The sequence below is a fragment of the Schistocerca gregaria genome, chromosome 10, assembly GCF_023897955.1.
Source record: "Schistocerca gregaria isolate iqSchGreg1 chromosome 10, iqSchGreg1.2, whole genome shotgun sequence".
NCBI classification, from domain to species: Eukaryota; Metazoa; Arthropoda; class Insecta; order Orthoptera; family Acrididae; genus Schistocerca; species Schistocerca gregaria.
Window position 1 is genome coordinate 151467904 of NC_064929.1, and position 144179 is coordinate 151612082.

Here is a 144179-nt window from a genome sequence, read left to right on the forward strand (position 1 = left end):
TGTTGCCACCGGCGCCAACCTTGTGCGAATGCTCTGAAAAGCTAATCATTTGCATGTCTCATCATCATCTTCCTGTCGATTAAATTTCGCGTCTGTAGCACGTCATCTTCGTGTTCTAGCAGTTTTAATGGCCAATAGTGTAATTCGTAATTGTATTCCCCAGGTACTAAGTTGAATCAACATTTTTGAAATTTCTACGATTTTTGGGCAACCGATATATAACGGGTGTCTCTGGTACTAATGAGGAAGACCTCAGACTTTTTTAAAGATTTATTGCTACTTTTCGCACCATACAGGTGTCTTGTCAACACCATTTTGCCAATTGGTTGGGATCATCTTATGACTTTAGTTGACGGTAAACGACAGTGTCATCTCCAAATAATCAAAGATGCCTGCGCAAATTGCATCCTAAATAGGTCTGAAGATTGAAAGCAACAAGGGTCTCTTCCACTTCCTTGGAGAACCATCGCATCACTTCGGGTTCACTTCATGACTTCCCGTCAGTTTCTACGACTTACAGAAAATCACGAATAAAATATTACAACAGCGAGAATACTCTACAGGCACGCAAATTGATAACAAGCCGTTTGTGCGGAAAGATATCAAAGCCTTCTGAGAATCTAGGAATATGGAATCAATTTGAGATCTCCTGTTCCTATGAATAAAGAGCCAATAGTGTTTCAAAAGAACGATGTTTTCTGACGCCGTGCTATGTGATAATAGAGCGTCTTTTTTTCTGAGGTAATTCATAGTATTGGAACACAATATAAGTTCCAGAATCCTACTGCAAATCGACGTGAGAGATATGGGCCTGCAATTCAGTGGATTACTTTTATTTCCTTTCGTGTGTGTTGGTGTGATCTGTGCAGCTTTCCTGTCGTTAGGTAGGGATCTTCCGTCGCATACGATTCCTAAAGTTGAAGTTATTACATCAGCATTCAGTCTGCATAACATGCGGACCCAAATTACCATAACGTCTGGGAATTAAGGTAAAAATATCTTAAATCGGAACAGTCTTGTAGCAAATGTAGGGAAGGTGTACCACCAACTGTGTTTCATCGGCGAATTTCTTAGAAAGAGGAAACAAATCACCAAAAAAAGTGCCTACGCTGCATTAAGTTCCGGGTGTGCAGCCGCAAGAATTCTCATTCCTCTTCTAATACTTCGACCGTATAACGTTCAGCCATCTTCAGAGTGAGCCGCAAGACTGCCCCTCCAGTTTTTTTTTCCTTTATTGATTTTCAATTCCGTCCGAAGGGAGCGGGCTGGCAGCAGCTTAGTACGCTGTTCTACAGCCTACAGACTTTTATTTTAAAAACGGAAGAAGAAAAGAAACAAGAAAAACAGGCGATAAAACGGTGGCGTTTTCCCCTCCAGTGCTCGCTTCGTCCCTTTATACTGTTGGCATGCGGCCACAGATGCAAATGCGCCAGAGACGTTGGGCGGCAGAGACGTGCATAATGCGCGAGTTATCTCTATGACTCCGCAGTCGATCTGTATTGGTATGTCGATATATCATTGTGAGCTGCACTGTGACGGCGTCATTGTGAGTTTATTACAGCAACTGCCGAATTCCATGATTTATCAAGGTTGAAACCTCTATCTCTATTAATCTAGTCCGACGTAGAGCGAATTTCAATGGCCTCCTTGACTATCGAGTCCCAAGAAGATGATGAAGTTGCCAAAATTTCGACGTTGTCTTACAACATACTGTGACCAGTGTCAATATAGTGCTCTGCCACTACCGACTTGTTCGGTTGTAAAAGTCGTCTGTACCTCTGGTGTTCTGTACATCTTTCTTGGACAGTACGAGTTGTTTGTCCAATGTAAGAAAGGCCACATTCACATGGAATTTTGTAAACTCCAGATTTTCGGAGCAGCAAATCTTCCTTTTGGGACTCGATAGTCAAGGAAGCAATTGAAATTTGCTTGACGTCGAATTTAATTAACAGAGATAGAGTTTCAACCTCGCTATGTTTGCGTGGTAGAGTAATGGTGGTGTGCGCGTACGTGGAGAACTTGTTTGCACAGTAATCGCCGACATAGTGTAGCTGAGGCGGAATAAGTGGAACCAGCCCACATTCAACGAGGCAGATGGAAAACCACGAAGAACCATCCACAGACTGGCCGGTTCACCGGACTTCAACACAAGTGCTGGGGACCAGGCGCTGCTTCCTGCTCCGGAAAACCATGCGTTAGACCACTCGACTAACTGAGCAGGTTAACTTTCGTTGTTACTTGTTTGTAGTTTCTGCTCCGTCCTTTGCATATATCATTTATACTGCGTTGACAGAAGTCATGGGATGTCTCCTAATATTGTGTCGGATCTTCTTTTGCCTGGTGTAGTGCACCAACTCCACTTGGCGTGAACTCAGGTCGCTGGAAGTCCCTTGTAGAAATACACTGCATCCGTACGTAACTATAAAACTGTTTTCAGTGCAGGATGTTGTGCACGGACTCGCCTGTCGATTATGTGCCATAAATGTTTGGTGGGACCCATGTCGGGCGACCTGGATGGCCAAATCATCCACTTGAGTTGTCAAGAATGTTCTTCAAACCAGTTGCGAACAATTGCAGCCTGGTGGCATGGCGCATTGTAATCCATAAATATTGCACCATTGTCTGGGAACATGAATGGCTGAAAATGGTTTCCATTCAGTTGGACCAGAGGACCCAGTCCATTCCATGTAAACATAATCCACATAATTATGAGAACCACGACCAGCTTGCTCAGTGCCTTGTCCATGGTGACACACTCGAACCCTACCATCAGCTCTTACTAACTGAAATCGGCACTCAGCTGACCAGACCACGGTTCTCCCATCGGCTAGGGTCCAACCGATATCGTGAGTCCAGGAGAGGCGCTGCAGGCTTATCTTGCTGTTAGGCCGGTATTACACTATCAAATTTCTTGTCAAAGATTTGATCAAAGTCGTGATCAAATATTCGTAAAATATATTTGACAAAGATCTTTGACATGGCGCTAAAAAAGGGTATTACTCTGTCATCATATTTTTCTTCAAAGTTCAAGATGGCTGACAACAGCAATTTATTAACTGCAGCAGTTGTATGTACCACAATTGCACACTGTGCACACATGCGAAAGAGAAGCGGAGGGGGGGGGGGGGGGTAAGGAAACGTACCTGGGTGAAGCTGTGGGTTTTACGACGACACGATAAAAGCATTCGACAAAACTTGTTACGTGAGCTTATAGTGGAGGACGTCAAGTCGTATATCAATTAAGAATGGTTGAGCGTACATTTCTGTATGTGCTCAGTGAAGTGTATCCCCATATCACAAAGCGCAATACTCACTTAAGAACTGCTATATCTGCAGAAGACAGGCTCACTGTAACACTCAGATTCCTTGCTACAGGAGAGAGTTGGGTTAGGTTAGGTCAGGTCTCCAATCTTCTTAATCTATTTTTGTATTCAGGGTGCCTCACGTTGTAAAGCGCCTCATCAGCTTCAAACATCTCTATTAATTTTGTAGTTGTCAGTACACACCAATTGTATTTACCGGCAATGTTTATAAAAACACTACAGATGGCGCTCCACGTAGTAACATGTCACATTGCAGTGAACAGAAGACAAGCGGCTTCTTTGATCAAATCTACAGTGAGCCCAAGATTTGATCAAATATTTGACGACTTTTGACAAAGTTCCCTATTACACCATCAAATTTAAAAGTGTAATGCCAGCCTTAGCAAGGGTGCACGCAACGGTAGTCTGCTGCCGTAGCCCATTAACGCCAAATTTTGGTGCACTGTCCTAACGGATACGTTCGCGGTACGTCTCACATTGATTTCTGCGATTATTTCACGCAGTGTTTCTTGTATGTTAGCACAGACAACGCTGCGCGAACATCGCTGCTCTAGGTCGTTAAGTGAAATTTGATATTCTCGTAACACTGTGGATCTCGGAATATTGACTCCCTTAGCGAATTCCAAAATGGAATTTCGCGTTAAAAGTGCGTTAATTTCCGTCGTGCGGCCATAATCACGTCAGAAACCTTTTCACATATATCACTTGAGTATATATGACTGCTCGCCAATGCAGTGCCCCTTATCGTTTGTGTACGCTATACTACCGCCATTTGTACGGGGTGTTCAAAAAGTCTCTCTGCAAGGTCGTATGATTGTGAGCCGCGCATGTCGTATGATTGTTCGCCTGCCTGGGTTACTTCTCTTCAAGTGGACTCTCCCAACATTCTACTGTTTCCTTTATCGTTGGTGTGTGTCGTTACGTGTTGATGTATACTTTTAAGTGTAGTTCCTATGTTGGTTTGTTTCGTTTTCGTCACGGTTAAAATGCTAACCATTGAAGAAAGTGTGTAGTCGAACAAGTGTTCAAAGTTGGCGGTAAATACACAGTTTCAGTTCGACAAACATTTAATGCAGTTTTTACAGAGACAATACTCCCACATCGCGATACTGTGCGAGATTTGATTAACAAATTTCGAAGTATGGGTTCAAGTGGCAGACGCACCGGGAAGTGGTCGTCGCAGCGTTTTGTTCGAGGATAAACTACTCGATATTTGAAACTTCCTGGCAGATTAAATCTGTGTACCGGACCGAGACTCGAACTTGGGACCTTCTTTCAGGAGTGCTAGTTCTGCAAGGTTCGCAGGAGAGCTTCTGTAAAGTTTGGAAGGTAGGAGACGAGGTACTGGAAGAAGTAAAGCTGTGAGGACGGGGCGTGAGTCGTGCTTGGGTAGCTCAGTTGGTAGAGCACTTACCCGCAAAAGGCAAAGGTCCCGAGTTCGAGTCTCGGTCCGGCACACAGTTTTAATCTGCCAGGAAGTTTCATATCAGCGCACACTCCGCTGCAGAGTGAAAATCTCATTCTGGAAACATCCCCCAGGCTGTGGCTAAGCCATGTCTCCGCAATATCTTTTCTTTCAGGAGTGCTAGTTCTGCAAGGGTCGCAGGAGAACTTCTGTAAAGTTTGGAAGGTAGGAGACGAGGTACAGCTGTGAGGACGGGGCATGAGTCGTGCTTGGGTATCTCAGTTGGTAGAGCACTTGCCCACGAAAGACAAAGGTTCGAGTTCGAGTCTCGGTCCAGCACACAGTTTTAATCTGCTAGGAAGTTTCATATCAGCGCAGATTGAAGTTCTCATACTTGATATTTCGTATAAAATGTCCGTTGAGTCCGATCAAGTCAGTAAGAAAACTCGCTCAGGAAATCGATGTTAGTATCGGAACGGCCCACACAGCTGTAAGCAAAAAATTAGAACTTTTCCCATACAAAGTGACAGTCGCGCAAGAACTGAAAAATATTGTTCTTGGCAAGAGACTACATTATTGTCAATGGTTCAAAAATTTCGTTCAACAAAATGGAAGGGATATTATTAATGAAACGTTTTTCACTGATGAGGGGTGGTTTCATTTATCCGGGTACATGAACTCGCAAAATTCTCGTATGAGTAGTACTGCAAATCCATTGTGTATTTATAAGGAACCACTTCATTCTGTGAAAACAGGAGTTTGGATTGCAATTTCTTGACGTCAGATTGTGGGTCCCATATTTTTCAACGAAACAATAAACGCAGAACGATACTGCAGTGATATTCTGTACCCATTCATAGGAGAATTTGTGTTAAGGGAAATAATGAACGGTTACTTTCAACAAGATGGGTCAACCGCGCATACAGCTCGTGTTTCAATGTCACTGCTTGCTGATGTTTTTGGTGATCGCATAATTTCACAGGGACTTTGGCCTCCACAATCATCTGACCGAACACCACCTGTCTTTTCTTCTGGGCTGCACGAAATAACTGTCTATAAAAACCGTCAAAATCCATCGATGAATCGAAAACTGCAATATCCACTTTCACTGCTTCTGTTACAGAAGAAATGTTACAGCTTGTGTTTGGAAACATGATTAGACGAATTGCATTTTGTATTCAACAACTGTGTGGGGGGGGGGGGGGGGACACTTTCAGCATTTAATGTGAAAATCTGTAAGTAAAAATGAATATTCAATAAATTAATAACTTGTATTTCATTGAGTTTCATTTCGGTATATTCAATGGGGCACACGGCACGCACGGCTAACAATCATACGGCACTACGGAGAGACTTTTTGAACACCCCGTATATGTGCGCATTGTTGTCCCTTTATTTGTGTCACTTCAGTATATTACGGCACCAGAATATCTGTAGTAAGAGAAGCAGTCGGATGTCTCCACAATCAGCAGACAGAAGATTTGCAGGTAGTGTTTGTTTTGTGTGCAGATACGGAATTGGCTGAGTAATTCATTTGCATCTCAGTGTGATAGTAGGTGAATTCATTACCGGTACATGTCTTATACTGTTCTCTGAGATGTTCATGGTAACTCGCTCGTATTCTACATCTATATCTACATGGATATTCTGCAAATCACATTTAATTGCCTGGCAGAGGGTTCATCGAACCACCTTCACAATTCCCTATTATTCCAGTCTGGTATAGCGCGCGAAAAGAATGAAGACCTATGTCTTTCCGTACGAGCTCTGATTTCCCTCATTTTATCTTGGTTATCGTTCCTCCCTATGTAGATCGGTGTCAATTAAATATTTTCACATTCAGAGGAGAAAGTTGGTGATTGGAATTTCATGAGATTCTCTCGCAACGAAAAACGCCTTCCTTTTAATGGTCCCGCCCAAGTCCTGTATCATTTCTGTGACACTCTCGCCCATATTTCGCGATAATACAAAACGTGCTGCCTTTCTTTGAACTTTTTCGATGTATTCCGCTAGTCCTATCTGGTAAGGATTCCACACCGCGCAGCAGTATTCTAAAAGAGGACGGACAAGCGTAGTGTAGGCAGTCTCCTTAGTAGACCTGTTACATTTTGTAAGTGTCCTGCCAGTAAAACACAATCTTTGGTTAGCCTTCCCCTTAACATTTTTCTACACGTTCCTTCCAATTTAAGTTGTTTGTAATTACGTTCTGTGAATGGAGGGAATTTGTAGGTGAAGCTAATCCGTACTATTTCATATAACAAGATTCATAAAAATGGCAGACAAGTGGCGAGGTATCCAATAAGAAGCATAACTGCACACCTTCAGTTCACAAGATGGAAGCAGTTGCAGACATTTTAGCCGGCCGCAGTGGTCTAGCGGTTCTAGGCGCGCAGTCCAGAACCGCGCGACTGCTACGGTCGCAGGTTCGAATCCTGCCTCGGGCATGGATGTGTGTGATGTCCTTAGGTTAGTTAGGTTTAAGTAGTTCTAAGTTATAGGGCACTGATGACCACAGATGTTAAGTCCCATAGTGCTCAGAGCAGAGATTTTGCAGAGAATTACTACTAGCCCAAAAAATTCTTTCACAACAGACGTTACACCTTCATTTTGTCATTCCGTGCATAATTTCTCATACGAACGTTGCCGCATTTCTCGTGTTCGGACATTCCTCCCATCTGATATGGATTCCAAGGTTATCTATTGTTAGTGGTTACTTAAAAAGAACTTTTACTGGCACTGTACTTTATGTGACGAAAAATAGGGGAGATATTTCGCCTTGTGCAAGGCATTGTTTTACGGATTCCAAACGCATTTAGCACTTTTTGTGCTATCTACAGCGGGAGTTTTTATATTTCAACCTGAATATTATGTACACCATTTGACACAAAACCTGGCCGGTGGCCGGCCGCCGCAAAGTCTTAAGACCGCGCTGATAGCGACAAGAGACAAATAACCTGCCCTTTATGATAATCCTCTAAGACTGGTTAAGCCCGTCTAACGCACGGCTTTCTGGGCGGAAAGGAGCGCCTGGTCGCCGACACGAATCCGCCCGGCGGACATGTGTCGAGGTCCGGTGAGCCGGCCAGTCTGTGGATGGTTTTTAGGCGGTTTTCCATCTGCCTCGGCGAATGCTGGCTGGTTCCCCATATTCCTCCTCAGCTATATGTGTCGGCGATTGCTGCGCAAACAAGTTCTCCACGTACGAGTACACCACGATTACTCTACCACACAAATATAGGGGTTACACTCATCTGGTGTGAGACATTCCCTGGGGGGTCCACCGGGGGCCGAACCGCACAATAACCCTGGGTGAAGTGGACTGCGGTAGTCGTCGTGGGGTTGTGGACCACTGCGGCTGCGGCAGGGACGGAGCCTCTCCGTCGTTTCTAGGTCCCCGGTTAACATACAGTAAAATATAATAGAAGTTGGTTATCTGGTAGGAATGAAGGCTGCGGCAGTTCCTGTAGGTGGTCTTGTCTTCTGGCCAGGGCATTCTGCATTGTCCACGACTGCAATCAAGCAGTAAACCGCGTATAATCTGACTGCAACGTCTGCCGGTCGAGACCACTTGTCGTCTAAGTTTTTCTAGCATCTTTCGTCTGAATGCCGTAGTCAGGAGTCAGAAGTAAACATGAGTGTAATGGGAGAGAGCCACATAGAGCAGTCCGTGCGAAAAGCAGCTGACTCTAAAGTCCACATCAATAACACGCAGCGTCTGGCTTTGTACTTCGTTTATGGTCATGAGGTATCAAAAGCTCACCAGGAACTGTACATGTTTAAAGCGAAATGGTAAACTATTAAGAATAAGTGGGGTTCAGGGTATAGAAAATCGCTGCCTGCACCACTTCCCATTATTTCCGCTTCTGTGATGTTACGTTGGAGACAAGTAACTTCAATCCTTGTGAGTGAAGGTATGTGAGGAACGAGGTAATGCATGCCGCTCTTCATCAGTCACGTCACACCTCACTTTCAGGAGGACTTTCTAAGAGCTAGTTTGTTGTTGGTTGGTTGTTTTTGGGGAAGGAGACCAGACAGCGTGATCATCGGTCTCATCGGATTAGGGAAGGATGGGGAAGGAAGTTGGCCGTGCGCTTTCAGAGGAACCATCCCGGCATTTGCCTGGAGTGATTTAGGGAGATCACGGAAAACCTAAATCAGGATGGCCGGAAGCGGGATTGAACCGTCGTCCTCCCGAATGCGAGTCCAGTGTCTAACAACTGCGCCACCTCGCTCGGTCAAGAGCTAGTTAAAGTCTGTTGTTCTCGAGAAGCAAAAGGTCTCGCATCATGAACTTCTCTGGATTCTCGAGACCGTGTAGTCATCACTCGTATTCAGAAACACTCGACCGTTTTCATGGCATTTTTATTCATAAGCAAAACGAAATCAAAACGCAATGAGCAGGCACTCAAATTAAAAAGCAAACTTAATATATTCGTTTTTCCTAGCAAAGAATATAGTAAAACTTACTGAAAGATGCAAAGCAATGTCGTTAACTTTCTAAAACATAAAACGAAATCAGTAAATCCATATATCCTAGGGAAATAAATTCCGTGTCAGTTTGTGTTCGTAAAGGTAAGATTGCGGCACTTGATCCTGTCACTGACTTCCGTAATGCAACCGCGCGTCCGCTACGGTCGCAAGTTCGAATCCTGCCTCGGGCATGGATGTGTGTGATGTCCTTAGGTTAGTTAGGTTTAAGTAGTCCTAAGTTCTAGGGGACTGATGACCTCAGATATTAAGGCCCATAGTGCTCAGAGCCATTTTTTTTTACTTTCGCAATCACATCTGTCACTGAATTAAAAAAAAACAACTAACAACCTTGATGACAACTTCCACTATCGCAGGCATACGTTCAATCAGGTGCTGGAAGGTTTCTTGGGGAATGGCAGACCATTCTTAATGGGGTGTTGCACTGAGGAGAGGCCTGGCACGATGTGGGCGTTCCAAAACATCCCAAAGGTGTTGTATAGGACTCAGGTCAGGATTCTGTGCAGGCCAGTCTATTACAGGGATGTTATTGTCTTGTAACAATTCCGCCACAGGCCGTGCATTATGCACCGGTGCTCGATCGTGTTGAAAGATGCAGCCACCATCACAGAATTGCTCTTCAACAGTGCAAAGCAAGAAGATGCTTAAAACATCAATGTAGGCCTGTTCTGTGATAGTGCTACGCGTAACAACAAGGGGTGCAAGCCCCCTCCATGAGAAACACGACTACACCATAACACCACCGCCTCCGAATTTTACTTGGCACTAAAAACGCTGGCAGATAACGTTCACTCTGCATACGCAGTATCCGCACCGTGCCATCGGATCGCCAGATCGTGTACTGTGATTCGTCACTCCACACAACGTTTTTCCACTGTTCAATCGTCCAATATTTACGCTCCTGGCACCAAGCGAGGCGTCGTTCGGCATTTACGTGCGTGATGTGCGTGATGTGTGGCTTATGAGCAGCCACTCGACCATGAAATCCAAGTTTCCTTACATCCCGCCTAACTGTCATAGTACTTACAGTGGACCCTGGTGCGGTTTGGACTTCCTGTGTGATGGTTTGGATAGATGTCTGCCTATTACACGTTACACACGGACATCTTTTGCGTCAGGAGGATCCACCCCCCCCCCCCTCCCCCCTCCCCTGTGTCAGTGTGGGTCCCGGTTGACGGTCGCCCACATTTTGTTGGAGTGCCCCGATTGCGCACCCTCCGGCAGTCTTTTAATCTCCCGGGCACGTTGCCTTTGGTTTTATGCGACGATGCCTCCTTGGCTGACGACGTTTTAAATTTTATCCGTGGTAGTCCTTTTTATGGTTCCATTTAGGGAGGCCCTGCACCTTTCCCTTTCTGTGTCTCTTGTCCTCGAGTCTCTCATAATTGGTTGCAGATTTTAGTGTGTATTCGGATGGTTGACTCTTTCCCTTTTTGTTCTCATGGTCAGTCAACCAGTCTCCGACCCTCTTCTTTTCTTCCGTTTCTTTCTGTCCGGTGTTCGTCTGTACTCTTCTTGTCCCTAGTGTTCACTGCCACATTTGTGTTCTTTCATTGACTGGGGGGAGGGGGGGGGGGAGTCTCCTCCCCCTTGGGGTGTTACCTGCTCCGTAAATTTTCGTCTCGCCTGTTTTGGGAATGGGGGACTGATGACCTTAGCTGTTTAGTCCCCCTTAAACATCCCAACAACCACCTATTACACGTTACAACCCTCTCCAACTGTCGGCGGTCTCTGTCAGTCCACAGACGAGGTCGGCCTCTGTGATTTTGTGCTGTATATGTCCCTTCACGTGCTGTATCTGTCCACTTCACTATCACACCGGAAACAGTTCGGGCGTGTGCAAATCTGGCGTACAGACGTATGACACCCAGTCACGTGACCACGTTTGAAGTCCGTGAGTTCCGCGGAGCGCCCTATTCTACTCTCTCACGATGTCTGATGACTACTGAGGTCGCTGATATGGAGCACTTGGCATTAGGTGGCTGCACAATGCACCTAATATGAAAAAGTATGTTTTTGGGAGCGTCTGAATACTTTCGATCACATAGTGTACGCACCTCATCACAGAATGTGGAGGTCGGTAGCCTGCCAGTTGTGTAAAGCAGGATAGGCGATCTCTGACGGATATGATGGCAGAGTATAAAGCTTGTGCAGACTCCAGTGTTTCAAAGCACAGTGCCCAGTGGACATGGCTGACATGGGGCTCTGCAGCAGACAATGCCTACGTGTTCCCACCTCAATCCAACAAAACTCAATTACTTCGATAAGGATAGAAGCTGAAGTAATTATAAAATTGAGACCCGGTATGTTTCCAGGAAAATTTAGTTTCATCAGATCAATAGACCACCTACACCTGAGGTACAGGCAGGATTTCGACATTAGATACAAAAGCTGGGGTGCTATTCCAATATCAGAGAGCCTCAGCAATACTGAAATTTTAAGAAGGGGAAAATAAAGGTGGCCTGATGTATGACTTGAGGTTCAAATGGCTCTGAGCACTATGGGACTCAACTGCTGTGGTCATTAGTCCCCTAGAACTTAGAACTACTTAAACCTAACCAACCTAAAGACATCACACACATCCATTCCCGAGGCAGGATTCGAACCTGCGACCATAGCAGTCGCATGGTTCCGGACTGCGTGCCTAGAACCGCGAGACCACCGCGGCCGGCCTATGACTTGAGGGCATTGGACTACTGTAGCTCATGCAGCTGCGTGTTAGCCACATTGCCAGGGAGGTGTAGTGGATAGCACATCCACCTAGCAAGCAGGAGAACTGGCACAAATTTTGAATCATTACTTCATCTTCTATCCTATCAAAGACGAAGCTGAGACTCATTATGTAATTCCATCAGACTGTCAATTACGATTTCAATGGACACTGCATTATCAAGATTGGACGCTGGATCGATATAAATGCATTACCTTGTCGAATTAATGATATTTATTGTCAAATCAGGTCAATGGTGATGTCCAGATAATTTGTTGTCCAGAAGGATGGCTGCTCAAAACGAGTGCTGTGTCACGGACACAGGTAGGTGAAGACAATATAATGCTGTGGGGGCATTCATCTGGGTTTCCATGGGACATATACTGGTAATCGAAGGCACAATTACAGCTGTGGACGATATGAACATTATTGCAGAACACCTATGTCCTTTTGTGACTGATGTCTTCCCCAATGGCTATGGTATCTTCCAGGAGTATAACGGCCCTTGTCTAAAGTCCAGAATGATGCTGCAGTAGTTTCAGGAGCACAATAGTGATCTTACGTTGACGCCTTGGCGACGACATTTGCTTAATCAAAACCCTGCGGATAGATCTGGGACACCATCGGGTGACAGCTCCGCATACATAAACCACCAACCAGTAATTTAGTGAACTGTTTCATTTGTGCATAGACATGTAGTGCCATATACCTCTGGTAATCTTCTAAGGCTCTGTTGAATCCGTGCACACAACCACTGTTATACTGCATTCTGTAGGTGGACCAACATGTTGTTAAGCGGGTGGCCATAATTTTTCGACATAACAGTGTATATCGATATAAGTGAGTTAATCCAGTACATGGAACATAATAGTTCTCTTTGAATCAAATGGCTGTTGACTATGTAGGTAACGTGTATCATTAATTCTCACATGCATGTAAATCTGGAAGTGGAAACATATTCTGATGCTGCAGATAATTCAAAACATACATGAAATGCTACTTTTCATTAAATTCATATTAAGATTCTTTATTTACTATTCACCACATGTGATGGAATAGGATTTACATTGATGACAAGATACAATAGCGATCACTATATTAATTAAAATTCAGATGACATGTACAGTTATTCATCCTACATTAACTAGTTGTACAGAATTGCAATCATAATCTTGTGATTCAATTTCTGCAACAAAATATCCAAGAATTCATATTAAACTGCAGAATGGATTGTCTATGAACGACTTATATAACTTATTTTGAAAATTATTCAGAGGTGTACTCAGTGCAGTTTATTAAATAATTTCAAGCAGTTCACTTTGTAAGAGTTGCTTGTTTTTGTCAGACTATGCCTAGGAAAGTCAATACTCTCTTTCTTTCTGATGTCATGACAGTGCTTATTCACTCTAGTGTTAAACTCGTTGTTTTTAGCATATATCTGAGATACATAGACATAAAGCTTTACTGCTGTCAGTATTTTGATCTTAGTCAATAAAAAAAAAAAAAAAACGGCAGTGTTCCCTTGGACCAACTTTTTCACATTAATCATAATACCATTTTCAGAATCAGTAGCACATCACTATGTGACACAAATGACCCTAGCAACAGCCCACAAGATATGTGAGATTGAAAAAACTCCAAAGATATTTATTTTCATATGATATAGGACACCTGGTTGTTGTGGGGTTGCCAGTTTAGTTTGGAGCCAGTATGTATTCCAAGCAGTTTTAGAGATTTTGGTTCTATGTCCTTAGCTAGTCACATCTGCACTGCCGAGTTTTTTATGCATAACTTAGTAGTCTGTTACATAACAACCAGTGTAGTGTTACAGAGAGAGCATCATGTGATTTTCAGCATAACCTTGACATATATTGATCTGCGGTGATAAAAATTTTATCATCAGTATAGCAGATAACTGACTAAGCCTGACATAATGTGGCAAATCGGTGATTGCAACAGTGAAGAAAAATAGTCAAAGAACAGAGCCCTGAGGCACACCTGATGTAACTTTCTTCAAGGAAGAATGCCTATTTTGAATTAACACAAATTGCCTCCTATTATTTGGACAAAAAATTAATTATTTCTACTGCTGTGCCATTTGTTCCATAATACTGTAGTTTGGTTAGTAAGATGTCAAAGAGGATACAGTCAAATGCCTTATTCAAATCACATAGCTCAAGAGAGACTGTATTCTTATTTTAAATTCACTTAGTGTCAAATTAACAATTTCAAGGAGAACTACACAGTAAATCTGATAACGACCCAGATGAGATTTTCAACTGAGGTTTAATGAAGAAGAGACATCTCACGTATTCACAATCACTTTATTTATCTAAAATTGACATTTTATTTGTAGCTTATAAGAAACTTGTACTAGTCAGTAAAATATAATGCTCTGTCTTAAGAAAACAATTAACTAAAATATGAAATTCAGTATTGTCCTTTAAAGTTACTGACACTGTTTAGCAAATACTGCGCTGAAAATAAGTTATTTTACAGGTAAAATCTCTCAGAAAATAAAAGAAACAGCCAATCACTGTAAATAATGCTAGTTATTAAGAACAGGCAACATTTTCTGCAAAATAGTTATCTTACTCATTAGTGATTAACTTTCTGAGAAACAAATTTCATGGTTGTACACATTCTGTGCACAGTGTAACAATTCTAACCCCCTATGTTGCAGCTGGTTACCTGTGGTTCTCTTTCCTGGCTGCTATGTAACTTCCTACAACACTGGTGAGTTTGCTCTACTTCATTTGTGAGCAGGAGAATTTTGTCTGGGCATATCAAGAATTACATGATTTCTTGAGTATTAAATTTTAATTGATAAAATGGTCTTAGGGTCTGTACATTCAAGCAGGATTTATAATGTTTTTACAACTAAGAATTTTACCCACTCGCTTGTCTCTTATATACCTGGTAACTATTGCAGTCAGTTGTCAGTCTAGCTATAGTCTCAATAGTAATCACATTCTCTGATATCCCTCAGAAACAGGAAACAAAGTAGATGTCTATCCTTCATAAACTACCAAAAGTTTTGCAACTTGTTCTGTAACAGTCACACATGATTTGGAGAAAGGAAGCCATATGAGGCACAAACACTTGTTACTACCCATCTAACCTCTGTGTCTTTCTTGAACATTTATGCATCATTTATCATATGTGTTATCATTTCTAACATAAATGTTACACTTTGAATACAGTGTGTTGATTTCAGATAGAAAATAAGTTACCAGAAAATCAGTAAATCAGTGGCAAACTTTTTGTGAAGTACTTGCTCTCGTAGCAGTGATAACGTTGATTAACATAATGGCAGTTACCCTGAACACGAAAATTTTCGTGCTTCCCATCTTCATTCACAAATGCTGCAAATGTATGACTGTGAGAAACACAAATAGAATAGTTCTTCACCAATGTGACAGTCGTCCTTTGATAGTTCATGAGGTTTGTCCTCTCAAAGTAGTTTTATCCACTAAGAAAGCTAAATAAACCTATAAAAACTGTTGGCTTTGGAGTGTCCAAGAATATATTGGCACTACTTTGTGTTAATTTTACTTTAATATTGTCCTGGGTTGCAGTCTTTGTGTTGAACACCCACACACATCATCAGCCAAGTGTCAGTATCCGGTATATAAAGCAAATAGATGAGTGTGTACTCCTGCATTGGTGGATCCTAGAGAATCCTGAGTATCTCCGCGGGGGCATAATAGTCACCCTGTGAAAATAAAATTTGTGTTATGGTATTTAGAAAACAACAAAAGACAAGAGCAATATATACATGCACACCTCTTTAAAGGGTTTGCTGCTTCAGATATCATGATGTCTTCTTCTGTATGGTTTGCCCATTAGTGTCTATATATTCTTGAGGGATATTATTCAAAAATATAGACATATTGTAGCATCCTTCTGAGGTGTAATTCAAATTTCACACTTATTCCCAACTGAAGTACAGTTTTATATCCTTCAACCTTTTTTTTTAAATACTTCTATCAAAGGAAGAGTGGAGAAACTTCATAGCTTCTTTGAGAAGATGAAAGATGTAGGAAGGCCAATTGGTTCTGAGTGTAGTGTAAGGCTTTAACCAGAGACAATGCAAATTCTGTTGCATGTTAGGCTGTGATTTTCTAGACTTGCGCCATAGGGTTGTGAACTGCAGGGCTTGGGATATGCAACTCGCTGAAGCAGTGCCCAACTGAGAGTTGCACCAGGCCATTTGGCCACAAAAAATTATTATCCAGGTATTGAGGAGAACGTTCCATGTATCATTTTTTTTCACAAGAAATTTTAGCTCATCTGCACAAGATAAATATCATACATGAGTTTTAGTTTCCTTTTACTCTTTTCTATGATGTCCTACTTACTTTTTCTAGTACAAGACAGAATCATAAGAGAGATAGACTATCTTCCTTTTGGACTCCGGTTTTTGTATCAAAAGGTTCAGACATTTCACCTTGGAATTTAACCTTTGAGCTGGTATCAGTTAATTTTTGTTTGATCAATTGTTTTGTCTTTCTATCCACTTTAAACTCTTGTATCATACTAAACAATGGGCGTATATCTATTGAATCACATGATCTGCTTGTCTTTGTGGTTTTGTAAGACCATCTTGAGATGAAGAATTTGTTCCAAACAGGATCAGTCTTTTCTAAAACAGCTCTATATTTGCTAATTAAATGGTCCGTTTGAGCTTCCAACTTTTCAAATATTTTTTTTTTAAAATGATTGTGTCGTAACTGGCACTTATGAAATCTGTCTGTAGTTATTTTATATCAGTCCTATAACCTTTCTTGTGTAACACAGGCCAACAAAATTTTTTTTGAAAAACGTTTTTACTTTGAGAGCTGATATTTATAGATTTTTATGAGCTGAATCCAAATCTAGCCTTAGTTTTTTTGTATCACCCATAGTTTTCAAGCAATATGCTTAGCATATAGCATAAAAATCCTGTACTATACAGTAAATGGGGAAATTAATGAAACACTTTGTTACAACATAAGCATGGTTTGTATTTACAGTAAGGTACTTAAAACAATGATATGTATTAATAGAGGTTTCACTTGTCAGCTGGGATTGGTTTGTATTTTTTCTCTTTTTTTTGAAGCTTTTTGTGTAGCTTTTTCTATGATGAGTTGCTTGCTGAACTTCTTGGTGAAGTGACCAACAGTAATCCCCCATCATGTTGGTGTTCCATCAGCCTTAGTAGCTTTTTTCCATCACTTCAATGTCCTGGTGAAAACGTTCTCCTTGCTCCTCACTAACGTCTCCTATATTGTCCGGGAAGTAATCTACGTGACTGTCCAAAAAGTGAACTTTCAGGTTCATCAAACATCCTAACGTTTTAAACTTCTTTAACATTGTAGCTATAATAGAAACATATTCTGGGTCTTTTTCATGTCCTAAGAACTTTGTAATGACTTGCTTAAATGATACCCATGCTTCTTTCTTGTTTAAGGTCATTGTGGATTCAAAGTTAACATCAAACATCAATTTTCTAATGTCAGATCTGACAAAGCCGCCTTCTTTTAGTTTAGCTTCTGAAAGGTGTGGAAACTCTTGGCAGCGATACTTAAAACATGGTCCATCTTTAGGCAAAGCCTTTACAAACTGTTTCATTAGGCCTAACTTTATATGTAGAGGTGGTACGAGTCCATGTTTTGGATCTATAAGGTTTTTGTGTAGAATGTTCTTCTCACCAGGTTTTATAGACTCCCTCACAGGCCAGTTCTTTCTGCACCAGTGTTTATCCCTAGCTCTAGTGTTACATTCCCACAAGAAACATGGAAATTTGGTGAAGCCACCTTGCTGACCAAGGAGCATGCATGTTACTTCTAGATCGCCACATATCATCCAACCATGAACAGAATAACCTATTATATTTAGCACTGCTTCTAGGTTTTCATAGCTTTCTTTCATATGTACAGAATAAACAACAGGTATAGATTAATACATGTTACCATTGAGTAATAAAACAGCCTTTAAACTAGTTTTGGATGAATCAATAAACAGCCTTCAGTCTTCCGTTTTGTATTCAATACCAAATTCATTCATCAGACCGGGAATGTCTGAGCAGTGCACCAAATCACCATCTTGTTGACACAACTTGGAAAATGGCTGCTCTCTCTTTTTATACATGTATGTGCTGGTTCAACTGCCAGTAAGTTCTTTTCTTTCAATCTAGAGCCAAGCAATTCAGCTTTTTTCTTTTGTTAAGCCTAGATCCCTAACTAAATCTTTAAGCTTGGTCTGAGTAAACAGTTTGGGCTCTAGACTTTCTGTATTATAATGGAATTCATCATCATCATCTGGTTCATCTAAATCACATTGTATATCAGAAAATACTTCTGTTGGAATAAAATTTAAATCATCTGGTGGTTCAGGAACTGGAAAATCTATGCCATGCCCTACTGGTCGGATGGCGGATGGAAGGTTAGGGTAGCTTATTACCTTCTTGTTTTTCGAATTATGACCAGTAATATCAACACTGCAAAAGTAGCAATCATCGGAACGATTTCTTAACTCTCTCCATACCATAGTAACAGCAAATTTAAAGGCTTTTTCCTCCTTTTTGGAGAATTTTCTCAGATCTTCAACACACACATACCATATCTTATGCAGCACCCAAAATTTATCATTATCAGCAAGTTTAGATCCAAAGTATGGTAGATAAACCTCTTTCACAAAGTCTGTAATGTTTCTTGGGTGTTTTTTAATCACAAATTCAGCACAAATGTAACAAAAACTGTCAGCAGAGATTTTACAACCACGATTAGACATTGTACTGAGCACATGTACAGGAAACGAGAAAGTGATGTTAGGTTGACAGTAAACAAAACACCATCTGTTAACACAAAAATAGAATCGACCTTTTTTTTGCCAGAAAATGTTTTTCAGCAGTGCTACCAACGTCATCTACATTCATTACACCTACTTTTTAAATTATTTTAAATATATAAAAGCTGTTAAATTCTTTAAAAAAGCGCTTAATTTATTAAATTTAACTGTAAAATGTGAAGAAATAGTGGGTGATACAGTTTTTTAAGTATCATATTTGGATTTCCCAGCCTAAAAAAACAAAATAATGAGATATTTTCAGAAAAAAAGTTTTTTGATTGTTGGCCTGTGTAGGGCAGATTATGGTGTACTGTCATTCCTTAGGGATTGTTCCCTCTGGCCAAATATCTATAAGAACTTTATGAATTTTGTACGTGAAGCTTTTACCACTTATTTTCGACGTTCTGCTAGTATTCGAACTTTCGATGGAGTTTTATTGTTTTTATCTTCACGCATTTGTTTGGCAACTTCTAATGGGGCTCTGATTTGCATTTGGCGCTGGTTTTTCAAATGTCGATTATTAATAACAATAATATTAGTTCACCTGAAAACTTTTTCTTTAAAGGAATATTAGTGATTACTATACTTGCAAACCACATGAACACAATATTTTCAGTGAACAAATAATTGTTATTTCTAAGTTGGTATAGTTCTTTGGCAAGCCCTGTTCTCTTCCTTCCAATACATGCATGATTTTTTCCAAAAACCTTAATGTTTAAAAGTTACACATATTAAAACTTATCATGCTCATGAAAGTTCTAATCTTAAATGGTACTTATTTCCCAAATTGAGTAGCATAGCTTTGCAATCCTTATTTTTCTGATTCCAAAAATGCCTACTTTTATCAAAATTTTTGGTGGCCTTCGATAATTCCTGTGTACCTTACAAAATAGTAACTATTATATTTGCCATTTTCTGGTTATGCTGATCTTTTGTCATTGTCTATTGTGTCTTTGACTCTTAATTTTTCCTGTTTTTATGTTATTACTTGACATATAATAAGAAATAAATTTTACCATTTTGTGATTTCTGATATTACACTCATCTAAAAAAAATGGGCATGGCACACCATGCCACAGTCAGTACATTTAGATATCAAAATGTAAGCATATTCAAATTGTAGTTCAGTAGTCATTGCCAACATCATGTTCGCAGTCTTTATTTAGCTATCAAAATGTGGAATCCATATCCAGATAGTGTAAATTAATGTCTGTTTGCCATTAGAGAACTTTGTGATATGATGCTTATTATGTAACTTGCTAAACTGGTTGCAATATTTAGACCCTAGCTTGTTACATAGCTGATCATCTGGCAGACAACATTGTTTGTGAATAAATACAAAAAGATAAAATATCAGCTACTGCAATTCAATGTACTTTATTTAACATATGTTTGTCAAATCCATTAATCAAATCCATTAACAATAGGTGGGTAACAGCAAGAGGCTGAGAGAGGACCAAGACTAAGTGCCAGGTTAGATAACTTACAGTGTTTGTTTCAGCGTGGCTCGAACTGTGCCCAAAATGCGGGAGCCGTCTCAATGATGCCAGGAATGTTGCTGTCTGGCAGGGGCACACCATCTGACTTGATTGAGAAGTTCTGCATGAGTGTCGAGAACGTGAGGAACAAGTTCTGCCGGGCAAAAGTCTCTCCGGCACACAGCCGCTTACCTGCAACATGAGGGGGCATGTGGGCATACTCTTCTTCCATTGTGGGCAAATGTCTAGCATGTCTCAGATGACATACAGTAAGGTACAGATCAAAAGTTGCGGTGTCAATGTGGCAGATTTTGCAGGCAAGAACTTAAATTTGAAGTACAACTAAAGCTAAAGCTCATATTGCGATACACAATCTCTAAGTGAGTGATGCGTATGCTTGCAACTATCATAAAATGCATCAATATTACATTACCTTCATTGTTATCATTTATTATTTAGGTGAACCACAGGCCCAAGAGCATCAGTACATGATATTTTTGTACATCGTTTTCTTTTGACTGCATTAACTTAGAAGCTGGTCTTTTTTCCACCACAAATGGACCATAGACCTAAGCCTAAGTGTGTGGCATAAATTTCAACGTGATGCGCACACCCATTCCTGAGTAAAAGGGATCTTAATAGACGTGTGGACACACAGACAGTTGGACAACAATTCACAAAAGAAATATTCATTTTTGTGTGATATTATTACAAATTAATACTTTCCAGATATCTTCCTTTACTTTCACTGTGAAACCTTCTTGCCAATTTTTCTGATTCTAGCTCAATGGGGAGAACACAGTAGGTTTAGATAAGTGAGTTTTCAAGTATGAAAATATGACATAAATGGCCGTAAGTTTTGATTGCATTGACTTACAAGCTTCAATTTTTTACACCAGCAAAGGACCGTAGACCTTAGTATGTGGCGTACATTTCAACATATGTTTACCTGTTCCTGATGGAAAGGATTTTTACAGTCGGACAGATAGATGGACAATGAAGTGAAGTGATTCTATAAGAGTTCTGTTTTTACCAATTGAGGTACAGAATGCTAAAAAACTTTGAGATTTAAAAAAATATGAGAAATGTCATACTGAATTTTGAGGTATGAACAAACTTAGTGTTGAAGTTTGTGCTAATATGACATTCACTATTTAATACGTATTAAATACATGCTGAACAAAGTTGTAGGTTATTGTTCACAATTGGTGATCGCAGTGGGATGATTTTTATGTGAGGCAGATTACTTTAGGTCTTTGCTTGTCTATAGATCTAATTTGGACCAGTCTGTTGTGACAAACGTCTTCAGTGGTAGTGAGTAATCACTCTCTCTTAAACAGGGCTTTTAATATAGCTTTCTTCAATGGGTCACAATAGTACTGGATCATATTCTTGGGGGGGGGGGGGGGGGGGGGAATAAAAACTAAAACAAATGTAGGAATAAAGAAGCAGTATACACACCAGCCCCAAATGGGAGAGTAAAGTCTTTCTTGCCGAGTTTTCCATCACTGTCCAAAAACCTCTCAGGCCTGAAGGTCTTTGGGTCACCCCATAGATCTCCATCCATGTGCATGCTATATAAGCAGGTTACCACAACGGTACCCTGCAACAGGAAAATCACATGTTCAGTTTCTTCACACTGTTTAGTAATGTGTACCTTATATACAAGTGATAAATTAGTATTTTGACATAAAAGTTGCTCTCAAATGAAGGTGAGGCACCATCAGGCTCTTGCTATTCACACAAGCTTGTAATGTAGTTTCTTGGGTCATGTTAGTTACTATATAAGAATGTTGCTCCAAAAATGTCATAAAAAGGCCCAAAACCAACAATATACAAATTTATACAAAATGAATTCGATCAGCATGTAAACTAACATGTGACGATGACAAGTACATTATTCTGATACTGAAATAAACAAATGTTTCTTATATAAAATAGATGCAGCCATGTGTACAGTACTACAAAAATTTGGCCGTTCATTGTTCGTGATATAACTGAACTGCAAGACTTGCCCATACATCCTCCCACCACCACCTACTGCAGCCAGTTACTAACATCGCCTATCTCATCTACCTGTGAAACCAGTCATGTAGTCTCAAGCTAAGCTGCAACCACTGTGCTGCATTTTATGTAGGCATGATAATCAACAATCTGTCTATGCACATGAATGGCCACCGACAAACTGTGGCCAAGAAACAAGTGGACCACCTGTTGCTGAACATGTTGCCAAACATGATACCCTTCATTTCAATGAGTGCTTCACAGCCTGTGCCATGTGGATCCTTCCCACCAACACCAGATTTTCTGAATTGCACCTGTGGGAACCTTCCTTGCTATGCATCCTATGTTCCCATAACCCTCCTGGCCTCATCCTTCATTGCTTACTGTCCTCACCCATCCAGCCTCTTCCCTGTTCCCATTCCAGCACTACACAACCATCATTGCACCACCACACCCAGTCTTTTTATTTCTCTCCTTTTTCACTACTTCCCCCACTCTCCCTTCTCACCTTTACCCTGCCTTCCATCTAACCTGCAGCAAGCACTTCAGTGTCCACCACCCCCACCATACTACACTCCTGGAAATGGAAAAAAGAACACATTGACACCGGTGTGTCAGACCCACCATACTTGCTCCGGACACTGCGAGAGGGCTGTACAAGCAATGATCACACGCACGGCACAGCGGACACACCAGGAACCGCGGTGTTGGCCGTCGAATGGCGCTAGCTGCGCAGCATTTGTGCACCGCCGCCGTCAGTGTCAGCCAGTTTGCCGTGGCATACGGAGCTCCAACGCAGTCTTTAACACTGGTAGCATGCCGCGACAGCGTGGACGTGAACCGTATGTGCAGTTGACGGACTTTGAGCGAGGGCGTATAGTGGGCATGCGGGAGGCCGGGTGGACGTACCGCCGAATTGCTCAACACGTGGGGCGCGAGGTCTCCACAGTACATCGATGTTGTCGCCAGTGGTCGGCGTAAGGTGCACGTGCCCGTCGATCTGGGACTGGACCGCAGCGACGCACGGATGCACGCCAAGACCGTAGGATCCTACGCAGTGCCGTAGGGGACAGCACCGCCGCTTCCCAGCAAATTAGGGACACTGTTGCTCCTGGGGTATCGGCGAGGACCATTCGCAACCGTCTCCATGAAGCTGGGCTACAGTCCCGCACACCGTTAGGCCGTCTTCCGCTCACGCCCCAACATCGTGCAGCCCGCCTCCAGTGGTGTCGCGACAGGCGTGAATGGAGCGACGAATGGAGACGTGTCGTCTTCAGCGATGAGAGTCGCTTCTGCCTTGGTGCCAATGATGGTCGTATGCGTGTTTGGCGCCGTGCAGGTGAGCGCCACAATCAGGACTGCTTACGACCGAGGCACACAGGACCAACACCCGGCATCATGGTGTGGGGAGCGATCTCCTACACTGGCCGTACACCTCTGGTGATCGTCGAGGGAACACTGAATAGTGCACGGTACATCGAAACCGTCATCGAACCCATCGTTCTACCATTCCTAGACCGGCAAGGGAACTTGCTGTTCCAACAGGACAACGCACGTCCGCGTGTATCCCGTGCCACCCAACGTGCTCTAGAAGGTGTAAGTCAACTACCCTGGCCAGCAAGATCTCCGGATCTGTCCCCCATTGAGCATGTTTGGGACTGGATGAAGCGTCGTCTCACGCGGTCTACACGTCCAGCACGAACGCTGGTCCAACTGAGGCGCCAGGTGGAAATGGCATGGCAAGCCGTTCCACAGGACTACATCCAGCATCTCTACGATCGTCTCCATGGGAGAATAGCAGCCTGCATTGCTGCGAAATGTGGATATACACTGTACTAGTGCCGACATTGTGCATGCTCTGTTGCCTGTGTCTATGTGCCTGTGGTTCTGTCAGTGTGATCATGTGATGTATCTGACCCCAGGAATGTGTCAATAAAGTTTCCCCTTCCTGGGACAATGAATTCACGGTGTTCTTATTTCAATTTCCAGGAGTGTATTTCTCCCCCTCTCTGCCCTAACCTCCTCCTTAAACCCCCCCCCCCCCCGGCCCCCCCTCCCACCGGCTTTTCAGTTGCACCTCCCATCACGCACTGGTGCTGCTGCTCACATTGTGGTTTTGGTTTTCGGTTGCCTAAGACTGCAGTCGTATGTGTGAGTTGTGTTTGTGTGTTTGCATGACTGTTTGTGTGTGCATATGTGTGTCTATTGTTGACGAAGGCCAGTGGCCAAAAGCTTTAATTGTGTGAGTTTGTTTGTAAGTGCCTATCTGTGACTCAGCGTTTCCGCTATGTGGTGAGTAGCAAGTTTCCTTCTCCATAAGACTGTTACGTTCCAACCTGGATTTGCCATTGCGCGCGCGCGCACACACACACACACACACACACACACACACACACACACACACACACACACACACACACACACACACCTCCAGGCGCTGAGGCTCCACTTCAGTGAGTAGTGATCTCCACTGGGGTGAGCAGTAGTGTTACAGAGGTGGTGTGGGACGAGCTCTGAGACTACAGTCATCATATGAAAGTGAGTTGTGCATGTATAAATACATGTGTGTTTCTCTAAATCTACTGGCGGACATTGTCCAGTAGTGTAGTTCACTTTCAAATGTGCCTGTCTACCGCTCAACACCTCCTCTGTGGGGTAAGTAACAATATATCCTAATTCATATTGTTGTTTATAAATTACTAAATTAAGGAAATATTCATAACTGAAGACTCACAGAAACTTCGTGTACTTAAAAATCTGATCCCAGAAATAATTTTTTGTTTTGGTACTGATATATCCTATTTGAAACTTCTGAATCCTTCTTTATAAAGGAAAGAATTTTGTCTTTGGTGTGTCCTGTATAATTTATTCAAAATTACTGTTGCCGTAAGAATTCAAGAGCTTCTGACCATTAAGAAATGTAATTGTTCCAAAAATTCAGTGTTACTGTTTAGTACCCTAATCTGTCTGTTTGCTACAATGCAACATTTTACTGCAAAACATATTAGTTAATGAAATATTTCAAATATAAAATTTGAGTTTCTGGAAATTTCTTAGCAAATGAATGTGGAGAAAAGAGTGCCCCCAGAATTCATTCATAAAAATAGAGCCTACTGTAAAAGCCATTTCTAGAATGTAATGGCACTTATCACTCAGAATAAGTTAATGACCTAATGTGTAAAAGTACTACTAAAGTTTTCTATTTTTTATGTTGTTACTGAATATGTAAGAACTCTGTTTATTGATACTTTGGTACAGACTTTCATATGCCAACTTTTAACTAGGTGTGGTATAGTGTCACAGGCTGTCTTCATAGTTAGGCACGGTACATGGAGCCAAAGGCTGTCTTCATAGTTACCTACTGTAATAGTCAATCTCAGTTACAATATGTTTAGCATTCAATTAGAAATGTTTTGTAAAGTCAGTCTTGGTTTAGCCTGCTATGAGTAATGAGCTGTATAGTCAGTCTGTAAAGATAGTTCTTGGGAAGTTTTCAGTAGCAGTTAATCTGTAAAGTTGACCTATTGTTAGAATGACTCTGAATAAATCACAAATATCAATGGATACAGATAGGTGAATTCATTTAAATATTATCAAAATTATTAATATCGCTATACACGATTTGATTACTCAGAATTCGAAAATGACAGTACTAACAGCAACAACGAGAATGGCTAATTTACATCATGAGTCTCTGTGAAAAGGTAATTATACTTTCTTACATTAGGATTATGCTACTTCATTGTTGCTGTTGTGGTTTTCAACCTCAAGGTTTGTTTCATGCAGCTCACCATACTAGTCTACTCTGTGCAAGCCTCTTCATCTCTACATAACAGCTGCAACCTGTATGCACTTGAACATACTCTATTCATGCCTTGGTCTCCTTCTACAATTTTTGCTCCCCACACTTCCTTCTATTACCACGTTGATAGTTCCTTGATGCCACAAGATGTATTCTGCCAACTGACCCTTTCTTTTAGTCAAGTTGTACCATAAATTTATTTTTTCCCAGTTCTTTTCAGTACCTAAATTATCTGGTAGTATGCATTAGGAGTGATTTAAAATGGAATGATCATATAAAGTTGATCGTTGGTAAAGCAGATGCCAGACTGAGATTCATTGGAAGAATCCTAACGAAATGCAATCCGAAAACAAAGGAAGTAGGTTACAGTATGCTTGTTCGCCCACTGCTTGAATACTGCTCAGTAGTGTGGGATGCGTACCAGATAGGGTTGATAGAAGAGACAGAGAAGATCCAATGGAGAGCAGTGCGCTTCGTTACAGGATCACTTAGTAATTGCGAAAGTGTTATGGAGATAATAGATAAACTTCAATGGAAGACTGCAGGAGAGACGCTCAGTAGCTCGGTACGGGCTTCTGTTGAAGTTTCGAGAACATACCTTCACCGAAGAGTCAAGCAGTATATTGCTCCCTCCTGCGTATATCTTGTGAAGAGATTAGAGCCTACACAGAGGCATACCGACTATCCTTCCTTCCACGAACAATACGAGACTGGAATAGAAAGGAGAACCGATAGAGGTACTCAAGGTACACTCCGCCACACACTGTTAGGTGGCTTGCGGAGTATGGATGTAGATGTAGATGTAGATGTACCTCCTCATTAGTTAGGCAATCTACCCATCTAACCTTCAGCATTCTTCTGTAGCACCACATTTCAATATCTTCATCTTCTTGGCAGAACTGCTTAAGAGAGACATTTTGCTTCTGTACAAGCTACACTTCAGACATAATACCTAAAAAAATCCCTAAAACTTAAATTTGTATTGGAAGTTAACAAATTGCTCTTTTACAGAAATGCTTTTCTTGCTATTACTAATCTGTTCTCTGTTTCAGTTTTCTTGCATTATTTTGTTGCTTAAACATCATAACTCATTTACTTCTTTTAGTGGCTCATTTTCTAAGCTAATTCTCTTAATGTCATCTTATTTAATTTGACTCCATCCCATTAACCTTGTTTTACTTTTATTGGTGGTCATCTTATAATCTTTTCTTAAGACACTATGCGTTCAGTTCAACTGCTTTTTCAAGTGCTTTGACCTCTTTGACAGAACTGTAATATTATCGGCAACCTAAAGGTTTTTGAAACAGCCTCAAATTTTATGAAACTTCCTGGCTGATTAAAGCTGTATGCTTGACAGAGACTTGAACTCGGGACCTTTGCCTTCTGCAGGCAAATGCTGTTAATAGAGAGGAAACTTTTTTTTTGTTAGCCTTATGTAGTGCAGAGAATTTTCTCGTGAAAAGCAATGGTCCTGAGTTCGAGTCTCTGTCTAGCACACAGTTTTACTCTGTCAGGTAGTTTCATATCAGGGTGCACGCCACTACAGAGTGAAAATTTCACCATCAAATTTTTTGTTTCTTTGCACTGTATTTTTATTCCCTTTACAAACATAATTACATAGATATGAATGAAGGCTACCTCCTGATTTGACTAGTGACTTGTGGACTCCAGAAATTTTGTGTTAAAAGAATTTGTGCCTGACATGAGACTTGCACAAGAATAGTTTGCCTCTCTGTTTAACAGTGCCAGCAGATCAAAAAATGATCTTCTTTACCGTGCTTCACACATCAAGTCCCCATTGCAGTCTGTTATTAAATGTCAAATCAAGATAGAATAAATTGTGAATTGTTATGTACAATATTAAATTATGAGATATGTATGAACACAAAGGGTGTATTTCAATACATTACTCCATATAGGAATTTCCAATTATTGGTAGTCAAATACATATTGTAGTTAGAGCTGAACTGCGTATTAAGTAACTGATCTGTACAATCTCAGTATTTCAGTAGTCCACCACATAAATTAGTGAATTAATTTTGAGAAATATTCAGTATTATACACATGTGTGATTTTAAAGTACATTTTGTTATATTTATCTAAAATTGTAAAATTTCAGCTGATGTGTAGTTTTTTGTTCAACGTACTCTTTGCAAAATTAAACAAGCAAGAAAGACTTACTTTCGGCACATTGTAACCCTGGAGAGTCGTGTCTTCCACGGCCTTATGGGGAATAGAGATGGGAGTGAGGGTCCGGATCCTCATCACCTCGCGTATCGTCGCTTCTGTGTAGGGCAGACTGCAGGAAGAAAGAAGCTTTTTGTTTTCATGTGACATAATTTAAAAGGAATTTCAAATTTTGTAACTGATGGTAAACTTAAAGAAATAGGGTAACAAGTTCACTGAGATCACTGGAGTATTGCCACAATGTATGAGATCTGTTCGTATTATACCTGATTTAGACCTGTAGGGTATACAAGGAAGGCTAGGAAGATTTATCTGTGGAAAGTTTGAGCAATGCAGTAGTGTCACAGCTATGATAAAGGAGCAGAAATGGAACTCAATTGAAGGTCTGGGGAAAAGTCGTGGATAAGATAACATGTAAAGGGTTGTGGCCATTGAATGTTTTTCTCCCTTAACAGTGATGCTACATGCTCAGGAGTGCTCAAAGTAGTTCTAATGTACACCATTATTGTTGTCAGTGACTTTGACAGAAGAAGATTGTTCCATTGTTCTTTAGTAGAAACTACTCTGATTTCGAGTCATCTGATGTAAGGTAAGTCAGTTATATTATTCAAGTTAGTTCAGTGATAAGTAGAGTAAAAATTCTTTTGCAACTGGAATTTCAGAGTATTGTGTCTCACTTTTAGAGGCACAAAATGCGTGGGTGTTTTCAGATCATTACTAAATGCAAATAAGTAGGAGGTCGAGTTGATAGGAGCTGAAGGAGCCCAGGTTGCAATAATATGCGGTGTGGCACACTGTTAGCGAGAAGGGTTATTATTGAAGAAACACATAGTACAATGAAAATTACTTATCTTCAGTAGTTTGTAGGACTGCAGCACAAAACATGGAATACCACAACTAATACAACATATTCTCAGGGAATAAGCCTGATGGGCCCTCCTTAGAGAATCCATGCAAACAAACAGGCTGGGGGATAGTTTCTTCTTCTTCTTCTTCTTCTTCTTCTTCTTCTTCTTTTTAAATCTATCTCATACTTCCATCTGTGAACCATTAATGCCAGCATGGCATCCAGTGGGGATAAGTGGCCACACTAATATTCAGGAAAAGTGGCCAAAGTGTTTACCGGCATTAGAGTTACTTACTTCCAAATATAGTGTGTAATACTACAGATCAGATCGACTTCTAAACTCTTTCATATATAAAGCTATCATCCATCACTACCCATTTGTTATGATATGGAATTAATTAATTTACATTATTTAAAGCTGTCACTGTTCTGTTATATTTGGCCTAGTGCAAAACTCGGGCAGTAAATGGTCTGCTGCAGGCACTTGTTATTGATTTAGATACTAGGGCAACAAGATGCCTAGAAAATATGTTTGTAAATCAGAATAATTAAACATGGGGTCCTGCTGTGATGGCACTGACCACATAATCCCTTTGCTAGGAAAAACCAGCTACTTTTTAAGTCTTTACAAAAATGCATATGGTTCCTGTGTATTATTTTCTCTATCAGTTGAAAATATTTGATATGACATGCAGATTTAAAATGTGTAAGTTGCAATGTTCTAACAATAACTATGGTTTAGTGAAAACTCAGTTTCTCATTGCGTCCATTTTACCCCACATTTCCCTAAAGAAGAGCTTCGAAATAACCAGAAACACACGATTCCTCAGAGAATCAAATGCGCTTGTGTAAAACTGGTTCACTTCTGACTGATTTACAAATGAGTTGTAATGCGTTAAGTACAATCTGAGATAAAAAAAAAATTATGCACCACGAAGGAGTTGCGCAAATGGATTACAAATATTCATAAGGTATTGGTGGAGAATGCAAAATTGTAAACTGTGGTTGCCAATGGATGTATGTGTAATGCTGCAGTGCAATTTCACTGCACAGCTGACAAATATAGTAAACAGGGGACATGTCCATTAAGTCTTTTTGAATGCTGGGCAAATTTGGCTTGCAATCTCACTGACTGACATAATTTTCTCGAGTGATGAGTCACACTTTGAACTGAGCCCCAATGAACAGCAGACAGCCTGGAGATGACCTGGACACTGATGGGCCACGAACCTGACCGTTGCCCGCCGTATGGCCTGACATCCAGAAGTGATGGTCTGGGTTGCCATTTCTTTTCATAGCAGGACTCCTTTGGTTTTCATCCGCAGCATCCTTACAGCACAGCAGTATGTCGAAGATATTCTATGCCCCGGTCCAGTGGATACATTAAAACCAAAAGGTGTACTGTGTTCACAATATGTTTCCTGTCTAGCCACTTGTTAATCAATAATTCAATGGCAATTCATGATAATTACTTTCAGCGTGAAGATACACTCTAAGAGAAATGACACACTATGAAAGCATTAAACGAATGGGATGGAAATCGGTAGAAGTGATGCAGACAAACAACAGTGTACAGACAAACAAATCGTTACAATTCCTTCAGAAAAATTGGATGACTCATTCAAGAGAAAGAGCTTCACAAATTGAGCAGGTCAATAACGCACTGATGCACATCTGGCCCTTAGTATAATTTGATTTTAAAATAACAGTTTATTACACTACTTTTTACGAGGTTCACTCCTACCATGAGCAGTTATTCATCTTGGCATTGATTGATAGATTTGTTGGATATCCTCCTGAGGAATATCATGTCAAAACCTGTCTAGTTAGAGCATTAGACCGTCAAAATCACGAGCTGGCTGCAGGACCCTGCCTGTCATGCTCCGAAAGTCCTCTTGTGGGAAGAGACCCGGCGACCTTACTGGCCATGGTAGGATTTGACAAACATGAAAACAAGCATTAGAAGCTCTCGCCGTGTGTGGGCGGACACCATCTTGCTGAAGCCCAGGATGGCTTGCCATGAAGAGCAACAAAACGAGGTGTCCGATTGACATTCTACTGCTATTCAAGATGTCTCCATACACATCTTCAGCCTGGAACCTCATTGACTGGAGTAGAATTGTCTTTAGTGCCAAGTCCCACTTTAAATTCAACCTCGATGGCCAGCCACGGACAGTGGTGGGGTAGCAAATGCACTGTCGCTCGCCATACAGGCCGACAACCAGAAGTGATAGGCTGGTGTACATTTCGTTGATTCAACATGCCAACTGGACGCAATTTAGCATAATACCTCTCAGGAGGACATCAAACAACTTGGTTAATCAATGCCGAGTAACTACTTGTGTAAGGGCAATTGCTGGACCAACGCGTTATTGACTGCTCAATTCGTGAAGCTCTTTTTCTTTAATAAATCATCCATTTTTTCTGAAATTATAATCATTTATTCATGTACAGATATCTATCTACATCTACATCTACATCTACATCCATACTCTGCAAGCCACCTGACGGTGTGTGGCGGAGGGTACCCTGGGTACCTCTATCGGTTCTCCCTTCTATTCCAGTCTCGTATTGTACGTGGAAAGAAGGATTGTCGGTATGCTTCTGTGTGGGCTCTAATCTCTCTGATTTTATCCTCATGGTCTCTTCGCGAGATATATGTAGGAGGGAGCAATATACTGCTTGACTCTTCGGTGAAGGTATGTTCCCGAAACTTTAACAAAAGCCCGTACCGAGCTACTGATCGTCTCTCCTGCAGAGTCTTCCACTGGAGTTTATCTATCATCTCCGTAACGCTTTCACGATTACTAAATGATCCTGTAACGAAGCGCGCTGCTCTCCGTTGGATCTTCTCTATCTCTTCTATCAAACCTATCTGGCGCGGATCCCACACTGCTGAGCAGTATTCAAGCAGTGGGCGATCAAGCGTACTGTAACCTACTTCCTTTGTTGTCGGATTGCATTTCCTTAAGATTCTTCCAATGAATCTCAGTCTGGCATCTGCTTTACCGACGATCAACTTTATATGATCATTCCATTTTAAATCACTCCTAATGAGTACTCCCAGATAATTTATGGAATTAACTACTTCCAGTTGCTGACCTGCTATTTTGTAGCTAAATGATAAGGGACCTATCTTTCTATGTATTCGCATCACATTACACTTGTCTACATTGAGATTCAGTTGCCATTCCGTGCACCATGCGTCAATTCGCTGCAGATCCTCCTGCATTTCAGTACAATTTTCCATTGTTGCAACCTCTCGATACACCACAGCATCATCTGCAAAAAGCTTCAGTGAACTTCCGATGTCATCCACCAGGTCATTTATGTATATTGTGAATAGCAACGGTCCTATGACACTCCCCTGCGGCACACCTGAAATCACTCTTACTTCGGAAGACTTCTCTCCATTGAGAATGACATGCTGCGTTCTGTTATCTAGGAACTCCTCAATCCAATCACACAATTGATCTGATAGTCCGTATGCTCTTACCTTGTTCATTAAACGACTGTGGGGAACTGTGTCAAAAGCCTTGCGGAAGTCAAGAAACACGGCATCTACCTGTGAACCCGTGTCTAAGGCCCTCTGAGTCTCGTGGACGAATAGCGCGAGCTGGGTTTCACACGACCGTCTTTTTCGAAACCCATGCTGATTCCTACAGAGTAGATTTCTAGTCTCCAGAAAAGACATTATACTCGAACATAATACGTGTTCCAAAATTCTACAACTGATCGACGTTAGAGATATAGGTCTATAGTTCTGCACATCTGTTCGACGTCCCTTCTTGAAAACGGGGATGACCTGTGCCCTTTTCCATTCCTTTGGAACGCTTCGCTCTTCTAGAGACCTACGGTACACCGCTGCAAGAAGGGGGGCAAGTTCCTTCGCGTACTCTGTGTAAAATCGAACTGGTATCCCATCAGGACCAGCAGCCTTTCCTCTTTTGATCGATTTTAATTGTTTCTCTATCCCTCTGTCGTCTATATCTACCATTTTGTCAACTGTGCGACAATCTAGAGAAGGAAGCACAGTGCTGTCTTCCTCTGTGAAACAGCTTTGGAAGAAGACATTTGGTATTTCGGCCTTTAGTCTGTCATCCTCTGTTTCAGTACCATTTTGGTCACAAAGTGTCTGGACATTTTGTTTTGATCCACCTACCGCTTTGACATAGGACCAAAATTTCTTAGGATTTTCTGCCAAGTCAGTACATAGAACTTTACTTTTGAATTCATTGAAAGCCCCTCGCATAGCCCTCCTCACACTACATTTCGCTTCGCGTAATTTTTGTTTGTCTGCAAGGCTTTGGCTATGTTTATGTTTGCTGTGAAGTTCCCTTTGCTTCCGCAGCAGTTTTCTAACTCGGTTGTTGTACCACGGTGGCTCTTTCCCATCTCTTACGATCTTGCTTGGCACATACTCACCTAACGCATATTGTACGATGGTTTTGAACTTTGTCCACTGATCCTCAACACTATCTGTACTTGAGACAAAACTTTTGTGTTGAGCCATCAAGTACTCTGAAATCTGCTTTTTGTCACTTTTGCTAAGCAGAAAAATCTTCTTACCTTTTTTTAATATTTCTATTTACGGCTGAAATCATCGATGCAGTAACCGCTTTATGGTCGCTGATTCCCTGTTCTGCATTAACTGATTCAAATAGTTCGGGTCTGTTTGTCACCAGAAGGTCTAATATGTTATCGCCACGAGTCGGTTCTCTGTTTAACTGCTCAAGATAGTTTTCAGATAAAGCACTTAAAAATATTTCACTGGATTCTTTGTCCCTGCCACCCGTTATGAACGTTTGAGTCTCCCAGTCTATATCCGGCAAATTAAAATCTCCACCCAGAACTATAACATGGTGGGGAAATCTACTAGAAATATTTTCCAAATTATTCTTCAGGTGCTGAGCCACAACAGCTGCTGAGCCCGGGGGCCTATAGAGACATCCAATTACCATGTCTGAGCCTGCTTTACCCGTGACCTTCACCCAAATCTTTTCACAATTCGAATCTCCATCAATTTCCTTCGATACTATTGCACTTCTTATCGCTATAAACACGCCTCCCCCTTCACTGTCCAGCCTGTCTCTGCAGTATACATTCCAATCTGAGTTTAGGACTACATTCCTGTTTACTTGTGGTTTCAGCCAACTTTCTGTCCCTAGTACTATATGGGCGTTGTGACCGTTTAAACATAACATCCACTGATTTACAGCCCATTTGGACAATTCCTTCACGGCGTGGCGCCTTCTTTACTTCAGAGTGCATATGCGATACCACTGACAGTGTCGATCTCTAGCAATGATCTGTAACGGCAGTGTTAATTGATGAGAACAAAATCCAAAAGCGGCCATTCCCAGTCCATCTGGCCTGCTGACTTGCTTGCTGGCCTGTCCGACAGTGTGGACACAGGGACTGGTAGGTAGCAGTTGGGGCAAGGAGGTAGAGGTCGCCAGTCGAACCAACGAACCTTGTTCATGGACCCGACAGTGAGTCCATTCCCTCCCCCCCTCCCCCCCCCCCACACACACACAAGTGAATGGGTTGAGACAGACTCATTCGTTGGATTGATCAGCAGACTCATCCACCTCTGTATGTGGGCCTTTACTGTATACTTCTAGCTAACATTGATAATTCTATTCGAGTTGAAGAAAATTGTGGTACCTGGTATCAGATGTGTTGATTTGCTTTATGTCTTCTACAGATCAGTAATTTTCCTTACATGAACAGTTATGAACTATTCTATCGATACTGAGTTACTACACTTGGACTGCGTTTGTAGAAATGCTAGCCGAGTACCTGGAATTGCCAAGGATGTACACTCCTGCAAATTGAAATAAGAACACCGTGAATTCATTGTCCCAGGAAGGAGAAACTTTATTGACACATTCCTGGGGTCAGATACATCACATGATCACACTGACAGAACCACAGGCACATAGACACAGGCAACAGAGCATGCACAATGTCGGCACTAGTACAGTGTATATCCACCTTTCGCAGCAATGCAGGCTGCTATTCTCCCATGGAGACGATCGTAGAGATGCTGGATGTAGTCCTGTGGCACGGCTTGCCATGCCATTTCCACCTGGCGCCTCAGTTGGACCAGCGTTCGTGCTGGACGTGCAGACCGCGTGAGACGACGCTTCGTACAGTCCCAAACATGCTCAATGGGGGACAGATCCGGAGATCTTGCTGGCCAGGGTAGTTGACTTACACCTTCTAGAGCACGTTGGGTGGCACGGGATACATGCGGACGTGCATTGTCCTGTTGGAACAGCAAGTTCCCATGCCGGTCTAGGAATGGTAGAACGATGGGTTCGATGACGGTTTGGATGTACCGTGCACTATTCAGTGTCCCCTCGACGATCACCAGAGGTGTACGGCCAGTGTAGGAGATCGCTTCCCACACCATGATGCCGGGTGTTGGCCCTGTGTGCCTCGGTCGTATGCAGTCCTGATTGAGGCGCTCACCTGCACGGCGCCAAACACGCATAAAACCATCATTGGCACCAAGGCAGAAGCGACTCTCATCGCTGAAGACGACACGTCTCCATTCGTTCCTCCATTCACGCCTGTCGCGACACCATTGGAGGCGGGCTGCACGATGTTGGGGCGTGAGCGGAAGACGGCCTAACGGTGTGTTTCATGGAGACGGTTGCGAATGGTACTCGCCGATACCCTCTAATTTGCTGGGAAGTGGCGGTGCGGTCCCCTACGGCACTGCGTAGGATCCTACGGTCTTGGCGTGCATCCGTGCGTCGCTGCGGTCCGGTCCCAGGTCGACGGGCACGTGCACCTTCCGCCGACCACTGGCGACAACATCGATGTACTGTGGAGACCTCACGCCCCACGTGTTGAGCATTTCGGCGGTACGTCCACCCGGCCTCCCGCATGCCCACTATACGCCTTCGCTCAAAGTCCGTCAACTGCACATACGATTCACGTCCACGCTGTCGCGGCTTGCTACCAGTGTTAAAGAGTGCGATGGAGCTCCGTATGCCACGGCTAACTGGCTGGCACTGACGGCGGCGGTGCACAAATGCTGCGCAGCTAGCGCCATTCGACGGCCAACACCGCGGTTCCTGGTGTGTCCGCTGTGCCGTGCGTGTGATCATTGCTTGTACAGCCCTCTCGCAGTGTCCGGAGCAAGTATGGTGGGTTTGACACACCGGTGTCAATGTGTTCTTTTTTCCATTTCCAGGAGTGTATTTATTTCTCTAATCCCTCTCCCCCTAACCTTCGCTGTCTCCATCTCTTCCACTTCTTTTCTGTCCATCATCTTCTCCCCCTCTCTTTATCCACCTCCTTCGCCCTCACTCTCTATCTCCTCTAGTCTCTCTCTCTCTCTCTCTCTCTCTCTCTCTCTCTCTCTCTCTCTCTCTCTTTCTCTCTCTGTCTCTCTCTACCCTCCGTCTGTCTGCTCCTGTCCCACTCTCTGTACATCTGCTATTCTCTCCTCTCTCTGTCCATCCACACCTCCCCACTCTCTCTCTCTCTCTCTCTCTCTCTCTCTCTCTCTCTCTCTCTCTCTCTCTCTCTCTCTCTCTCTCTCCCCATCTGCTGCAACCCGCTTTTTCTTAGAAATAAAGAAAAAGCTATTAGAACTTCATGATGATGTAGCACTTTTTCAAGCATTCCATTGTTTTATGTCGTATCTCTTCAACTATGTGTTGTACAACAATATATTTGTGTAGGTGCATTCAGCGAAATATGTAGATTCCCCTGCCGGCCAGGGTGCGGAGCGGTTCTAGGCGCTACAGTCCGGAACCGCGCGACCGCTACGGTCGCAGGTTCGAATCCTGCTTTGGGCATGGATGTGTGTGATGTCCTTAGGTTAGTTAGATTTAAGTAGTTCTAAGATGTAGGGAACTGATGACCTCAGCTGTTAAGTCCCATAGTGCTCAAAGCCATTTGAACCATTTTTGTAGAGCCCGTCAGCGAAATATGTTGTGGATGGAGTTAATAACAAAGAAGTAACAAATTTAAACCCCATGCATGATGGGGCAGCTTTTCATGCATGTCGGTGTTTGTTTTCATATCGCCTGAGCTAGGATAGGTGGGTGATACTTACCCCCACATCGATTGTTACCTGACAGTGGTATGTGTACCGAGTTTGGTTGAAAACAGGCCAGTGGTTTAGGAGGTGACGTGGAAGATACACACATACATACGTACATCCATTTTTATAATATGTACGGATTATAGAGTGTCGTATGTTGCTGCCTGTTTATCTGTATCGAATTTCAGTATATGAGACGCGTAGAGGCCATAAAGAACGGTTCATATAACATAGTATTAAAGTGCTTGAGTTTAAAGAACTGGTGTGGATTTCGTTATTCAAAATATCCTACAACCACCACCAAAATTTCAGCCACTTTTCGATGGTAGTGCAGGCCACCGAGTATTCGATGGTGATTCAAATGAAAAGCTTGAAAGTGCTACAATATTTTTAATTGTAACAGTGAACAAAATACTTACATGTCATTTTTCGATTTGCCCTCCCTGACTCTGAATGCTTCGGCGGTGGATAGATACCTTGACGAAAGAATTCTCTGGTAAATGAGAAGGATGTACCAGATATTCAAATTTAATTTGATGGGTAGTCTCAGCTGTCTGACAGACAGTAAGTGGCCGGGCGTTGTCATACTGTGACAAAACCCTTGAAATCAGAAGTCATTGTCGTTTACGCATGACTGCAGGGAAAGTTTATTTTTCAGCACGTGTGAAACAGAATTACTAGTTGCTGTCACTTCCTTGTCTGTGTTATGCCCCAAAATTGCTCCATTTGCATCCCAGAAGAGAATGAACATGACAGTACCGGCAGACACGTGGGTGTGGAATTTTTCTGGTTTCAGTGATGAGCTGTGGCGCCATACCTTGCTTGACCAGTTTGTTTGTAGCTGGTATAATCTTAGCGCCTGTAACACTTTTTTCTAGAAATGCAACACCTTCAACATGGGAAGTCCTTCATAGGTGTTGATGCAATGGTCCTTCAATTCGGCAGTCAACAGACATGGCACCCATCTTGCAGACACCTTATTGAAGTGCAATACATTGTGATCAATATTGTGCGCTGAGCCAGAACTAATCCTCAAACTTGTGACTATTTCGTTCAGAGTTTTGCGTCTGTTCTCCTTTATAAGCTCCTCCACTAACGCAATGTTCTCGTCTGTCACAGTGAGCCTGCCCTGGCCTTGGAACATCGTCCGCAGTAGTTACACTACTCGTACACTTAGTGCAACGACAGACACGAATCACTGTTCTGTGATGAATCTCTACTGGTTTGACACATTCACTACACAAAAAAACTCAATCGTGGTGCTTGTTAACAGCAGGGCGGCCATCTAGCCATGGACGCTACTGCATTCTCCTGCGTCGAAGCATCACTGTGACACCTGCCGGTCACTTGCTGAACCTCAAGGAACACTGCTGCCACCTACCAACTCCACGACACAACTTTTGGAAATTTTGTTAAACTCTTAAGGTTTTTTTTTTCCTTACTGTGTCTAGTGCCTGCAGCACCACCAGATTACGTACACAACGTGATCAAAAGTATCCGGACGCCCCAAAAGACATACGTTTTTCATATTAGGTGCTGCCATCTGCGTCCAGGTACTCCGTATCAGCGACCTCACATCATGTGAGGGCAGAAAGGGGTGCTCTGCAGAACTCACGGACTTTGAATGTGGTCAGGTGATTGGGTGCCACTTGTGTCATACATATGTACGTGAGATTTCCACACTCCTAAACATCTCTAGGTCCACTTTTCCGATGTGATAGTGACGTGGAAACGTGGAGGGACATGTACAGCACAAAAGCGTACAGGCCAGCCTCATCTGTTGACTGAAAGAGAATGCCGACAGTTGAAGAGGATCGTAATGTGCAATAGGCGGACATCTGTCCAGACCATCACACAGGAATTCCAAGCTACATCAGAATCCACTGCAAGTACTATGACAGTTAGGTGGGAAGTGAGAAAACTCGGATTTCATGTCGAGCGGGTGCTCATAAGCCACACATCACGCCGATAAATGCCAAATGATGCCTTGCTTGGTGTAAGGAACGCAAACATTGGACGATTGAACAGTGTGTGGAGTGACGAATCACGGTAACAATGTGGCGATTTGACGGCAGGGTGTGGGTATGGCAAATGCCCGGTGAACGTCATCTGCCAGAGTGTGTAGTCACTACAGTAAAATTCGGAGGCGGTGGTGTTATGGTGTGGTCGTGTTTTTCATGGAGGGGGCTTGCAGCCCTTGTTGTTTTGCGTTCCACTATCGCAGCACAGGCCTACATTGATGTTTTAAGCACCTTCTTGCTTCCCACTGTTGAATTCAGGGATTGCGATCACATCTTTCAACATGATCGAGCACCTGTTCATAATGCATGGCCTTTGGTGGAGTGGTACCGCGACAATAACATCCCTGTAATGGACTGGCCTGCACAGAATCCTGACCTGAAACCTACAGACGGCCTTTGGGATGTCTTGGAACACCGACTTCGTGCCAGGCCTCACCGACCGACATCAATACCTCTTCTCAGTGTAGCACTCTGTGAAGAATGGGCTGTCATTCCCCAAGGAACCACCAAACACCTGATTGAGCGTATTTCTGCGAGAGTGGAAGCTGTCGTCAAGGCTAAGGGTAGGCCAGCACCATATTGAATCCCAGCATTACCGATGGAGGGCGCCACGAACTTGTGAATCACTTTCAGCCAAGTGTCCAGATACTTTTAATCACACACTGTATAGTCTTTCAGTGGCAATGATCAATCTGATGAATTCTTCTCAGGTTATCAGCCGACTAGTGGCGTAGCCTTGTCACAGCATTTCAATGAGTTTCGTACCCATCATCTTCTGGTGAAGTGTCGCGATGCTGTGTTCTGCACATCTATACAGCTGCTTGGCCGTCGTCGGCTGCTGTAGAGCGGCCAATCACGTTCCTCTGGAAGGGGTTACCGCCGCGTCGGTGGTGGTGGTGGCAGTGGGGCGGGGGGTCGCGGCTCGGACCGGCGTCGAGACCCGGTGCCTATGCAATCTGCCTGCGGACGCCGCTGTCTTCAGATTGGAGCGTTCCTGACGTATTTTGTCAGTTGTGAGATTCCACGCTGCACTGAGCTGTTTACTAAATTGTTGTGCAGCTGTATCTCCACTGCTTCTAGGCGGGAGGAGAACCCAGAAGAAGACGAAGCAAAACGTGTGCCGTTTGCTGGACTGCCAACAGCCAAGATCGCTAGAATATTAAATAAGCACCAAATAACGACCATCTTTCGCGCACCAAAAAAAGTCAGACATACTCGGCTCAACCGAAGACCAACTGGGGCTGCAAACACCGGGCATTTACAGTACTGAGTGCAAATGTGCGATGGAATATATCGGGCAGACCCAATGATGTATCTCCCAGCGTTGTGCTGAACACATCAGGAACGTACGACTAGGACAGACAGACAAATCCGCTGTAGCAGAACATAGCATTATCGAGGGACACACCTTCGAATTCGATAAAGAAGCTGTGCAGCGCCAACAGTTGCTAGGATTCGATCTTCAAAGAGGCAGCGGAGATTCAGGTCAGTGCAGCGTGGAATCCCACAATTGACAAAATACGTCAGGAACGCTCAGATCTGAAGTCAGCGGCGTGCGTAGACAGATTGGAGCCACCGGCTCTCGACGCTGGTCCGCGCCGACCCCTCCCCGCCCCGCCCCCCCCCTCCCCACCCACCACCTCCACCACCGACGCAGTACTCCCTTCCAGAGGAACGTGATTGGCCGGTCTACAGTAGCGGGCGACGGCCAAGCAGCTATATAGATGTGCCGAACACAAGAGGTCGAGTTCAGAGAACTCATGAAGCAGTTCTCTATCGACATATGCATGATGAGGGAAACCCACCTAAAACCAGGAATAAAAGCGACAGTTCCCAACTATGTTAGTTACCGTAAAGACAGGCCAACCCAAGGCACAGGAGAGGCCATATATGTAAAAAGAGGGATCCCCCACCACCAGGTAGTCTTGCCACCTACCAACAAAATCGAAGCAGTGGCGGTGGAAGTAACCACTGCCACTGGGCCCCTAAAAATTGTTGCAGTCTACCGACCCCCACATGACCAGATAGATGAGGGAGACATAGTTGCTCTAGGGCAAATTGAAGGCAAATTCGTAATAGGGGGAGACTTCAATGCCAAACACCCTGATTGGAATTCTAGAGTAACCTCCACAGCAGGTGGCAAACTGCAACAACTCGCGCGTACCCACCACTTCGAAACATGGCGTCCAGTCGAGCCCACACCTTTGCAAAAAATGGAGGCAGGCCCGACGTGTTAGACATAGCTCTCACTAGGAGGATTGCAGGGTTTGTGGCCGCAAGGACAATCAACAGAATGTCCTCCGACCACAGCCCAGTGATTCTGGAGAGAATGGGTAGCACTCCCACAGTACCAGACGTCGTGCAAAAGTACAGACTGGGAGCGATACCGAGAAACTGTCGCCTCTGATATTGCTCGCACTCCACCACCTACTGCTGAAACAGTAGAACGAGCGCTACAAGACCTAACAGGCACCATCTTGCAGGCAGCGGAAGAAGCCACCCCTCCACAAAGGGATGGCCCACCGTCGCAAATACAGCTCCCGGAACACTTGCTAGCTCAAATTCGACATAAGAACAGAGTGGCAAAAGAGTGGAAGATCACCAGGAATCAGGCCACCAGGAGGCTGCTCAATCGTCTACAAAGAGAACTGAAGATAGCACTCAATGAGCACAGAAACCAGCAATAGCAAAACCGCCTCACAACTCTCAAAGTAGACGATCATACACTATGGCAAGCAACCAAACAGTTCACAAAAGACGCGCTAGGATGCCGCCACTGCACGGCGAGCGGGGACTGGTCTACAGCCGTGCTGGGAAGGCCAACGCCCTCGCCGACTCCTTCGAGAAGGAATTCCAAGCGGCAGAACCCCAGGATGAAGAGCATGAAGAGGTAGTCAGTCGTCAACTGGCTGTCTTCCTCAGTGCTGAGGAAGACCCAGAGGAAGAACCCACACTTTTTGCCCCCGAGGACGTGGCAAGAGTAATTAGGTCCCTTCCTACAAAAAAGGCGCCAGGGCACGACAGTGTCACTAATCAGTTAGTCAAAAATCTCCCACCCACAGCAATCACAGACCTTGTGAACGTCCTCAACGAGATTACTCGATCCCGTGAGTTCCCAGCTTGCTCGAAACATGCGGAAGTGGTCGCGATACACAAACCAGGGAAAGACCCTCTATTCCAGCAGCACTAGAGGCCGATTATCCTCTTGCCAGTTCTCAGCAAGATCTATGAGCGCCTCCTGCTAAAACCCATACAGGAGCGTATTACCAGAGAGCAGCTCCAGCCGGATTTCCAATTTGGGTTCTGGCAGAACCACTCTGCCCCACAACAGGTCATGAGAGTTGTTGAAGCAGCCACAGAAGGCTTCAACCACAGAGGCTACTGCGGGATAGTGCTACTAGATGTAGCCAAAGCCTTTGACTTTAGTATGGCATAGAAGGCTACTCTACAAGTTGTACACACAAGGGTTCCCCGGGAGCAAACTTAAGCTGATCAAAAGCTATCTCACAAATAGGACTTTCGCTGTCAAAGTAGAAACTGCCACCTCCACCAAAAGGCGTATTCGTGCCGGGGTGCCACAGGGATCGGTCCTGGGACCCGTTTTGTACAGTCTGTACACTGCGGACACTCCAATGGCCCCCTGGTGCACACTGCACAGTACGCTGACGACACAGCCTTCTGTATGAGAAATGTGAACAAGGACCTGGTCATCTGTAGGCTACAAAAGTTTTTAGATGACACAGAAACTTGGGCCCGTCACAGGCGCATCACCATCAACTCTGAGAAGACACATGCAATGCTGATAACCCACAAGCTCGGAAGGCGCGAACCTCCTCAACGCCCCCCCCCCCCCCTCCATCTTCACCTAAATGGAACCCTACTCTCCTGGCGCAGAACCGCCAAGTACCTTGGCATAACCTTGGGCTCTCGTCTCACGTGGAAACACACATAGACGAGGTCCACAGGAAGGCCTGTGCCAGAATGTCCATCCTATACCCTATCCTGAACTCAACCAGCTCCCTTCCCTACCCAGTAGCAGTAAGTGTGTACCAGGCCCTGATCTGGTCAGTAATGGAATATGCGTGCCCTGTCTGGGGATACGCGGCGAAGCAGCACCTGGACAAACTCCAGAGGCTGCAGAACCGCGCCCTCAGGAGGGCATTGCATTTACCGCTTGGATTCCCCATAGATAAACTGCACGCCGCAGAGCGTTTCCAGGATCTGGCAAGGACCTTCTATGAGGGTTCTTCCAGATCGGGAAACGCACTCATCCACTCCCTAGGTCGGTATGACATGTCCCGCGATAAGCACAAGCGTTCTATGACGATCTTCGACGATGAAGTCGAAGAGAAAATCCCAATACCCAATCCCTAATCCTGATCCTTCCCACATAACACCAATCATCTCGCCTACCTCAGGGAAGTACCAGACACATTCACAACAATCCTCACATATCACAGTCACCAAAATCACGCACACAGGGGAGTAAAAGCCAAAAGGCTACAAACTCCCCCTCACACTTCCCCAAAGAGGGGAAAGTAATAGATGAAAGCAGCAGCAGAGCAGCAGCATCCCGACACTTTGCAAAAAGATGATGGGTACGAAACTCATTGAAAGCCGGCCGGAGTGGCGCTACAGTCTGGAGCCCAGCGACCGCTACGGTCACAAGTTCGAATCCTGCCTTTGGCATGGATGTATGTGATGTCCTTAAGTTAGTTAGGTTTAAGTAGTTCCAAGTTCTAGGCGACTGATGACCTCAGAAGTTAAGTCGCATAGTGCTCAGAGCCATTTGAACTCACTGAAATGCTGCGACAAGACGACACGACCACTTGGCCGATAACCCGAGAAGAATTCATCAGTGGAATATGCCGAGGAAGACGGCCAAGCAGCTATATAGATGTGCAGAACACAGCATCCCGACACTCTGCAAAAAGATGATGGGTACGAAACCCACTGAAACGTTGCGACAAAACGACGCCACCACTCGGCTGCATAACCCGAGAAGAATTCATCAGTGGAATACACCGAAAAAGACTGAACTCGCATATGATAAAATCTGTTTTGGATCAAAAGTGTATGCCCGATTGTTTAATTATGGGTTGACTCGTGTGAATACAAAATGCTGATCCTGACTCACTTGGGACGGTCATCTAGCGTGGGCAGCCTCCCGCGGCCCACGACTGCGTCCAGCTCCTCCTGCACCCTTCTCCGCACCTCCGGGTGGTGGACCATGTAGACCAGCGTCCAGGTGAGGGTGGCCGACAGTGCGGAGGCGGCCGGGAAGAAGAAGTCCAGCAGGATCAGGGACAGCTGCTCCACTGCAACAGCCAGCCACACAGGTACACGTCAATGGCACAGTCATACCACTGCAGTGTAGAGCTGGAGACTAACCACACTTCGACCATAAATATAGTAGACTTGCCCTGACGTCATTTTCGTGGCTCAAACATCTCTGGGCTAAAGTCACGTGAATGCTGGAAAAAAATTGGTTGTTTCATGTTGCGCTTATGGCTGTACTCAGCAAAAATGGCATCCTGCAGACATCTATTTAAGGATCTAGGGATCCTCACACTAACCTCACAGTATATATATTCCCTTATGAAATTTGTTGATAATAATCCAACCCAATTCAAAAGTAATAGCAATGTGCATACCTATAACACCAGGAGAAAGGATGATCTTCACTATGCAGGGTTAAATCTGACTTTGGCACAGAAAGGGGTAAATTATGCTGCCACAAAAGTCTTTGGGCACCTACCAAACAGCATCAAAAGCCTGACAGATAGCCAACTAACATTTAAAAATAAATTAAAAGAATTTCTAGATGATAACTCCTTCTACTCATTGGCTGAATTTTTAGATATAAACTAAGTAAAAAAAAAAACTTAATCATTAGTGTCATGCAATATTTTGTGTAATGTAATTTCTTGTACAGACATCTTTTATTAACCTGACACGTTCCACATCATTACGAAGTGTCGTATTCATGATCTATGGAACAAGTATTAATCTAATCTAATCTAATTATATTTCACTTGTGGTTCTACGAGGTGCATTCAAGTTCCAAGGCCGCCGATTTTTTTTCTAATTAACTACTCACCCGAAATCGATGAAACTGGCGTTACTTCTCGATGTAGTCGCCCTGCAGACGTACACATTTTTCACAACGCTGACGCCATGATTCCATGGCAGCGGCGAAGGCTTCTTTAGGAGTCTGTTTTGACCACTGGAAAATAGCTGAGGCAATAGCAGCATGGCTGGTGAATGTGCGGCCACGGAGAGTGTCTTTCATTGGTGGAAAAAGCCAAAAGTCACTAGGATCCAGGTCAGGTGAGTAGGAGCACGAGGAATCACTTCAAAGTTGTCATCACGAAGAAACTGTTGCGTAACGTCAGCTCGATGTGCGGGTGCGTTGTCTTGGTGGAACAGCACACGCGCAGCCCTTCCCGGACGTTTTTGTTGCAGTGCAGGAAGGAATTTGTTCTTCAAAACATTTTCGTAGGATGCACCTGTTACCGTAGTGCCCTTTGGAACGCAATGGGTAAGGATTACGCCCTCGCTTTCCCAGAAGATGGACACCATAATTTTTTCAGCACTGGCGGTTACCCGAAATTTTTTTGGTGGCGGGGAATCTGTGTGCTTCCATTGAGCTGACTGGCGCTTTGTTTCTGGATTGAAAAATGGCATCCACGTCTCATCCATTGTCACAACCGACGAAAAGAAAGTCCCATTCATGCTGTCGTTGTGCGTCAACATTTCTTGGCAACATGCCACACGGGCAGCCGTGTGGTCGTCCATCAGCATTCGTGGCACCCACGTGGATGACACTTTTCGCATTTTCAGGTCGTCATGCAGGATTGTGTGCACAGAACCCACAGAAATGCCAATTCTGGAGGCGATCTGTTCAACAGTCATTCGGCGATCCCCCAAAACAATTCTCTCCACTTTCTCGATCATGTCGTCAGACCGGCTTGTGCGAGCCCGAGGTTGTTTCTGTTTGTTGTCACACGATGTTCTGCCTTCATTAAACTGTCGCACCCACGAACGCACTTTCGACACATCCGTAACATCATCACCACATGTCTCCTTCAACTGTCGATGAATTTCAATTGGTTTCACACCATGCAAATTCAGAAAACGAATTTTTGCACGCTGTTCAAGTGAGGAAAACGTCGCCATTTTAAGTATTTAAAACAGTTCTCATTCTCGCCGCTGGCGGTAAAATTCCATCTGCCGTACGGTGCTGCCATCTCTGGGACGTATTGACAATGAACGCGGCCTCATTTTAAAACAATGCGCATGTTTCTATCTCTTTCCAGTCCGGAGAAAAAAAATCGGAGGCCTTAGAACTTGAATGCACCTCGTATGATAGTGCAGATGCATTTGCAGTGGGACGCGAAATTGAAGCGTCACCCATCCACCAGTGTCAGCCCAGTTTGCAGGTGAATATAAGTTTAATTTAGTGTTTTGTTTATGTATTTTGTAATATTTGTAATGCTTGTGAATTATCTATAGTTTTGTATTTATTTTTATGTCTCATGTACGGAGAGGGCGGCGCAACGAACGGAGAAAGCATCTTCAATGCCGGGACCAGAGGGAAAATTGCTGGCCACTATACGTCGCGGGTCGATAGCCAAAGAGCAACAGAAGATCCTGAAACCGAGTTGTTGCGTCGTGCTTTTAAAAAGAGAAAAACTAAGAATTTGTAATGTTTCTACAACAATGACGTCATAGAAAGTTTAATCATGTTGTAAATGTTCAGTCCTATCTTGTCAAGGCTCAGGTTCACGTCTATATGTAGGGTATAGGAAGATAATAAACTAGTGTGTACTACAAAAGTTTAAATACGTGTTCCGAGAATTTATTTGTGAAGAATTATATTAAGGAAGAAGAATTACTGATTTATTTGACAAAATTATAAATTTTTGACAACGTTCATCGCGAGTTGGAGTCTTAAAAGTTTATTCGATGTGGTTTTAATATTTATTAAAGCAGATAACTTGCATTAATATTATTTCTGAGAAGAAACGAACGACATCTAAATTGAAAAAAAGTTTGCGCAAACCAATTGGACTGAGTGATGTAATTCTGCGCATACGACTATGATGATGTTTTAATTACAATTTCGTTCAAGAACCATTCAGAGACAACTTTAAAAGGAATTTAAATAATTTTGAAGTGTTTTGAAACTGACGTAGGTAACGAAGTCTGTACATGGTCATATGTCAAAAGAAAATCATTTATACAAAACTTACGCTGTTACACTACACGTTTATTGAAATCTGCTTCAGTGACTTTCATATGTTTTTTACACTTGAAATAGAGTATCACGTAAATTAAAATGTTGAAAGTGATGCCTGTAAAGACAGCCTCATGTTACATTTTGAGAAGTATCTGTGATAATTCGGTTACAGAAGTAAGTATAACTGTTTCTTGTTTCTACTCATGGGTTCCCTAAGGATGAAAACCGAAGGCAACTTTGAATACAGGCCCTGAAACTGAAAAACTTTAACCCATCTGCACATACGCGCCGTTTTGTATATACAGGTGAGATTATAATAAGGTAAGAGCACCTGTAGTCGACACATGAAGAGAATTTTTTCTACCTTCTAATACTATTCAAAGCTGGTATTAAAATCCATGGAGAAGAAATAAAAACTTTGAGGTTCGCTTATGACATTGTAATTCTGTCAGAGACAGCAAAGGACTTGGAAGAGCAGTTGAACGGAATGGACAGTGTCTTGAAAGGAGGATATAAGAACATCAACAAAAGCAAAACGAGGGTAATGGAACGTAGTCGAATTAAGTCGGGTGATGCCGAGGGAATTAGATTAGGAAATGAGAAACTGAAAGTAGTAAAGGAGTTTCGCTTTTTGGGGAGCAAAATAACTGATGATGGTCGAAGTAGAGAGGATATAAAATGTAGACTGGCAATGGCAAGGAAAGCGTTTCTGAAGAAGAGAAATTTGTTAACATCGAGTATTGATTTAAGTGTGAGGAAGTCATTTCTCAAAGTATTTGTATTGAGTGTAGCCATGTATGGAAGTGAAACATGGACGATAAATAGTTTGGACAAGAAGAGAATAGAAGCTTTCGAAATGTGGTATAACAGAAGAATGCTGAAGATTAGATGGGTAGATCACACAACTTATGAGAAGGTATTGAATAGAATTGGGGAGAAGAGGAGTTTGTGGCACAACTTGACCAGAAGAAGGGATCGGTTGGTAGGACATGTTCTGAGGCATCAAGGAATTACCAATTTAGTACTGGAGGGCAGCGTGGAGGGTAAAAATCGTAGAGGGAGATCAAGAGATGAATAGACTAAGCAGATTCAGAAGGATGTAGGTTGCAGTAGTTACTCGGAGATGAAGAGGCTTGCACAGGATAGAGTAACATGGAGAGCTGCATCAAACCAGTCTCAAGACTGAAGACCACAACAACAACAACAATACTATTAATTAAATGTAGGCTCCAAAATTAATTTCTGAAACTTCAAAGTCTCACCTTTCATCTAAAATATAATTTTTTACCTGATAGTTCAACCTTTTGTAAAAATAGTAGGAACTGACCTTTTGAAGTGTACCTAAAATTGACACTCTAAAATGGACCTGCTCCTAAAGTCGACAATTGTGGCAACTATAGTTGACATAATTCCCATGTCCTCTTTTCTTTTATAAGTAACTACAGTTCAAAACGAGGCGAATCCAATATTTAAAGTTTTGACACGAGCCCACTCTTACTGTTTAAAACAATTTTAACGACATTTTACCTTGATTGATAGTTTATAGTAATTTCGTCCCGCTGCCCACCAGAGGGGCGTTAGATGTATTTGTTAGATTTTATAAATGGTACTGTGAACAAATCCAGGTCAAATGTAGTTCTGACATAATTTTTCGCAAATAAAAAAGTAATTTTTGTTGGAAGAGTTTGGCAGTCAGTTGAGAAATGTGGGTAAAGACGATACAAACGTAGGATGGCAGACCGCTGATTTGAAATCTCGCCACGTTTTGCCAACAGTGGTTTATGTTCGAGCCACACCAGCCCTATAGCTTCTGCACAGCAAGGCTAGTCTACTAGTATCTATGGTCGAAGCTACCACACTATCTTTGACTCGACGCAGCGGACGCCATATATATTTTGGTCTATTTAGCTGTTTCGTATTATAATTTGCAGCTGGCATTTCAAGTAACAGCACATTCTTATAATTAAATTTCAAGATTTTAAACATGGCTGAAATAGCAACTGTTGAAATTCTTCACGGTAAATAACAGCCAAACAGTTGCAGGATAAAGCTTTATTAAAATCCTTGACCACGGTTTCGGTATATCTAAATATACCTTCATCAGAAGTAAAATACACGAAAATCACATCCTGCAGTGGAGATACGTAAAACAATTGTGCCAAGGCGTTGTCAGTAGTTAAAACATCATCCCCATTTATACAAAATAATTATGGGCAGCATCTGTCTCAAAAAGATGGTTTTATTCTTAATGAACAGTTCACAGGCGAAGTAATGATGTGTTTGCATTGACCCTCTGTCCATAATTATGTTGTATAAATGGAGATGGTGTTTTAACCACTGACGACGCCTTTGGCACATTTGTTCTATGTATCTCCACTGCGGGATGTGATTTTAGTGTATTTTACTTCTGGTGAAGGTATATTTAGATACACCGAAAACGTGGTCCAGGATTTTAATAAATCTTTATCCTACAACTGTTTGGCTGTTATCATTAACCGTTATAATTAAATGTCAGTTAATGACACATGTCGCTATAAGCCTTCAACAGAAACTATGACATCCGCCTCAAAAGACGAAAATTAGAAGTCTTTGCATTGTTGGACATTCTTATGAATGTAATACATGTACGTTCTGTAATTTTCGATGTTATTTACATTTCCTTCTGATTAGAAAACGAAAGACGAAATAAATGCTAGGCTTCTTATTTCTAAATACAGTAGAGTCTCCGTTATCTCTGATAACTGTGGACTTGAAAACCACAGATAATGGAATTCTGTGGACAAACCACAGTTAAGGTACACTGTAGCTTATTAGTGTTATTAAAAAACAAAAATGAATCACAATTTTATAATTAGAATCACTTAAGTAATCTTTATAATACATTGTACTTTAATCATCACGCAGTGAAGAGCCAAAGAAACTGGTACACCTGCCTAATATTGTGTATGGCCCCCGAGAGCGCACAGAAGTGCCACAGTATGACGTAATATGGACTCGACTAATGTCTGAAGTAGTGCTGGAGGGAACTGACACCACGAATCCTGCAGGGCTGTCCATGAATCCGTAAGAGTATGAGGGGGTGGAGATCTCTTCCGAACAGCAAGTTGCAAGGCATCCCAGATATGCTCAATAATGTCTGGGGAGTTTGGTGGCCAGCACAAGTGTTTAAACTCAGAAGAGTGTCCCTGGAGCCACTCTGTAGCAATTCTGGATATATGGGGTGTTGCATTGTTGTGCTGGAATTGCCCAAGTCTGTCGGAACGCCCAATAACCATGACAGGATGCTTACGTACGTGTCACCTGTCAGAGTCGTATCTAGACGTATCAGGGGTCCCATATCACTCCAACTGCACACACCCAACACCATTACAGAGCCTTCACCAGCTTGAATAGTCCCCTGCTGATATGCAGAATCCATGAATTCATGAGGTTGTCTCCATACCTAAATTTCCATCTGCTCGATACAATATGAAACGAGACTTGTCCGACCAGGCAACATGTTTCCAGTCATCAACAGTCCAATGTCGGTGCCGACGGGCGCAGGCGGGGCTTAAAGCTTTGTGCCGTGCAGTCATCAAGGGTGCACGAGTGGGCTTTCGGCTCCGAAATCCCATATGGATGATATTTCGTTGAATGGTTCGCACGTTGACGCTTGTTGATTGCCTGGCATTGAAATCTGCAGAAATCTGCGGAACGATTCTCATCAATCGTCGTTGGTCCCGTTCTTGAATGATCTTTTTCTGGCCGCAGCGATGTCGGAGAACTGATGTTTTATCGGATTCCTGATATTCACGGTACACGCGTGAAATGGTCGTACGAGAAAATCCCCACTTCATCGCTACCTCGTAGATGCCGTGTCACATCACTCGTGCGCCGTCTATAACGCCACGTTCAACACTTAATACCGTGCGATTGTAGCAGCTGTAGCCGATCTAACAACTGTCCGAGTCGCTTGTCTTATTTTAGGCGTTGCCGACCGCAGTTCCGTATTCTGCCTGTTTACATATTTCTGTATATGAATACCCATACTTATTCTAGTTTCTTTGGAGCTTCAGTGTAGTACGCTCCTGGAAATGGAAAAAAGAACACATTGACACCGGTGTGTCAGACCCACCATACTTGCTCCGGACACTGCGAGAGGGCTGTACAAGCAATGATCACACGCACGGCACAGCGGACACACCAGGAACCGCGGTGTTGGCCATCGAATGGCGCTAGCTGCGCAGCATTTGTGCACCACCGTCGTCAGTGTCAGCCAGTTTGCCGTGGCATACGGAGCTCCATCGCAGTCTTTAACACTGGTAGCATGCCGCGACAGCGTGGACATGAACCGTCTGTGCAGTTGACGGACTTTGAGCGAGGGCATATAGTGGGCATGTGGGAGGCCGGGTGGACGTACCGCCGAATTGCTCAACACGTGGGGCGTGAGGTCTCCACAGTACATCGATGTTGTCGCCAGTGGTCGGCGGAAGGTGCACGTGCCCGTCGACCTGGGACCGGACCGCAGCGACGCACGGATGCACGCCAAGACCGTAGGATCCTACGCAGTGCCGTAGGAGACCGCACCGCCACTTCCCAGCAAATTAGGGACACTGTTGCTCCTGGGGTATCGGCGAGGACCATTCGCAACCGTCTCCATGAAGCTGGGCTACGCTCCCGCACACCGTTAGGCCGTCTTCCGCTCACGCCCCAACATCGTGCAGCCCGCCTCCAGTGGTGTCGCGACTGCATACGACCGAGGCACACAGGGCCAACACCCGGCATCATGGTGTGGGGAGCGATCTCCTACACTGGCCGTACACCTCTGGTGATCGTCGAGGGGACACTGAATAGTGCACGGTACATCCAAACCGTCATCGAACCCATCGTTCTACCATTCCTAGACTGGCAAGGGAACTTGCTGTTCCAACAGGACAATGCACGTCCGCATGTATCCCGTGCCACCCAACGTGCTCTAGAAGGTGAAAGTCAACTACCCTGGCCAGCAAGATCTCCGGATCTGTCCCCCGTTGAGCATGTTTGGGACTGTACGAAGCGTCGTCTCACACGGTCTGCACGTCCAGCAAGAACGCTGGTCCAACTGAGGCGCCAGGTGGAAATGGCATGGCAAGCCGTTCCACAGGACTACATCCAGCATCTCTACAATCGTCTCCATGGGAGAATAGCAGCCTGCATTGCTGCGAAAGGTGGATATACACTGTTCTAGTGCCGACATTGTGCATGCTCTGTTGCCTGTGTCTATGTGCCTGTGGTTCTGTCAGTGTGGTCATGTGATGTATCTGACCCCAGGAATGTGTCAATAAAGTTTCCCCTTCCTGGGACAATGAATTCACGGTGTTCTTATTTCAATTTCCAGGAGTGTATGTGTGAATGGTACAAGATGTGCGAAATCCTGAGAAAATAGGGGCAAGCTATAGGCAAAGACAGGCAGTATACAATATGTACAAGAGTCAAGAGCCAACAATGACACTGGAAGACAAAGAATGAAATCCACTGATTAAACAGGAATGGTTCAAGAGTGGGATTAAAATTCAAGGTGAAAGGATATCAATGTTAACATTCTCTGAAGACATTGTTACCCTCTTGGAAAGTAAAGAAGAATTACCCATTGGCTGGAATGAACAGTCTTAGTACAGAATATGAATTAGAAAAATAAAAGAAGATGAAAGTAATGAGAACCAGCAGAAATGAGAACAGAGAGAAACTTAACATATAACTGGTGATTATGAAGCAGATGAAGTTAAGGAATTCTGCTTCTTTGTCAACAAAATAACCCATGATGGGCAAGGAGAATATAAAAAGCAGACAAGCACTGTCGAACAGGGCATTCCTGGCCAAAATACTATCAAACATAGGTCTTAATTTGTAGAACGAATTTCATAGAATGTTCGCTTGGAGCACAGCATTGTATGGTAGCCAAACATGAACGACGGGAAAAGCGGAATGGAAGAGAATCGGAGCACTTGGGAGGTGGTGCTATAGAAGAACGTTGAAACTTAGGAAGACTGATAAGGAATGAGAAGGTGCTCCGCAGAATCCGCGAGGGAAGGAATATATGGACAAATAGGAACAGGGTAATAGGACATATATCTACATCTGATGATGATGAAGTCCCATACTCCTTGACAGAGCATAGGGGCGATGAGGGAGACCCGCATCGCTGTACTAGGCAAGGTCCTAGCGGAGGTGGTTTGCCATCGCCTTCCTCCGACCGTAATGGGGATGAATGATGATGAAGACGACAGTACAACACCCAGTCATCTCAAGGCAGGTGAAAATCCCTGACCCCGCCGGAAATCGAACATGGGACCCCGTGCTCGGGAAGCGTGAATGCTACTCGAGACCACGAGCTGTGGACATCTATACTCTGCAAAATCACATGGCAGAGGGTACGTCCCATTGTCTAGTGATTAGGGTTTCTTCTTCTGGAGTACAGGAAGAATGATTGTGTGATTGACTCTGTGCATGCAGCAATTATTCTGATATTATCCTCACGATCTCTATGAGGGAGATACGTAGGGGGTTGCAGTATATTGCTGGAGCAATCACTTAAAGCCGGTTCTTGAAACTTCGTTGATAGACTTTCCCGGGATAGTTTACGTCTACCTTCAAGAGTCTGCCAGTTCGGTTCGTTCAGTATCTCTGTGACGCTCCCCCAGGGATTAAACAAACCTGTGACCATTGGTGCTGCCCATCTCTGTATACGTTCAATATCCCCTGACAGTCCTATCTGGTACAGGTCCCACAAACCTGAGCAATAGTCTAGAAACGGTCGCACGAATACTTTGTAAGCAGTCCCTTTTGTACACTTACTACAATTTCTCAGTATTCTATGAATAGACCGAAGTCTACCACGTGCTTTACCCAGACTGAACATATGAGATCATCATATTTCATATTCCTACAAAGTGTTACACCCAGATATTTGTATGAGTCGGCCATTCCAACAGTGACGCACTGATATTATAGCCATAGGATATTACGTTTTTTCATTTTGTGAAGTGCAAAATTTTACATTTCTGAAAATTTAGACGAAGTTGCCAATCTCCGCAGTATGTTGGAATCTTATCAACATCTAACTGAATATTTATGCAGCTTCTCAGAGATAGTACTTCGTTACGAATAAAAGCGCGATTTCACTAAATATTGTCTGCAAAGTTATTAATATACAACGTAACGATGACTCTCCATCCAAGATAACATGCTGTGTCCTCCCTACCAAAAAGTTCTCAGACCAGCCGCTATTTTCACTTGATACTCCATATCATCGTTCTTTTGACAATAAGCGTAGGTGCGGTATTGATTTAAATGGTTTTCTAAATCGAGAAATACTGCATGTACCTGGTTGCCTTTGTTCAAAGCTTCAATGTCCGATGTGAGGAAAGTGCGAGTTGGGTTTCACATAATCGATGTTTTCGAAATCCGTGCTGATTGGCACTGAGGATGATGATGTGTGGTTTGTGGGGTGCTCTACTGCGCGGTTATCAGCGCCCGTACAAATGCCCAACCTTTGCACAGTCCAAACTCGCCCCTCGCCACTTTCATGAAGGATGATGAAATGAAGAGCACAGCACTAACATCCAGCCACCTTGAGGCAGGGGAAAATCCCTGACCCCGCCGGGAATCGAACCCGGGACCCCGTGCTCGGGAAGCGAGAACGCGACCGAGAGACCACTGGCTTCAGACGGCATTGTTTTCAAGTCTTTGGTATTTTGTCAGCTGTAAAAATTTTCCATGCATGAAACTTGAGTTCCTCCCAGCGTATTAATGTTCAAACATCTTGCGGATGTCATCTTTGACATTGCCGAATTTTCGACAGGTGATCACCATGTCGTTTTCAAGGCAGCACATTGTAAGGAAATTGAAACCCCAGTAGGTGGAGCTACGTCTACCGAGAACCATAATACGGAGAAAGAAACACACACATGTGAACAGCTAGCGCCATCATGCAACCAAAGATGACCAACATCAGAAGTTATCTATAAATATTGTTAGTCCTATAGGTGGGCAAATAGCATTAAGTCTGTCTCTTTGGTGTTTGACAAAGGAGAAAGGTGGATTTCAACCAGAATTAAAGCGGAAACCTCTGCTTTTATTTATAAGGTTGCTTGCTCAAATCTTTCTTATAAACACTATCTTTATATCTGGAGGTGCGCGCCAAGGTTTCTGTTTTGCTATATTCTGGATGCATGTCGAGCTATTGGAATAATATTATTAGAGAAGCGTTTGAGATTTAATTAGCAATATTACCTAATACGCCTTAGAAGTGAGTTAAATGGGACGGCTGTGGCGATCGAGCGGTTCTAGGCGCTTCAGTCCGGAACCACGCGACTGCTACGGTCGCAGGTTCGAATCCTGCCTCGGGCATGGATGTGTGTGATGTCCTTAGGGTAGTTATTTTTAAGTAGTTCTAAGTTCTACGGGACTGATGACCTCAGATGTTAAGTCCCATAGTGCTCAGAGCCATTTGAACCATTTTGAGTTAAATGGTACGTGTTTATATAGAAAAATTGAAAAAGGAATATCCATGGCTAACAGATGTCAATAACAATTCAGTCGAGGCGAAATTCGTAAGTTGTAGCTGTAATTACAGCTGTCACTACATATATTTATTTATTTATTGTTAAGAATGACACAAAGAGTTCACTAAAGAAAAAGTACGATTTCGTCAGAGATTAGTATCTGGATGGAAACATATGAGGGAAAGTCAAATGAAAACCTTAAATTTGTAATAACAAATCGAAATTTCGCCCCGTTATCCTATAAGTAGGTAAGCGTGCTACAAACAGCGTGCAGAATGGCCTGTAGGTGGCAGCATAGTGCAGATGCACACATACCGTCGCAGTATCAGTATAAAGATGGCCGCCCCACTTGCGACTTGCACCAGGGAAGAACAGCAGCGTTCTATTATTCGGTTTTTGCGTAGTGAAGTTGTGAAACCTATTGAAATTCATCGACGAATGAAGGTTCACTACGGTGATGCATGTTCGTCACAGCAGCAAGTCTACGAATGGAGTAGGAAGTTCGCAAACGGTGTGACTTCAGTGGAAGATGCTCCTCGTCCAGGTCAGGCGCAACGAATTGTGACTCCACAGAACATTGCAGCAGTTGAAGCCATAGTGAAGAAAAACCGCCGAGTGACACTGAATGACACTGCAGCATGTTTACAGATTAGTCACGAGTCAGCACACCACATTGTGCATGATGTGCTCCAGTTTCACAAAGTGTCTAAGGTGGGTGCCACGGCAGCTGCCTCCTGAAATGAGAGAACGACCGGCTGACGCTTGTGAAGAACTTCTTCGGCGCTTTGAACGAGGAGGTGATGGCTTCCTTGCAAGAATCGTTACTGGGGACGAAACCTGGGTTCACTTCCACCACGAAGCGGAAACGAAGAGAGCGAGCAAGGAATGGCGCCATTCCTCACCACCAAAACCAAAGAAGTTTCGAACAGTACCATCAGCAGGGAATGTTATGCTGACTCTCTTTTGGGACAAAAAAGGCGTCATTTTGGAGCATTAGATGCCTAGAGTGACACTGTCACCAGTGCATCATACACAGGTCTCCTAAAAAGTCATCTGCGGCCTGCAATCAAATCAAAGCAATGTGGATTGCTGTCAGCAGGTGTCCTTTTGCAACATGACAATACAAGGCCCCACACTGCCCGTACAACATTTGCCATAATCACAGACCTGCATTTTGAGTGTCTCCCTCATCCACCATACTTACCAGACCTTGCCTCAAGTGATTTCCATATGTTTGGACCACTCAAAGACGCAATTGGAGGAAAGAAGTTCCGTTCTGATGAAGAGGTACGCCACGCGGTGGTTGTGCGGACTACCAAAGGAATTTTTTTCTAAAGGAATTTATGCACTTTGTAAACGCTGGAGGACTTGCATTGAGCGTGGGGGAGATTATGTTGAAAAGTGATACAGCTTTGTACCACTTCTGCACAATAAATAATATTTAATAAAATTATTTAAGGTTTTCATTTGTCTCACCCTTGTAGCCGGCCGCTGTGGTAGTGCGGTTCTAGGCGCTTCAGTCTGGAACCGTGCGGCCGCTACGGTGTCCTCGGGCATGGATGTGTGTGATGTCATTAGGTTAGTTAGGTTTAAGTAGTTCTAAGTTCTCGGTGACCGATGGCCTCAGATGTTATGTCCCATAGTGCTCAGAGCAACTTGAACCACCCTCGTATGTTAGTGTTCTATGTTTAACATTTGGAATGTTTGTAAGTGTTTGAACACGCTCTGTACAGTTCACATCCAAAACTATTAATAGAGTATTTCACAGTAAATTGATTAACATGCATTTTCTGGTTACTACATACTGCATGTCCTTTCCTCAATAATAAAAAGGTGGTCTGGTGGGAGCAAGCCTCGCGCACCGAGGGTCTGTGTTCCGTACGAACTTAAATCATATATACACACAGTCTATCCATGCCAGGAGTCGATGATATTGATGATTTTTGCGTGTTGTCGGCATTGGTACGGCAAGATATCAGTCCCAGGTTTCCAAAACGTTCGAGAATGTTTCGATTTTAAGTTTTAAGTGACAAATAACAATGAGATACTTTTTTGTGTTTTATAATTACAAATTCACAATTTTTTGATTTTTTCCTGTACTTTTACTTTGAAACCTTCCTCTTGTCGAATTTAATAATTCTACGTCAAGCGGAAGTATCCTACAAGTTTTAATGAGTGAGTTTAGGAGTATCAAAATATGACATACATGGCCATATATTTTGATAATATTGTCTTAGAAGGCTCACTTTCTTACGTCGTTAAGTTGAGCTTGATACGTCTACCTCTTCCTAATAAGGAGAGCTCTTAACAGATGACCGAGCGAGGTGGCGCAGTGGTTAGCACACTGGACTCGCATTCGGGAGGACGACGGTTCAATCCCGTCTCCAGCCATCCTGATTTAGGTTTTCCGTGATTTCCCTAAGTCGTTTCAGGCAAATGCCGGGATGGTTCCTTTGAAAGAGCACGGCCGATTTCCTTCTCAATCCTTCCCTAACAACGAGCTTGCGCTCCGTCTCTAATGACCTCGTTGTCGACGGGACGTTAAACACTAACCACCACCACCATCTTAACAGATGGGCGGACAGGCAGATAGACTGATAAGAGATGACTATTTTTTTCGTGTGAAAATTACAGAACTATCAGTTTAATAAGCCACAGTTGCTAAATACTAACACTAAATCTTTACAGATGAATGGAAATACTGGTAGAAGCCGATCTCAGGGAAGATCAGTTTGGATTCTGTAGATATACTGGAACACGTGAGGCAATACTGACCCTACGACTTACCTTAGAAAACAGATTAATGAAAGAACAAACCTACGTTTCTAGTATTTGTAGACTTAGAGAAAACTTTTAAAGGGTGTTGCCTGGAATACTCTCTTTCATATTCTGAAGGTTGAAGGGGTAAATCCAGGGAGCGAGAGGCGCAGTTATAAGAGTCGAGGGACATGAAAGGGAAGCAGTGGTTGGGAAGGGAGTGAGACTGGGTTGTAGCATGTCCCCGATGTTATTCAGTCTGTATATTGAGCAAGCAGTGAAGGAAACAAAAGAAAAATTCGGAGTAGGTATTAAAATTCATGGAGAAGAAATAAAATCTTAGAGGTTCCCCGATGACATTGTAATTCTGTCAGAGACGGAATGGATATATACACTCCTGGAAATGGAAAAAAGAACACATTGACACCGGTGTGTCAGACCCACCATACTTGCTCCGGACACTGCGACAGGGCTGTATAAGCAATGATCACACGCACGCCACAGCGGACACACCAGGAACCGCGGTGTTGGCCGTCGAATGGCGCTAGCTGCGCAGCATTTGTGCACCGCCGCCGTCAGTGTCAGCCAGTTTGCCGTGGCATACGGAGCTCCATCGCAGTCTTTAACACTGGTAGCATGCCGCGACAGCGTGGACGTGAACCGTATGTGCAGTTGACGGACCCTGAGCGAGGGCGTATAGTGGGCATGCGGGAGGCTGGGTGGACGTACCGCCGAATTGCTCAACACGTGGGGCGTGAGGTCTCCACAGTACATCGATGTTGTCGCCAGTGGTCGGCGGAAGGTGCACGTGCCCGTCGACCTGGGACCGGACCGCAGCGACGCACGGATGCACGCCAAGATCGTAGGATCCTACGCAGTACCGTAGGGGACCGCACCGCCACTTCCCAGCAAATTAGGGACACTGTTGCTCCTGGGGTATCGGCGAGGACCATTCGCAACCGTTTCCATGAAGCTGGGCTACGGTCCCGCACACCATTAGGCCGTCTTCCGCTCACGCCCCAACATCGTGCAGCCCGCCTCCAGTGGTGTCGCGACAGGCGTGAATGGAGGGACGAATGGAGACGTGTCGTCTTCAGCGATGAGAGTCGCTTCTGCCTTGGTGCCAATGATGGTCGTATGCGTGTTTGGCGCCGTGCAGGTGAGCGCCACAATCAGGACTGCATACGACCGAGGCACACAGGGCCAACACCCGGCATCATGGTGTGGGGAGCGATCTTCTACACTGGCCGTACACCTCTGGTGATCGTCGAGGGGACACTGAATAGTGCACGGTACATCCAAACCGTCATCGAACCCATCGTTCTACCATTCCTAGACCGGCAAGGGAACTTGCTGTTCCAACAGGACAATGCACGTCCGCATGTATCCCGTGCCACCCAACGTGCTCTAGAAGGTGAAAGTCAACTACCCTGGCCAGCAAGATCTCCGGATCTGTCCCCCATTGAGAATGTTTGGGACTGGATGAAGCGTCGTCTCACGCGGTCTGCATATCCAGCACGAACGCTGGTCCAGCTGAGGCGCCAGGTGGAAATGGCATGGCAAGCCGTTCCACAGGACTACATCCAGCATCTCTACGATCGTCTCCATGGGAGAATAGCAGCCTGCATTGCTGCGAAAGGTGGATATACACGTGCCGACATTGTGCATCCTCTGTTGCCTGTGTCTATGTGCCTGTGGTTCTGTCAGTGTGATCATGTGATGTATCTGACCCCAGGAATGTGTCAATAAAGTTTCCCCTTCCTGGGACAATGAATTCACGGTGTTCTTATTTCAATTTCCAGGAGTGTAGTTTAGACAAGAGGAGAATAGAAGCTTTCGAAATGTGGTGCTACAGAAGAATGCTGTAGATTAGATGGGTAGATTACATAACTAATGAGGAGGTATTGAATAGAATTGGGCAGAAGAGAAATGTGTGGCACAACTTGACTGGAAGAAGGGGTCGGTTGGTAGCACATGTTCTGAGGCATCAACGGATCACCAATTTAGTATTGGAGGACAGCGAGGAGGGTAAAACTCGTAGAGGGAGACCAAGAGATGAATACACTAAGCAGATTCAGAAGGATGTAGGCTTCAGTAGGTACTGGGAGATGAAGAAGCTTGCACAGGATAGAGTAGCATGGAGAGCTGCATCAAACCAGTCTCTGGACTGAAGATCACAACAATAAACAACATAATTTCACATAAACAATTTCGGATTTTTTTGTTTGTTTATTGTGTGAAACCTTGCTACTTGGTAAATTTCATGATACTAAGTCAACGTAAAGGAGCCCGTGGGTTTTGATGAAGGAGTTTGCGAGTGTCAAAATATGATTGTATGGCTGTGTATTTTGAGCGCATAGACTGAGATGCTTCACTTTTTTACATCTCTAAGAGACAGTAGGCCTTAATATGTAACATCATTTTCAACCGTTTCTACCGGTGGTGGTAACGTACCCAAATAACGGATCATCGGCATAAAAAATTGGAGTTATCAATGGTGTCCAGTACTGATTTATTGTAGAAGCTGGCAACCCTATGTTGCATACTCCTGTGACATTTCTCGAGGACTAGAAGTGAGATATATGTCGTGCATGTCATCAAGCACCGATGTGTCGAAGTGTTTTGAACTTACAGGTAAACGTTGTCGGTTCTCCGGTTTTCTCTCGCTCCCCAATTTCCCGCAGGTAGGAGTCGATGAAGTCTCGCATGTAGTCGTCCGAGTAAGTCTTCTTGTGCTCCTCAATATATGGCTGCGAAAAATCGAAACATACAAATTATGCCATAAGCAAGAGTGAGAAGAAGGGTAAAAAAATAAAAGCAGGCTCTGTCAGAAGATTAAATATCGCATGCATGAGATAACATACTAGTTGTAGCAGTAGTAGTAGTAGTTTATTCATTCAGAGACAATATATACATTGCACGGATCCCTTCATACAATATAGTAAATATAAAATACAACTGTGAACAGTACCCTACAAAACAGCCATTGAAGATTTCATATACATCTCTGATTAATATACTACTGGCCATAAAATTGCTACACCACGAAGATGACGTGCTACAGATGCGAAATTTAACCGAGAGGGAGAAGATGCTGTGATATGCAAATGATTAGCTTTTCAGAGCATTCACCGAAGGTTGACGCCGGTGGCGACACCTATAACGTGCTGACATGAGGAAAGTTTCCAACAGATTTCTCATACACAAACAGCAGTTGACCGGCGTTGCTTGGTGAAACGATGTTGTGATGCATCGTGTAAGGAGGAGAAATGCGTACCATCACGTTTCCGACTTTGATAAAGGTCGGATTGTAGCCTATCGCCATTGCGGTTTATCGTATAGCGACATTGCTGCTCGCGTTGGTCGAGATCCAATGACTGTTAGCAGAATATGGAATCGGTGACTTCAGGAGGGTAATACGTAACTCCGCGCTGGATCCCTTCTGCCTCGTATCACTAGCAATCGACATGACAGGCATCTTATCTGCATGGCGGTAACGGATCGTGCAGCCACGTCTCGATTCCTGAGTCAACAGATGGGGACGTTTGCAAGACAACAACCATCTGCACGAACAGTTCGACGACGTTTGCAGCAGCATGGACTATCAGCTCGGAGACCACCGCTGCGGTTACCCTTGACGCTGCATCACATACAGGAGCGCCTACGATGGTTTACTCGACAACGAACCTGCGTGCATGAATGGAAAAACGTTATTTTTTCGGATGAATCCAGGTTCTGTTTACAGCATCATGATGGACGCATCCGTGTTTGGCGACATCACGGTGAACACACATTGGAAGCGCGTATTCGCCATCGGCATACTGGCGTATCACCCAGCGTGATGGTGTGGGGTGCCATTTGTTACACGTCTCGGTCACCTCTTGTTCGCATTGACGGCACTTTGAACAGTGGACGTTACATTTCAGATGTGTTACGATCCGTGGCACTACCCTTCATTCGATCCCTGCGAAACCTTACATTTCAGCAGGGTAATGCACGACCGAATGTTTCAGGTCCTGTGCGGGCCTTTCTGGATACAGAAAATGTTCGACTGCTGCCCTGGCCAGCACATTCTCCAGATCTCTCACCAATTGACGTCTGGTCTATGGTCGCCGAGCAACTGGCTCGTCACAATACGCCAGTCACAACTCTTGATGAACTGTGGTATCGTGTTGAAGCTGCATGGGCAGCTGTACCTGTACACGCCATCCAAGCTTTGACTCAATGCCCAAGCGTATCAAGGTCGTTATTACGGCCAGAGGTGGTTGTTCTGGGTACCGATTTCTCAGGATCTATGCACCCATATTGCGTGAAAATGTAATCACATGTCAGTTCTAGTATAATATATTTGTCCAATGAATACCCGTTTATCATCTGTATTTCTTCTTGGTGTAGCAATTTTAATGGTCAGTAGTGTATCTTCTTGAAGGATGGAATCGACCGGCTATTGTCGCAATGGGACTATTTTTGTGTATGTGTTCTGTGTATAAGTATATTTTTGAGTTAATAAAATGGTTACCGTTACTTTACACTAGCGACTGGGTTTCATTTGAATGCCCCTTATAATTTGATGACATTTCTTCATCTCCATTATATTTATCCAGGCTGTTATGCCGTGGTTGGTTGATGAATTCTGTGTCAATTCCCAATGTTTCGTCCCCGTCTGCGGAGGACATCTTCAAGGGGGTCTGTAGCTCGATGGAAGGTCCAACACACCCACTGGCTCGCTACTGACTGTAGCATCAGACCCCCCCTGAAGATGTCCTCCGCAGACGGGGACGAAACGTTGGGAATTGACACAGAATTCATCAACCGACCACGGCATAACAGCCCGGATAATTATAATGGACATGACATTTCCGGCCGTGAAAGTCTACATTTTAGTATTTATTCATCTCTTTTTCTGGAAAATAGAGTTTTACGTCAGCATATTTCAGCCAACGGTTAATTTCCGCCTCGGGCAAAGTGCGAATCTGTTGCGGGACGCTCAACAGCGGCCAGTCGGGTTAAAACGGCCCCGGGAGGAGCCGTACTCACCTCGAGGAAGCGGCGCATCTTGTCGGAGCCCTCGGTGTGGTCCAGGTACCCGGAGAGGCGGGGGGCGAGCCACGCCAGCCAGGGGTGCAGCGTGAGGAAGCCGCCCGTGGTGTCGCTGGACTTCTGGAACTGGAGCGCGGCGCGGCCCATCTGGCGCGCAGTCTCGTCGGCCGAGCGCGGCAGCCGCGACCCGGTGTACACCGGCAGCAGGCCGTTGATGAAGACCGGCGTAAGCACCTCCGGCAGCAGTACGCTGCTCGCGCCTGAAGACGGCCGCACCACCGCCTGCCGAAACGCCACACAGCGCCGCTTGTAGCGCAGCCGCACACACGATTCGATAGCAGTGCGTATAAGAAAGACAGATCTAGCCTTGTAACACTAGCCAACACGGCTGCTGGCATTAGTCACAGGATAAACTGTTTTTTTCATTTTGCGTAATGCACACTCTTACATTTCTGAACATTTAAAACTTGGTGTCTATACCACTTTCAAATCTCATCAAGATCCCTCCGAATCCAGAATTAGATTTTCACTCTGCAGCGGAGTGTGCGCTGATGTGACATTTTCTGCCAGATTAAAACTGTGTGCCGGACCGAGACTCGAACTCGGGACCTTTGCCTCTCGCGGGCAAGAGATCTATCATCTGAGTACCCAAGCACGACTCACGCCCCGTCCTCACAGCTTTACTCCCGCCAGTACCTCGTCTCCTACTTTCCAAACTTCACAGAAGTTCTCCTGTAAACCTTGCACTCCTGGAAGAAAGGATATTGCGGAGACATGGCTTAGCCACAGCCTGGACGATGTTTCCAGAATGACATGGTAGAGCACTGTAAATAGTGAAGGGGAATATGTTATTGATGACTAAATTCTCTGTTGTGTGTATCAGTCATGTTTATTAATTTTGTGGAATAATGTTACCAACGTACCAGCACAATAGATAAACGTAATATACACTGATGATCGAAAACTATACCACTGGTCGCCATGAGATTGAAAGCTGCCTTGTTGCATTGCGGGCGCGTGGTTCGCTAAGGAATGTATACAAACAGAGCAAAGACGAATTGGAAATCATTCTAGAGAGGATTCTGGCCGCAGATGGAGATACCCAAGGCAAAGCTACTTTGCCAAAGGACAGATTGTTATGGCCCGTAATGAACATCTTGGCAATGCTGATCGGATGGACGTGTAGGTGTTGGCTGTACAAATGGTTCAAATGGCTCTGAGCACTTTCGGACTTAACATCTGAGGTCATCAGTCCCCTAGAACTTAGAACTACTTAAACCTAACTAACCTAAGGACATCACACACATCCATGCCCGAGGCAGGATTGGAACCTGCGACCGTAGCAGTCGCGCGGTTCCAGACTGTAGCGCCTAGAACCGCTCGGCTACAACCGTCGGCTTCCAGTTGATTCCATAAATTATCTGGGAGTACGCATTAGGAGTGATTTAAAATGGAATGATCATATAAAGTTGATCGTCGGTAAAGCAGATGCCAGACTGAGATTCATTGGAAGAATCCTAAGGAAATGCAATCCGACAACAAAGGAAGTAGGTTACAGTACGCTTGTTCGCCCAATGCTTGAATACTGCTCAGCAGTGTGGGCTTCTGTAAAGTTCGGAAGGTAGGAGACGAGGTACTGGCAGAAGTGAAGCTGTGAGGACGGGTCGTGAGTCGTGCTTGGGTAACTCAGTTGGTAGAGCTTTTGCCCGCGAAAGGCAAAGGTCCCGAGTTCGAGTCTCGGTCCGGAACACAGTTTCAATCTGCCAGGAAGTTTCATATCAGAGCACACTCCGCTGCAGAGTGAAAATCTCATTGTGCTGGAACATTCATTGGCGACGGGGAGGGTCTGACCTCAAAGCAACTTAAAACACTTTGGGCATCGTAACAGAGGGGCACTGCTGAGTAGCTTGGCAACCAGGCGGGCAGGCTGGGCTCCAGACAGACGCACCTGGTCCTCGCGGCCCCCGCGGATCAGCTCCACCAGGTCTCGCAGCTCCGCCGCGATCTCCGCCTCCAGCTTCTCAGAGCGGCGGCCGAACCCGAAGTCCCGCATGTTCCTCAGCGAGAAGCGCTTCTGCTCCAGCCAGTGGGGGCCCTCCGTGAAGAAGATGCCTGCGGAAAGGCGACAAACGTGCTCGTAACCGGCGTCCAGCAAGTTAGTTGTCACTAAAAAGAAAAGATCTTGAAACATTTTAGACTGCAGGGTTACAGTCATCGAAGGATGTAATAAGAAAGAATTGGTTGAGAAGGTACTGAGCCATAGTTGTAGCCTGTCCCCAACTTTGTTCACTATGAAACTTCCTGGCAGATTAAAACTGTGTGCTGGACCCGAGACTCGAACTCGGGACCTTTGCCTTTCGCGGGCAAGTTCTCTACCATCTGAGCTACCCAAGAACGGTTCGTGCCCCGTTCCCATAGTCTGGAAGGTAGGAGACGAGGTACTGGCGGAAGTAAAGGTGTGGGGAGGGGGGGTGAGTCGTGCTTGGGTAGCTCAGTTGGTAGAGCACTTCCCCGCGAAAGGCAAAGGTCCCGAGTCTCGGTCCGGCACACAGTTTTAATCTGCCAGGAAGATTCATATCAGCGCACACTCCGCTGCACAGTGAAAATCTCATTCTGGGTCGAAGGATGTAATAAGAAAGAATTGGTTGAGAAGGTACCGAGCCATAGTCGTAACCTGTCCCCAACTTTGTTCATTATGTCCATTGGTCAAGCAGTAAATGAAACCACAGAGAAATTTGCAGAGTTGATTAAAGTTCAGGGAGAAGAAGTTAAAATTCCGAAGCTTGTCGATGACACTGAAATTCTGTCAGAGAAGGCAAAGGAGTCTAGAAGAGGACGGACAAGCGTATAGTAGGCAGTCTCCTTAGTAGTTCTGTTACATTTTCTGTGTCCTGCCAATAAAACGCAGTCCTTGGTTAGCTTTCCCCACAACATTTTCTGTGTGTTCCTTCGAATTTACGTTGTTCGTAATTGTAATACCTAGGTTTTTAGTTGAATTTACGGCCTTTAGACTAGACTTATTTATCGTGCAATCGGAGTTTAACGAGTTTCTTTTAGCACTCATATGGATGACGTCACACTTTTCGTTAGTTAGGGTCAGCTGCCACTTTTCGCACCATTCTAATATTTCTTCTAAATCGTTTTGCAGTTTGTTTTGATATTCTGATGACCTTATTAGTCGATAAACGATAGTGTTGTCTGCAAACGACCGAAGACAACTGCTCAGGTTGTCTCCCAAATAGTTTATATAGATGAGGAACAGCAAAGGGCCTATAGCACTACCTTGGGGAACGCCAGAAATCACTTCTGTTTTACTCGATGACTTTCCATGAATTAATACAATCTGTGACCTTTCTGACAGGAAATCAAAATTCCAGTCACATAACTGAGACGATATTCCGTAAACAACAATTTCGCTACAAGCTGCTTGTGTGGTACAGTGTAAAAAGCCTTCTGAAAATCTAGAAATACGGAATAGTTCTGGATTCCCTTGTCAGTAGCACTCAGCACTTCATGTCAATAAAGAGCTTATTCTGTTTTACAGGAACGATGTTTTCTAAATCCACGTTAACTGTGTGTCAATAGCCCGTTTTCTTAGAGGTAATTCATAACGTTCGAACACAATATATTTTCTAAACCCTGCTTATTGACGTTAACGATGTGGGCCTGTAATTTAGTTGATTACTCCAGCTACCTTTCTTGGATATTGGTGTGACCTGTGCAATTTTCCAGTCTTTGGGTACGGATCTTTCGTCCAGCGAACGGTTGTACACTACTGGCCATTAAAATTGCTACACCAAGAAGAAATGCAGAAGAAAACGGGTATTCAATGGACAAATATATTATACTAGAACTGATATGTGATTACATTTTCACGCAATTTGGGTGCATAGATCCTGAGAAATCAGTACCCTGAACAACCATTTCCGACCGTAATAACGGCCTTGATACGCCTGGGCATTGAGTCAAACAGAGCCTGGATAGTGTGTACAGGTACAGCTGCCCATGCAGCTTCAACACGTTACCACAGTCCATCAAGAGTAGTGACTGGCGTATTGTGACGAGCAAGTTGCTATGCCACCATTGGCCAGACCTTTTCAGTTGGTGAGAGATCTGGAGAATGTGCTGGCCAGGGCAGCAGTCGAACATTTTCTGTATCCAGAAAGGCCCGTACGGGACCTGCAACATGCGGTTGTCCATTATCCTGCTAAAATGTAGGGGTTTCGCAGGGATCGAATGAAGGGTAGAGCCACGGGTCATAACACATCTGAAATGTAACGTCCACTGTTCATTTTGTCGTCAATATGAACAAGAGATGACAGAGACGTGTAACCAATGGCACCCCATACCATCACGCCGGGTGATACGCCAGTATGGCGATGGCGAATGCACGCTTCTAATGTGCGTTCACGACTATGTCTCCAATCACGGATGCGACCATCGTGATTCTGTAAACAGAACGTAGATTCATCCGAAAAAATGTCGTTTTGCCATTCGTGCACCCAGGTCCGTCGTTAGTACACTATCGCAAGCGCTCCTGTCTGTGATGCAGCGTCAAAGATAACCGCAGCCACGGTCTCCGAACTGATAGTCCATGCTGCTGCAAACGTCGTCGAACTGTTCGTGCAGATGGTTGTTGTCTTGCAAACGTCTCATCTGTTGATTCAGGTATCGAGACGTTGGTGTACGATCCGTTACAGCCATGCGAGTCATTGGATCTCAACCAACGCGAGCAGCAATGTCGCGATACGATAAACCGCAATGGCGATAGGCTACAATCCGACCTTGATCAAAGTCGGAAACGTGATGGTTCGCATTTCTCCTCCTTACACAACGTTTCACCAGGCAACGCCGGTCAACTGCTGTTTGTGTATGAGAAATCGATTGGAAACTTTCGTCACGTCAGCACGGTGTATGTGTCACCACCGACGCCAACCTTGTATGAATGATCTGAGAAGCTAATCATTTGCATATCACAGCACCTTTTTCCTGTCGGTTAAAGTTGGCGCCTGTAGCACGTCATCTTCGGGGTGTAGCAATTTTAATGACCACTAGTGTATTAGTATGGATGTATTGATTACCGCTACACGAGACAAGTCGCCGTGCTATAGATACTCAGTATTGCCTGTGCAAACCGGGGGCTAGAAATATCAAGAGGCGCTTATTTATGCATGTTCTTGTACGCATTCGAACTGTGCCCAGTCAAAGTACTGTGCAGACAATCCGTTTTAGAAAACTTTGGACTCATGTCTGTGACTGTCTGCGTCACAGATACCGTCAAGAACCTGCAGTGATTGAAAAGATAGGCAGTGTGCGCCATGGAGACCTCACTCTCAAAATCCAGAGTGCCTACATCCTAGAGGAGATAAATGGAAGTGTTACTTCCGACGACATTCGCGATGCTGTATCCACAGGGGCAGAGGCTCCACACGGTACAGCAGAGGCAGAGGGGTTGCCTAAGCAACAGGGGTCAAGCGAGTAGACGCCTGTGGTCTCCAAATGAGAGTTCGATACTGTGTACAATTTAGCCAGTAATAAATGTTGTGAACTTTTGTTCAGAATCGCCTCTCAGCAGCTGCGCTAGAACTGATATAATAGTTTTATGTGTGCTCAGTACAGGACATCTCGCTATTCGGACATCGTGATAAACCTAGACAAATTCGTTGCATCAGATAACGGTGGGAATGAATTTGTAAAGAAGACTGTGCGAGTGGGAAATTTCACTGTTTCTTAAATACGTGCCTACAGCAGGTTTAGTCTCATGTTCCCCTAAAACAAATAACGGTAAAACTGAATAGAAGCGAGGATAAGAGCTGGATAATTCCTTCGATTACAGTAGCTTGTACTACTCAGTCACAGATTGCTCTGTGTTATTCAGAGAATAAGTAGTTGTCAAGATTTGAGACTCCATTACCGCAGATACTTTCAAATCCTCTACTGTCAGAAACATCGAAGTCACGTACTATTAGGATGAGTCAAATGAAAACCTTAAATATTTTTTAAATATTATATATAATGTAATGTAATGTAATGGATAGGATAATGGAATGTAGTCAAATTAAATCGGGTGATGCTGGGGGAATTAGATTAGGAAATGAGACACTTCAAGTAGTAAAGGAGTTTTGCTATTTAGGAAGTAAAATAACTGATGATGGTCGAAGTAGAGAGGATATAAAATGTAGACTGGCAATGGCAAGGAAAGCGTTTCTGAAGAAGAGAAATTTGTTAACATCGAATATAGATTTATGTATCAGGAAGTCGTTTCTGAAAGTATTTGTATGGAGTGTAGCCATGTATGGAAGTGAAACATGGACGATAACTAGTTTGGACAAGAAGAGAATAAAAGCTTTCGAAATGTGGTGCTACAGAAGAATGCTGAAGATAAGGTGGATAGATCACGTAAGTAATGAGGAAGTATTGAATAGGATTGGGGAGAAGAGAAGTTTGTGGCACAACTTGACTAGAAGAAGGGATCGGTTGGTAGGACATGTTTTGAGGCATCAAGGAATCACAAATTTAGCATTGGAGGGCAGTGTGGAGGGTAAAAATCGTAGAGGGAGACCAAGAGATGAATACACTAAGCAGATTCAGAAGGATGTAGGTTGCAGTAGGTACTGGGAGATGAAGAAGCTTGCACAGGATAGAGTAGCATGGAGAGCTGCATCAAACCAGTCTCAGGACTGAAGACAACAACAACAGCAGTATATATTGCGCAGAACTGGTACAAAGCTGTATCACTTTTCAACATAATCTCCCCCACGCTCAATGCAAGTCGTCCAGTGCTTACAAAGTGCATAAATTCCTTTAGAAAAAAATTCTTTTGATATTCCGCGCAACCACGCGTGGCGTACCAGAACGCAATTTCTTTCCTCCCATTGCGTCTTTGAGTGGTCCAAACATATGGAAATCACTTGGGGCAAGGTCTGGTGAGTATGGTGGATGAGGAAGACACTCAAAATGCAGGTCTGTGATTGTTGCAACTGTTGTATGGGCAGTGTGAGGCCTCGCATTGACAAGTTGCAAAAGGGCACCTGCCAACAGCAATCCACGTCGCTTTGATTTGATTGCAGGCCGCAGATGATTTTTTAGGAGGTCTGTGTATGATGCACTGGTGACAGTGGTCCCTCTAGGCATGTAATGCTCCAAAATGACGCCTTTTACGTCCCAAAACAGAGTCGGCATAACATTCCCTGCTGATGGTTCTGTTCGAAACTTCTTTGGTTTTGGTGATGAGGAATGGCGGCATTCCTTGCTCGCTCTCTTTGTTTCCGGTTTATCGTATCGCGACATTGCTGCTCGCGTTGGTCGAGATCCAATGACTATTACCAGAATATGGAATCGGTGGGTTCAGGAGGGTAATACAGAACACCGTGCTGGATCCCAACGACCTCGTATCACTAGCAGTTGATATGATAGGAATCTTATCCGCATGGCTGCAACGGATCATGCAGCCACGTCTCGCTACCTGAGTCAACATATGGGGACGTTTGCAAGACAACAACCATCTGCAAGAACAGTTCGACGACGTTTGCAGCAGCATGGACTATCAGCTCGGAGAGCATGGCTGCGGTTACCCTTGTGGCTGCATCACAGACAGGAGCGCGTGCCATGGTGTACTCGACAGCATCATGATGGTCGCATCCGTGTTTGGCGACATTGCGGTGAAACGCACATAGGAAGCGTGTATTCGTCACCGCCTCACTGGTGTATTACCCGGTGTGATGGTATGGGGTGCCATTGGTTACACGTCTCGGTCACCTCTTGTTCGCACTGACGGCACTTTCAACAGTGGACGTTACATTTCAGATGTGTTACGATCCGTGGCTCTACCCTTCATTCGATCCCTGCGAAACCCTACATTTCAGCAGGATAATGCAAGGCCGCATGTTGCAGGCCCTGTACGGGCGTTTTTGGATACAATAAATGTTCGACTGCTGCCCTTGCCAGCACATTCCCCAGGTCTCTCACGAACTGAAAACGTCTGGTCAATGGTGGCCGAGCAACTGGCTCGTCGCAATACGCCAGTCACTACTCTTGATGAACTGTGGTATCGTGTTGAAGTTACATGGGAAACTGTACCTGTACACGCCATCCAAGCTCTGTTTGAGTCAATGCCCAGGCGTATCATGGCCGTTATTACGGCCAGAGGTGGTTGTTCTGGGTACTGATTTCGCAGGATCTATGCAGCCAAATTGCGTGAAAATGTAATCACATGACAGTTCTAGTATAATATATTTATCCAATGACTACCCGTTTATCTCTCCATTTCTTCTTGGTGTACCAATTTTAATGGCCGGTTGTGTATCATGTAGGGGAGCATGCAAAAGTGCCACAACACGACGTGGCATGGACTCGACTAATGTCTGAATTAGTGCTGGAGGGAACTGACACCATGAATACTGCAGGGCTGTCCATAAATCAGTGAGAATACGACGGTGTGGAGGTCTCTTCTGAACAGCAAGTTGCAAGGCATCCCACATATGCTCAATGTCTGGGAAGTTTAGTGGCCTGCGGAAGTGTTTAATCTCACTCTGTAGCAATTCTCGACCTGTGAGTTGTCGCATTGTCCTGCTGGAATTGCCCAAATTCGTCGGAATGCACAATGGACAGGAATGGATGCAGGTGATCAGACACGACGCTTACGTACGTGTCACCTGTCAGAGCCGTATCTAGACGTATCAGGGGTCCCATATCACTACAACTGCACATGCCATTACAGAGCCTCCACTAGCTCGAACAGTTTCTTGCTGATAATCAGGGTCCTTGAATTCATAAGGTTGTCTCCATATCCGTACACGTCTATCCGCTCGATATAATTTGAAAAGAGACTCGTCCGACCAGGCAACACATTTTTAGTCATCAACAGTCCAATGTCGTTGTTGACGGGCCCAGGCGAGACGTAAAGCTTTGTGTCGTGCGGCCATCAAGGATACGCGAGTGGGCCTTCAGCTCCGAAAGCTCATATCAATGATGTTTCGTCGAATGGTTCACACGCTGACACTTGTTGATTTCCCAGCTTTCAAGTCTGCGGCAATTTGCGGAAGGTTTGCACTGCTGCACATTGAACGATTCTCTTCAGTCGCCGTTAGTTCCGTTCTTGCAGGATTGTTTTACCAGATTCCCGATATTCACGGTACACTCGTGAAATGGTGGCAACGGAAAAACGCCATTTCATCGCTACCTCGGAGATGCTGTGTGGCATCGCTCGTGCGCCGACTATAACACCACGTTCTGACTCACTTAAATCTTGATTACCTGCCATTGTAGCAGCAGCAGCCGATCTAACAAGTGCGTGCTATATAGGCGTTGCCGACTGCAGCGCCGTATTCTGCCTGTTTACATATCTCCGTATTTGAATACGCATACCTACACCCGTTTCTTTGGCGCTTCAGAGTACGTGCGTCTGAAAAGTTCTTTGAGTGATCACAGAAAATAAAGGAAACAAGAGTTACAAACAAAATACCTTTACTGGCCTTCAAACTAGTCAGTATTAGCTAACCCCAAGATTAAGACGAGGTTGATTATCTTTTTCGACCGCAAGGGCGTGATGTATCATGAACGTCTACCTGAGACAGCCGGAGAAGATGATGATGATGAATACCATGCCGTTGGTTGTCGCTTGATGTTTGGATCGTATTGGTAGCACCTGGTCTCATCTCCCGTTATGATGCCGATATCCAACAACGCATGACCACGGTGCTTCGAGCGATTTCCAAGATTGCAAAGTTCATTTAGCTGCTTCGCAATTACAGTGATTGTTACGAAATAGCTTGAGAAATGTTAATGCACCATAAGCAGAATTTCATATTTAAAGATGTAGGTAACCACTTCGTTGAAAAACCCCGATGTAACCAAGTACATGTTAAGTTGCCAATAGCAAACAAGTAGCAGCCTTGTTTTGTAACTGAGTATTATCTGCGTTTTTAATAGTTTTACAACTGATGACAGATGCGTGTTGTAGCTGATGGTAATTGCTTTGAAGGCCAGTAAACGTATTTTGTTGTAACTCCCGTTTCCTTTATTTTTGGAGACCAGTCACCGAACTTTTCAGACACAACTTGCATATTGTTAAAAGTAACGGTCCCATAAAGCTGACTTGAGTATACCCAAGATACTTATATTTCCCTCCGTTGCGTATGACATCCTGTGCCATGTCTGCTCGGAACTCTTGAGTCAAATCTCTGGTCGTATGTAAACTCCACCAGTGGCAAAACACAAGCATCACCTTCACTGAGCAATACTACTGATGCCAACACCACTAAAGAAGGGTTACTAAATTTTTTTTTTGTAATTACTTCGAAAAAGTAGACAACGTAAATATTTCAGAATTGCAATCAAGAACAACTACCAACTAAGTAACTTAGAAGTTGATACCCATGGTGTACCGAAGCAGATTAAAGCATATAATGAAGGTTTGCCTTTATTCGACATTGCATACCACTTAGGTTCCTTTCAGAGTATGCTAATACAGTAGCCACATACTTAGCAATCATGTACAACCTCCCGCACGACGAAAGATCCATAGAAAAAGACTGGTAAGTTGCACAGGTGATACCAATACTCAAGAAATAAAATAGGAGTAATCCGCTGAATTACACACACCCATCATTAATGTCGATTTGCAATAGGATTTGGAACATACGAGGGTGTTTTGAAAAGTTCTCGGAATCACCACGAGAGGTGTGGGTATTCACCTGTAAACACGTCCATGCCAGTTCTCTTGGAAGAGAGCTGTGGAGGTGACATGGTTCTGTTTTTGTTCACGCCTAGTGATTTGTGAAGATGGAAAAAGTCCAGATTCGAGCAGTGATTAAATACTTCGTAAAGAAAGGTAAGAAAGCAAAGGACATTTATGCCGATTTCCAGCATACACAGGCGGATTCTGCTCGTTCATATTCAACTGCCGCCAAGTGGACAAATGAATTTAAATTTGGTCGGGAGAGCTTAGATGATGACGAGCGCAGTGGTCGGACAAGATGTGTCACTACTCCAGAATCACTAAAAAAGTGTACAAAATGGTCATGGAGGATCGCCGATTGAAAGTGCGTGAAATTCCTCACGCTTTCCAGATGTCATCTGAAGGGGTATATCACATTTTAACTGAAAAATTGGAAATTAAAAAATTATCTGCAACATGGGTGTCGGTACTCTTGATTCTGGATTAAAAACGCTTGAGAATGGACATATCGGAACAATGTTTGGCTCGTCTTAGGAGAAACGAACAAGATTTTTTGCGCCGGTTTGTCACCACAGATGAGACTTGGGTTCACTACTACATCCCAGAGACAAAACAACAGTCAAAGCAGTGGAAACATTCTGATTCTCTGCCACCAAACAAAGGAAAGACAATTCCTTCGGCGGCAAAGGTCATGACATCAGTGTTCTGGGATGCGAGGGGGATTCTGTTTGTAGATTATCTCCCAACTGAGCAAACAATTACTGGAGAGTACTATACTAACCTCCTAGAGAAATTGCAACAAAAGATACGCGAAAAAAGGCCAGGTTTAGCAAGGAAGAAAGTTATCTTCCAACAAGACAATGCGCGCCCGCACACAACTGCCGTCCTCATGCCAAAATTACACGAACTATAAGGTAAGAATTGTTGCTTTATTCACCTGACATGGCTCCGTCAGACTTCCATCTCTTGTCAAAACTGATAATTTTTCTTGGTGGACGAAGAATTGATAGCCGGAGTTGACAACTATTTTGCAGGTTTGGAGAAAACTCATTTTCGAGATGGGATCAAGGCACTGGAATCAAGTGTATTAATGTGGAAGGAAACTACATTGAAAAATTAAAAAAAAATGTAAGTACTTTTTTTCTATTCCGTTCCGAGAAGTTTTCAAACAACTCTCGTATACTGTGTGGGAATATATACCTCGGAGTTAACGGTCTGTTGATACATAGCACGGATTCAGACAATATCAAATTCAAATGGTTCTGAGCACTATGGGACTTAACATCTGAGGTCATCAGTCCCCTAGACTTAGAACAACTTAAACCTAACTAACCTAAGGACATCACACACAACCATGCCCGAGGCAGGATTCGAACCTACGACGGTAGCGGTCGCGTGGTTCCAGACTGAAGCGCCTAGAACCGCTCGGTCACTGCGGCCGGCTCAGACAATATCGTTCTAGTGAAACTCAACGAGCTCTTTATTTGCACGAAGTAATTAGTGATCTGACACTGTTCCTCCGAAAGATCTTCTAATCAAATTGCGTACCAAGGGAGTATCGCTTCAATTGTGGGACTAGTTTCGTGATTTCCTGTCAGAAAGCTTGCAGTACGTCGTAATCGACGGGAAACCATCGAGTAAAACAGAAGCGATATCTTCAGCTACACAGGGAAGTGTTATGGGCCCTCTGTTGCTGCTAATCTACGTACATGAACGACCTAGGAGGCAATATGAGCAGCCCTCTTAGACTGCCCAGATGACGCTGTTATTCGCCGTCAATTTAAGTCATCAGAAGATCAAAACCAATCATGGAATGACGTAGACATGATATCTGAATGATGCGAAAAGAGGGAATTGTCTCTCAATGAGGAAAAGTTTGAGTTTCTCCACACGAGTACGAAATGAAATCCTTTAAATTTCAGTCACACGATAAATCACACAAATCTAAAAGATGTAAATTTAATTAAATACTTGAGAATTACAAGTACGAAAATCTTAAACTGGAACGATCGCATAGATAATATTCTTTGGAAAGCAAACCAAAGACTGCGACTTATAGGCAGAACAATTAGGTGAAGCAACATGAGTACTAAAGAGACTGCTTACAGTACGCTTGTCTGCCGTCTGCTGGAGTATTGCTGTGCGGTGTGAAATCCGCATCAGAGTGGATTGACGGAGGAAATCGAAAAACTCCAAAGAAGTCCAGCTCCTTTTCTTTTATCACGAAACAGGTGACAGAGTGTTACAAATACACTACCGGCCATTAAAATTTCCACACCACTAACAGGACACCACAGACGCGAAGTATAACCAACAGGAAGAAGATGCTGTGATATGCAAATGATTAGCTTTTCAGAGCATTCACACAAGGATGGCGCCGGTGGCGACACCTACAACGTGCTGACACGAGGAAAGTTTCCAACCGATTTCTCATATACAAACAGCAGTTGACCGGCCTTGACTGGTGAAACGTTGTTGTGATGCCTCGTGTAAGGAGGAGAAAATGCGTACCATCACGTTTCGGACTTTGATAAAGATAGGATTGTAGTCTATCGGTTTATCGTATCGCGACATTGCTGCTCTCGTTGGTCGAGATCCAATGACTGTTAGCATAATATGGAATCGGTGGGTTCAGGAGGGTAATACGGAATGCCGTGCTGGATCCCAATGGCCTCGTATTACTAGCAGCGACAGGCATCTTATCCGCATGGCTGTAACGTCTCGTCCCTGAGTCAACAGATGGGGACGTTTGCAAGACAACAACCATCTGCACGAACAGTTCGACGACGTTTGCAGCAGCATGGACTATCAGCTCGGAGACCACCGCTGCGGTTACCCTTGACGCTGCATCACAGACAGGAGCGCCTGCGATGGTTTACTCAACAACGAACCTGCGTGCATGAATGACAAAACTTTATTTTTTCGGATGAATCCAGGTTCAGTTTACAGCATCATGATGGTCGCATCCGTGTTTGGCGACATCGCGGTGAACGCACATTGGAAGCGTATATTCGTCATCGCCATACTGGCGTATCACCCAACGTGATGGTGTGGGGTGCCATTTGTTACACGTCTCGGTCACCTCTTGTTCGCATTGACGGCACTTTGAACAGTGGACGTTACATTTCAGATGTGTTACGATCCGTGGCTCTACCCTTCATTCGATCCCTGCGAAACCTTACATTTCAGCAGGGTAATGCACGACCGAATGTTTCAGGTCCTGTGCGGGCCTTTCTGGATACAGAAAATGTTCGACTGCTGCCCTGGCCAGCACATTCTCCAGATCTCTCACCAATTGACGTATGGTCAATGGTGGCCTAGCAACTGGCTCGTCACAATACGCCAGTCACAATTCTTGATGAACTGTGGTATCGTGTTGAAGCTGCATGGGTAGCTGTACCTGTACACGCCAACCAAGCTGTGTTTGACTCAATTCCTAGGCGTATCATGGCCTTTATTACAGCCAGAAGTGGTTGTTCTGGGTACTGATTTCTCAGAATACATGCACCCAAATTGTGTGACAATGTAGTCACATGTGAGTTCTAGTATCATATAATTGTCCAATGCATACCTGTTTATCATCTGCATTTCTTCTTGGTGTAGCAATTTTAATGTCCAGTAGTGTATGAAAATGAATTGGAGTGGGAGTCATTAAAACAAAGGCGTCGTTCGTTGCGGCGAAATCTCACAAAATTTCTGTCACCATCTTTCCTGTGAATGTGGAAACATTTTGTTGCTGCCGGTCTATATTGGGTGAAATGATCATCGTAATAAAATAAGAGAAGTAAGAGCTTGTACGGAAAAATGTAACTGTTCACTTTTCCGAAGCTCATTTAGAGAGAAGACAAATAGTCTGAATACGGTTCCAAGAACCTCCTGTGAGGCAGTTAATGTGAACTGCAGAGTAGTGATTTAGATGTACATGTACATGTAGAACTGTTCGTTTGCTCCGCACGCCCATGTTATGCTCATGCTCATCAGGCGGCAGTGCAAAACTATATCAATCGCGTTGTAGAAGTCTAGGAACGCGGCATTAACCCTCTCTATGAGAGAACGCGGAAGGAAGCTTTTTCCTTACCTCACCTGGTATGTCGCGAACTGTGATTGTAGGGCAACTGGCAAATTCTATTTCTAGATGGCTGTAAGGTATTTTACTCGGTACTCCACTGCAGACTGTTAACGAAGGTACGAGCATATACAGTAGGTTGGCAGGTATGCGAGTGGCTCGAAGACTCCTTCATAGAACGCAGTACGTTGTCCTCGATGGTGATTGTCGATCAGAGGCCAGGGTATCGTCAGTAGTATGATAGGGAAGTGTGACAGGACTGCTGTTATCTTCTGTGTACGTAAATGAACTGGCGGACTGGGTGGGCAGCAATCGGCGGTTGTTTGCCGATGATTCAGGAAGCTGTCAAAGGTAAGTAACTATAAGAGTATACAAGATAGCACTCCGTCATCAGGCCACGGGCGGCACATCGGGACCATCCGACCGCCGTGTCATCCTCAGAGGAAGATGCGGATAGAAGGGGCGTGTGGTGAGCACACCTCTCGGTCGTTATGATGGTTTTCTTTGACCGGAGCCGCTACTATTCGGTCGAGTAGCTCCTCAATTGACATCACGAGGCTGAGTGCACCCCGAGAAATGGCAACAGCGCATGGCGGCCCGGATGGTCACCCATCCAAGTGCCGGCCACGCCCGACAGCGCTTACCTTCGGTGATCTCACGGGAACCGGTGTCTCCACTGCGACAAGGCCGTTGCCGTATACAAGATAACTTAGACAAGATTTCTAGTTGTTGTGGTGAATAGCAGCTAGTTCTGCATGTGGAAAAATGTAAGTTAATGCGGTTTAGTATGAAAAATCAACCCGTAATGCTCGGTCACAGCATTAGTAGTGCCCTACTTGACACAGACACGTCGTTTAAATATCTGGATGTAGCGTTGGTAATCGTTATGAGATGGAGCGAGCATGTGAGGATTGTGGTAGGAAAGGCGAAAGGTCGATTTCGGAGAAAGCATATAGGACGTTGGTGCGACCTACTATTGAATACCGCTCGAGTGTTTGAGATCGGTGGTAGGTCGGATTGAAGGACATCAAAATAGTTCTGAGACAGCTTGCTACCGGTGGGAGTGTAGCCTTGTATGGAAGTGAAATATGGACAATAAATAATTTAGACAAGAAGGGAACAGAAGCTTTCGAAATGGGATGCTACAGAAGAATGCTGAAGATTAAATGGATAGATCACGTAACTAATGAGGAGGTGCTGAATAGAATTGGGGAAAAGAGAAATTTGTGGCACAACTTGACTATAAGAAGGGATCGGCTGGTAAGACACGTTCTGAAGCATCAAGGGGTCATTAATTCATCCAGAACCGCGGAGGGTAAAAATCGTGTAGGAAGACCACGTCATGGATACACTAAACAGATTCAGAAGGATGTAGGTTGCAGTAGGTACTGGGAGATGAAGAAGCTTGCACAGCACAGAGCAGCGCATGGAGAGCTGCATCAAACCAGTCCCTGGACTGAAAATCACAATAATAACAACAGGTTCGAACAACATGCAACTGTTACGGAAATTGTTCAGGAACTCAAATGGGACTCGCTGGAGGGAAGACGACGTTCTTTTCGAGCATCATTTAGAGAAATTCTGGCATTTGAAGCTGTCTGCAGGAAAATTCTACACATATTTCACTTAAGGACGGCTAAGAAGAAATCAGGGTTCACTCGCAGGCGTGTAGACAGTCGTTTTTCCCTCGCGCTATTTTCGAGTGGAGCAGGACAAGAAATGAGTGGTAGTGGTGCAGTGTACTCTCAGCCACGCACTGTACGTTGGCTTGCGGAGTATACAAGATGATCCATTGATCGTGACCAGGCCAAATATCTCACGAAATAAGCGCCAAACGAAAAAACTACAAATAAAGAAACTTGTCTAGCTTGAAGCGGGAAACCAGATGGCGCTATGGTTGGCCCGCTAGATGACGCTGCCATAGGTCAAACGGATATCAAATGCGTTTTTTAAAATAGGAACCCCCATTTTTATTACATATTCGTGCAGTACGTAACGAAATATGAATGTTTTAGTTGGACCACTTTCTGCGCTTTGTGACAGATGGCGCTGTAATAGTCACAAACGTATAAGTATGTGGTATCACTTAACAGTCCGCCAGTGTGAACGGTATTTGCTTCGTGATACATTACTCGTGTTAAAATGGACCGTTTACCAATTGCGGAAAAGGTCGATATCGTGTTGTATGGCTATTGTGATCAAAATGCCCAACGAGCGTGTGCTATGTATGCTGCTCGGTATCCTGGACGACATCATCCAAATGTCCGGACCGTTCGCCGGATAGTTACGTTATTTAAGGAAACAGCAAGTGTTCAGCCATATGTGAAACATCAACCACGACCTGCAACAAATGATGACGCACAAGTAGGTGTTTTAGCTGCTGTCGCGGCTAATCCGCACAGCAGTAGCAGACAAATTTAGCGAAAATCGGGAATATCAAAAACGTCGGTGTTGAGAGGAATGTCGTTACACGTATTGCCAAAGGCATTGAGGTTGACACACATCATTTTGAGCATTTATTGCATTAATGTGGTATTTACAGGTAATCACGCTGTAAGAGCGTGCGTTGGGAAAGGTACATGTATCACACTGGAACAACCGAAATAAAATGTTCAAACATACCTACGTGCTGTATTTTAATTTAAAAAACCTACCTGTTAACAACTGTTGGTCTAAAATTGTGAGCCATATGTTTGTAACTATTACAGCGCCATCTATCACAAAGCGAAAAAAGTGGTCCGACTAAAACATATTTCTTTACGTAATACACGAATATATAATAAAAAAATGGGGGTTCCTATTTAAAAAAAAACGCAGTTGATGTCCGTTTGACATATGGGAGCGCCATCTAGCGGGCCAACCATAGAGCCATCTGGTTTCCCCCTTCAAGCTAGACGAGTTTCGTTCTTTGTAGTTTTTTCGTTTGATGCTTATTTCGTGAGATATTTTGCCCGGTCACTATCAATGGACCACCCTGTATATGCCGATGTAGATGTAGCGGGTGGGGTTATGAAAATCTACTTACCGAGTTCCTTGCCGAACATGCGGTGCTTGAGCCCGATGTTAAGGACGCGTCCCTGGAGGTGTGGGTTGTTGAGCGCCTCCTTCACCGACTGGTAATCGCAGGCGGCGATGGCGGGCGTGTCCCCGAAGTAGAAGCCGATCACTTTGCTCTTGTAGAAGCGCGTCATCAGGTCCAGCACTTTGTACGGGTACTTGTAGTTGATGAGCAGCATCTGCACGTAGTTGCCCCATATCGGCATCGGGGGCGGGCCTGCAACATGCGGGCAGAACGTCAGCACACATTCTCGCCTTAGAAAATCGCCAAAAGGCATCCAACACAGCTCACACATCTGGATGACAGCTGCTACCCACACTCTCTACGGAAGGTAGTCTGTCAGTCATACACTGTAACGATGAGAACACGGGAAGAGTCGTAACCCAATTTCCCAGGAACTACCCTCAGCGGAAGAGCAGACACAATAAGCGACCACCTGTCTCGGCTTATCCGTAGATACTCGACCGTTTCTAAAAAAAAAAACTACGGTTAAAGTTTTCGAAGTATTTTTCCAGGTACTTTATGTGCGTTTTACACTACGATTTCCTGAGACGAAATGCTGGTACAGTTGTTAGCGTTATAGTTCGTTAATTGTCGTTCCGTGTCTGAGACTAGATTATTACTTTTATTCTTTTGCTTTTTTTCATGGCGCCCTCCATCGGTAACGTTGGAATTCAATATGGTGTTGACCCACCCATAGTCTTGATGACAGCTTCCACTCTCGCAGGCATACGATTTATCAGGCGCGGGAAGGTTTCTCGGGGAATGGCAGTCCATTCTTCACGGAATGCTAAGCGGAGGAGAGGTATCGATGTCGGTCGGTGAAGCTTGGCACGAAGTCGGCATTCCAAAACATCTCAAAGGTGTTCTATGGGATTCAGGTCAGGTCAGCAACTGGAAGCAGTTAATTCCATGAATTATCAGGGAGTAGGTATTAGGAGTGATTTAAAATGAATCGTCAGTAAAGCAGATGCCAGACTGAGATTCATTGGAAGAATCCTAAGGAAATGCAATCCGAATACAAAGGATGTAGGTTACAGTACGCTTATTCACCCACTACTTAAATACTGCTCAGCAGTGTGGGATGCGTACCAAATAGGGTTGATAGAAGAGATAGAGACGATCCAACGGAGAGCAGCGCGCTTCGTTACAGGATCATTTAGTAATCGCGAAATCGTTACGGAGATGATAAACTCCAGTGGAAGACTCTGCAGGAGAGACGCTCAGTAGCTCGGTACGGGCTTTTGTTAAAGTTTCGAGAACATACCTTCACCGAAGAGTCAAAGCAGTACATTGCTCCCTCCTACGTATATCTCGCGAAGAGACCGTGAGGATAAAATCGGAGAGATTAGAGCCCACACAGAAGCATACCGACAATCCTTCTTTCCACGAACAATACGAGACTGGAATAGAAGGGAGAACCGATAGAGGTACTCAGGGTACCCTCCGCCACACACCGTCAGGTGGCTTGCGGAGTATGGATGTAGATGTAGATGTAGATGTAGACTCTGTGCAGGTCAGTCCATTACAGGGATGTTGTTGTCGTGTAAACACTCCGTCCCAGGCCGTGCATTATAAACAGGTGCTCGATCGTGTTGAAAGATGCAGTCTCCATCCCCGAATTGCTCTTCGGTAGTGGAAAGCAAGAAGGTGCTTAAAACATCAATGCAGGCCTGTGATAGTGCCACGCAAAACAACAAGGGGTGCAAGCCCCCTCCATCAGAAACACGACCACATCATTACACCACCGCTTCCAACTTTTACTGCTGGCAGTACACTCGCTGGCAGATGACGTTCACCGGATATTCCCCATGCCCACACCCTGCCATCGGATCACCACATCGTGTACCGTTATTCGTCGCTTCATACAACGTTTTTCCACTGTTCAATCGTCCAATGTTTACGCTCCTTACACCAAGCGAGGTGTCGTATGGCATTTACCGGAGTGATGTGTGGCTTATGAGCTGCAGTACGACCATGAAATCCAAGTTTTCTCACCTCCTGCCAAACTGTCATAGTACTTGCAGCGGATCCTGATGCAGTTTGTAATTCCTTGGTGATGATCTGGATAGATGTCTGACCATTACACATTACGACCATCTTCAGCTGTCGGCGGTCTCTGTCAGTCGACAAACGAGGTCAGTTTGTACACTTTTGTGCTGTACGTTTCCCTTCACGTTTCCACTTCACTATCAGATCGGAAGCAGTGGACCTAAGGATGTTTAGGAGTCTTGAAATCTCACGTACAGACGTATGACACAAGTGTCACCCTCTCACCTGACCACGTCCGTAACCCGTGAGTTCCGCTGAACGCTCCTTTCTGCTCTCTCACGATTATTTATGACTACTGAGGTCGCTGATATGGAGTACCTGGCAGTAGGTGGCAGGACAATGCACCTAGTATGAAAAACGTATGTTTTTGGGGGTGTCCGGATACTTTTGATCACATAGTGTATATACCCATGTATGTTGAAAATTACTACACGAATGTGTTCCAGTGTATATTGATATAACGTTCTCCTTACTCGTCTGCTGACTGCATTCCAGATGAATGACTTTAAAAAAATATGAGAAAATTATTTGAAATGGTTTTTGGTGAAATTCCTGTAGTGTATCTTGATTCACAATCAACTGCAAGCTCCCGTTTGTGGAAAAGTGACCCGCAATGTTAACGACCATTCTTCCCGAATGGGATTTGTGTGAAAAAATGTCACTGTGGCAAAGCTGCCTGCTCGTGGTGTTCGAATATTTCTACAGTAGTTATCATCCAAGGAAATGTACCAAATCTTTCTGAAGAAAAAAACATATGAAGAAACTATAAGAATTAATATAAGAATTTAAATTGTTATTATTATCGTATGCATCAATTACAGTAATACACATTTAGCAAAACAAAGAAATATATATAAAAATGAACATGTGAAATTATATACAGTAGACAAGTTTTGAAACGGCTCAGACTACACTCGGATGTTGATGGACGCGTTCCAGCTTAGTGCCTCATGGGATGCTTGATGGAGTTTCTCAGTGCCACCAGGGAAGCTTCTGATTGGACATTCATTCACAATGTGGCTCATTGTTTGAGTGTCACCACACTCACACACTATGGCACTTCAAAGGCCCCACTTGCGCATGTTGTATTTGCACGTACCCTCTTCAGTCCGATATCTGTGTAACTGCACCCACACCTCCCTCGGTTGGTGGAAGCCTGGAACTGTTGGATTGTCTACAAGTTCGTGGCTTCGGGTTCTTGTAGCTTGCCACACACGTTTCTACTCTGCGTCCTGTGGATAGCATTTGGACTCACATTTCATATGCTGGTCGTCTAGATTTGAGGCGTTTCCTGTGCAGTGATAGCAAATCGTCATGAAGAGGGGTCGACTTGTTTTCAGAAACTTGCTGACTGAAGTTGTAAAGAGCAGCCATTGGACGGAGGTCTGGTGGACAGATGTTTGAAAGCACTGGTAGCCAGCAAGTAGGTGTAGGCCGGACTGTACCACTAATTGCTCTCATAACTGAGTTCAGTTGGACGTCTACTTTCACTACGTGGGCGCTTCGGAGCCAAACTGGTCCACAGTGTTCTGCTGCAGAGTATACCAGTGGAAGGGATGCTCCTCGGAGGACTAATGTGGTTGCTCCCCATGTACTGCCTGCCTACTTTCTCACAAGGTTCACTCATGTTTGTATCTTCTTGGCCAAGTTGGAAAGGTGTTTTTTGTATGTTAAAGTTCTGCTTTCGTTGTATCTGACTGTGCCAAGACGGCCAAACTGTGGACTGATCTTTTCTGATGAAAGGTGATTAGTGAGGTGGAGTAGACTTACCTCGGTTTTAGAATCATTTGGTCTCAGTCGCTATGGGGAGCAAGCGAGAGACCTCCGCTGAGCAGTTACTTTTTTCGCTTTCGAATGCATCTTCATGTGCCTTGATCACTGCCGGTGCTCCCTGGGCAACTAATTGGTCCTTTCCAATTAGGCTAACTCTCGCAGAAGGCGATTTAAAGATAATTCCAACAGCGATTACGAAATTTACAACAATATGAAACCCTATGCAAAGGACACTGTTCAGAGGCAACCTGGAAACGTGCGCAGAATATGTCAACTGCATGTTGAGGGACTGTCCAGAATTTAAATGAGAATTAAATATCAGAATATAAGAATTTAAAAAGAGTAAATGTGTGATACTTATTGCGAAATCCAGTTGTAATTTTACATTTAATATAACGCCTTTGTATCGCATAGTTTGATAAGAAACATACGTGTAGTAACCTTCTACAGACATTGGTACGGAAATGAAGGCAATAAAAATAAAATAAATAAAATAAAAACAATAATCGGGTTTGCAACACGGCCCGAAACTGAGAAGCCACGACTCTAACCGCCATTTCGTATCAGGATATCGCGCGCTAAGAGGCACAAAGTATGACCGCAGTTTTTCTTCAGAAACAGTCGAGTATCTACGGATAAGCCGAGGCACGTGTTCGCTTACTTAGAGTGCCGCTGAGCGAAGTTCCTGGGAATACTGGAATCCTTACCATATAAGACTGAAGGAGTCCATCGAAAAAGTACAAAGAAAGGCAGCACGTTTTGTATTATCAAGAAATATGGGAGAGAGTGTCGCAGAACTGATACAGGATTTGGGCTGGAAATCGTTAGAAGAAAGGCGTTTTCGTTGCGACGGAATCGTCTCACGAAATTCCGATCACCAACTTTCTCCTCCGAATGCGAAAATATTTTGTAGACACCGACCTACATAGGGAGGAACGATCACCACGATAAAATAAGGGAATTCAGAGCTCGTACTGGAAGATATAGGAGACCATTCTTTCTGCGCGCTATACGAGATTGGATTAATAGAGAATTGTGAAGGTGATTCGATAAACCCTCTGCCAGGCACTTAAATGTGATTTTCAGAATATCCATGTAGATGTAGATTTGTCTTCAATGATGAGCCCCGCTTCGAAGTGAATCCCGATGAGCAGCGATTTGCCTGAAGAACTAATCAGATTCAAATCAAATGGCTCTGGGCTCTTTGGAACTTAACTTCTGAGGTCATCAGTCCACTAGACTTAGAACTACGTAAACCTAACTAACCAAAGGACATCACACACATCCATGCCCGAGGCAGAATTCGAACCTGCGACCGTAGTGGTCGCTCAGTTCCAGGCTGAAGCGCCTAGAACCGTTCGGCTACTGCGGCCGGCGCAGATAAGAAAGATGGTAGACAGTCCATTTCAGTAATCTTATTGTCCATAAGCCATTGCCTCCCAGTTCTTGTTTTATGACAGGTTGGACTATTATGTCGCTACAGTCAGCGTCCCAAAGTCTTCTGTTGCTGTAAGCAGTGCACAACACTCTAAATTCTTAAGCGCTAAAAGGGAACTACAACCCACCCACACCCACCCACGAAAAGTACCCCATTACCGTAACACCACCTCCGCCCGCACTTAACTCTTGACACTAGTCATGATACCAGGTAATGTTCTCTGGACACTCGGCAAGACCAAACCCTTCAATCGGATTGCCACACCACTCCAAATCACTGAGTTCCGTACGCAGTGCGCCATTGCCGTTTTACCTCCATCACGTTTTCGTTCTTCCAGTACCACTTCAATACAACCCTGCGTTCCTCGAACGACAATCTTAATTCACTCGGCGCTGGAAAACGCGTGCCAAGATCTGTTGAGAGAACAATGGACTACGCAACCGCGAAAAATTGCTACGATATTTCATTTTGTTCAAAGATATTAACTATCAAAAAATGTGTACATTTCTCTGGACCCCTCTGTATAACGGTGACCGGTTACTTTTGATCAGATAATTACACTCTAGCAGAAAAAAAGAAACGATCCATCGTAAAGGAATTATCCTAACGGCATGGCAATCGGTGGCAGTGTAAAGTCAAATATATGATAATAGTTTTAAAAAAATAAAAAAGATGATTTATTCAGAAGAAATAACTTCTGAGCGAGTCAACAATGTGTTGATCTACCTCTGGCTCTTATGCAAGCAGTTATCCGGCTTAGCACTGATTGATCGAGTTGTTGGATGTCCTACTGAGAGATGTTTTGGTGTTGTTGTTGTTGTTGTTGTTGTGGTCTTCAGTCCTCAGACTGGATTGATGCAGCTCTCCGTGCTACTCTATCCTGTGCAAGCTGCTTCATCTCCCAGTACCTACTGCAACCTACATCCTTCTGAATCTGCTTAGTGTACTCATCTCTTGGTCTCCCTCTACGATTGTTACCCTCCACGCTGCCCTCCAATACTAAATTTGTGATCCCTTGATGTCTCAGAACATGTCCTACCAACCGATCCCTTCTTCTAGTCAAGTTGTGCCACAATATCCTCTTCTCCCCAATTCGAATCAATACCTCCTCATTAGTTATGTGCTCTACTCATCTAATCTTCAGCATTCTTCTGTAGCACCACATTTCGAAAGTTTCTATTCTCTTCTTGACCAAACTATTTATCGTCCATGTTTCACTTTCATACATGGCTCTACTCCATACAAATACTTTCAGAAACGACTTCATGACACTTAAATCAATACTCGATGTAAACAAATTTCTCTTCTTCAGAAACGCTTTCCTTGCCATTGCCAGTTTACATTTTATATCCTCTCTACTTTGACCATCATCAGTTATTTTGCTTTCCAAACAGAAAAACTCCTTTACTACTTTAAGCGTCTCATTTCCTAATCTAATACCCTCAGCATCACCCGATTTAATACAACTACATTCCTTTATCCTCGTATTGCTTTTGTTGATGATCACCTTACATCCTCCTTTCAAGACACTGTCCATTCCTTTCAACTGTTCTTCTAAGTCCTTTGCTGTCTCTGACAAAATTAAATTGTCATCGGCAAACCTCTAAGTTTTTATTTCTACTCCATTTGCTTTAATAGCTGCTCCAAATTTTTCTATTGTTTCCTTTACTGCTTGCTCAATATACAGATTGAATAACATCTGGGAGAGACTACAACCCTGTCTCACTCCCTTCCCAACCACTGCTTCCCTTTCATGCCCCTCGACTCTTATAACTGCCATTTGGTTTCTGTACAAATTGTAAATAGCCTTTTGCTCCCTATATTTTTCTCCTGCCTTCTTCAGAATCTGAAAGAGAGTATTCCAGTCAAGATTGTCAAAAGCTTTCTCTAAGTCTACAAACGCTAGACACGTAGGTTTGCCTTTCCTTAATCTATATTCTAAGATAAAACGTAGGGTCAGTATTGCCTCAAGTGTTCCAAGATTTCTACGGAATCCAAACTGATCTTCCCCGAGGTCGGCTTCTACCAGTTTTTCCAGTCGTCTTTAAAGAATTCGCTTTGGTATTTTGCTGCTGATACTTATTAAACTGATAGTTCGGTAATTTTCACGTCTGTCAACACTTGCTTTCTTTCGGATTGGAATTATTATATTCTTCTGGAAGTCTGAGTGTACTTCGCCTGTCTCATTCATCTTGCTCACCAGATGGTGAGTACGAGGATGACTTGTCGCATCTCCACTGACCACACAATAACCAGATCTCAATAGTATTGAGCCCTTGCAGTCTACTTTGGGGAGAGTGGTGTGTCATCGGATATCCACCTCCACCATCGTTATCTGACAATACTATTTTGGAGGAAGTATGGGATAAGATTCCCTTGAAAACCATGCAGGACTGGTATCTATCCCCTCTCCGAGGTCGGCTTCTACCAGTTTTTCCATTCGTCTGTAAAGAAATCGTATTTTGCAGCCGTGGGTTATTAAACTGATAGTTCGGTAATTTTCACATCTGTCAACACTTCCTTTCTTTGGGATGGAGTTATTATATTCTTCTTGAAGTCTGAGGGTGTTTCGCCTGTCTCATACATCTTGTTCACCAGATGGTAGAGTTTTGTTAGGGCTGGCTCTTCCAAGGCTATCAGTAGTTCTATAATGGAATGCTGTTTACTTCCGGGGCCTTGTTTCGACTTAGGTCTTTCAAATGGCTCTGAGCACTATGGCACTTAACTACTGTGGTCATCAGTCCCCTAGAACTTAGAACTACTTAAACATAACTAACCTAAGAACATCACACACATCCATGCCCGAGGCAGGATTCGAACCTGCGACCGTAGCAGTCGCGCGTTAGGTCTTTCAGTGCTCTGTCAAACTCTTTACTGGGACATATAGAGCCAATTGGCGCATTAGATCGTCAGAATCCCATGATGGTTGTAGGGCCCTGTCCGTAAAAGTCCAAACGTTCTTAATTTGGAAGAGTTCTAGCGACCTTGCTGGACAGGATAGTGTTTGGCATGCAAGCAGTAGAACTTCCGTCGTGTGCGGGAGAGCATTATATTACTGGAATGTAAGCCCAGGATGACTTGCCGTGAAGGGCAACAAAACGGGGCGTAGAATATCTACCGCTGTGATGTATGACTGCCGAGGATGACAACCAAGGGGGTATTTCTATGAAATGAAAAGACACCCAAGACCATCACTCACGGCTGTCGGGCTGTATGGCGGGCGACAGTGAAGCTGTTATCCCACCACTGTCAAAGAGGGTCTGCCGGACCCTGTGGCTGAGCGGTTCTAGGCTCTTCAATACGGAACTGCGCTGCTGCTACGTCGCAGATTCGAATCCTGCCTCGGGCATGGGTGTGTGTGATGTCCTTTGGTTAGTTAGGTTTACGTAGTTCTAAGTCTAGTGGACTGATGACCTTAGAAGTTAAGTTCCAAAGAGCCCAGAGCCATTTGATTTGAATCTGATAAGTTCTTCAGGCAAATCGCTGCTCATCGGGATTCACTTCGAAGCGGGGCTCATCATTGAAGACAAATCTACATCTACATGGATATTCTGCAAATCACATTTAAGTGCCTGGCAGAGGGTTTATCGAATCACCTTCACAATTCTCTATTAATCCAATCTCGTATAGCGCGCAGAAAGAATGGTCTCCTATATCTTCCAGTACGAGTTCTGAATTCCCTTATTTTATCGTGGTGATCGTTCCTCCCTATGTAGGTCGGTGTCTACAAAATATTTTCGCATTCGGAGGAGAAAGTTGGTGATCGGAATTTCGTGAGACGATTCCGTCGCAACGAAAACGCCTTTCTTCTAACGATTTCCAGCCCAAATCCTGTATCAGTTCTGCGACACTCTCTCCCATATTTCTTGATAATACAAAACGTGCTGCCTTTCTTTGTACTTTTTCGATGGACTCCTTCAGTCTTATATGGTAAGGATTCCAGTATTCTAAAAGAGGACGGACAAGCGTAGTGTAGGCAGTCTCCTTAGTAGGTCTGGTACATTTTCTAAGTGTCCTGCCAATAAAACTCAGTCTTTGGTTAGCCTTCGCCACAACATTTTCTGTGTGTTCGTTCCAAATTAAGTTGTTTTTTACTTAATGACTCTGTGTTCGGCCATGGCTCACCCATCGCTGCCAACATCGTCGAATAGTTGTATCGCTCCTATTCAAGTGTCGGGCCACTTTTTGATTACTGCAACCAGCTTGCTTGGGCTCTACTACACGTCCTCTCTCAAATGCTGACAGCTGCGTGTATTGTTTACGCGCCTGTATGCGAGGCGTAGTTACAGTCCAGCTGAATACGCGGAATGAAATTCGCACTGAACTTATGCTCTGGCATCGACATATTCACTATCCTTGCCAGATGCGCTGTGAAACTGCGCAGCAGCGTCACATATTGATCCATCGGTCGCCAAAGTTTACAGTTTTGCATTTTCCTCCGATACCTGTATGAATATCAATTTGTGACTAATTTGCATAACTCCTTTGTGGTACATTTTCTTTTCTTAATTTTTTCTTCTCACGAGGAGAGGACGGAAACTGCCATCACCTCGTTTCCCAGGAAGATTACGAGATAAAAACAATATAAAAAAATGCCGTTAATGGTTCACTGGTTCAAGACTCTCAAATGCCTTTTTTTTCTCGTTCAGTTTGAATTACCTACATCTTGTAATTATGAAATTCAACATCATTTTTATGAACAGAACACGTCTTCTTGTTTTTAATTACATATTGCACGCGAAATTCCAGTTTTCATTTCAAATATATATTCTCAAATGGTTCAAATGGCTCTGAGCACTATGGGACTTAACTTCTGAGGTCATCAGTCCCCTAGAACTTAGAACTACTTAAACCTAATTAACCTAAGGACATCACACACATCCATGCCCGAGGCAGGATTCGAACCTGCGACTGTAGCGGTCGCGCGGTTCCTGACTGTAGCGCCTAGAACCGCTCGGTCACTCTGGTCGGCCCTATGGACATCACACACATCCATGCCCGAGGCAGGATTCGAACCTGCGACCGTAGCAGTCGCGCGGTTCCAGACTGCAGCGCCTAGAACCGCTCGGCCACCCTGGCCGGCGTGAACAGAATGCATTTCGCTTAAATGTATCTTCATTCTGCTACTCTTTTCAGTGCTATAGGGGTGTTATTGTTTTGTAAAAATGTAAATCCTCGGTGTGCACGGAGAATCAACTAAAATCCTCTTGTTAGGGTTCCGTCCCTCAATCTCTAAAAGCGGAACCCTTGCAGATTTGCATTGTTGTCCGTCCGTCAGTCTCTATTTCTGTCTGATCTTCTGTTGAGAAACCTTTCTCTTAGGGACGAGTAGATGTATGAAGCTGAAATTTATGTCACATATTAAGATCTATCGTTTGTTGGCGATGAAACTATTTTAAACTTTTGAAGCAAGTCAATCAAAAGCTACGGCCGTTTATGTCACGTATTTAGATACTTGAACACTCACTCATCAAAACATACAGGGTGCATCTCATTGAAATCATATATTGTTAATTTGTAATCATATTACACGAAAAAATATTTTAATGTCCTTTGGCATGAGGCTTCTAACTTACAGCCTCGAAAGTCTTGGTATCGATGAATCCGATGTCTTGCCAGTATCTATGTCGATAACAGGCAAAAATGCTCATTTTACTCGATTCCCGGAATAGATTAACTGTCTCTTTACGAAATTAAGTTTGTACGGAACACAAAACCTCAGTGTGAGAATCCCACGCGCGCATGACCAGTTTTTGTTTTACCCTGTGCTTAATACACTGTGCAAGTAGGCTGTTTAGGTTTTTATATTGGTAACGCCACGTAGGGCTCTGCATGAAAATCACTGGCTGTGCTGTGTGCAGTCTGTGGCTGGTTTGCATTGTTGTTTTCTATTGTAGTGTTGGGCTGTTGGCTGTTCATAGCGCGTAACGTTGCGCAGTTGGAGGTGAGCCGCCAGCAGTGGTGGATGTGGGGAGTGAGATGGCGGAGTTTTGAGAGCGGATGATGTGGACAGAGACAGTAAATTTGTAAGACTGGATGTCATGAAGTGCTATGTACATTATGACTTTTGAACACTAGTAAGGTAAATAGATTGTTTGTCCTCTATGAAAATCTTTCATTTGCTAACTATGCCTATCAGTAGTTAGTGCCTTCCGTAGTTTGAATCTTTTATTTAGCTGGCAGTAGTGGCGCTCGCTGCAGTAGTTCGAGTAACGAAGATTTTTGTGAGGTAAGTGATACATGAAAGATATAGGTTAATGTTAGTCACGGCCATTCTTTTGTAGGGATTATTGAAAGTCAGATTGCGTTGCGCTAATAAATATTGTGTGCCAGTTTAGTGTTGATCAGAATAGGTAAAGAGCGAAATGTCTGAGTACGTTCAGTTCTGCGCAGCTGTTTGAAAATCAACTATCATTCTACATTTATTATATCTTTCTTAAAATTTATCCCTGATGTTTCCGATTATAGGACATTGAAGCGTTATGGATTTAGTAAAATTTTTGTTTCGTTAATCTGTTTTCACTCAAGAATTCAAACATTTAGCTACAGTCTCTGCAGGGCAATATGTTAATTTCGCATGTCTGCAGATGCGTAATCTGTCATAGATAATCTCAGTTAAAACATGGCCTCCGTTTCTCGTGTTATCTCTTTCTACCATTGTCGATGTATCTGATGTTATCAGAGGGCTTGTACGACCATGATATGCATTTCTCTCATTTTAAGAACGGCAATTAGTATTCACAGCTTTCCCAAGGATCGGACGGCTACAGAACAACGTTCGTGGGACAGAGGTCCATGTATTTATCTGTTCGTATCATTGGCGCCTACCTCCTGCAGATAAAAAACAAAACAAAAGAAAAACACAAGCGCGTGGCGTGACAATCTCTCCGACTGAATTTCTGTTCTTTATCTTTTAAGCCTTTATGACGTAATTTCTCCTAAAGTATGTGTTGTACTATGCTTTAATTCTGCATGTACATTTAGCGGCATATACGGTTACTGTCCACGAAACTTATTGCGAATAGAGTTAATAGCACAGAAGCAATAAATTTAAACGGCAAGCTTGATGCATCGGTTTTTCACTTATATCATTGTTTATGACGTTATATCTCCTGAACTGTAACGGGGAAGGTGGTTCTTACCCATACTTCGATCGTTGCCTGACGGTAAGGGATATGTGTACCAAGTATGGTTGAAATCGGTGCAGTGGTGTAGGAGCAGGTGTGGAACGTAGAGACATACAGGGTGACTATTGTTGAACCATATGAAAGAAAAACGTAAATTAGTTACTAACTACGGCGTGCACACATTTTATTCAACGTGTAAACGTCAATACAGATATTCGGATTTAGGTTATGACATGTTCGACACACCTGCCATCATTGCCGATGATGTGTTTCAAATGGTTCTGCGTACTGTGGGACTTAACATCTGAGATCGTCAGTCCTCTAGAACTTAAAACTACTTAAACCTAGAATGAGAGTTTGACTCTGCAGCTAAGTGTGCGCTGATATGAACCTTCCTGGCAGATTAAAACTGTGTGCCCGACCGAGACTCGAACTCGGGACCTTTGCCTTTCGCGGGCAAGTGCTCTGCCGTCTGAGCTACCCAAGCACGACACACGCCCCGTCCTCACAACTTTACTTCTGCCAGAACCTCGTCTCCTACCTTCCAGACTTTACAGAAGCTCTCCTGCGGACCTTGCAGAACTAGCACTTCTGAAAGAAAGGATATTGCGAAGACATGGCATAGCCGCCTGGGGGATGATTCCAGAAGGGTGATTTTCACTCTGCAGCGGAATGTGCGCTGGTATGAAACTTCCTGGCAGTTTAAACTGTGTGCCGGACCGAGACTCGAACTCGAGACCTTTGCCTTTCGCGGTCAAGTGCTCTACCAACTGAGCTACCACAGCACGACTCACGCCCGGTACTCACAGCTTTACTTCTGCCAGTATCTCGTCTCCTACCTTCCAAACTTTACAGAAGCTCTCCTGCGGACCTTGCAGAACTAGCACTTCTGAAAGAAAGGATATTGCGAAGACATGGCATAGCCGCCTGGGGGATGATTCCAGAAGGGTGATTTTCACTCTGCAGCGGAATGTGCGCTGGTATGAAACTTCCTGGCAGTTTAAACTGTGTGCCGGACCGAGACTCGAACTCGGGACCGCAATATCCTTTCTTTCAGAAGTACTAGTTCTGCAAGGTTCGCAGGAGAGCTTCTGTAAAGTCTGGAAGGTAGGAGACGAGGTACTGGCAGAAGTAAAGCTGTGACGACGGGGCGTGAGTCGTGCTTGGGTAGCTCAGATGGTAGAACTCTTGCCCGCGAAAGGCAAAGGTCCCGAGTTCGAGTCTCGGTCCAGCACAGTTTTAATCTGCCAGGAAGTTACTTAAATCTATCTAACTTAAGGAGATCACACACATCCATGCCCGAGGCAGGATTCGAACCTGCGACTGTAGCGGTCGCGCGCTTCCAGACTGAAGCGCCTAGAACCGCTGGGCCACGTTGATGTGACGCACACGAATTCTGAAATGCTGCCTGATCGCCAAAGTGTCGGAACATCGATGACCTCCTCAATGGCTGTTTTCGGCTCAGCGATGGTTTTGGGGTTATTACTGTACACCTTGTCTTTAGTATAGCTCCACAAAAAGGAGTCGCATATGTTCAGATCTGGAGAATATGGCGGCGAGTTGAGGCCCATGCCAGCGGCCTCTTGGTACCCCAGAGCCAGAATGCGGTCCTCAAAGTGCTCCTCCAGGACATCAAACATTCTCGTGCTTCGACGGGGTTGAGCTTCGTTTTCCATGAACCACATCTTGTCGAAATCGGGGTCACTTTGGATAATGACAATGAAGTCATCTTCCAAAACCTTCACGTACTGTTCGGTAGTCCCCGTGCCAATTAGGAATATCGCACCGATTATTCCGTGACTGGACACTGCGCAGCACTCAGTCATCCGTTGAGGGTGAAGAGGCTTCTCGATCGCGAAATTCGGATTCTCTGTCCCCGAGATGCGCCACTTTTGCTTATTAACGAACCCATCCAAATGAAGGTGAGCTTCTTCGCTAAACCAAGTCATGCATGCGCGGAGTAATTCCCATCATTTTAATTTTATCCATATTTTGCAGCTTCAAACACGACTGTACTCAATACACTCGGGGTATGAATTAAAAAACGCCCTCAGTCACAATTTTTCGTGTGTAAACGATGCATTTTGGACCCTGTGCGTCCATCTTCAGGTGTAACTGGTCTTAATACATAATTTATTTGTTCTCTTGAATGAGATGAAATGCATATTCCTGTCACGAAAAGGTTTCATGTTAGGTTACGAACTTCATAAACGTCTGACTTACGAAGTTCGTAACCTAACATGAAACCTTTTCGTGACAGGAATATGCATTTCATCTCATTCAAGACAACAAATAAATTATGTATTAAGACATATGCATCATGTACTAAATAAAACACGAAAAATAGTGACTGAAGGTGTTTTTTAATTTCCATCATGCCCCGCGGCCAACCGTGCAGTTTGAACGTCCTAACGCAAACCGTTCTGATGTTAAGAGGCTTTTATTTCATGTAGTTTAGTAACTGTCACCCTATACGCACATGTGTGGATTAACAGATCTTTTGTACAGATGCAAAGTAAATCATGAGAGGTCACAGTTCGTAGTAACTGTCGGAAAGTCATCGAGTAAAACAGATGTGATTTCTGGAGTTCCCTAAGGAAGTGTTATAGGTCCTTTGCTGTTCCTTATCTGTATAAACGATTTTGGAGACAATCTGAGCAGCCGTCTTCGGTTGTTTGCAGATGACGCTGTCGTTTATCAACTAATAAAGTCATCAGAAGATCAAAATGGACTGCAAAACGATTTAGAAAAGATATTTGAATGGTGCCATAAGTGGCAATTGGCCCTAAATAAGGTCATCGACATGAGTGCTAAAAGGAAACTGTTAAACTTCGGTAACACGATAAATCAGTCAATTCTAAAAGCCGTAAATTCAACTAAATACCTGGTATTATAATTACGTACAACTTAAATTGGAAGGGGCAACGGGCTTGCCGCAGTGCATACACCGCTTCCCGTCAGATCACAGAAGTTAAGCGCTGTCGGGCGTGGCCGGCATTTGGATGGGTGACCATCCGGGCCGCCATGTGCTGTTGCCATTATTCGGGATGCACTCAGCATCGTGATGCCAATTGAGGAGCTACTCGACTGAATAGCAGCAGCTCCGGTCAAAGAAAACCATCATAACGACCTGGAGAGCGGAGTGCTGACCCCACGCCCCTCCTATCCGCATCCTAAACTGAGGATGACACGGCGGTCGGATGGATCCGATGGGCCACTTGTGGCCTGAAGACGGAGTGCTTTAAATTGGAAGGAACACACAGAAAATGTTGTGGGTAAGGCTAACCATAGACTGCTTTTTATTGGCAGGAAACTTAGAAAATGTAACAGACCTACTAAGGAGACTGCCTACACTACATTTGTCCGTCCTCTTTTAGAATATTGATGCGCGGTGTGGGATCCTTACCACATAGGACTGACAGAATACATCGAAAAAGTTCAAAGAAAAGCAGCACTTTTCGTATTATCGCAAAATGTGGGAGAGAGCGTCACAGAAATGATACAGGATTTGGGCTGGAAATCGTTAAAAGAAAGGCGTTGTTCATTGCGACGGAATCTTCTCACGAAATCCTAATCACCAGCTTTTTTCTCCGAATGCGAAAATATTTTGTTGACACCTACATAGGGAGGAACGATCACCACAATAAAATAAAGGAAATCAGAGTTCGTACGGAAAGATATAGGTGTTCATTCTTTCCGCGCGCTATACGAGATCGGAATAATAGAATATTGAGAAAGTGGTTCGATGAACCCTCTGCCAGGCACTTAAATGTGATTTGCAGAGTATGCATATAGATTTAGATGTAGATGTAGTATCACATGACATAGTCGTTAATCAGTCACGCACTGTCTGATGAGAAATAACCACACGCCATTACGTAATATGGACCTAACAGCTAGGTGTTACGGGAATTCGTCCGCCAATATACAGGGTGTTACAAAAAGGTACGGCCAAACTTTCAGGAAACATTTCTCACACACAAATAAAGAAAAGATGTTATGTGGACATGTGTCTGGAAATGATTAATTTCCATGTTAGAGCTCATTTTAGTTTCGTCAGTATGTACTGTACTGCCTCGATTCACCACCAGTTGGCCCAATTGAAGGAAGGTAATGTTGACTTCGGTGCTTGTGTTGACATGCGACTCATTGCTCTACAGTACTAGCATCAAGCACATCAGTACGTAGCATCAACAGGTTAGTGTTCATCACGAACGAGGTTTTGCAGTCAGTGCAATGTTTACAAATACGGAGTTGGCAGATGCCCATTTGATGTATGGATTAGAACGGGGCAACAGCTGTGGCGCGGTACGTTCGTATCGAGACAGATTTCCAGAACGAAGGTCTCCCGACAGGAAGACGTTCGTAGCAATTGATTGGCGTGTTAGGGAGCACGGAACATTCCAGTCTATGACTCGCGACTGTGGAATACCTAGAGCGACGAGGACACCTGAAATGGAGGAGGCAATTGTTCGTGCAGTTGAAGATAACCCTAATGTCAGCGTCAGAGAAGTTGCTGCTGTACAAGGTAACGTTGACCACGTCACAGAAATGATACAGGATTTGGGCTGGAAATCGCTAAAGGAAAGGCGTTGTTCATTGCGACGGAATCTTCTCACGAAATCCTAATCACCAGCTTTTTTCTCCGAATGCGAAAATATTTTGTTTGGAGAATGCTACGGGAGAACCAGTTGTTTAAGTACCATGTACAGCGTGTGCAGGCACTATCAGCAGCTGATTGGCCTCCACGGGTACAGTTCTGCGAATAGTTCATCCAACGATGTGTCAATTCTCATTTCAGTGCAAATATTCTCTTTACGGATGAGGCTTCATACGTGTGTGGGCTGACGAGAATCAGCACGCAGTTGTGCAATCACGTCTTCAACACTGATTTTCTGTGAACGTTTGGGCAGGCATTGTTGGTGATGTCTTGATTGGGCCCCATGTTCTTCCACCTACGCTCAATGGAGCACGTTATCACGATTTCATACGGGATACTCTACCTGTGCTGCTAGAACATGTGCCTTTACAAGTACGACACAACATGTGGTTCATGCACGATGGAGTTCCTGCACATTTCAGTCGAAGTGTTCGCACGCTTCTCAACAACAGATTTGGTGACCGATGGATTGGTAGAGGCGGAACAATTCCATGGCCTCCACGCTCTCCTGACCTCAACCCTCTTGACTTTCATTTATGGGGGCATTTGAAAGCTCTTGTCTACGCAACCCCGGTACCAAATTTAGAGACTCTTCGTGCTCGTATTGTGGACGGCTGTGATACGATACGCCATTCTCCAGGGCTGCATGAGGGATACCATGCGACGGAGGGTGGATACATGTATCCTCGCTAACGGAGGACATTTTGAACATTTCCTCGCCGGCCGCGGTGGTCTCGCGGTTCTAGGCGCGGAGTCCGGAACCGTGCGACTGCTACGGTCGCAGGTTCGAATCCTGCCTCGGGCATGAATGTGTGTGTTGTCTCAGGTTAGTTAGGTTTAAGTAGTTCTAAGTTCTAGGGGACTGATGACCACAGCATTTGAGTCCCATAGTGCTCAGAGCCATTTGAACCATTTTTTTAACATTTCCTGTAACAAAGTGTTTCAAGTCACACGTTGTGTTGCCGTGTGTTTCCATTCCATGACTAATGTGAATTGAAGAGAAGTAATAAAATGAGCTCTAACATGGAAAGTAAGCGTTTCCGGACACATGTCCACATAACATATTTTCTTTCTTTGTGTGTGAGGAATGTTTAGTTTGAAAGTTTGGCCGTACCCTTTTGTAACACGCTGTAAATGAAGGCAGGGGGGATTTATGACAGTAGAGAAGCCGCAACCGCGGAAATTGGTTCGTCAGCGCAACACAGTGACTTCGAACGTGGACTAGTCATTGTATGTCACCTGAGTAACAGATCCATCGGAGAAATTTCGAACTTTCTAAAACTGGCCAAGTCGATTGTTGGTGACGTGATTTTGTAAAATGGAAACGAAAAGGAACAACCACAGCCGAGCGAGGCTACGCCCACCTTTTCTACTAACGGACAGGGACCGTCGAGCATTGTCGAGAGTTTTTGTTAAAGTTGCATGAAATCAGCGCCAGCAATAGTTTCTGAGTTCCAGACTGTTACCGGCTGCCCAGCTAGCGCAATGACTGCGAAGGGAGATAAAAAGGTATTGGGGTACAATGGTTGTGCAGCTCAACTCCTAAGGAATCAAATCATTGGTACCAGTCCCTAGACATACACACTACTTAAACTAACTTACGCTAAGGACAACACTCACACCCATGCCCGAGGGAGGACTCGAACCTCCGACCGGGGGGAGGGGGGGGAGGAGGGGAGGGGGCGAACCGAGGCAAGGCGCCTCTAACTGCGTGGGCATTCCGCGCGCAACGCCACTGGACAATGGATGACTGCAACCGAGTTCAAATGGTTCATATGGCTCTGAGCACTATGGGACTTAACTTCTGAGGTCATCAGTCCCCTAGAACTTAGAACTACTTAAACCTAGCTAACCTAACGACATCACACACATCCATACCCGAGGCAGGATTCAAACCTGCGACAGTAGCGGTCGCGCGGTTCCATACTGTAGCCCCTAGAACCGCTCGGCCACTTCAGCCGGCCGCAATGGCTGATTTTCGTGACCAGCGTGCGGTCCTGAAATTCGGCTTTCTGCTCGGAAAAAGTGATGAAATCATGCTCTGTGCCCTGTGTCAAGCGGATGGAAGTCTTTGAGTTTGACGAATACCTGCAGGGCCTACATCCACATCTACATCTTCGTTAATACACCGTAAGCCACCCAACGGTGTGTGGCGGAGGGCATTGTCATTGCCTCCCTTTTCTGTTCGCGGGAAGAACGACTGCCGGAAAACCTCCGTGCGCTCGAATCTCTCTAATTTTACATTCGTGATCTCCTCGGGAGCTATAAGTTAGGGGGAAGCAATATATTCGATGCCTCATCCAGAAACGCACCCTCTCGAAACCTGGACAGGCGATGCAGAGCGCCTCTCTTGCTGACCCTGCCACTTGAGTTTACTAAACATCTCCGTAACGCTATCACGCTTACCAAGTAACCCTGTGACGAAACGCGCCGCTCTTCTTTGGATCTCTATCTCCTCTGTCAACCCGACCTGGTACGGATCCCACACTGATAAGCAATACTCAAGTATAGGTCCAACGAGTGTTTTGTAAGCCACCTTCTTTTTAGTTGCCATCGTGCTAACAGTGCCAGCCGCTGTGGCCGAGCGGTTCTAGACGCTTCAGTCCGGAACCGCGCTGCTACTAAGGTCGCAGATCGAATCCTGCCTCGGGCATGGATGTGTGTGATGTCCTTAGGTTAGTTAGGTTTAAGTAGTTCTAAGTCTAGGGGACTGATGACCTAAGATGTTAAGTCGTTAAGTCCCGTAGTGCTTAGAGCCATTTGAACCTTTTTTTATCAGTGTAGCACGGAGATTAATTTGCGGTGGGGGGGGGGGGGGAGGGGTTTGGAGGATAGGGTCTGATTCCCTTATTGTGCTTAAGAAAAAGCTAAATGTAGAAGGATATGAATACATTTTACGGCATTGCGCACTGGATACATAAGTGGAAGAGTTGGGAACCGATGATTGCTTGTACCGGTATGACAATGCACTGTGTCATAAAGCAGCATATGTGGGACTATGGTCCTGACGTGATTCCAACTGAAGACCTTCCCGATGGGTCAGATCGTCAATTTCGCTCCACTCCGCACGCAGCGTCCAATACGCTACCTTCCATGGTCTGGGAGTTGAGGAAGTACGGGTTGCCGTTCCTCCACAGACATTCTGAAACCACACTGATAGTATCACCATCAGAATTCAAGGCGTCGTGAAGCTGAGGAATGGACACACCCCACACGAACGTCTGAGACTTCTGATCAGGTAGTGTGTGGGCATGCAAACAACAGATATACGTTTGTTAAATCCGATGGTACCTTCCAACATAAGGACTTCGTTGTCATGTGCGTAAGGCAAAATTAACACCAACTTTTTAAGTTCATTGAAATAGTGCTGTGAAATTGGGTGAAGGTATCGGAGGATGCCTCTAGGGTGTGTAATTGTAGGTTAGTGACGCAGACAGACAACACAAGTCGAATCGGTTTAGGGGTTTTTCACTTCAGCCTTTGAACCAATGCTAAGGTTTGGCCATCATCTAGATATACACTATGTGATCAAAAGTATCCGGACACCCCCAAAAGATACGGTTTTCATACTAGGTGCGTTGCGCGGCAACCTGCTGCCAGGTACTCCACATCACTGACCTCAGTAGTCAGTAGACATCGTGAGAGAGCAGGATGGTGTGCTCCGCGGAACTCACGGACTTCGAAAGTGGTCAGATGATTGGGTGTCTCTTGTGTCATACGTCTCTACGCGTGATTTCCACACTCCTAAACATCCCTAGGTCCACTGTTTTCGATGTGATAGTGAGATGGAAACGTGAAGGGACACGTACAGCACAAAAACGTACAGGCCGCCCTCGCTTGCCGACTGACAGAGGCCGCCGACAGTTGAAGAGGATCGTAATGTGTCATAGGCAGACATCTATCCACACCATCACACAGGAATTTCAAACTGCGTCAGGATCCGGTGCAAGTACGATGACAGTTAGGCACGAGGCGAGACAACTGGGATTTCAGGGTCGAGGGGCTGCTCATAAGCCACACATCACGCCGGTAAATGCCAAACGACGCCTCGCTTGATGTAAGGAGCGTCAACATTGAACAACTGAACAATGAGAGATCGCTGTGTGGAGTGACGAATGACGGTACACAATTTGGCGATCCGATGGCAGGGTGTGGGTATGGCGATGCCCGGTGAACGTCATCTGCCAGCGTGTGGAATATCAACAGTACATTTCGGAGGCGGTGGTGTTATGGTGTGGCCGTGTTTTTGATGAAGGGGCTTAGACCCCTTGTTGCTTTGCGTTGCATTATCACAGCACAGGCCTACATTGATGTTATAAGCAGCTTCTTGCTTCCCACTGTTGAAGAGCAATTCGGGGATGCCGATTGCATCTTTCAACTCGCTCGAGCACCTGTTGATAATGCACGGCCTGTGGCGGAGTGGTTACACGACAACAACATCCCTGTAATAGACGGGCCTGAACAGAGTCCTGGCCTGAATCCTATAGAACAGCTCTGCGATATTTGGGAGCGCCGACTTCGTGTCAGTCCTCACCGACCGACTTCGATACCTCTCCTCAATGCAGCACTCCTCTCCCAGCACGTGACTGAACGTACGCCTGCGAGAGTGGAAATTGTCATCAAGGCTAAGGACGGGCCAACACCATATTGAATTCCAGCATTACTGATTAATTGCGCCACGAACTTGTAAGTCATTTTCAGCCAGGCGTCCGGATACTTTTGATCACATAGTGCAGGTGACGTAAGATGCAATTTTGCTGAAAAATAATCCTTGGCACCCGGCGAATGGATCGTCACCGAGTGAAACCCGGTACATTTGCGAATGCGCACGCAAAGCTTATCTCCCATTTGAAACCATGTCTGGGAGCAAAACAACACAGTACAACGGAGTTTACAAATTTGCTACACGCGAACGCCGATGTCAACAGCCACATCGTGATAGTTAGAACAAATGTTTTGGTAAGTTCCCAGGGCCGATATCGCGTCACACAAGTTAAAGTCCGCGACAACACTGCTATCATTCAATTTACGATCGACACGCCCCGGCGGTCACACGATAACTGACGGATGACCGAAGCGGTTCGTTTGTCGGAATATTTGTCTGCTGAAATAAGCAGAATTAATTTCCTTATATCTGTCATGTATTAATACACACTGTAGTCATGGTTACTATGACACGACCCCAGTAGATTACGTCAAGACTCTCTCTCTCTCTCTCTCTCTCTCTCTCTCTCTCTCTCTCTCTCTCTCTCTCCTTCACGCACACACAAACACACAGAGCGAGACAGCTAACGCTAGATTTTTTAAATACACTACTGGCCATTAAAATTGCTTCACCAAGAAGAAATGCAGATGATAAACGGGTATTCATTGGACAAATATATTATACTAGATGCTACGGTCGCAGGTTCGAATCCTATGTCGGGCATGGATGTGTGTGATGTCCATAGGTTAGTTAGGTTTAAGTAGTTCTAAATCTATGGGTCTGATGACCTCAGATGATAAGTCCCATAGTGCTCAGAGCCATTTGAACCATTTCTAATTCTAATCCTTGTCGTACTGTGTTTGTTAAGTCCGTAACGCCTAAGATCATACCTCTTAATGAGTAGGTTATGACAGAATTTTAAACTTTTAAATTCGTTCAATAACTGTATGAAACGTTTCTACTCAGATCTGAAGATGATCATCACCTACCGAAACTAATAATCTGATTACAAATAAACATTGTGCTCCAAAATGGGAATTATAATACAGCAAATATTTTCCTGGAACGCTGAAAACTTTTTCGAAATTATGTCACAACTTGTAAAATCATATGAAATACTGAAAATCAAGTTGCCCCTGGAAGCCGTCAAACAGGCACCCTGCCGTGTGTTATGAACCGAATTAGCTGGAAAAGTATATTTAAGGTGAGCCACGGTTCTTCTTCGTCTATTTTTATTGAAAACGACCGCGGCGAATTTCATCTTTTCAGACCTAAATCTTTTCAGGAGGAAGGAATTTTTTATTTATGTATTAATGCGCCGAGGCTGGTTTTTAATGATTTAGGTGCAAGAGTTATTCAAGTATGTGCCCGTGTTCAAAACTTAGTTCGTACATTGGCTTCATTTTATGGACTACAATAACTAATTACGAAATATTCTCTGTTGTGGTATACAGGGTGGTCCATTGATAGTGACCGGGCCAAATATCTCACGAAATAAGCGTCAAACGAAAAAACTACAAAGAGCGAAACTCGTCTAGCTTGAAGGGGGCAACTAGATGGCTCTGTGGTTGGCCCGCTAGATGGCGCTGCCATAGGTCAAACGGATATCAACTGCATTTTTTAAAAAATAGGACCCTCCATTTTTACTACACATTCGTATAGTACGTAAATAAATATGAATGTTTTAGTTGGACCACTTTTTTCGCTTTGTGATACATGGCGCTGTAATAGTCACGAACATATGGCTCACAATTTTAGATGAACAGTTGGTAACAGGTAGGTTTTTTAAATTAAAATACAGAACGTAGGTACGTTTGAACAGTTTATTTCGGTTGTTCCATGTGATACACGTACCTTTGTGAACTTATTTCTGAGAACGCAAGTTGTTACAGCGTGATTACCTGTAAATACCAAATTAATGCAATAAATGCTCTAAATGATGTCTGTCAACCTCAATGCATTTAGTAATACGTGTAACGACATTCCACTCAATTTGAGGTTCCCGATTCGCGCGATTTGTCTGCTACTGACGTGCGGATTAGCCGCGACAGCAGCTAAAACGCCCACTTGGGCATCAATCGGACGTATGGTCCGGACACTTGGGTGATGTCGTCCAGGATACCGAGAAGCATACATAGCACACGCCCGTTGGGCATTTTGATCACAATAGCCATACATCAACACGATATCGACCTTTTACGCAACTGCGAACGGCCCATTTTAACAAGGGTAATGTATCACGAAGCAAATACTCCCGCACTGGCGCAATGTTACGTGATACCACGTACTTATACGTTTGTGAATATTACAGCGCCATCCATCTCAAAGCGAAAAAAGTGGTCGAACTAAAACATTCATATTTCTTCACGTACTACAAAAATATGTAATAAAATCGGGTTTCTATTTTAAAAAATGCAGTTGATATCCGTTGGACCTATGGCAGCGCCATCTAGCGGGCCAACCAAGGCGCCATCTGGTTTCCCCCTTCAAGCTATACAAGTTTCGTTCTTTGTAGTTTTTTCGTTTGACGCTTATTTCGTGAGCTATTTGGCCCGGTCACTATCAATGGACTACCCTGTACAGTAAAATGATCATTCAGTAATTGACATGCAAAATGACAATAACAATATTTAATTGTTGTTGTTGTTGTCTTCAGTCCTGAGACTGGTTTGATGCAGCTCTCCATGCTACTCTATCCTGTGCAAGCATCTTCATCTCCCAGTACCTACTGCAACCTACATCCTTCTGAACCTGCTTTGTGTATTCATCTCTTGGTCTCCCTCTACGATTTTTACCCTCCACGCTGCCCTCCAATACTAAATTGGTGATCCCTTGATGCCTCAGAACATGTCCTACCAACCGATCCCTTCTTCTGGTCAAGTTGTGCCAAAAAATTTTCTTCTCCCTAATCCTATTAAATACTTCCTCATTAGTTACGTGATCTACCCATCTAATCCCCAGCATTCTTATGTGGCACCACATTTCGAAAGCTTCTATTCTCTTCTTGCCCAAACTATTTATCGTCCATGTTTCACTTCCATACATGGCTACACTCCAAACAAATACTTTCAGAAACGACTTCCTGATACATAAATCTATATTCGATGTGAACAAATTTCTCTTCTTCAGGAACGCTTTCCTTGTCATTGCCAGTCTACATTTTATATACTATCTACTTCGACCATCATCAGTTATTTTACTTCCTAAATAGCAAAACTCCTTTACTACTTTAAGTGTCTCATTTCCTAATCTAATTCCCTCAGCATCACCCGATTTAATTTGACTACATTCCATTATCCTTGTTTTGCTTTTGTTGATGTTCATCTTATATCCTCCTTTCAAGACACTGTCCATTCCGTTCAACTGCTCTTCCAAGTCCTTTGCCGTCTCTGACAGAATTACAATGTCATCGGCGAACCTCAAAGTTTATACTTCTTCTCCATGAATTTTAAGACCTACTCCGAATTTTTCTTTTGTTTCCTTCACTGCTTGCTCAATATACAGATTGAATAACACCCGGGAGAGACTACAAGCCTGTCTCACTCCTTTCCCAACCACTGCTTCCCTTTCATGCCCCTCGACTCTTATGACTGCCATCTGGTTTCTGTACAAATTGTAAATAGCCTTTCGCTCCCTGTGCTTTACCCCTGCCACCTTCAGAATTTGAAAGAGAGTATTCCAGTCAACATTGTCAAAAGCTTTCTCCAAGTCTACAAATGCTAGAAACGTAGGTTTGCCTTCCCTTAATCTTTCTTCTAAGATAAGTCGTAAGGTCAGTATTGCCTCAAGTGTTCCAATATTTCTACGGAATCCAAACTGATCCTCCCCGAGGTCCGCATCTACCAGTTTTTCCATTCGTCTGTAAAGAATTCGCGTTAATATTTTGCAGCTCTGACTTATTAAACTGATAGTTCGGTAATTTTCACATCTGTCAGCACCTGCTTTCTTTGGGATTGGAATTATTATATTCTTCTTGAAGTCTGAGGGTATTTCGCCTGTCTCGTACATCTTGCTCACCAGCTGGTAGAGTTTTGTTATGACTGGCTCTCCCAAGGCCGTCAGTAGTTCTAATGGGATGTTGTCTACTCCGGGGGCCCTGTTTCGACTCCGGTCGAATATAGCGAACCAACCACACCCGTCGATTCAGGAGCTGCTTCGCACTGCTACATTGACTTGCTGATATTTTCATAGCGGTGGCCAACAGTTTGGCAGCACTTTCGCATGGTGGAATGGCTGATCATTCACGAATGTGGCCTCAGGTTTCGATTGGGAAAAAATACTTCTGTTGCAGCTAAGACACAGCAGAAGTTAACGTATATAATTGTAGCCAGAGGATCTGAAAGGGTTAAATAACGGAATCCTAACAAAAGTCTTGAGTTCGTACTGCAGTGTTGTATAGGTAAGAAAAGTAGCCTTTCAAAATAGTCGGACGAGTGGTGGTGTTTCCCCAAATTCACTAATTATTATTTATTACGGTATTGCAGTGTCTGTGTTGTTCCAAAGTACGCTGCAATATTCCTTCGGTTGTGCATAGACGTCCGAAGCAACAGGCACTGCGGCTACTGCAGCCGTTATGAAATGTATTCGCAGTTGCGAATATGGGCAACCATTAGTTGTGTAATCGAATGACGACAGTGAAAATTTATGCCATACCGGGACTCGAACCTGGGTTTTCTTATTCCGAACAGTCGCCTTACCACCTTACCACTTTTTCTAAGCACAACTGAACACCGGACCCATACATCTATATGCCTTCAACCATTATGCACGTGATGGTTGTCCATGTTCGCAACTCCGAATGCTTTTCATGTATTATTAATTTGTTCATAGGCGTTTTCTGTTCCTTATTTGTTCCGTATTCCTGGATTTCCGGAAGACTTTTGACACTGTACCACACAAGCAGCTCGTAGTAAAATTGCGTGCTTATGGAATATCGCCTCAGTTATGTGACTGGATTTGCGATTTCCTGTCAGAGAGGTCACAGTTCGAAGAAATTGACGGACAGTCATGGAAACAACAGAAGTGATTTCAGGCATTCCCCAAGGTAGTGTTATAGGCCCTTTGCTGTTCCTTATCTATACAAACGGTTTAGGAGACAATCTGAGCAACCGTTTTCGGTTGTTTGCAGATGACGCTGTCGTTTATCGACTAATAATTCATTAGAATAGCAAAACAAACTGCAAAACGAATTAGAAAAAATATCTGAATGGATCGAAAAGTGGCAGTTGACCCTAAATAACGAAAAGGGTGAGGTCATCCACATGAGTGCTAAAAGTAATTCGTTATACTTCGGTTACACGATAAATCAGTCTAATCTAAAAGCCGTAAATTCAACTAAATGCCTTGGTATTACAATTACGAACAACTTAAATTGGAAAGAACACATAGAAAATGTTGTGGGGAAGGCTAACCAAAGGCTGCGTTTTATTGGCAGGACACTTAGAAAATGTAACAGACCTACTAAGGAGACTGCCTACACTACGCTTGTCCGTCCGTTTTTAGAATACTGCTGCGCGGTGTGGGATCCTTACCATGTAGGACTGACGAAGTACATCGAAAAAGTTCAAAGAAAAGCAGCACGTTTTTGTATTATTGCGAAATATGGGAGAGAGTGTCACAGAAATGATACAGGATTTGGTCTGACATCATTAAAATAAAGACGTTTTTCGTTGCGACGGAATCTTCTCACGAAATTCAATCACCAGCTTTCTCCTCCGAATGCGAAAATATTTTGTTGACACCGACCTACATAGAGAAGAACGATCACCACAATAAAAAAGAGCTCGTACGGAAAGATATAGGTGTTCATTCTTTCCTCGCTGTATACGAGATTGGAATAATAGAGAATTGTGAAGGTGATTCGATGAACCCTCTGCCACGCACTTAAATGTGATTTGCAGAGTATCCATGTAGATGTAGATGTCTTTTGACTGGAAACATCGGATGTTCGCCGTGCGGAATATTCGTGAGTACCTGAGGTATTTATGTTTAGGGCAATGGAAGAATAGCCAGTCTGACAATCTAACAGCAAGAAGCCCGTTAATATATTGGCTGATTCCGTAACAATGTTACAAACTTTCAGGATTTTTGGAGAAGAATAAATGTATCAATTTGAGGTAAGTAAACCCGGTCCAGAAGTGGCGAAGTCGAAAACCATAAGGGAAAATCGTTCTGATATCTCTGACCAAAGTAAGCAAAACAATCTAGTAAATATGGGCAATAAAATGCGTATCTTAAGAGCGATGAGCACTTGTTCATCTTTGACACTGCGAAAGACATCTCTTCTACTGAACAAGCGCCCACGGCTTCTAGGGGATGCACTTTAGAGCTCACATTTACTGGACATTTTTTCTTATTTTGCACCGTGATACCTCTGGGAAGATCCGTTTGGATTCCGTAAAAATGTTGGAACACGTGAGGCAATACTGACCCTACGACTTATCTTAGAAGAAAAATTAAGGAAAGGCAAACCTACGTTTCTATCATTTGTAGAGTTAGACAAAGGTTTTGACAATGTTGATTGGAATACTCTCTTTCAAATACTAAAGGTGGCAGGACTAAAATACAGGGAGCGAAAGGCTATTTACAATTTGCACAGAAAGCAGATGGCAGTTATAAGAGTCGAGGGGCATGAAAGGGAGGCAGTGGTTGGGAAGGGAGTGAGACAGAGTTGTAGCCTATCCCCGATGTTATTCAATCTGTATATTGAGCAAGCAATAAAGGAAACAAAATAAAAGTTAGGAGTAGGTAATAAACCCATGGAGAAGAAATAAAAACGTTGAGGTTCGCCGATGACATTGCAATTCTGTCAGAGACAGCAAAGGACTTGGAAGAGCAGCTGAACGGAATGGACAGTGTCTTGAAAGGAAGATATAAGATGAACATCAACAAAAGTAAAACGAGGATAATGGAATGTAGTCGATTTAGTCTGGTGATGCTGAGGGAATTAGATTAGGAAATGAGACACTTAAAGTAGTAAAGGAGTTTTGCTATTTGGGGAGTAAAATAACTGATGATGGTCGAAGTAGAGAGGATATAAAATGTAGACTGGCAATGGCAAGGAAAGCAAGAAGAAAAATTTGTTAACATCGAGTATAGATTTAAGTGTCAGGAAGTCGTTTCTGAAAGTATTTGTGAGTGTAGCCTTGTATGGCAGTGAAACATGGACGATAAATAGTTTGGAAAAGAAGGGAATACAAGCTTTTGAAATGTGGTGCTACAGAAGAATGCTGAAGATTACATGTGTAGATCACATAGCTAATGAGGAGGTATTGAACAGAATTGGGGAGAAGAGGAGTTTGTGGCACAACTTGGCTAGAAGAAGGGATCGGTTGATAGGACATGTTCTGAGACATCCAGGGACCTCCCGTTTAGTATTGGAGGGCAGCGTGGAGGGTAAAAATCGTAGAGGGAGACCAAGAGACCAATACACTAAGCAGATTCAGAAGGATGTAGGCTGCAGTAGGTACTGGGACATGAAGAAGCTTGCGCAGGATAGAGTAGCATGGAGAGCTTTATCAAACCAGTCTCAGGACTGAAGACCACAACAAGAACAACATACGTTCTACAGAAACATGGACACCAAAGAGCCTGCAGCAGGAGAGACGCATTTCGAACTAACGTAGATGAACAAGTGCTGTTCAGTCACCAGGTATGCGTTTTAGAACCCGTGTTTACTGCACTTCTTTTTCTTGTTTTGATCTATACTATCACGTCTGAAAATTGCCTGTCCTACAATGTTAGCAATGACAGTACAGGTACATGCTTTGTACTGTCAGAGGTATCAGAACGATTTTCACTTTTAACTTTCGACTCGGGCGTTTCCGGGTAATTTCCAAGAATGAATGCCTACCGATGTCGCAGTGTCCATCGATACATATCGAACGTGCGATCGTAAATCGATCATGCAGCTCTGGTGGCGGGCGTTGTCATCAGTTACTTGTGATCGTCATTTTTATGTGTTTTCCGTCGTTCCCGTAGTTGCTTCTTCGTGAATTATTTGTGAGTTTCTAGGGGATCCCAGACGATTTATGTAGTTATTGAGTAGGATGTCTCGTGTTCTTGGCGTTTCTTCGGCGGATTCTCTCGCATAGAAAAATGTAATTCCATGTTTATCCAGCATAGAAAATTGTTCGACATTTTGTCGCAAATATGCAGTACCACCGGACGAGGAAAGAAGGGAGTGTGTAAACTGTGGTGGTGCGAAGTGCGTAAAACTACGTAAGAACAGTTTCGATGCTGAAATACCGTTTACAATTTCATTGCGGATACAGCGGAAAGCGAACGAGTATCAGGAAGGATACATGGTTCGACTCTTCCAAATTGACCATCCACACCACCGTAATGGACTTTCGCATGATGACAACACCGATGTCGAGTAAGGTAAGTCGTCTCCTTCGCAATTACAAGTATTTTTGTGACGCTTTTCTTTTTTCGTTGCTGTAGCGACCACCGTAAACATATTCACCACCGGAGTCGCATGATCGATTTACGATCGCACGTTCGAGATGTATAGTTAGGTTGAAATGGCTCTGAGCACTATGGGACTTAACTTCTGAGGTCATCAATCCCCTAGAACTACTTAAACCTAACTAACATAACGACATCACACACACCCATGCCCGAGGCAGGATTCGAACCTGCGACCGTAGCGGTCGCACGGTTCCAGACTGTAGCGCCTAGAACCTCTAGGCCAACCCGGCCGGCTATCGTTTGGACAGCGCGACTTCGATAGGCAATCATTCTTGGAAATTACCCGTTTCCGGACCAGGGTCCCTCCCTACAACTGATACATTTACTCTTCTCTATCATACCTGACAGTTTGTGGCATTATCACGGAGTCAACCAATAGCCCACAGAGCCCAGCAGCTTGCAACCGCATGTGTTTCACTTCGCAACACGGGACCCACCTGGTGGGAAGTTGTCAGGCCTGGAGATGGCGACGAGCAGCAGGTAGAGCAACAGGCCCACGGCCAGGGCTGCCAACAGAACGCCGACGAGAGCCATGGTGAGCGTTCGGTTGCGAAGTGTGAGCGGCTCTGAGTGCCTTGGCAGCGAGCGGAGCTCTTTAGGGGATTCCCCCACCACCACCCTCCGGCCCCACCAGGTCGCCTGCGTTCTCTGACCTGCAGTTCTCGATAACGAGAGACCTGCCGCTTGATAGCGGCGTCGTCTGCTACGGTCGCAAGCGTCTTACGGCCCTCGTACACGATCAGGCAATTTGTCAAACTGTACTATGTCTGCCAAATATTTGACTGCTCAGGGTGCTGTTTGACGGGTTTGTCAAGCATAGATTATGTTTGACGTGTTTTCGGAAAATTTTGATTGACAGAATGTTTGACAATAGGGCGGGCGTTGTTTGTGTCGATGTTTCGTCATATATAGAGTGGTCCATTGATAGTAACCGCGCCAAATATCTCACGAAATAAGCATCAAACAAAAAACTACAAAGAACGAAATTCATCTAGCTTGAAGGGGGAAACCAGATGGCGCTATGGTTGGCCCGCTACATGGCGCTGCCATAGGTCAAACTGATATAAACTGCGTTTTTTTTTTTAAAATAGGAACCCCCATTTTTTATTACATGTTCGTGTAGAACGTAAAGAAATACGAATGTTTTTAGTTGGACCACTTTTTTCGCTTTGTGATAGTCATGAACACTTGTGCGATGGCGAGCCGCTTGTTTCAATCCTAGTCCACAGTACGAGCAGCCCTTAGCTGTTTCTCCGGTTCTTCCACAGACGATGTGGACAATATGTTCCTACGTTGTCGTATTTTAATGAACTTTCATTAGACGACCAAGTAAAAAATAAATTTTCGCATACACATTTCAATGTTAGGGCTAAATAACTCTAAATAATTTGTTAGGAGTTCACTGACTATCCGCAGGAAATTGATGTAATGGTCAGGTTGGGGATGCAACACTTCCATTAACAGGTTTTTACTCTGCATATTTCTCATTTTAAACGGTTCCCTGGCCTGTGTTTTATTTTCTTCTTCTTTAAACACAGTGCCAGAGTCAATGTTAGAAATGCTTTGTCTGCATTTGTAGCCATTCCAACATAACAAAATAAAAAAGAATACACGAAAAGCGTATGCTTCAAAAGTAAGGTGAAATTGACAATCTTTGTTGGTAGGTGTACGGCATTTTTGGCGCATCCGTGGCTAGATGAAGTCGAATTCGATAGACAAGTTTGCTCTTTTACGAGGATCTTAACAAGTTATTAAAAGTTTCATTGCCCATTCGAAGAAAGTTGATGCAATCATCGGATTCAGTGATAACGTTTCCTAGCGGTTCTACACGCTTCAGTCCGGAACCGCGCGACCGCTACGGTCGCAGGTTCGAATCCTGCCTCGGGCATGGATATGTGTGATGTCCTTAGGTTAGTTAGGTTTAAGTAGTTCTAAGTTCTAGGGGACTGATGACCTAACATGCTAAGTCCCATAGTGTCAGAACCATTTTAACCATTTGATAACGTTTCCAGAGTGAGATTTTCAATCTGCAGCGTAGTGTGCGCTGGTATGAAACTTCCTGGCAGATTAAAATTGTGTGCACTTGCCAGCGAAAGGCAAAGGTCCCGAGTTCGAGTCTCGGTCCGTCACACAGTTTTAATCTGCCAGGAAGTTTCATTTGATAACGTTTCCTTTAGCAGAATTTCTGGTGGTAAGGTCTTATAGGACCAAACTGCTGAGGTCATCGGCTCCTAAGCCTACACATTACTTAATCTGACTTACACTGTAGACAACACACACACACCCATGCCCGAGGGAGGATTCGAACCTCCGACGGGAGGAGCCGCATGGACCGTGACAAGGCGCCTAAGACGGCACGGCTACCCCGCGCGGCTCCTTTAGCGGATTTTCATGGCTAAAGCTCTCTCTTATCTTCAGCCATTCCCTGGAGCAGCATCTGTTTCCTTTCTCTTCTTCTTTAAACACTGTACAAACGTCAATGCCAGAAATGCTTTGTCTGCTTTTATGGCCACTCTCACTGCTGTAGAAATACTCACAAACACGAACAGTGTCTGCTTCAAAGTGAGGTTAAACTGACAATCTTTGCTGGTACGTGTACGGGCATATTTCACAAATCCGTAACAGCGAATTTGACAAACAAGTTTGCCTTTGAGGCCACCATACATGATCAAACAACTTCTCAAATGCTACAATGTTTACCAAATATTTGATTTTGAACGATGCTGTTTGACGTGATTGTCAAGCATAGTGTTCGATAGGTTTGGTAAATTTTAATTGATGGAAAATTTGCCATGATACATGATAGCGAACGTTGTCTGTGTTAACGTTTCGCCGCATGTGTTTTGCGAAAAATAATTTTATTACAATTTTTCTCACTGTGAAATTATGAACAAGGATAAATGCAAAATAGCATTTGCAGTTACCAAAACGGCTGACGCGTCACGTCTTTCCCAGCCATGTATTACTCAGTGACAGCTTAAGAAACATTCAATATTCCGCCCACAACAGACAAGTGGGATGCAATAAAGCAAAAAAAGTCGTTGGTTCTTTCACGGACGGTGTAGGCCATATATTTCCACGTTATTTCAATGAACAGTCATTTGAGAACCGTGCAGACGAAAATATATTTTCGCAAAGTGTACTTGTGTCTTCTGTTTCAATGTGTTCCTGCCGGGATGGTCGAGCGGTTCTAGGCGCTACAGTCTGGAACCGTACGACCGCTACGGTCGCAGGTTCGAATCCTGCCTCGGGCATGGACGTGTGTGTTGTCCTTAGGTTAGTTAGATTTAAATAGTTCTAAGTTCTAGGGAACTGATGACCTCAGAAGTTGAGTCCCATAGTGCTCAGAGCCATTTTTTTGTTTCAATGTGTGAGCGAAGTAACTCTGAACAAGTTATAAAAAGTTTACCGTCCATTCGCCGACAGTTGGTGGAATTATGTCCGAGTATAAACATTAACATTAACAGGTTTTCAAGTGTATACTACTGTCTCATTTTAAACCATTCCTTGGATCAATGTCTTCCTGTCTTCTTATTCTTTAACAGAGTGTCAGAGTAAATGTAAGAAATGTTTTATCCGCATTTATAGCCATTCCCACTAGTGTTAGAATACAACATACACGAGCAGCGTCTGCTTTAAAAGTGAGGTTAAATTGACAAACTTTGTTTGTACGTGTGCAGGCCTGTTTCACAAATCAGTTATTATATAAGAACGAGTTTAGCAAACAAGTTTCATTGTTTACGAGCGGCTTTAAGACCGCTGTAAACTATCAAACAATCTGTCAGACTTCACTAGAAATGTGCACGGTGTAGTTTGATGTGTTTGTCGAAAGTACGTTATGTGTGAGAGAATTTTTGATTGACGTCAAATTGACAAGGTGGCGCACGTTATTCGTGTTGATACTTCGCTGCGCATGTTTGTTTAGCGATAATATTTTTCTTCCGCTGGGAAACTACTATCAAAAGAGTATACTGACTAAAACAAAAGACCATAGAAATTTATCAAAATGATGTGTTTCGTCGTTCGCAGGCACATATTACGCAGGAAAATGTTGTGAAGAAAAACAGTTTTCTACCCACAACATGTATGCGACAGTTCAATAAAATAAAAATAAAAATAATAAATGGATGGGCCCTGCTCTTCCACAGACGATGTTAATGTTCGCAGCAAAGTATGTAACTGCTAATTTTACGAACGGAACGTGCAAGTGCAACATTCGCACATCTCGTGTGGTGTCCGCAGTAACTGATTAGGGATCTCTTTGTTCGACAATACTACCGGACAAAAAAATCAGAAGAACTGAAGTATTGGTTCTAACTACAGTATATTGCTAATTATTACGCACACTAGAATTCATCACTAAAATTGATACCAGGCAATTTAATCAACAGTACCTGTTTTAATAATTATATGCCACAGAGAGCTGTTTAGCTTAAGTATATCGGTCGTGCAGTAATAAGAATTGCTACGTTTCATAAATAACTAATTACGTCTTATAGGATCCAACTAAGCTTTATGGGCTACTGGAATGAAAGCAGGAAATACGTAATATGATATTTATCACAGTATATGATTACATTGTACCTTTCTAATCGAGCATAAGAAAATGAGTATTTTATGATACAGATCATTATAACACATCTTAAGATAGGCCGTCGAGTGCATAGAGTTAACACGAGATCGCAGTTATACATTCCACTATTGTTCGCCACAGGCAGTAAAGATCGTAATCACTGCACACAGCACGTCAACGTACAAAATATAGATAACATTCTCACATGACAAGGGACATTTCTGCACGTTGTAGTATTTTAATGAACTCAATATTTCGTTTAGCAGATTTTTGAACGTATTTGTCTGAGTTTCAACCATTTCCTGATGCAGCGACTTATTTTATTTTTTCTTCATTACACACATTGTAAAGACAGGGCAACAAACGCTTTGTCTGCATGAACAGCCTTTCCCGCGAGTGTCAAAATACTTTGCGACACAGTGAGAGCTACTTCAGTAGTGAGGTTAAATTTGACAAAGTTTGTTGACGCATCTGCGTGCTTGTTTAAGAAACCTATGGATGGGGAACAGCGTGTTTGACCAACAAGTCTGATCGTTACTGGGGCTTTAAAGTCTCCCTTTACATCGGAAGTAACAGGAGTAGCACCACCTCATGTTCGAAGAAACAGACACACAGTCCACTCACATTAATGTAACCAGCACCCATATTAGACATAAGGTGCAGTAACCTCTTAGTCAGGTCCAATGGCACGATTAGGCGTGGAAGTTATACTATGAAGAGCCAAAGAAACTGGTACACCTACCTAATATCGTCTACGGCCTCGGTAGCACGCAAAGGTTCAGCAACACGACGTGGCACGGACTTGACTAATGTCTGAGGTAGTGGTGGAGATAAATGACACCATGAATCCTTCAGGGCTGTCCATAAATCCGTGAGAGTACGAGGGGGGCGGAGATCTCTTCTCAAAGCACGTTGCAAGGCATCCCAGATATTCTCAGTAATGTTGCTGTCTGCGGAGTTTGGTGGCCAGCGGAAGTGTTTAAACTCAGAAGGGAGTTCCTGGAGCCACTCTGTAGCAATTCTGGACGTGTGGGGCGTCGCACTGCCCTGATGGAATTGCCCAAATCCGTTGGAATGCACAATAGACGTGAATGGATGCAGGTGATCAGACAGGATGCTTACATACGCGTCACCTGTCAGAGTCGTAGCTAGTCGCCCCCAAACCATTACAGCGTCTCCATCGGCTTGAACAGTCCCTTGCTGATATGCAGGGTCGATGGATTCATGAGGTTGTCTCCATATCCGCGCGCGTCCGTCCACTCGCACAGTTTCAAACGAAACGCCCCCGAGTAGGCACGTGTTTCCGGTCATCAACAGTCCTATGGCGGTGTTGATGGGCCCAGGCGAGGAGTAAAGCTTTGTGTCGTGCAGTCATCAAGAATACAAGAGTGGGCGTTCGTCTCCGAAAGCCCATATCGATGATGTTTCATTGAATGGTTCGCACGCTGACACTTGTTGATGGCCCAGCATTGAAATCTACAGCAATTTGTGGGAGGGTTGCACTTCTGCCAGTTGAATGAATCTCTTCAGTCGTTGTTGCTCCCGTTTTTGCAGCTACCTTTTTCCGGCAGTAGCGATGTCGGAGATTTGGTGATTTATCGGATTCCTGATATTCACAGGACACCATATTTAAGTTGTAGCAAACAAAGGCATCATAGGAAAAGTGCCCCATTTCTGCAAGAGGCAGTAAGTCTAATGATCCCAAGCACACCGTCTTTACCTCCGGATGAAAATGACAGCGACGAAATTATACAGGAATTCGAAGATGACGAAGAAAACGACAAACAACAGTTTGAGACAGAATAAAGGTATAGTGCAATAGTCTGTATTTACATTGTGTAAATAGTAATATAATTCAGGTTAAACAATGTATTTCATTTGATCCCATTTCGAAAAAAAAGCATAAAATAAGTCTGACCGATTTTTGAGTGAATATAATCCCACAGATTTGCTTGACAGCAAAAGAGTAATAATCCCAAAAAAAGGAGATGCTCTGGACTGTGAGAACTATAGAACTATCTCCATACTAGTCCACAATTCCAAAATAATGTTAAACATAATAAAAAATCAAATAAAAAAGAAAATTGAGGCAAACTTAGGAGAAGACCAATTTGGATTCAGATTTGGAAAAGGAACTACAGAGGCAATATTAGCTCTGAGGATGGTATTAGAAAGACGAATTGGAGTTAATAGGAAAACCTACTTGACTTTTATAGATTTACAAACAGCATTTCACATGGTTAACTGGAAATTGTTATTCCGAACAATGAAGGAAATAAATCTTGATTGGAGGGACAGAAGATAAATCTGCAACCTGTGTAAAAGGCAGGAAACAGAGATAGAAGTGAATGGTGTGAAGAAGAAAGCAAAAATAAGGAGTGGAGTAAGGCAAGGATACCCATTATCAACATATTTGTTCAACTTATTTATTGAGAAAACCATTCAGAAATCGAAAAGAATAACCAAAGGAATTAAAATTAACGGGGAACGAATACACTGTGTCCATTTTGCACATGATATAGTAGTACTTGCTGACTCAGTAAAGGAAATGGAGTTTATGTTGCTAAAATTTGCCAAAATCCTAAGAGAATTTAATCTAAAAATAAATGAGGAGAAAACTATGGTAGTAGGGAAGACAAATGGTCAAGTTAATATTAAACTAGAAAATGATATTCTAGAGCAGGTTGAGAACTTCTGTTATTTGGAGAGCATAATCACAGACAACAATAAATGTATCACAGACATAAGGAGAAGTATAGCCGTGGCAAAGCAAGCTTTCCAAAATAAAAGGAATTTACTAACAGACAATCATATAAGCCCAGAAAGTAGGAGAAAGTTTGCCAAAACTTTTGTCTGGACGGTCTTAATATACGAATGCGAAGCGTGGACTCTGGGAAAGGTAGAGAGAAAGAGACTGGAAGCAATGAAAATGTGGATATGGAGAAGAATGACGAAAACAAGCTGGGTAGACAGAAAAAGTAATGAACAGGTATGCAGAGAAGTGAATGAGAACAGAACGCTGCTAAATTATATAGGCAGAAGAAAATCAAATATGATATTGCACGTAATGAGGACACAACCAGTTCCTAAAGAATGTATATGAAGGAAAAGTTTTAGGGAAAAAACTAAGAGGCAGCCCAAGTGCAACGTATTTTAATAACATCAAAGAAGATATGGGGATAAAATCGTATGAAGAATTGAAGAGGGTGACAGTGGAGAGAGGGACGTGGCTAAATCGACAAGACACAGCCTTTAGTTTACGATGATGAAAACTCCTGCTTGTATCCCCAGTTGGACCTTTGGCTGCTTTGGCAGATTTATGACAATCGCATTTCTTTTCCTTCGGCATTTGTACTGCAGATCTCTTGGATTCCGCAAGCATCTATGATATCTGTATTATTATATCACCAATATCAGACAAATTCATCGCTTATGCAACTCATGTGAGAGCAAAGGCAGTGCACAAACGAGATAACAGATGAACGCTCTATCTACTGCTAACGCCGAAGCGGAGAGGACGCTAACTTCCCCTGATGGTTCGCTAAAAGACCGGCAGCCAGCGTAACACGGGCGAGCACCAACGAATGAGAACAAAACACGATCGAATGCAATCCGCAAGCGCTAGGAAACAGTTTAAATCAGACAGAATTCTCGTTCGGTTGTGTTCGCTCCGGCGTAAGCCAGACTTCGGAATATATTCTGAACTCAGAGGCAATGTGATGTCTCGAACAGAATTACCTCCTCCTTGCCAATCCGCATGCACTACGAGGTACTACACTACTGGCCATTAAAATTGCTACAAGAAGAAAATGACGTGCTACAGACGCGAAATTTAACCGACAGGAAGAAGATGCTGGGATATGCAAATGATTGGCTTTTCACAGCATTCACACGAGGTTGCCGCCGGTGGCGACACCTACAACGTGCTGACATGAGGAAAGTTTGCAACCGATTTCTCATACACAAACAGCAGTTGACCGGCGTTGCCTGGTGAAACGTTCTTGTGATGCCTCGTGTAAGAAGGAGAAATGCGTAACATCACGATTCCCACTTTGATAAACGTCGGATTGTAGCCTATCGCGATTGCGGTTTACCGTATCGCGACATTGCTGCTCGCGTTGGTCGAGATCCAATACGGAATCAGTGGGTTCAGGAGGGTAATACGGAACGCCGTGCTGGATCCCGAAGCTCTCGTATAACTAACAGTCGAGATGACAGGCATCTTATCCGCATGGTTGTAACGGATCGTGCAGCCACGTCTCGATCCCCGAGTCAACAGATTGAGACATTTGCAAGACAACGACCATCTGCACGAACAGTTCGTTTGCAACAGCATCGACTATTAGCTCGGAGATCATGGCTGCGGTTACCCTTGACGCTGCATCACAGACAGGAGCACCTGCGATGGTGTACTCGACGACGAACCTGGGTGCACGAATGCCAAAACGTCATTTTTTCGGATTTTCCAGGTTCTGTTTACAGCATCATGATGGTCGCATCCGTGTTTGGCGTCATCGCGGTGAACGCACATTGGAAGCGTGTATTCGTCATCGCATCACCCGGCGTGATGGTATGAGGTGCCATTGGTTACACGTCTCGGTCACCTCTTGTTCGCATTGACGGCACTGTGAACAGTGGTCGTTACATTTCAGATGTGTTACGACCCGTGGCTCTACCCTTCATTCGATCCCTGCGAGACCCTACATTTCAGCAGGATAATGCACGACCGCATGTTGCAGGTCCTGTACGGACCTCTCTGGATACAGAAAATGTTCGACTGCTGCGCTGGCCAGCACATTCTCCAGGCCTCTCACCAACTGAAAACGTCTGGTCAATGGAGGCCGAGCAACGGGCTCGTCACAATACGCCAGTCACTACTCTTGATGAACTGTGGTATCGTGTTGAAGCTGCATGGGCAGCTGTACCTGTACACTCCATCCAAGGTCTGTTTGACTCAATGCCCAGGCGTATCAAGGCCGTTATTGCGGCCAGAGGTGGTTGTTCTGGGTACTGATTTCTCAGGATCTATGCACCCAAATTGCGTGAAAATGTAATCACATGTCAGTTCTAGCATAATATATTTGTCCAATGAAATGAAATGAATACCCGTTTATCATCTGCACTTTTTCTTGGTGTAGCAATTTTTATGGCCAGTAGTGTACTAATCCAACACGTGTTTTTTTCTCACATGACATCGTGAAAGCCATGGATCGAGGCAGTCACACATATGCAGTATTTATCGACTTTTCAAATGCGTTTCACTCAGCACCACACAAAAGCTTACTAGAGATGCTACGATCATTTGGGGGCACCAACAAAATTTGTCATTGGATGGGCGATTTCTTGGCAGCGAGGGTGCTACATCTACATCTACATCCATACTCAGCAAGCCACCTGACGGTGTGTAGCGGAGGGTACCCTGAGTACCTCTATCGGTTCTCCCTTCAATTAGAGTCGCGTATTCTTCATGGAAAGAAGGAATGTCGGTACGCTTCTGTGTGGACTCTAATGTCTCTCTGATTTTATCCTCATGGTATCTTCGCGAGATATACGTAGGAGGGAGCAATATACTGCGTGACTCATCGGTGTTCTCGAAGCTTCAACAATAGCCCGTACCGAGCTACTGAGCAGCTCTCCTGCAGAGTCTTCCACTGGAGTTTATCTATCATCTCCGTAACGCTTTCGCGATTACTAAATAATCCTGTAACGAAGCGCACTGCTCTCCGTTGGATCTTCTCTATCTCTTCTATCAACCCTACCTCGTACGGGTCCCAAACAGCTGAGCAGTATTCAAGCAGTGGGCGAACAAGCGTACTATAACCTACTTCCTTTGTTTTCGGATTGTGTTTCCTTGGAATTCTTTCAATGAATCTGTCTGGCATATGCTTTGCCGACGATCAACTTTATATGATCATTCCATTTTGAATCACTCCTGATGCGTACTCCCAGATAATTCATGGAATTAACTGCTTCCAGTTGCTGACCTGCTACTTTGTAGCTAAATGATAAGGGATCTATCTTTCTATGTATTCGCAGCACATTACACTTGTCTACATTGACATTGAATTGCCATTCCCTGCACCATGCGACAATTCGCTGCAGATCCTCCTGCATTTCCGTACAATTTTACATTGTTACAACCTCTTGATACACCACAGCATCTTCTGCAAAAAAGCCACAGTGAACGTCCGATGTCACCCACAAGGTCATATATGTATATTGTGAATAGCAACGGTCCTATGACACTCCCTTGCGGCACACCTGAAATCTCTCTTACTTCGGAAGACTTCTCTCCATTGATAATGACATGATGCGTTCTGTTATCTAGGAACTCTTCAATCCAATCACACAATTGGCCTCTTAGTCCATATGCTCTTACTTTGTTCATTAAACGACTGTGGGGAACTGTATCGAACGCCTTGCGGATGTCAGGAAACATGGTATCTACCTGGGAACCCGTGTCTATGGCCCTCTGAGTCTGGATGCAGAGTCATCGATAGATGTACAGGTAAGTTCAGAATTGCCCTAGAGCAGCCTGTCGGGTCCAGTACTGCTCATCTTGTACATTAATCGTGGGGCAAACAACATTAACACTACCGTCAAAGTTTTGCAAATGATGCAAAATGGCTCTGAGCACTATCGGACTTAACATCTGGGGTCATCAATCCCCTAGTACTTACAAGTAATTAAACCTAACCAACCTAAAGGCATCACACACATCCATGCCCGAGGCAGGATTCGAACTTGCGACCGTAGTGGTCGCGCGGTTCCAGACTTATCAATAACAAAGCACTCTCTGACAAAAAGGTGCACAAATATTGAGGCTGATCTCGGCAAGAATTCAAAATATGTAACAAAGTTTTGATATCATTATATTGCAACCTGTATCGGTGACTCAATACACCATCTTTAGACCGTACCTGACGCTGAGGGCGTGAACTCCAATCGTATACACGACCCATCAGTGGCCAATATCTATGAAATGTTTTCCGGGTTTGCTGCCGGATCCTCTCAGCGGGACTCATCAGCAGAAGGAGCGTTCTCCTGAAGATGGCGAAGTGTTGCATCGCCGAAATATCGAGTCAAGTTGATTTTAGGATCCGGCAGCAAATCCGAAGCGACTTTCAATACTTACTACGCCGGGAAAGCCTACGAAGTGGCATCTATGAAGTAACTTCCCTAGAATACAGTAAAAGCGATGTTGTGACTTCATCCATGGTTTTAGTGTACTGAGTCACAGAAACTGTAGTAATATAGCGAAGTAACACCAAACCGACGACTGCAGGTGTTTCTTTTAAACAAGTAAATGAACGGCCGAAGTCCCGCAGACCATCAATCACAAGGATGCACAAGCAAAAACTTGATTTCGGCGTAGTGGAAAGGTTGGAAACTTGCTTTAAATGTTCAGAAATGTACACTCCTGTGCAAAATACACTACTGGCTATTAAAATTGTTACACCACGAAGATGACGTGCTACAGACGCGAAATTTAACCGACAGGAAGAAGATGCTGTGATATGCAAATGATTAGCTTTTCGGAGCTTTCACACAAGGTTGGCACCGGTGTCGACACCTACAACCTGCTGACATGGGGAAACTTTCCAACCGACTTCTCATACACAAACAGTAGTTGACCGGCGTTGCCTCGTGAAACGTTGTTGTGATGCCTCGTGCAAGGAAGAGAAATACGTACCATCCGATTTTAATAAAGGTCGGATTGTAGCCTATCGCGATTGAGGTTTATCGTATCGCGAAATTGCTGCTCGCGTTGGTCGAGATCCAATTGTTAGCAGAATATGGAATCGGTGGGTTCAGGATCCCAACGGCCTCGTATCACAAGCAGTCGAGATGACAGCCATCTTATCCGCATGGCTGTAACGGATCGTGCAGCCACGTCTCGATCCCCGAGTCAACAGATGGGGACGTTTGCAAGACAACAACCATCTGCACGAACAGTTCGACGACGTTTGCAGCAGCATGGACTATCAGCTCGGAGACCGTGACTGCAGTTACCCTTGATGCTGCGTCAGAGACAGGAGCGCCTGCGATGGTGTACTCAGCGACAAACCTGGGTGCGCGAATGGGAAAACGTCATTTTTTCGGATGAATCCATGATGGTCGCATCCGCGTTTGGCGACATCGCGGTGAAATTGGAAGTGCGTATTCGTCATCGCCATACTGGCTTATCACCCGACGTGATGGTATGGGGTGCCATTGCTTACACGTTTCGGTCATCTCTTGTTGGCATTGACGGCACTTTGAACAGCGGAAGTTACATTTCGTATGTTTTACGATCCGTGGCTCTACCCTTCATTCGATCCCTGTCAAACACTACATTTAAACAGGATAATGTACGACCGCATGTCCAGGTCCTGTACGGGCCTTTCTGGATACAGAAAATGTTCGACTGCTGCCCTGGCCAGCACATTCTCCAGATCTTTCACCAATTTAAAACGTCTAGTCAATGGTGGCCGAGCAACTGGCTCGTCACAATACGCCAGTCACTACTCTTGATGAACTGTAGTATGGTGTTGAAGCTGCATGAGCAGCTGTACCTGTACACTCCATCCAAGCTCTGTTTGACTCAATGCCCAGGCGTATCAAGGCTGTTATTACGGCCGGAGGTGGTTGTTCTGGGTACTCAGGATCTATACACTCAAATTGCGTAAAAATGTAATCACCTGTCAGTTCTAGTATAATATATTTGTGGAATGAATTCCCATTTGACATGTGCATTTCTTTTTCGTGTAGCAATTTTAATGCCCAGTAGTGTATGAGAATGAAGGGAACTTTCCCGTGCCGTGTCACTGACAAGTAACATAGCATGATGAATCTTGAATCATATACAGAAAAAAATACTATAGTACAATACAAAAGGTAAGTGAAAGAAATGAGAAGAACAGAAATTACACTTTGTAACATTTAAAAAAAAAGAAAAGTTTACGATTGCGTTTAATGAATACGAGACTTAGCTCATGACTACATACAAAACTGGATACGTAGCTCGAGTTATTGTGTGGCGTATTGTAACTGCAGGTGGTTTCTCTGTGTTATTGTTAGCAAACCTAATACGAACTGACTGAGAAATGCAACTCCCAATAAAGAAATAGTCACTACATCCCCTTAGACACTGAATCCTCTGGTGCTCTGCACATAACGATAAATTAGATTGTCTTACCTCTAAAGCAACAACGGTGGAACGCGATATATTCTGGTCTCTCATAAAAAATACGAATTCTAGGTACAGGTTCGGCAAAGTGCAATGCTGGCCATAATATTTGAAATGCACATGAAATTGTTTTGGCTGATAAACGAGAACATTTAAGAAAATCCAACTTTTTTGAAAAATATATGACCTGGATAGGGGCGGTACTAATTGTGGTGAATTAGCAACACTGATTTTTTTTGTGGAATTATGTTGCAAGTTAAGTTTGGCTTTTCAAAAGCATTTGACAACTGAAGTTACTTTGGTCAAAAAAGAGTGTATATCATGAAACTTCGCGGGCAAGTGCTCTACCATGTTTTGTTATCTTATTTTGTTCGTTTTCGTTCGTTGTATCTGCTCACAATACACCCGTTTCAGTTCGTCGTTGATCCATTAACGCAGTTTTTTTTTTTCTTTTTTTAGTACAGCGGGCAGCTAGCCTCCTGACCGAACACGCTGAGTTACCGTGCCGGCGTCATCTGAGCTGCCCAAGCATGACTCACGCCCCGTCCTCACAGCTTTACTTCTGCCACTACCTCGCCTCCTACCTTCCAAACTTGGACGGGGCGTGACTCTTGCTTCGGTAGCTCAGATGGTAGCTCAGCGTGTTCGGTCAGAGAGCTGGTTGGCCTCTGTAATACAAAACTGAGTGGAAGGATCAACAAAACGAACTTGACCGGATGTCATGTGACGTCCGCAACGACCAAGCACATCTATCAGCAACGAACAAAATGAAAAAAAAAAGGTAGAGTACTTGCCCGCGAAAGGCAAAGGTCCCGAGTTCGAGTCTCGGTCCGGCATACAGTATTAATCTGCCAGGAAGTTTCATAACAGCACACACTCAGCTGCAGACTGAAAATCTCATTCCAGTGTACATCATATTTACCAATTGCCCAATAAACAATGAGATTTTTACAGAAAGCATTATCTAACCTCGCTAATCCATCATAAATGTAAATCATCAAATTATATATATATATATATATATATATATATATATATATATATATATATAAAATCTGTTAACAAATCTTAGAACCATTACAAAATGAAATATCCAACTAGCTTTTTTATCAATCAGTTTACGTACATTCTGGGGTTACACAACAATTACAAATTATCAGTCAAGTCATCAATAGTAACGCGCTGGAAAAACGAAAATCATAATTATTTAACATCTTTTCCTTCATTGCATGAGGACTTCTGCTTCCATGTTTTCGTAATTCCTACATTAATCTAACACTTGGTGGCTTCACAGAGCACACCACAAAAACTGCATACACCATCCTCTTTCACTCACAGACAGCTATCTACCACCATGCGTGCAGTGCTCTATTACCCCAGCACTACAATCTCAGACCAGAAGCAATATCTTTGGCTCTGCGGTCCTGGACAGTCAGCGATCCACAATATAAAGCCTATCAGAGACATACATCGTTTGTACGAGGGTCACTCCAAAAGAAATGCGCACTATTTTTTTAAAATCCATATTTTATTCTACATGTTTGAAAGTTTTACAGTGTGTAGATACATCCTTTAGGAACAATATTTTAATTTCTCCACATAATTTCCATCCCTCTCAGCTACCTTACGCCATCTTGGAACCATCGCCTGTATTTTCGCACAGTAAAATTCTGGACCAACCTGTTGGAGCCACTGTTTGGCAACGTGCACAAGGGAGTCATCATCTTCAAACCTTTTTCCACGAAGAGAGTCTTCCAGTTTCCCAAAGAGATGATAGTCACATGGAGCCAGGTCAAGACAGTAAGGCGGGTGTTTCAGTGTTGTCCATCCGAGTTTTGTGATCGCTTCCATGGTTTTTTGACTGACATATGGCCGTGCATCGTAGTGCAACAGCAAAAAATCCTGCTTTCGCCGATGTAGTCGAACACGACTCAGTCGAGCTTGAAGTCACATTTGCATCAGAATTTATGGTGGTTCCACTTGGAATGATGTCCACAAGCAAGAGTCCTTCGGAATAGAAAAACACCGTAGCCATAACTTTTCCAGCAAAAGGTGTAGTTTTAATTTTTTCCTGGGCGAATTAGCATGATGCCACTCCATTGATTGCCTCTTCGACTCTGGTGAAAAATGATGGAGCCATGTTCCATCACCTGTCACAATTCTTCCAAGAAATTCATTTCCACCATTCTCGTACTGCTCCAAAAGTTCGCTGCATACCGTTTCTCTTGTTTCTTTGTAAGGCACTGTCAACATCCTGGGAACCCACCTGGCACAAACCTTTTTAACATCAACACTTTCAGTATTCTGCAAACACTTTCTTCCCCTATCCCAACGTAGCGTGACAATTCGTTCACTGTGATGCGTCTCTCAGCAGTCACCAATTCGTTAACTCTCTGCACATTGTCTGGAGTGTGTGAAGTACGAGGCCTGCCGCTGCGAGGACAATCCTCAATATTGCCGTGCCTGCTTTCATCACGCGACCTGCTCGCCCACCGACTAACTGTACTGCCATCGACAGCAGCATCTCCATACACCTTTTTCGACCTCTTGTGGATGTTTCCCACTGTCTCGTTTTCACAGCACAGGAATTCTATGACAGCACGTTGCTTCTGACGAACGTCAAGTGTAACAGCCATCTTGAAGACATGCTGTGACGGCGCCACTCATGGGAACAGGTTGAACTAAGTTTGAAAACAAGCGGGAAGGATGTATCTACACACAGTAAAACTTTTACACATGTAGAATGAAAACTGTATTTTTACAAAAATAGTGTGCATTTCTTTTGGAGTGACCCTCGTGATACACTAGTTTCATTTTAGTTTACATTAATATTATTATTGTGCTTGGGTGAGTTAGTATGCAGCTGCGCCGGACAGCCGACCGCTCACGGACCAAAACAGTTTTTTGCCAGAGAAAACAGATAATGTTCTGTGTGTTCGCCTTAAAAGCAAAACCCACTGTATTGTCTGGGAGAGCCCCAGCATGTGTATTTTTGACGGACCTAGTGAGGAGTTTCAGAGTTCTCGCAAGTGGACAGTAAATGCCTAACGCAGATGCTATATATAACTAGATTGGTCGGCTCAGCCATTCTGCCATTTGTAAGAGTAACGGTAATTGGTGGGCTATTTCTGACGCAATGAGCCGGAGGAGTGGGGGAAAGACAGCGGATGATATACCCTTTCGCTTTTTGCATGGAGGGAAGTCGTTCTGATGACGCTCTTGAAGCGGGAACACATAGTGGGAGCGAGTGCGCTCGTGCGTGTACGCGGAGAGCGAGCAACAAAGTCTCTACTCAGTACTGTACTGAGAGAGCACCTCTGTCGCTAGCAAATCGGAGTGATGCTCTATACTGAGTCGCTCGCAATTAAGCGTTTGTTCTCTTGTGTTGGCCGTGACACTTAGTGTGTGGTGTGAACACAGATAGAGTATTAGTTAGCGCCTGCGAGCAAACATTGAGTGGCATCGCGGTGGACTCGTTATCTGATGGGTGAATCATTCCAATAGGTAGACTAGGGGCGGATAGTAGTCCTTGACTTCATGAAGGCGTAGTGAGAGTTTGATTGGCGAAGGTCAATGCAGATAGAAAGATATAGTTTTGTTATTTTTCACCAGCAAACGATGCAGGCAGCAGTCATCACAGCTTACAGTATTGTGCGCTACTGCTTAGGCGAGCCCCATCTTTCCTCCATTAGAAATAACATACTTCATTCACGTCACTCCATTACATTTTTTCACGCGACAGCCTCGCCTGTACTTAGAAAAATTCAATCGAATAATTATTCAAGTTGAGTAGGCGTGGCTCCCAGCCATACTGACAAGTAAATGACATTCTTAAAGAAAAGGGATAAAAAAGCTTTCCCACACCTTGTATATAAATTTTATTAACAGGATTCCTATCTATAAGAGGTAACCTCCTATTCCAAAAAGAACCCGGAAATTTGTGTATCAGTTCATAAATAAAAGTTTCACTTCGATTTTCTCAGATTTTGCAATAAAAAATATTCTTCGTTCGTTTAATGTTTTTCTTACACTAACTAGCAATACTCCCACAAGTTAGGTAAGAAAATAGAATATTTTTGTGTCTTTCCCTTAAAGCGGACGACTCCAGAAGATATTTATTGCTGAAAGTTTTTCAGGCATTTCTTTTTGATATGTTAGGAGTATCTGTCTGACATCTGTGGTAGTGTGGGGTGGAAATTGCTTCTTGCAGGAGCCAAAGGGTACTTGTCAGATCAATGCGTTGTGCAACTCGTCAACATACATACATACAACACTATGCCTCCCCACACCTGGACCACCAAAATGATTATGTACAACGATGTTGGATATATCGTCAATGGCTAGAGCTGGGACCATGTAATGCACACAGGAACTTTGTCGAGCATGGTCATTTTGCTGGTACAGATGTTATATGTGGGGAGGCACAATGTTTCGTGGAAGTACTGACCTCCAAATCTTTGAAGACGACAAACCTACACGGCAGCATTATTGTGATATTGTACTGCTTCCCAGTGTGCGTCTTTTCAGGCGCGCATGCTGCCCTAGCCTCAGTTTTAAGGACGACAATGCACCACCGCATGAAACAGCACAGGTAGAGGAGCTTTTGGAACGAGAGGATATTAGGCAAAAGGTCTGGCCCGCGCGTTCCGCCGACTTAAAACCCATCGATCACATGTGGGATACGTTGAAGAGACGTACAGTAGCAAGTCGCATTCACCAGCGACCATACAGCAGTTTTCAGCCGCGCTGGTGGAGGAATGGAGTGCCCTGCCAAAACAGCTCCTTACCGGTCTCGTGGACAACATAGGAGCTCGTTGCAGGGCATGTGTTGCCACACATGGTGATCACGCACACTGTTTAGAACCATCTCCTACCTTTTGTAATGTCCAGCCTGCCATCATGAATGGCGGTGACGTCAGGGTAATTATTTTCTTGAATAAAAGTGTAATTTCTGTTCGTCTCGCCGCCGTGGGTAGCCGCACGGTCACAGGCGCCTTGCCACGGTTTGCGTGGCTCCGCCTCGTCGGAGGTTCGAGTTCTCCCTCGGGCATGTGTGTTTGCTGTCCTTGGCGTAAGTTACTTTAAGTTAGATTAAGTAGTGTGTAAGCCTAGGGACCGATGACCTCAGCAGTTTGGTTCCTTAGGAATTACCACAAATTTTCCAACTTTTTCTGTTTCTCTCATTGTATATTTTCCACCAATTACCTTCAGTGCTATGCTGTAGCAGTTCTTTCTGTGTAATGTTCACGTTTCATCTTGCTATGGTACTTCGCAGTGACACGTGATGCGAAAGTTACTTTCGTCTTTAAATTTTGCACTGCCGTGGAAGTGCTACCTACATCCCACGATTGCTACACGCAATGAACGAGGACGACCCAGATCGTAGAATGGAGTACTGCGAGTGGTTTACTAACATGGTGCGCAACGATGAAGAGTTTCCAGAGATGATTGTGTGGACTGATGAGGCACAGTTCAAACTCAGTGGTACAGCAAATCGCCACAATTGCATCTACTGGGCCGCCGAAAATCCGAACATCCAAGTAGACAAATCCGTGAAATTGCCAGGAGTAAATGTGTGGAGTGGGTTGTCTTACCGGGACTTGACTGAGCCATTCTTCTTTGACGGCACGGTTACCGGTGAGGTGCACCTTCAAAAGCTTCATACATCCAATTTACTTGCCATCCGAGACTTGTATGGAGACGGAAGAGTTTACTTTCAACAAGATGGTGCCCCAGCCCACTACCAAAATCGTGTTTGAGCCTATCTCGACGAAAATCTACCAGGAAGATGGATAGGCTGTAGAGGTGCTGTGGAGTATCCACCACGTTCCCCAGACCTGACTCCTCTGGACTTTTACTTGTAGGGAACAGTAAAGGACGTCGTTTATCGACAAAAGCCACGCACTTTGGATGAACTTCGAGAATCCATCGTACATTCATGTGCAAATATCCAACTGAACACGTTGCAGTCAGTAGTTCGTGCTGCATCGTTTGTGTGTGGATGTTAATGGTGACCATTTCGAACAGTGACAGCTTTGAGTTGGACTTTAAGCTACACTTTCACCAAAAATGAGACAACTCCATCAATTAGTTTGCAAATTATGTACTTTTAAACAGTGGATACATTTTTTGGACCCTTCTGTATATCCTTACACTCACGAAGTACGGTGTATTGCACTAAATTTAAATGCCGAGAAGTACTTTCCTAACGTTTTTGCGTTGTGTGTAGCCTTGTACGGAAATGAAATGCGGACAATAAGAAGTTGAGACAAGCAGAAAACAGAAACTGAAATGAGACGATTCAGAAGAATATTGAGGATTAGATGTATAGATCGAGCAATTAATTAAGAGGTGCTAATTCGCATTAAGGAAAAAAGAAATTTATGGCACAGGCTGACTAAAAGAAGAGATCGGTTGATGGCACACGTCCATTAGTAATGGCAGGAAGTGTGTATGTGTGTGTTGTAATATTTCTGGCTTATTCAGCCATCATATTAGGCTCCAGGAAGCTATTCCCAAGGCAGTGGAGATGCAAGAAGCATAGAGATGACGCAATGTGGGATGAGGTACCCGTGATAGATGTTAGATTCGGTACCATTCCCGTGAGAAAGACCGCCTGCATGATGGCTGCTGTGTTCGGTGGTAGGGCTCCAAAACGTTAGACTTTAGTTGCTATTATTAATTAAACCTGTCATCCAAATTACTTCATTTTTTTAAAATAAACATCTTTCAACAGCTAGCTATCAGTCATTTCAAAATTATTAAAATGAGAGTATTACTAAAACAAAAGACTGACAATATTACTGTCGATGCACTTCGGTGGCGTTCGGGTCACGCCTTGCTGGCTTGGCGCGCGAAGTGTCTCGGGCAGTCCGGCTCTCCAGTTCTGACCGTTCCAGTAGGCAGACATGTTGTCTGTTACAGCAGTATTTGTTTCATGAAATTTTATTTACTACAGTTCCGTCCGTCGCTAGGTACAGACATGTTGTCTGTGATAGTAGTATTTGATTCATGTAATTTTATTCTCCAGTTCTGACGGTTCCAGTAGAGAGACATGTTGTCTGTGGCAGGATGTTCAAATGGCTCTGAGCACTATGCGACTCAACTGCTGTGGTCATTAGTACCCTAGAACTTAGAACTACTTAAACCTAACTAACCTAAGGACATCACACACATCCATGCCCGAGGCAGGATTCGAACCTGCGAGCGTAGCAGTCGCACGGTTCCGGACTGCGCGCCTAGAACCGCGAGACCACCGCGGCCGGCGTGTGGCAGGATGTATTTCATGTCATTTTAGCCAGATATAAATGCTGTGGAAAGGTATGTGCAATACGTTGTTATCAAGAATAGTTTCTCGTGTCTATATCAATAAAAACGCGAGTGGCATCCCAAATGAGTTATAGTTTATTCGTAGCAGCTGTCCCTTGCGAAGTTAATTTCAGCCTCAAGAAAAAGAATCCACGATGTGCGCGCTGTTTTCTGCGCTGGGAACATCATCATCATCATGAAGACAGCAGGTTAGTGAAGTGTACAAGGACTTATGTGTTCCACACAGGGCAGTGGAAATAACTAGGCACCTCACGTGTACTGCATGAAATAAAATGACCATACGTTATGAAAGGTTTGCGTTAGGACGTTAAAACTACACGGTTGGCCACGCGGTATGATGGGAATTAGTTTGGCTGGATGGATTCATTTAGCGGCGAAGCCCACTTTCATTTGGATGGGTTTATCAATAAGCAAAATTGGCACATTTGGGGGACTGAGGAACCGCATTTCGCGATCGAGCAGTCTCTTCACGCTCAACGGGCGACGGTGTGGTGTGCAGTGCCCGGTCACGGAATAATCGGTACAATATTCCTTGATGGCAAGGTGACTACCGAAAGGTACGTTTTCGAAGATGATTTCATTCGCATTACCCAAAGTGATCCTGATTTCGACAAGATGTGCTTCACTCAAGACGGAGCTCGACCCCACTGAAGCAGGAGACTGTTTGATGTCCTGGAGAAGCACTTTGGGTACCGCATTCTGGCCCTGCGATACCCAGAGGCTACTGGCACACTGGCATGAGACTCGTTTGGTTCCCATATTCTTCGGATCTGAATAAATGCAACTTCTTTTTGTGGGGCTACATTAAAGACAAGGTGTACAGCAATACAGAAGTTGCTGAAGTCACCTCGGCTGACAATAATATTTTGGGTAAACATTCCCCCTCTCTTGCTCTGTCCGTTTCGAATCTAGCCACTGATGACGACCAGCCAATAGCGGTAGCAGGCATTTCAACCCATAACCCTTCTCCAGCATAAGTGTGGAATAGTGCCTTTCAGTCCAATGACGATGACCGCCAATTTTATACACAGTAGATGAGCTACCAACGCCCCTTCTTCTGCATTAGCCTAAGACTACGGCTTACCAATAGTAGCCATATGAATTTTAACCAATACTATCACTTCTCCAGCACGAACGTCAGAAAACTCCCCCTTTATAAGTGGACGCGACACTCATCTCTGACAGTGTTCTAGCAGTAGTGGACACCAAAATATCCTGAGGATGATCCTAGCAGAGGGGTCGAAACGTCTAACATTTTAGAAGAAACACGACGTGCCCTGATAACCTAGAAGATTTTAACTTGAGTGACAACGGCCTCGAAAGCCTGCAGACTTACGTAATAATCCCAAAACCATTGCTGAGCTGAAAACAACCATTCACGAGGTTACCGACAGCATCGATGTTCCGACACTTTAGCAGGTGATGCAGAATTTCGCTGTTCGTCTGCGCCACATAATCGACAATGATGGCAGGCATCTAACATCTCATAACCTAAATTAAAATATCTGTAGTGACGTTTTCATGTTGAATAATGTGTGTGGAGGCCGTAGTTTGTAACTAATTTACGTCTTTTTTCATATAGTTCTGTTATTGTCAGCCTGTAGTAATCAGATTCAAATGGAAACAGTTTGCAGTAGTTATTCAGTGGTAAAGAGGCTTGTTTAGAATAAAATAGCCTGAAGAGCTATATCAAACCAAATTTCGGACTAAAGACAAAAACAGCAGCAGCTCAGGAAGGGAAGAAAAATACACGTCGCTTCCAAATAACAACCTCTGAAGTTGTGGCAATTAACCACCTCCGTCAAGTGATCAGAAGCCAGGGCGAACGGCAAACAGTGAAATCCCTCCGTGTTGTTTACGGAACGGGGACACTTTTATCTTGAACATACTGTACTGCCCGTATCACTGTACGTCAACACACACCAGTGTGACATCAGCCGCGTGGAATCTTTTACATCATTGTCGTTTCACTCTCCTTTCTTAAGTGTGTTGCATGCGCTAGAGAACAGCTCTCGAAAGCTCAGAAATCTTGCTGTCACCCATTCATCCGCGTTTTAGGTCGTAGTCTTTCGAGTTTAACGTCATTGGCTGTTTGCGGATGATTTATTCGCCAAAATAGATGGCTAGGGGAAGTGCTCGGCTTTGATATGAACGCTACAGAATTCCTCATGTGAACATTTTACAAATTAGTGTCGCCTACGATCTCAGCGCCACAACGGAAAAATTCTTATCTTTTCGAATATTTATATTATGTCGATAGTCATGCAATCAGGGTAATCAGATAAGACAGGCCATCTCAGACATAACCAGAATAAATACAGACAATTTTTTTTTTTAAGTGGCACGTGTGCCTACAGGATGTATTACTGCTCAAGACTAGAAGAAAACTCCCTGTAATGATGTGCCCGCGAAAGCAATACCTGTTGAGAATGGGCAAATCTGCCGACTCATTCCCACCTGTCAGTTGCGTAAAAGTAGACACCATAGGCAGTGCTGCATTTCGTTATCAGTCACCCTGTCGCTTCCTTCACACCTTGTTCCCAGTGAATCTTTCAGACACACCTGGGTCCTATCGTGTTGCGTCACATGCTTTGGTCACACGGTACTCTTAACTTCTGCGCATTATTGATAGGTTGGGCATACATGAATGCCTATAAGGGCAGATGTAGGCCAAAATGAATGCTGTCAATGAAAATTCGATATATGCCACAATACTACAGTTAAACTAGCTATACCCGGCGAACTTCTTTCCGCCTCTGAAAATCTTTATATGTTATAGCTGACCCGGCAAACGTTGTTTTACCATATAAATTATCTCTAGTCTATAAGAATAATGTGTACGTGTATTAGTTCAAGCGCTACTACGGTAGATCGCGCGGATTTAACAATTGCAGCCGATACACGGCGCGGTCCGTGAGCATAGAAACGTAGCGGCAGTTTCGTGTCGAAACGTGTTCGCCAGCATTATGAATAAGGCCAAACGCACCCGCATCGATTTTTATCGTACGTAAAAATATTGTACTATTAAATTCTTTTAGAGGATCAAAGGAGAGCATAGGAACTTCTTTGTTCCACTAAAAGAATTTGATCGTACGATGTGTTTCCGTACGATAAAAATCGATGCGTGTGCTCCAGGCCTAAATGTCGGTTTGGTGAATGACGCGTGCTACCTAGTTAAACTTCTCGGTCTAGTTACGTCGATTCAAAGAGGGTTGTTCGAGTCGTTACTTTTGGTACGTTTTCTTCAATTACCTATCTATCGAATAATGAAAGTATCACCGGTAGACACCTGGCGGGGATAACCGATCAACTGATAATTGATCAGTTATCGACCGAGGTTGAAAATTATTAAATTACTAAAATCGCTATTAAAAAGTAGGGGTTTGTGGTAGAAGGGTGAAAATTTAGGTTATGTATATTTCTTAATGCCACATCATAAAAAAATAAAAATAAAAAGTTCTGCGTTAAAACTAGAAAAATCTTTTTGGGGTGGACCGCCCTTATCACTTAGGGGTTTGAAAAATACATTACGACCGATTCTCAGACGTACCGAATATACATGTAAAATTTCATCAGAATCGATTGATCCGTTTCGGAGGAGTATGGCAAACAGAGAATTTTATGTTTAAGGAAGGATGTTAAAACGTGAGGGTATCATGTAGAACTTGCGCATAATATTCTGTGCGGTGTTTCTTTGATAGTTTTCATATACATTTATTTTCTACGAATTTGAATTTTTAATTACCAGTATACATATAATGTACCTTTTCTCATAAACTAATCAAGCGTTAAAGTTGAATCGTTACAGTTCACATATGCATAAAAAGCCAGTTAAACGTGCGGAACGGATTTTTGTTTGAGCTCATGCTCACTTTCCAATTAATTTTTCAGTTTTAGTTAACGGACACTGCTCTATTTTCCTCATACAGTATAGGAGAACTTTTCTGGAACATGAGATAAAGGAAAAGTGCTGCACAGATAAGTGATTTTTCTGAGTTGTAATGTACCGTATATTAAGAAGTATAAACACTAATATCCTGATATTTGGTACAGTTATTAAATATCTCTCTACTGCAAAGTTTTTATTTCAGTTTTAACAATATTTCGACACCTGTGGTCTGTAATGCTGACCACATCCACAATCCTGATTCTCTTCCCCTGTCTTCTTTGCCTAGCCAACTTTTGGATATCTTCTTCTGATGCCATGGTTTTATCTAGTCGTTGTTTATCGGTACCTCTAAGTATTTTCAATGTGAATGCATTTGGATGGAAGCCTAATCTGTGCAGGCACTTAATTCTACCTGTATTTCCACTATTGAACACTAACCGGACATCGCATGCGGCTGTCTACACAACATTTGAGGATAGGATTACTGCTTTTGAGCAACGAATCCATGTAAAGTGATTGTAGCTCTCATACATATTTTGTGTTTTGCGTGTACACACATTTTTCACCAGTTAAGGAATGGTTATGTGACAGTTGTTGTCCGGAACCGCGTGACTGCTACGGTCGCAGGTTCGAATCCTGCCTCGGGCATGGATGTGTGTGATGTCCTTAGGTTAGTTAGGTTTAAGTAGTTCTAAGTTCTAAGGGACTGATGACCTGAGATGTTAAGTCCCATAGTGCTCAGAACCATCTAAAGCATCTGACAGTTGTTCTTATAACATTTAAAATAGCAAGTGGCAAACCATGCCTGTGGATGTATGGCTCTCCAGTGGCTTCTGCCTGAAGATATTTGCACCACGATTTGTCACAGAGGACGCGCTGAGGATTCTCATCTGTGGAAAGTTAGTGGAAGAGTATTGTCCATACTGCTTGCTACATTGTTTTCACATTATGTACCTTGTCCCTAATGGCTTTTCCATTATATATTTGTGATGTGTGAACTTATTTGCCTGCCAGTTTGTTCTGACTTGCACGTGGCTTCCCATCTTCTAATTTCTTGACTTTCATCCCTCTCACTGCCTTGTACATAGATCTACAGTCTGTTTCGATTGTGCAATTGAAAAATTAACAGAGAAAAATACCTAGCGTACAGAATGTGTGGACCACAGCACGACAAAAGATGACGTGGCAGACGTGGGCGGCCAAAGAAAATTGTTTAAAACATATTTCTAGGCAGCAGAGATGGAACGTGATCACGGATCACAATCAAACACCTCGCTGCTCAACTGGACGTCTCTGTTGGTAGTGGTGACACACTCGTCCATCAGTTGGGGCATTCAGAAGTGTGTGTCCGCTGGGTTCCTCGAAACCTAGCAGAAGACCATGAAGAGCAACAAAGAACCATCAGTGTGGAATTGCTTACGTGTTACGAGGCTGATTGTGACAATTTTTGCCCAACATCGTCACAGGCAATGTAGCATGGGCTCACCACTCCCATCATGACTTCGAATCGGAAAAAATGGCATCCCAATAAGCGGCGCCACACTACCATCAGAGAAAAAGTTCGAAACCTCACCCTCAGCTGTTCTTCTGAGAAGGCCCCTTCATTACCAAAAAAACTTAGCAACATACCTGAGCTGGAAGATAAAAAAAAACAAGTAACCATGAAAATTACCCAAGTATCACAAGCACAAAAACTTTTAATCGCTTGATAAAATCATATCCTGCAGTGGAGATGCATAAAACAATCGTGCCAAAGGCGTCACCAGTAGTTAAAATTAAAATATCCCCTCCATCTGTACAGCATAATTATGATGAGATGGTCGATGTGAACACGGCATACTAGCAGTACTTAGCCTGTGAACTAGCGTGAAGAGGGCTTGGCAGCACTAGGGCAGACAGTTTCACCGAGAGAGGGCACCTGTGGTATGTGCGAGACACTCGCCCACATTAAAACATGAGATACATATTCATGCGTGTCCCCCCTCCTGGATGGTGCCCTCTCTTCCTCCATTTATCCCCCCTATCAACTCTGATCCTCACTCCCTGTCCTCTTCCCAGGCTCCCTCTCCCCCTGCCTTTCATCCTCTTTTTTCCCCACCTCCCCTCTCTCTGCCCCCTACTCTCCCCCGAGTCCTTTTGCATTTCCCTCCTCTGCCTCTTCTCATTCCCTCTCGCGTCTGCCCTGCCCCTCCCCACATTATGAGTCCCTCCTTGGTCCCCCCCCCCCTTTTTCGTTTTTCCTTTCCTCCCTCCTTGTTTTTTCCCCTCCTCCCGGTCCCCCCCTCCCCCTCATCTGCCTTTGGCTCGGAAGTGTCATCTTTGTGCCGCCGTTCTTGTGCAGTGTTTTACAGTGAATGTTCCGTGTTGTGTCTTTTGGGAAATGTTGCGAACGGCCATCATACTGTCGCTGGGTGTGATTTTTTTATCTCTTGCGAACAGAAACCAGACTGTCGCCGTGTTTTTTCTAATTGTGTGTCTACTATGTTACTTGTCTGATTCCTGTGTATTTTATTAACATTGCCAACCCCCTTTTGCTTTCTGTTTTAACTTCCTGCATTTTGAGGCCATTTTACACTTTAAGTCACCGTTTTATAGCCTGTTTTTCTTGTTTCTTTTCTTCTTCCGTTTTTAAAAAAGTCTGTAGGCTGTAGAGCAGCGTACCAAGTTGCTGCCAGCCCGCCCCCCTTCGGGCGGAATTGAAAATCAATAAGGAAAAAAAAAAAAGAAATCATGCGCATCAATTGACCAAACTGTTAGAAAAAAACAGCTGTAAAATGTTCAAACTTAGGATATAATAGGGCGATAAAGAGTGATGGTAATACTTTTATTTCTATTCTATTTTTGGTGAACGTATCATACAGGATAAGGAGGCTTCTACTGAAGCAATACGGTGACAGAGTTGCCTTTTCCGTAAATAATAGCATAACACAAAGAGTGATTCATACTATTGGGGCATGGGAACAACTTGGCACTAAATCCGGACTTTACAAAATTACTTGTAACGACTGTCCCAACTATTACGTTGGACAGACAGGTAGACCCATTAAAGTAAGATATAAAGAACTATATATGACGGTAGTATATGTTTCCAAAAGAACTGTTACTGTTGATGACCATGCAACTTTGCTAGAAATGAAATGATAATTAAATGGACACCCTAGCTGCTTCATTGGGGACATGTTGAAGATGTGTGCCCGACTGGGACTCGAAGGCGGGATCTTCTGCTTACATGGCAGACGCTCTATCCATCTGAGCCACCGACGGCACAGAGGATAGTACGCCTGCAGGGACTTTGCTAGAAATGAAATAATAATTAAATGGACACCCTACCTGCAAAAGGAGTCTCACAGTAGGTCTCACTGGAAGTGTGCAAGGGATAAGTCACTGCAAGCGTCTGTTATGTAAGTAGGAGATCCCGCGTTCGAGTCCCAGTTGGGGCACACATTTTCAACATGTCCCCATTGAACTACATCAACGCCTGTTTGCAGCTAGGGTGTCCATTTAATTATCATTTCAGATATAAAGAACACATGCTATGCAAAAATGGGGAAAACGTGTACAGTTCCACGATTGCTGAACATCTATTGCTCTTACAGCGTACGCCACGTAAACTGGATGACGTAGAATTGCTACACGAAGTGAGTAAACGTTAAAAATGTGGACCTGTTCCAGGAATTAGACATTTTCAAACATCTACCTCAGAAAGATGGATTTATTCTTAGCGAACTAGTGTAGCTTAGAAACAAAATTTTTTTGTATGGTTTCAAACCCCTTCTTGTTCTAACTTAATATAGGCTGGCTGACTAGAGGCTAGTTTTCTTGTCTGTTGATGCCGGCGAGATGCTCTTTTCATGTCTTGTTGGGATTTTACGTATTTTTAATGATTATTGTTCGCGGTTCTCGATGTGTATGTGTGGTTTAAATGATTCTGTTATGTTTTTCATTCATGACGACAGATGATTTTGACTTATTACAATATTTTGTTCGTTTTCCCTGGTATGTATCCTAGTCTTTAATTTGCGCGAGATTCTCCCGCATAAGCCTAGAGCCCTCTCTCGTTAGATGTGTTCCTTAGCGCAAGCTTCACCTGATTGACACTAGGACACAGGCAAACTGGTGTTCATATTTTCTATTGTATGCAGGTATGTTAATTGGTTATTTATTAAGACAGAGGGTTTAAATTAGCACAGCCTTCAAAATATTGACGCGCATGAGTATTTATCACAGGTTTTAATGTGCGCGAGTGTCCCGCACATAATAGAAGAGCCCTCTCTCGGTGAAACGGCCTGCCCTAGGGCTTCTACACCCTCTTCACGCTAGTTCACAGGCTAAGTACTGATAGAATGCCGCGTTCACATCGACCATCTCTTCATAATTACGCCGTGCAGATGGAGGTGATATTTTAACTATTGGTGACGCCTTCGGCACGATTGTTTTATGCATCTCCACTGCAGGATGTGATTTTAGTAAGTGACTAGAAGTTTTTGTGCTTGTAATACTTTGGCAATTTTCATGGTTACTTAAAACTATAAGCTTTCGCTTTTTATTCTCTTTTTTTGTTTTCTATCTCAGTTATGTTGCTAAGTTTTTTTGCTAATGAAGGCGGCTTCCCGCTCAGGTGTATTTTTGCTTCTGATGAAAGTATAGTTAGATATACCGAAACCATGGTTAAGGATTTCAATAAATCTTTATCCTGGAGCTGTTTGGCTGTTATCATTTACCGTCTTACATGTTTATTATTTATTTATTGACGTATTTACTTAACCTGGTCGTATTAGGGCCACCAGGGTCTTTTACATCGGACCAGGGTTTCACACAAAGTGTTTGCTAGGCGCCACAGTTACCTGTTGTTGTTGTTGTGGTCTTCAGTCCTGAGACTGGTTTGACGCAGCTCTCCATGCTACTCTCTCCTGTGCAAGGTTCTTCATCTCTGAATAACTACAGCAACCTACATCTTTTTGAATCTGCTTAGTGTATTTATCTCTTGGCCTCCCTCCGATTTTTACCGTCCACGCTGCCCTCCAGTGCTAAATTTGTGATCCCTTGATACCTCACAACGTGTCCTACCAACTGATCCCTTCTTCTAGCCAAGTTGTCACAGATCCCTTTTCTCCCCGATTCCATTCAGCACCTCCTCATTAGTTACTTGATCCACCCGTCTAATCTTCAGCATTCTTCTTAGCACCACATTTCGAAAGCTTCTTTTCTAATCTATTTCTCGTCCATGTTTCACTTCCATACATAGCTACACTCCATACAAATACTTTCAGAAAAGTCTTCCTGTCCAGGTGTACTTTTGCTTCTAATGAAGGTATATGTGGCGAAATAAATTAAAAAATCAAATTTATTGGTTTTTTGAAAAGAGGAAAAGTTACGGACATGGAATTGTGACTTCAGAATTTTTGAAAGGCCCTTTTTGACCGGCTTAAATGCGGACAAATTCAGTGCTGCGTTAAATATGCATGTAATATCATTTACCATTCCGATTAATTACATTTTTCAATTCTACGTCACTGTTGATTTAATCAGAGTTCTCACCTTGGACGTAGAATTAGTCCTTCTGTCACAATATTAATTCATTAGTCGCCATCGATGTTCTTCTCTTTGTTGACCGTGTGTACCTTCCTAAGTCGGCAACGGTTCACTTCACGAAGACGGTGGAAACCAACGAATACAATGCTACGGCACTTTAAATAATTTTCGTAACACTTCGATACTTCTCACTATTATTTATTCACAAGACAATAAGACTTGCTCTGCTCGTCGCACAAACCATAATTACTAACAATATGGCTGCCTTTCCGCACACTCCAAAATTACGTCCGTCCTCCACAAGGCAACAATCGAAAGTGTCTCTTAGCTCCTTCTTAGAGTATGGAACAAAAGAGAATCCAACGTGAACATTACAAGGACTATAATCTACATGCCTCTCAATTTAATCTTTGGCGCAGCCTTTAAGGTATTGCATGTCTCTGCGTCGGAATGTGTCATTACATATATTTAGAAATATCGAAACCGTGGTCGAGGATTTCAATAAGTCTTTGTCCTGCAACCGTTTGGCTGTCCACGCAGATTTTTAACAGTTGCTGCTTCAGCCATGTTCAAAATTTTGAAAACATGTGTAAGTAGGCTGTATAGGTTTTTTTTTATTGTTAACGCCACGTAGCGCTCTCTGCATGAAAATCACTGGCTGTGCTGTGTGCAGTCTGTGGCTGGTTTGCATTGTTGTAATATTCGCCATTGTTAGTGTTGGGCAGTTGGCTGTTAACAGCGTGTAGCGTTGCGCAGTTGGATGTGAGAGAGATGGCGGAGTTTTGAGAGCGGATGATCTGGACGTGTGTCCATCAGAGACAGTAAATTTCTAAGACTGGATGTCATGAACTGATATTTATATTATGACTTTTGAACACTATGCCAGCCGCGGTGGTCTCGCGGTTCTAGGCGCGCAGTCCGGAACCGTGCGACTGCTACGGTCGCAGGTTCGAATCCTGCCTCGGGCATGGATGTGCGTGATGTCCTTAGGTTAGTTAGGTTTAAGTAGTTCTAAGTTCTAGGGGACTGATGACCACAGCAGTTGAGTCCCATAGTGCTCAGAGCCATTTCAACCATTTTTTTGAACACTATTAAGGTAAATACATTGTTTGTTCTCTATAAAAAATCTTTGATTTGCGTAGTATGCATATCAGTAGTTAGTGTTTGATGATCAAATAACGTAAGGGGTTTACCAGCACAGTCATTTATAATTTTTCTAAGGGGACTTTTCACGTGTAAGAATGAGGACCTAATTTTTGTTTGTTTGTGAGGAGCAACAGCAACACCGAACTCGGAAACGGCAACAATCTGTAGCAGCCAGATGGTGACCCATTAGTCTTGTTCTTCTTGTTAACTCACCTCCTCACAGCCCAACTTTACGAATTCATCCATAGACAATTTTCATAGCTACCACTGATTACACTTGCTACACAGACAGTATGTACTATCTTATCTACCATTTACGAAGCACTTGCCGTAGGGTGAACTCCTACAGTTCAGCTGGGGTGCAGATGCCTACAGCAATAAGCATAGCAAACGTCTCAGGATTTTAGTTGAAGCAGGAAATATTAGCGTTTCAAAAATACCGATATATATATATTAGCAGTTATGTAAATTAATTTAGTGAGAGAATTTTAAGCGGCTAACTAACGTCTGAAACTTCCTGACAGCAGTGCGGTGTAGCCGCGTGGTCTTGGGCGCATTGCCAAGGTTCGCGCGGCTCATCCCGTCAGAAATTCGAGTCCTCCCTCGGGCATGGGTGTGTGTGTTCTCCTTAGCATAGTTAGTTTAAGTAAGTCTAGAGACTGATGACCTCAGCAGTTTGGTCCCTTAGGCATTCACACACGATTGAACGTTTTGACAATAGTAAAACACAGACGTGTGTAAGTGTATCGACCGATGACTTCAGCAGTTTGGTACCATAGAAACTTACCAC

General features: G+C 43.8%; 1 protein-coding gene and 1 pseudogene across 1 annotated transcript; both read right to left on the reverse strand.

The window, feature by feature from the left end:
* Positions 1-14231: 14231 nt before the first annotated feature.
* On the reverse strand, positions 14232-112488 carry LOC126293175 (probable cytochrome P450 304a1). The gene is made up of 10 exons (XM_049986273.1): positions 112189-112488; positions 81492-81740; positions 65671-65834; positions 63720-64004; positions 61315-61432; positions 44299-44479; positions 28223-28340; positions 21697-21838; positions 20245-20427; positions 14232-15641 (listed from the first exon to the last, which is right to left on the reverse strand). The coding sequence occupies exons 1-9, from the start codon at positions 112283-112285 to the stop codon at positions 20255-20257; spliced, it is 1527 nt and encodes a 508-aa protein (XP_049842230.1). The 5' UTR covers positions 112286-112488; the 3' UTR covers positions 14232-15641; positions 20245-20254.
* LOC126293804 (5S ribosomal RNA) lies at positions 79044-79161 on the reverse strand (annotated as a pseudogene).
* Positions 112489-144179: the final 31691 nt, after the last annotated feature.

Bases quoted from the DNA above. Each gene is read 5' to 3' on its own strand.
- LOC126293175 (XM_049986273.1), bottom strand. From the start codon at position 112,285: ATGGCTCTCGTCGGCGTTCTGTTGGCAGCCCTGGCCGTGGGCCTGTTG. The intron at 81,741-112,188 runs GTGGGTCCCGTG...CGCATGTTGCAG, and splicing joins GCCTGACAACTTCCCACCAG to GCCCGCCCCCGATGCCGATA. The intron at 21,839-28,222 runs GTAAGTCTTTCT...TTCCTGTTGCAG, and splicing joins AGGGTTACAATGTGCCGAAA to GGTACCGTTGTGGTAACCTG.